This window comes from Trematomus bernacchii, unplaced genomic scaffold (assembly GCF_902827165.1).
Source record: "Trematomus bernacchii unplaced genomic scaffold, fTreBer1.1, whole genome shotgun sequence".
Taxonomy (NCBI): Eukaryota; Metazoa; Chordata; class Actinopteri; order Perciformes; family Nototheniidae; genus Trematomus; species Trematomus bernacchii.
The window spans coordinates 11,000-155,178 of NW_022987754.1; the positions used below are offsets into that span (position 1 = coordinate 11,000).

The 144,179-nt window shown below is 39.9% G+C and overlaps 7 protein-coding genes and 1 long non-coding RNA gene across 8 annotated transcripts; 4 read left to right on the forward strand and 4 right to left on the reverse strand.

Moving 5' to 3' along the window:
- The first annotated feature begins 44,096 nt into the window (after positions 1 to 44,096).
- Positions 44,097 to 55,179, forward strand: LOC117496565. Its single transcript, XM_034148267.1, has 6 exons — positions 44,097 to 44,171; positions 44,377 to 44,412; positions 44,706 to 44,960; positions 52,973 to 53,273; positions 54,203 to 54,402; positions 55,157 to 55,179. The coding sequence occupies exons 1-6, from the start codon at positions 44,147 to 44,149 to the stop codon at positions 55,177 to 55,179; spliced, it is 840 nt and encodes a 279-aa protein (XP_034004158.1). The 5' UTR covers positions 44,097 to 44,146.
- LOC117496564 (transmembrane protein 14A-like) lies at positions 55,134 to 56,386 on the forward strand. Its single transcript, XM_034148266.1, has 4 exons — positions 55,134 to 55,295; positions 55,394 to 55,495; positions 55,580 to 55,667; positions 55,863 to 56,386. Exons 1-4 carry the CDS (start codon positions 55,220 to 55,222, stop codon positions 55,903 to 55,905), a joined length of 309 nt encoding a protein of 102 aa, XP_034004157.1. The 5' UTR covers positions 55,134 to 55,219; the 3' UTR covers positions 55,906 to 56,386.
- Positions 56,387 to 56,547: 161 nt separating this feature from the next.
- On the reverse strand, positions 56,548 to 58,542 carry LOC117496570 (glutathione S-transferase 3-like). Its single transcript, XM_034148270.1, has 7 exons — positions 58,479 to 58,542; positions 58,238 to 58,358; positions 58,093 to 58,144; positions 57,703 to 57,835; positions 57,480 to 57,615; positions 57,220 to 57,345; positions 56,548 to 56,773 (listed from the first exon to the last, which is right to left on the reverse strand). The coding sequence occupies exons 2-7, from the start codon at positions 58,322 to 58,324 to the stop codon at positions 56,636 to 56,638; spliced, it is 672 nt and encodes a 223-aa protein (XP_034004161.1). The 5' UTR covers positions 58,325 to 58,358; positions 58,479 to 58,542; the 3' UTR covers positions 56,548 to 56,635.
- A 1,714-nt stretch (positions 58,543 to 60,256) lies between these two features.
- LOC117496568 (serine/threonine-protein kinase ICK-like) lies at positions 60,257 to 87,680 on the reverse strand. Its single transcript, XM_034148268.1, has 5 exons — positions 87,643 to 87,680; positions 62,351 to 62,493; positions 61,853 to 61,969; positions 61,646 to 61,753; positions 60,257 to 61,042 (listed from the first exon to the last, which is right to left on the reverse strand). The coding sequence occupies exons 1-5, from the start codon at positions 87,678 to 87,680 to the stop codon at positions 60,891 to 60,893; spliced, it is 558 nt and encodes a 185-aa protein (XP_034004159.1). The 3' UTR covers positions 60,257 to 60,890.
- Positions 87,681 to 94,049: 6,369 nt separating this feature from the next.
- LOC117496571 lies at positions 94,050 to 95,504 on the forward strand. The gene is made up of 2 exons (XR_004557300.1): positions 94,050 to 94,115; positions 94,719 to 95,504. It is a non-coding gene; the product is annotated as an uncharacterized LOC117496571 (long non-coding RNA).
- Positions 95,505 to 97,218: 1,714 nt separating this feature from the next.
- LOC117496572 (glutathione S-transferase 3-like) lies at positions 97,219 to 99,212 on the forward strand. The gene is made up of 7 exons (XM_034148272.1): positions 97,219 to 97,282; positions 97,403 to 97,523; positions 97,617 to 97,668; positions 97,926 to 98,058; positions 98,146 to 98,281; positions 98,416 to 98,541; positions 98,987 to 99,212. Exons 2-7 carry the CDS (start codon positions 97,437 to 97,439, stop codon positions 99,122 to 99,124), a joined length of 672 nt encoding a protein of 223 aa, XP_034004163.1. The 5' UTR covers positions 97,219 to 97,282; positions 97,403 to 97,436; the 3' UTR covers positions 99,125 to 99,212.
- Positions 99,213 to 99,373: 161 nt separating this feature from the next.
- On the reverse strand, positions 99,374 to 100,621 carry LOC117496573 (transmembrane protein 14A-like). The gene is made up of 4 exons (XM_034148273.1): positions 100,465 to 100,621; positions 100,265 to 100,366; positions 100,093 to 100,180; positions 99,374 to 99,897 (listed from the first exon to the last, which is right to left on the reverse strand). Exons 1-4 carry the CDS (start codon positions 100,538 to 100,540, stop codon positions 99,855 to 99,857), a joined length of 309 nt encoding a protein of 102 aa, XP_034004164.1. The 5' UTR covers positions 100,541 to 100,621; the 3' UTR covers positions 99,374 to 99,854.
- Positions 100,581 to 110,826, reverse strand: LOC117496569. Its single transcript, XM_034148269.1, has 6 exons — positions 110,752 to 110,826; positions 110,512 to 110,547; positions 109,964 to 110,218; positions 102,487 to 102,787; positions 101,358 to 101,557; positions 100,581 to 100,603 (listed from the first exon to the last, which is right to left on the reverse strand). Exons 1-6 carry the CDS (start codon positions 110,774 to 110,776, stop codon positions 100,581 to 100,583), a joined length of 840 nt encoding a protein of 279 aa, XP_034004160.1. The 5' UTR covers positions 110,777 to 110,826.
- Positions 110,827 to 144,179: the final 33,353 nt, after the last annotated feature.

A 144,179-nucleotide genomic window follows, 5' to 3' on the forward strand; every position in this document is an offset into this window, starting at 1 on the left:
AAAATTGAGATACATTTGGTGGCTGGCAGTCAGGTATCGATACCCAATGGATATCATGATGAAAGTAGCTTCCACCTGTGAATGTCTAACATTGAGAGATCAGACAAGGGTCATAGGATATATGGTGGCAAACAGTTGAACTCAGATAAGAAGTGTTTGGAAAGCAGGAAGTGTTTAATGTAGGTATGTGTGAGTGGTTACGGTCCACCACAGATGCCAATGGAATGAGGCTGCGATGGACCTTAAGCATGACCAGGATATGGCTGGTGTTATTTTATGTTATTCTTATCATCAACAAAACCAGTGAAAAGACCAAAACCAACAAGGCGTTAGTCATTCTCTTGAATCCTAAGAATAAGGGCCAAAATAAATAGATTTGGCTTCACAAAAAGAGTCAGGGATTTCCTAAAAACACTGGACATTGTATTTCTTCGCAAAGTACAGAAGTAAACAGTACATATATTTTCAGATTATTATATTATTATATTTTTCTGCATTTGACGTCAACACCCAAATTCGGGATTACACGTTTGGAAAGCTCTGATTTATTTGGTAGTAGAAAACGTAGAAAAAGAGACTTAAACCCAATTAAAAGAAACTTAAAGTCAATAAGAGAGATTTAGCCCCAGTTAAAAGAGACTTAAACCCAATTAAAAGAGACTTAAAGTCAATAAGAGAGATTTAGCCCCAGTTAAAAGAGACTTAAACCCAATTAAAAGAGACTTAAACCCAATTAAAAGAGACTTAAACCCAATTAAAAGAGACTTAGCCCCAGTTAAAAGAGACTTAAACCCAGTGAAACCCACAGTTGAATGGGATGTCATCAATGCCATATGGTCGATTAACAGTCCTTTTTAACCCTTTCAACAAACCGTCTTGAGGCGGCCAACGCTCTCAAGTCTCATAAAGGAAAATGAAACCTTGTTTCCTCTCCTCTGTGATCAAACTGTCTCCTTCCTCCTCCTCCTCCTCCTCTTCCTCCTCCTAGCTAACGTAGCCAAACAGAGAAGATTCAGACCTCACGATGACCAGAAACTGAACCAGGAAGTTAACCTCGAACTGAACCAGGAAGTGATCCAGGACTGTTATTAAGGACTTCCCCTCAGTAGAACTACAACAATAGGACTACAACTGTAGGACTACAACTATAGGACTACAACTGTAGGACTACAACAATAGGACTACAACTGTAGGACTACAACTGTAGGACTACAACTACCACATCACTGTTATTGTCTCTCTGTCTACCTCCTCCTCCTGAAGGCACCTTGATTCTGATTTCCACCGCTCTGTTTTTCCCTGATTCTCAACTCTCTCTCTCTCTCCGCGGTCCAGAGTCTCCTCACGTCTTTTGATTTCCTCACTCAGATTTTAACGGACAGTTCTCAGGGCGCAGTCGCACTTCACGGTTTTATACGAGCCGAAGAGGACTGGATGAACTCCTTGTTGTATTTTTGTATTATGGCGTTGGGAAGTTTGTGGTTTCTGTCGTTATAAAAGTCTTGTACACTTTGTCTCAGCAGGACCTCAAAGAGAGTTCAGAACCAGTTCCTCTGTGTTATTAACTCGTGCTGTTCCAACAGGAAACAGGAAACAGTATTCCTGTAGTTTACACATTTCCAACACGTCTGCGGCTCTAAATCTGGGACCAAAATCACTCCAGAGAAATGATCACGCGATTGAATTTTCTGTGCTTCTTTACCTTTCTCCTATCTCTCTTGTTGCCTTATTTAGTTTGATCTACTTTCTACTCATTTTTTAAGCCATAACCTACGCCTCAAATTCAAAAACCATATAGTTCGCAATAGATGTACTGGTTTCTAATAAAACAAAGAATTCTGATCAATTAGAAAATATGCAGCAACATCTCAGATTGATGCAGATTTTCCCAACGACTGAATCCTGATGTAAAAACAATGAATACAAATGAAGTAAAATTGTATTTATTTAAAAAATATGTTTTTCCATGTATTTACACAAAACCAGAAATCTATGAAATTATCAACAGATTAAAAAATAAAACAAAATGTCAGTCGCAGCTCGACCCCTCCCCCCCTCGGTGCCGTCACAGACGTGTTGGAAATATTCATTTTTATTTATTTATTTATTTGATTTCCGACATGATGAGGAAACGTTCCCTCTGCGGGAGAAACAGAAACAAGCGCCCCCTCCCCCGGGTGGGGTTACAGGGGTGGTTGGGGGGCGTTTGATGTGTGTGTGTGAGAGTGTGTGTGTGAGAGAGTGTGTGTCCTCCTCCTGTATTCTGTCTGTCACCTCCTCCTGTGCAGAATTATAATAAAGCGTTTCAAAGAGCAGTGTGTGTGAGCGTGATACACACACACACACACACACACACACTCTGTGGGAATGTGTCAGGGAATTGCATCGTGTGTGTGTGTGTGTGTGTGTGTGTGACGGAGAGAGCAGGCATGAAAATGAACAATATGTGTGTGTGTGTTGTGCCTCTGCCACAAGATGAAAGGTGTGTGTGTGTTTCTCTGTGTGTTTGTGTGTGTGTTATCAGAGATAGAGAGAAAGGCTGGTTGTCCCTGACGACGGTGATCTGCGTGTTGCCTGGCAACAGCTAACAATGGCCCACCACCAGTGTTCTAGAATGTGGGCGTGGCCTAATGAAGGGGGGGGGGGCTCCCTGCTGCGGCTGCTGTTCGTCTGCAGGTAAACACCTGAGAGGAGATGTATTACTATTCATTTAAACTAAATATAAGAAAGGTGATGAAGGCGGTGTTAGATATGACCATCAAACCTCTGAAGTGTTTTATTAACTCTGAGAAACTTTATATTTTCACTCGTTGTGAAGTTAAATGTCAGTTGGAACACTTTAGAATGTAGCCGTCGCTCGATCATGTGATGATGAAGGACTCGTGTGATTGGACGACAAAGGTTCCAGTTTCTTGTCGGTGACTCTTAGCTCAGTGTTGAGTCTCAATGTTTATTTAAAGTGGACCTATCATGCTATATTTGAACAATATATTGTAGGGCCATACCTATATAAAGTATATAAATATAGATTTTTTTTCAAAATACCAAACAGATCCTGCATTTTAGCCATGCCTCATTTCGCTCCATTTGCACTTTCTAGCACTGTTTTTGCAGGGGGCTGATTCTGTGAGCTGCAGCTGACCACGCCCCCCTGCAGGAGAGGGGAGACGTGCTCTGATCAGCTGCTGGGCTGTCAGAAGAGGGGGAGAAAAAGAGATCTCCGTCCTCCATGTTTTATTATATAGAGTCGTTATTCATTTGTTTTAAAGCTCAATAAATAACAAAGAAGACCTTTGACCGGCACTTTTCTAACTTTGTCCGGAAGATTTAAACTTTAACGGACATCTTGACCGGCGAAAGAAACTGAAACTGAAACTCTGCCGCACGGTCCCCTCGTTCCTTGGAACAGCGTCTCCAGCGCTTTCGAGCGGCAATGGCCGGCCGTGGCCCAACCCCACATTCCCCTGATAGGTGGAGAGTTGGCCCAATAGCCGTAGCGCCACCGTCCTGACGTCAGGACAGTGTTCAAATCTGGATCAGTTTTTATCAGATCCGTTGCAGCCCCTTTTTTAGAGATTTGGGTATGGAGGAAAATAGAGAGGGTTGTGTTTTCTGACACTTGGTGAGTTCCCTGGAACACCGGGGACACATATTCATGTAGAAAAGACGTACAAAAGTGCATTTTGCATGATAGGTCCCCTTTAAGTTATAAAGAAAAGGGGAATATTTTGATGAAAAAGGCGTATTATTTTTTCAGGGAAAACTCGAACAAACTTGATAATAAAAATAAAAATAAATCATATTTTTTTTAAATGTGTTCGAGAAAATTGTCAGTTTAAGTTATAAATGTCTGAGAAAAGAAAAAGTGTAATAATTACAGAAAATAAGTTCAAATATTTCACAGAAAATATAAAAAAAATTATCTCGAGTTCAGAAAAAAACCCTTGATTTAAGTTGAATACTTTATAGAAAAAGGCTGTAATATTTTGAATAATAAGACATAACATTTGAATATTTTAGAGAAAACTATGTTAATATTAGTGGTGAGATATGTAATTTTTTTGCCATTACACAAATTCATAGAAAAATAAGGAGAAATACACAATATAATAAAGTGTGTCTGGATGTGTGCGTGCGTGGCCATTTAATGGACCGCTGATAGTCTTAATTAGTGTGAGAGTGTGTGTGTGTTTGTGTGTGTCTCCCTGGAGGCTCGTTATCCTCTCAGTCTCCTGAGGAGAACGTGAAGGACACGAGGAGGAAGAGGATAAGAAGAAGAGGGCTCCCTCTGCTGGTGAGAAACACGAACTGCACCTCAGGAGTTTTGTTAAAAATATTGGGAGGAAAAAGTCCAAATATTGTTTTAGAAATCGTCAAATTAAGTGTAACATTTCTGATATTAAGAGGAAAAAAAGGTTGGAAATTGGAACAAATATCTCAAAATATACTGTTCTAAATATACTGTTATATTCTGATAAAAGTAATACAAGTAACACAAATGGTTTAATATTTGAGATAAGTAAAAAAAAAATTGAATGAAAAATAAGTTTTAATATCTCAGAGATAAGTAAAGTTTAATATTCAGATTTTAAAAAATGCAGTAAAATGTGTTGAAATATTTACATAAAAAATATGGCAAGTCTTAAATCAAGAAAACAGTAAATTAAAGTTGAATATTTATAAGAGAAAAGTAAACCCGTCAGAAATGTCATATTTTTTTTAAATCGTCAAGAAAAGTGGAATATTTGAGAGAAAAATAAGTCGTTTCTGATATCTGAGAAAAATATTGAAAAGTGCCTCAATAGAAGTTTATATTTATTAGGAATCACTTTCTGAACAAACCTTTATTGAACACATTCATACACTTTACACAACAGGAAATTAAAACTTTATAAAAAACTTGTTTTAACTTTTACTCAACCCTTGATTTATTTTCAACACTTGTGGTGACCGAGTCAAACCAACCAATGAAAGAAATTCAGTGTTTATTTATTTTAAACCTCCATATACATTTCCACCCTTGATAATCTATGGAGAAGGATTTGGGGCCAAAAAATAAAAAAAATTGGGATGAAACCAAAAGTAAAAATGTCAACTTCTGTCATTTTGCTCAGAGTTCTGAAAAAAAAATCTAGTTTTTAGGTCTTTGAAAAATCTTAGAATTTCTTAAAAATGTCGACTTTTCTAAAATCTTTTTTTTTTAATTATTACTTTTGGTCACATCCACAAACATGTGGCCCTGAAGACAGATTGTTCAATAACAAAATTACACTTGATTTATTTCGGGAACCTATTGTGGTGGTTTTGAGGCTTTGAGTGGGAGTCAATGGTAGCCTCGGACTGAGAACTGCACTTTTGACGTGATGTCTGGAAGGTAGCGGCGGTTAAGGCTGTGTGGTTAAAGTGTGAGCTTGAAGGATGTGTGTTAATGGGGGAAAAGGGACTCGTATGATGCAAGTCAACGGGTGTCAGGCGCCCATGAGGCAATGCATCCCCATGATTGACTAACAACGATGCTTTGTTGTTCGTCAGTCCTTTAGAAGTTGTGCTGAAAGAGTGGAAGTCACCGGTAGATTCTGGACTTTTAGGATGCAAGTCAATGGGTGACCACCTGCCACTTGTAGCCGGTGTTAACACTGATCTTGAAAGCCTTTCTGACAATTTATCTCTCTTACTGGAAGAGTGGAAGTCAGCGGTATATTTGGGAATTTTAAGATGCCTGTCAATGGGTGATAACCTGGGAGCTGTGGTTGGCATTGAGCTATCTCTAGAAGTTGAAAGACTTACTGGAAAGTTATCTTTCTTACTGGATGTTTGTAGGTCAACGGTAGATTTGGGACTTATAGGATGCAAGTCAATGGGTGAATAGCTTCTTCTGGGAGCCGTTTTTACCTCCGAGCTAGCTCTAGAGGTTGAAAGACTTTCCAAAAAGTTATCTCTCCAACTTAAAGAGTGGAGGTCAGCGGTATGTTTCGGACTTATAGGATGCAAGTCAATGGGCGAATAGCTGCTTCTGGGAGCCGTTTTTACCTCCGAGCTAGCCCTAGAGGTTGAAAGACTTTCCAAAAAGTTATCTCTCCTACTTAAAGAGTGGAGGTCAGGGGTATGTTTTGGACTTTTAGGATGCAAGTCAATGGGTGAATAGCTGCTTCTGGGAGCCGTTTTTACCTCCGAGCTAGCCCTAGAGGTTGAAAGACTTTCTAAAAAGTGATATCTCTTACTTGAAGAGTGGAGGTCAACGGTATGTTTTGGACTGTTAGGATGCATGTCAATGGGTGACAACCTGTTGCTTGGAGCTGTTGATGGCGCATATCTACCTCTAAAGTTATCTCTCTTACTGGAAGAGTGGGAGTCAATTGGTGGGAATGCAGCGATGGATGAAACAAACACAGGCGGTGATTTGTCGTTACAGAAAACTCCTGAGAAATCTTCTCCACCCCAGCTGGAAGGATGGAGGTCAATGGGTGAAACATGACAGTAATCTGGTCTCAGAGTCTTATTCCTAGAGTCGGCGTTAGCTAGCTTCTCATTGGACCATCCAGTCTTGGCCGTGTGGCATTCAAAGGGAGATGAAGAATTCACAGGATGTAAGTCAACGGTTGAAGATGAGGTTTCCTTTGCGGGCGGGATCAAGTTGAAATCCAGATGTGATAAGCAAGCAGCACTTGTGGAGCCAGTTTCAGAAGAAGAAGAAGAATGGGAATCAATGGGAGGTTTTTGACTCGTGGAATGGACGCTGACTTTAGAAGAATGGGAGTCAATGGCTGAACTAGTGGAGGCCAGCTCTCCTCTCAGAGCCAGAGCACTCGTGAAATGTTTTTTCAGCGTTGAGATGGGCGGGATGGCGCGATTACCTTGAGACATGTCAATGGTGGGATTTGAATGGAGGTCAATGGGAGAAATCGGCGACAGGTGTGGACTCCCGGCGTCTTTGTGTTTTAACGGCGGCGGCGTGTTTCTGTTGTACGTCCGAACGGGACTCGCCTGTTTTAAGAGAGGCGGGACTTCCTTTTCTTTTAACCGCTCAAAATAAGTCAACGGGTGGGTGGCGTTACGATACGTCGGCGGGTCGAAGTCCCGATGATCGATATCGTCGTCCCTTAAAAAGCGATTTCTTCTGGAATCACGTGGCTCAAAGTTCAACGGATTCAATTTAGCGGTATTGATTCCCTGCAGGTCGTTGAGGATCCTCGCTAACAAACGGCTGTCAGAAATCGACTTTCTTGTGTGATGAATTTGTGACCTCCGCGTCATCGGATAAATCGGACGTTCTGATTGGCTCCTCGTCCAATGAGGACCCGCCCACTTCAAAGTTTTCCACATCGATGTCACTGTTGATGGCGATTGGATCCAGGATGTCGACGGGAAGATCGCCGATTTCACCGCTCAAAGCCCCGCCCACTCCGGAGGAATGGACCAATGGGAGGGGAGGAAGGTCTGAGAAGTCAACGGTCTGCTGGCTGCTGCTGCAGCTGCTGTTGTTGTTAGCCTCGTGGCTGCTGTCGCTATCCAGCGTGATGATGACTGGAGAACTAAAGAAACAAAAATAGTTTATAGCATTTTTACAGATTATGACAACTCGTTTTACAACAGCAGTCAAACCGGGCTTTCCACTGTGCACTAACCCGACCTCTGCACTCATGGGCGTCATTTCCACTGGGGACATTCTAATGGCTTTTTGATGATTGAAATATATACAGTTCTGTTTCATATGAGTGTTGAGAGCTGTATCCATAGATCTCAAAGTGCACCAGATTGATGCATTCAACTTCAATTTAAAGAAATAATCTTCCCGGGGTGCATGCCCTCAGACCCCCCTAGAGGAGGTGAGGTCCCCCCCCCGGACCCCCCCTAGAGGATGTGAGGTCATCACAAATAAAACAGGTTCACATGGAGAGGATACTAGATAAGTGTGCGCTCATTATATACACTACACATTTTTCTTGGCCTTGTTAACACTATAGTCCCTAATATATTTGTAGAAAGGCAGGAAATGGAATTAAATTGAGAAAATGTTTCATTGCGGAGGACCCCCTGTTTTGTGTCCCCCCACTTCTCAAACCAAAGTTGCACCCTTGTCTGCACGACACAACTGATGCTCTCAAACACATTGAGAAGGCAAGTAACTCCACACATTGACTCAAGGCACACGTGTTAATAGAAAACCATTCCAGGTGACGCCCTCATGAAGCTGACTGAGAGAAGCCCCGAGAGAGCAGAGCTGTCATCGAGGCAAACGGGGCTACTCTGAAGAATCTATAATACAAATCATATTCTGGGTTTTTTAACACTTTTTTGTTCACTAGATAATTCCATATGTGTTCTTTCATAGATTTGATGTCTTCAGTATTAATCTATAAAGTACAACAAAATAAAATAAATTTCGAATGAGAAGGTGTGTCCAAACTTTTGACTGGTACTGTACATTATATATTTAGTTATATCTTAATGAATCAGTTTAGTACCTGCTGTGCTGGGTCTTGCGTTGGCGTTTCCTAGCGGGGGGGTGTGCTGCGTTGGGGGGGATGGTTCCCTCGTAGATGATCTCAACGCTGGGACTGCGATCCTCTCGTCTCCTGCTGGAGGACGACAAATATATTTTTCAAAATAAAAAAACAGATTTTTCAAAATAAAAAAGATATTTTTCAAAAATAAAAAAATATATTTTTCAAAATAAAACAACTATCTTTCAAAATAAAACACATTTTTCACATAAAAAATATATTTTTCTAAATTAAAAAAATCTTGTTCTAACAAACAATTATTCCACGTCACAAAACAAAACAATATTTTTTCGAAATAAAACAATTATTTTCTAAATCACTGTATTGTATTTTGAAAATCCAGTAAATTATTTATTTTCTTTTTCTAATCCCCGCCCCCTCACCTCTCCTTCCTCTCCTCGTCCTCCCGGCTCCTCCTCCGGCGCTCCTTGTCCTCCCGCGGCCGCCATGTGGGGTCCTTCTCATCGTGGTCCAGGTGGCAGCTTTTATATTTCCTCTTCCCTCCCGGTTTCTCCCCGTGGTTTTCCATGGTGGAGAAAGAGGAAGAGGAGGATGATGAAGATGACGAAGAGCCGTCCCAGTTAGAATCCGGCGGGCTGGACTCGGCGCTGGAGGAGCGGCGGCGCATCATGGCGAGAATAGAGTTGATGTACCACTCCCAAACCCCTCCTCTTCCTCCTCTTCCTCCCCTCTCTCTATCCCTCCTCCTCCTCCTCCTCCTCCTCCTCACTGCCTCCTCTTCCTCTCTCCTCTGCCTCCTCAACATCAGCCTCTTCATGGCGGCCACCATGGCGACGGCCCGAAGACGAACGCGCAGCTTCATCCTGGTGGGCGCCATCTGCTGGAGACACACGGGGATTAAGATTACACTTTATAGATATGGCACAGAAGAGTGGGTGTGAAAAGAATATCTCCTGGAGACACACAGGTATTAAGATGAGATGAGATCAGATGGAACTTTATTATGGTTAGATAGATGCCGTACAAACTGACAGTTCAAAGAAACTGATATAAAACAGACCATAGATCAGATATAACTTTACCTTATGAATGTGGTATGAAAATGGTATTCAGTGACGTGTATATAGCACCATCTGCTGGACACACACGGGTATTTATGATTACACTTTATAGTTATAGTTAGCTCTCACTATGGATGCGCCGGGGGCGGCGGTCTATAACCGAATCACAACCCCTCCTTCACTCGTGTCACATTGACATTGTGTCAGGTGAGCTGAAGGGACGGTGCCGGTAGCAGCCGAACGCCCAGCGGGGCGGAAAGAAAGAAGAAGAAAGGAAAGGAAGAGAGAGTAGCGGCTGCATTAAAACATTTCCCAACAATAAATAACTTTTTCAAAAAAGCTAAGTGAAGATTTTGGAACAGCAGCCGCAAGGACGGTCACGGAGGGTGTTGTTGAGCTAGCGTGCAATGTTAGGATTTTGATGAACTCATCACAGACTTTGCAAAGAAAAGGGTTAGGAACACTTCTAAAAGGTCACACACACACACACACACACACACACACACACACACACACACACACACACACACCTCGTGTCCAGGCCAGTCATATTGGCATTTGAAGTGGGGTGCTGCTCTGAGCTTTTGAGTGATATCACCTAGGTCTTCTTGAGCCATACACTGTCTTGAGATCTTATCCATTGTATCTTTGTCTTGTGATGTTTGACTGAGAGGGCAAAAGGCTAGACCTACTTTGGTTGAACTATGTGGCTGCGTCCCTGCTTTTGACAAATAGGTGTGAGATTGACATGCCAGACTGAATGAAAATGTAAAATAGTGGTCATGTTGGGTAGGCGTGTTGGAACGTGGGTTGAGGGACCCTGAGCTCTCAGTGCCCAGGGGCCCCTGAGCTCTCTGTGCCAAGGGGCCCCTGAGCTCTCAGTGCCCAGGGGCCCCTGAGCTCTCAGTGCCCAGGGGCCCCTGAGCTCTCAGTGCCCAGGGGCCCCTGAGCTCTCAGTGCCCAGGGGCCCCTGAGCTCTCAGTGCCAAGGGGCCCCTGGAGGCACTAATCCGGCCTTGACAGTGTGGGCATGAAACTGATATCTCCTGGAAACAGACCTGAGATCAGATCAAACTTTATCTCGAGTGCACGAGGTAAACAAAGGAATACACAGGGTTATGAAAATGATATACAGAGAAGTATATAGTGCTTTATTACACAGGTTAGTAGAATACTGGTTTCTGATTGGTCCATCTGGACATTTCAAAGGTTATTAATACCCAATAGCACACCGCTGCTGAGCTTAATGACTGTTACTAAAGGGAGAGAAGGAAGTAAACACTCACTAAACTTTATTCAAATGTATCTCAGACGGTCTAAAGCTTTTTAAATATATAAATACTGGAGGGTCTTTGATTTATTCCGTAGTAAAATGACTTTATTACAGATTTAAAGCTTAATATCAGATCATTTGACAGCAGGGAAGGTCCATGATCACACCCTCTCTCTGGCATTGGGTTATTCATCCAGTATTTAAATCACACCTCAATGTGAGTGCTGCTGTGGGACTAATGGAGGATTTCTGATTTCTACTTTCAGTTTGGGAACATAGTACTGACCCAGTGAAAGCTTTGTGTTGAGTGTGAGTGTTACCTGCAGCAGGTGAACAACACAGTGACTGAGGTGTAAACTGAGATGTAAACAAACACAGATGTAAACAAACAGATGTAAACAGATGTAAACAGAGGATCTGACCGCATGTCCTTCTCTCTCTGCACCAGAACAAGCTAGCAGAAGGCTAAGCTAGCAGTTAGCATGTTTTTATTTCCTGTTCTCACTTCATAATTTCTGGGTTTAGCTTCTGTGTGTTTCACAGACCGAGGAGGGGGAGGAGCTTCAGGAAGTATAATGTGGATATTGTGAAGTGATGAGAACACTCAACTCACATCAGAACCTAGTATATTTTTAACTATTTAGCATTCAAATATAACACTTTCTTTTATAATCTTTATATTTGTGACCTTCTCTTACAACCTGTGTCCTCATCTCTGCAGCAGGAGACCCACAGGAGACTCTTTGTGTTAAAAACTGGATAAAAACTCGGTTCTGATTCTGACATTAGAGACAAATACTGGCTGTTAGCCGGTTAGCTCCTGTTAGCTCAGTGTTAGCATGTTAGCTTCTCTGTACCTGATTAGCACCGCTTCTCCGCCCGGTTCTCTCTCCCTTTTCTCCCGGATCTTCCTCCCTCTCCCCCGGGTCTCTCTCCTCCTCCTCACCGTCACAGGCTCCGGTTCTCCGGTCCTTTTCAAGCAAATTCTCCCGGTAGAAACGGAGACATTTCACAAACACAGCTGGATCTATAGAGCTGTCACGGTGGCTGATGGGAAAATGAATTTTTTTATGTTGTTGGGTCAGAGATCGTGTGTTTGGAGAGATGACGCACTCTCCTTAGTATAATAATCACGTTATTACCATATATTATTATGTTATAAGAACATATTTGAATCTCATAACGATATATGTTCATGTTATAACAACATCCTTCAACGTTATAACGTGATATCTTAGTGTTATAACGAGATATTGTCACAATATAAAAATATATGACTTTATACCATATTTTCATCTTAGAACAAGATATTTTAGTGTTATAACGAGAAATCTTTGTTTTAACGTGATCATTTATATATATATATATATATTAGGGCTGTCAGTCGATTAAAATATTTAATCGCGATTAATCGCATGATTGTCTATAGTTAATCGCGATTAATCGCAAATTAATCGCACATTTTTTATCTGTTCTAAATGTACCTAGAGGGATATTTTTCAAGTTTTTAATACTCTTATCAACATATGAGTGGACAAATGTGCTTTATATGTTTGTTTATTATCATTTGAACAATGACAAATATTCTCATGAATATTAAACACAACAACCTGAACATTACAAATATTCGCCTCAATTCAACCTGGAACCTCTCTCATACAATAAGTGTGTGTGTGTGTGTGTGTGTGTGTGTGTGTGTGTGTGTGTGTGTGTGTGTGTGTGTGTGTGTGTGTGTGTGTGTGTGTGTGTGTGTGTGTGTGTGTGTGTGTGTGTGTGTGTGTGTGTGTGTGTGTGTGTGTGTGTGTGTGTGTGTGTGTGTGTGTTGTGTGTGTGTGTGTGTGTGTGTGTGTGTGTGTGTGTGTGTGTGTGTGTGTGGAGACACTGTGATGGATCGTTGGAGCTATGTGCCGCTCAAGGCATATATGCTCGAACGTGTGCTGCCTGGACGCTGCAATCATGTAGCGCGTACTATCCGTGCTGAGTGTGCTGACTTTACGTACAATGTCCCACTGTCTGGCTACCTGCATAAAGTCAAGTGCTCGGCGCAGTTGTCGGCGAAATGTCATTGAAACAGCTCCTTATATCCGTTAGCGCAGCTAGCTAGCACCAGATGCTAACAACACGTAAGGTGTGCCTCGCTCGCGCGAGTCGCGCCACACATACACACTCCCTCCCGGTCCTCCCGATGGCCAGTCCGGGCCTGCCGGTGAGCGTGGAAGTGTGGTCTGCCACAAGCGGGCGGCAGGAGCGGGGCTGTCAGCATCAGCTTGTAGATGGTATTTTACACTCGATGCGCTCTGAAACTACGGGGCGGCCGAGGACAAAAAATACACATGCGTTAATCGCGTTAAAATAATTAGTGGCGTTAATTTTTTTTTGCGTTAACGCGTTATTAACGCGTTAACTTGACAGCCCTAATATATATGTATATATATATTTTTTTACTAATTGTAAATTAGCGCGCCGCATTTTCGGCTCAGTTGAGGCACCCTCCGCAAGGGGGGGGGGAGGAGGAGGTGAACTGGGACCTCTCAAAGTAGCAGTCCACACTCCATACTCCATATTAAGGTCTGTTCAGGGACTTGAACCGGCGACCCTACGGCTCCCAGTCCCTACTGACTGAGCCCCTGCCGGGCGGCTGCACGTCGGTGTTACAGCAGAGGATCAGAGCTCTGCTGGAGGAGGGCTCTATTTAGAAATGAGAAAGACTCTTGGCCTCCATTGGCTGGAGCGAGCAGGGAGTCAGTTTGTATTTGTTCAGTTTCAGCCAATCACAACTCTCCGTCTCAAATGACATCAGCAGTGTTTTGGAGGGGCGCAGTTTCCTCTCGCAGAAAATAAAAGATAACATCTAATCTCCAGGTTCTCGGGTTTCAACAAAACGAACAACTCTTTACAAAAACTCATCGGTTTGAACAATAAATAATATAGATCATAAAGTTTAAGGAACAATAAAACAGAAAGTGGTTATGAAACAATTCCAGCTGCAAAGAGTCTGCTTTTGTTCAGGCGGAGGGATCTTGCTTCCACCAAGAAAAATAGTGCGTAACGAAACTCTGTTTTCTGTTTAAGATATTAGTTCATATCATAAATACTGTGACTAACTCGTACACATAATTACAATGCAAGAATATAAAAATGTACATTTGAATAAGCTCTAAAATGAAATACTTGTTGTTATATATAGACCCAACAGTATACAAACCAGTAGTAGTAATATATTAGTACAACCATTTTGATAACAAATATGTATTTACCTCTGGACATGACATAACATTCAATGCACAGAGGTGTAAAGTAACTAAGTACATTTACTCAAGTACTGTACTTAAGTACAATTTAGAGGTACTTGTACTTTACATGAGTATTTCCATGTTATGCTACTTTGTACTTCTACTCCACTACAGTTCAGAGGTACATGGTGTACTTTTCCTCCACTACATGTATTTAATACCTTTAGTTACTTCACAGATGTGGATGAATGATGTGAAATATAATCAAGTGTTAAATCAGACTTTAGTTCCACCTGGAGTAAATCCACAAGCTACCCTGCAGTATACAAAGTCATTATAATATATTATATTACTCAAGTACAAGATCTGAGTAAATGACACACACACACACACACACACACACACACAGTCCTGTATGACCGGGGAAGTGAGGACCGGGAAAATTCACATTGGGAGTGAGGACCACCCTTTCTGCTATACTTAGAGAGAAATTAATTCTGCATTTCAACACTAGGTGGCCCCCTGATTCCAGTTTCCACCTCAGCTTATTTTTAAAAACAAAGGAAAAAATATATAAAAATATAACTTTTCAAGCCAGTTTAGCATCGAAGTGAGGACCTGGTTTTGTTGACGTTGTTGAGTTTTGATTCATAAGAGAGTAGTTTAGCCTAAAGCTTACAGTTATTCTTACATTTGTAAGTAAAGACCAATTTGAAAAGGTTTAGACAGCTTGAGATTCATAGATAAACAGAATGCCTACAATTAATATTCAGACCATTGATTAGACTGCTGTGCAGAAATACATTATTATTATTACATGTTACTTGTTAGACGCTTTTATCCAAAGCGACTTACATACTCCCCACAGGAGCAATTTGGTGTGAAGTGTCTTGACCAACGCCACTGCGCCACAGCCACAGATACCATTTTATGCTATACTTGTTAATATAACAAAATGAAATCATCTAAAGAATATCAGTATGATTCAACTTCCAACACAACTGCAATGAATGCCCTTTCTGGTAGCAGTATTATATTTATTTATAGTAGTGACTACTTTTGACTTTCCAACACATGCACAAACACCTGTAGAAACAATAGAGGGAACCCCTCAACAAGAAGAAAACGGAACATTAAAACGCCCCGCAGACCTTTAAACATATTTGTACAAATCATGGCGTGAGTTGCTATAGAGACTGTTTCTTTTTTCATTTCTCTGTTTCTTTTTTTTCTACCGATTCGTGTTTTATCAAGTTTGCCTGGGGAGACAGAGAGAATGAAAGACGGACAGACAGAGAGAGTCAATTATGTGTAGGGGGAATGATCAAAAACGGGCCATTTAAACATCCAATTTGCCACAGGTGCAAGATGAGAGATGAGTGAAGGACATTCAATGTGCTGTGGATCTCTGTGGGCATATTGACCAACATACCGCTTTTTTCTTTCTAAGAGAAGCCAAAATCGTACTATTCATTACTATTTGATTACATTAGATTCTAGTTATTTTGCAGATAAAGTAGTAATACGACATATCAATGTAATAAAGTATTATGTATTATTATGGATTATGCTATAAAGTAAGAACAAAAGAACAAAAACTGAAAATGACTTCAGAAATGAAGTATCTTTGAAGCCGATCGGCGATTAAGTGTCACGATTTGGTTGTGGACATAGTTTTTCACGTCCTTCCAGGACCTTTGGTTCAAAGCGCTCTCTTTCTCCAGGCATTGAACGCAGTCGTCCTTTCCAGGAACCCGCCGTTCATCGAAGAATTGTTGGAGATGTTTTTTGATGGCAGTCCTTTCGCCCTCAGTCCAGGGCCGCTTGTTTTGAACTCTGGGTGCTACTATATAGACAAAAATTAAAAACTGTAATTCAATTAAACATGGGAAACAATGGAATATGCTTACATATGGCACAAATCTTTGACTCAATGGTGAATTAGTTAGATTTTGAAGATCAATGTGTGACCTTAAGTCTTACGTATTTTTGTGATATTTTGGGAATGCCTTAAGTGACTCTGTGTAATTTTGCATTACTTTTTTTAACTTGGACTCAGCAATTTACTGATTAGATTTTGGAGATCAAAGGCTAAGGTCACTGTGATTAAACAAAACACACTTTTTTCTGTAACTTAACAATATTTATGCTAATTATGACAATTTCACAAACATTTCTTTGAGGATTGAATCATAAAGTGATGTTTATTATATTAGAATATAACAAATAATGTAAAATATATTTTAATTACCACTGTCACTGTTTTTCTCTCCCTCCTTATTTCTTCCTCTTGCCTGCTTCTTCTTTTGGAGAGATCTAGCCTGGCCTTTTCCTGGGCTCTGATCTATAACAGCAAAAGACAAACATTAGTTAATTTTGGTCAAAGAGACCTCAGGTACTATAAGGTTTATGTGTGTTCAACTGCTGACATTCAAATCCAACCACCAGGAGCTAACAGCTAATTGCTAATACAGAGGTCAAAATTGTGAGTAACAAAACTAGTAAATATGAGAGGGAATTATTGTAGTAACCTAACAACCCTGCTGTGCAAAACGTGCTGTTGAAATATGTTAAATGTTTGCTGATTGTATTTATAGAGCAATACAATAATTCAGGAGCACATATTAATATTGTTTTGTGTCTGTGTAATTATACAGCTGACTGGAAGTAAGTGGTCTTTTTACATTAAAATAACTGTGGAGGTGATAAGACAAGGTTAATCTTCGTCAGACAGAAAAATAAACTTTAACCTGTTAAGCCCGAGAGACCCCGGTACCGGGGCACTGCCGCAACATCTTGCAGGAAACAGTGTCTGAGGGCATGTTCATTTAATAAAACTATGAATGTTTTATATCCATGTAACGGGAAGAAACTCATCTAACTGATCATTTTCATTTTTATTTTCAAAAGAAAACCCACAATGCAGGACTTTTACTGAAACAGAGTATTCATACACTCTGGTACTTCTACTTTTACTCAAGTACACGATCTGAGTATTTCTACTTTTACTCAAGTACAAGATCTCAGTACTTCTACTTTTACTCAAGTACAAGACCTGAGTACTTCTACTTTTACTCAAGAACAAGATCTGAGTATTTCTACTTTTACTCAAGTACATGACCTTTTCAGTAAAAGTCCTGCAATCAAAATGTTCCTCAAGTGAAAGTAGAAAAGTATTCTCATCAAAATATAGTGAAAGTAGCAGTAAAAGTAGTCATTGTGCAGATTGGTCCATTTCAGAATAATATATATGATATGTTTTATAATGATTGATCATGAAAGTGTTCTCAAAGCTGGTAAAGGTGCAGCTAGTTTGAATGACTTTGTATACTGCAGGGTAGCTTGTGAATTTACTCCAGGTGGAACTAAAGTCTGATTTAACACTTGATTAGATTTCACATCATTCATCCAGATCTGTAAAGTAACTAAAGGTATTAAATACACGTAGAAGAGTAAAAGTACACCATTTACCTCTGAACTGTAGTGGAGTAGAAGTACACAGTAGCATACAATGGAAATACTCAAATAAAGTACACGTACCTCTAAATTAAACTTAAGTAAAGGGGTAGTGGTAGTGGTGGTCTAATGGATAGTGAGGTGGGCTGAAGATCGGAAGGTTGTGGGTTCCCGCCAGGAACACCACCACTAAGTTTAGCTCTTAGTTACTCCAGGGAGAATGTCCCTGTAATAGGTAATTTTAAGTCACTTTGGATAAAAGCGTCAGCTAAATGAAATGTAAAGTACAACAATAATATAATAATACATATTTGATTTATTTCACATTTAAATAAAGCAATGTTAATTCTATTTACAATTCTTTAAATTCTTCCCTTTAAAAAGTTTACAAAAAGTACTGATAAGACTACCGTTAAAGTACCGTAACGATAAGAGTACTTATTAAAGTACCGTTAAAACCTTAACAAAATCAATTTAACTGCAAATGATGCATTTTAGTGACTTATCTTAGGTGGAAGTAAGCTAATCTCTAAAAATGTGTTGCTGTCTTAAAACTGACGACATTTAGTTCACATTTGAAGCTTTTGTTCCAGTTATCTATACCAAGTGAAAAGTCACTAAAAAAAAAAAAAAATAGCATGATATACAAGACACCAGCGGATACCACACAAAGCACTACATCAAATAGAGAACCACAGGCACTCAGATTATGATCACAAAATAGAAGACATTTCACATTATTGTGTTTAAAAATGCTTAGAACATTTAATTACTAAAATGTAGGCACTTGCTATTTGTTCAGAGAGGATGAGGGCTGGTCACAAAGGCCCTTTGACACTAAATGCTATCTATCACTAGGTGCAAGTTTACTTGTTTGTAAAAAAAACCTCTAAAACGACTATTTCACAATTACCTAAAAATGTTACTTAAAAATTAAATTAGACAATTTATTTATGCAATAAATGTTTTTAATTCTTCATGTTAAAAAATGATATTGCACGTTTAGCATTAATTAGGGCATGTAGAAGCAACAATCACAAATAAATTATCTTAAAATCTTACCTGCACTGAAACTGTAGGAGAAAGCCGCCTTTCACATTTTTTGTTGGGAATTTTAAGTCGTTCTGGTCTTCTCTTAAGTCGCTCCATGCTCCTGCCGCGCTCAGCCATGTTGGAGGTTAGCTGCAGACCTTCCGGAAATGACCTTCGGTGGTCATGACAAATGTGTTTGATGGGGCAGGGCAGTTAGCTCTGCTGTAGCAGCCATTCAGCAGCATGCACTTTGCAAGTGAGCCCCTCCCCTAAGCGGGAAAATCACCAACAGACACCACAATATTCTGCTGCTCAAAAACTCTGATATTCAGCCCTGATTTACAGAATAAATCAAATTGATCAGCACCAGAGTGCCCAAATAAATCACTCATAATGCAGGCCACACATGTAGTTAGTGTGAGCTGGGCCAGCAAACAGTTAGGAGGCAACTGAAGTGAATTAACACAGAGTAATCTGTGTACACAAGTAAGTATACACGATTTAAGAGTTCTGATGTCCAATTCAACTCCTAATGTTAACTCTTCAAGTAGACATTTAATTTGAAATTATCATTTTTTGGCTTCATTTAATTTTTCCTTTGGAGACAATGAGGTGAACTACAACAGAGCACAGCACAAAGAAGATAATTCTGGGTTGAATCATTATCATTATCAAATATTATACTACATTATATCAGGGTTGCCAACTTTGGGTACCTGGCTGGAGTGAGATTGTGATATCATGGGTTTAATTCGGTTTAATTACACATATGCGCACGACATGACTGCTATCGTGTCAGCAGCGGGACCTTAGCATATATATAGGATATATATATACAATATATACAAATACACAATAATGGACACAGACTATAAAGGGCACACAGTTTCATTCACTAATGAAAGTCAAACATGTTTGTTTCCACTGTTGTATTGTGTGCCTGTCGCGATAAGCAATTAATTGACTTATCAGTTTGAAAGGATGTACTTGAATTATTATTATATATTATCATTATGTCAGTGGTCTAAAATGGTCATACAACGGTGCCGACAATATTATCGTTTATCGCAATAATTTCCGGGAAAATGTATGCAACAAAATGAATTATCGTGAGAGGCCTATACATGAAACACACACACACACAAACAAATCTACAGACTTACTCCAAACTGCCAAATATATTAATTAACACACTCTCACTCTCATATACTGTACTCTTTGACTCTATGTTGGCCTAGTAGAACAATAAGCAGCAGACTTTTACTTTTTTATCATTTCTACTGGATCTTAGATCTGCGCATGCGCTCCAGAGTATTTTTGTTGGGTAATCTATGGTAGGGCTAACCCATACAGTGGTGGGGCTTAAATCAGTATTTGCAATGTAATTACATACACGCTCCCCCCGACAGTGAAACGCCACGCGTGAGGTTTAGATTATTTCCCTGTCTCAATCCAAATTGAACTGTATGAAATAAAAAGGCACATTTGTCTTGTAGTAAATAAAAAGGGCGACCTGGAGCCAATCCTGCAACAGGTGAAAGAGTTGACATGCTGAAAACCCAACCCCTGCAGGGGGGTCTGGGGGGATTCTCCCCCAGGAGATTTTTTAAAATCCTAACATAAAATAAACATTCTGGTACTCTCTTGAGAAGAAAAATAAATAAATCTATTACTACACATTTAAAAAAATGAATGCCATATTATTTTTTTGTTACTTTGTTCTGAAAGCTGAACCTGCTGCTCCTCACAGAGAGAAGAGGGAAGAGGCTGTGTGAATTACTTTACATTGTGGATATGGGTGGATAGCCCCCATTGTTCTGTGTGTCAAAATGAAAGACAGCCCACACACCTATCAATCATCAAACCGTGGGGTCTTATTTCATTACGTGTTGATTTCTATCAACACGTAATGTTGTATCGATGTATAGAGATGTACTACCACAAAAGTATTCTCCGTCGGGACTTCCTGCAACAACACCACGCCGTTATCGTGATTCTGATTGGCCAGAAGACATTATCAAAGATGTTCTATTGAGAAGACGATCACTACGTGACAAAAGTTTTCAAAACCGTTTCTAGTCTTCGTATTCTTGTTTTTGGCGTGAGAATAGTTTGGGCAGCGTGAGAGCGTGAGATTGAGAGTGAAAGCGTGTGTCACACGCCAGATGCGTGAGAGTTGGCAACCCTGCATTATATACTTGTAAATCAATGTATTATCATTTAAAAAGTTAACTGCTGTAGCAGCCAGACAGCAGCATGCACTTTGCAGGTGCAGAGGGGGGAGCAGCCCCTCCCCTCGATGGGCCATTAACTCAGCCCGGGAAAGTGACCAACAGACACCACAATATTCTGCTGCTCAAAAACTGATATTCAGCCCTGATTTACAGAATAAATCACATTGATCAGTGAGATTAATACTATAATTAAAGTAAAAGCATTACAAATAGTTAAGTTATAAAGTAAACAATTAAAGTTTAAAAAGAAATATAAGTTTAAAGTATATAAAAATGGGAGGCAACTGGAAAGATTACAAAAAACACACATTCAGTGTGTAGGAAAATACAGAAATATGCACACATGTTCTCTAATGTCAAAATACAGATGATATTTTATATTAATTTCTCATATTTGTGTCACTGAAAAATGACCATGCAGTGTCCTGATGATTGCAAGCAATTTCTCTACAGTCCTTTCCTCTCAAGAAATGAAGTGTGCAATGTACAGTGCATTTTACACAACTGTATACTAAGCTTTAACTTAGGTAGAGTTTAGAAATCAATATTTGGTGGAATAACCTTGATTTCATGCTAACACATGAACAACAGTGTTCATGTGTTAGCATCTTCTCCCCCAGTCTGTCACATTGCTGTTGGGTGATTTTCTGCCAATCCTGGAGCAAACATTTAAGCAGCTCTGTTTTGTTTGATGGTGTGTGTGCACACTCATTATTATCTTATTAATTCCTGATGTTTTCTATGAGATATGGGTGTGGGCTTGCCATAACAGGGTTGAGCTGGTGGTCTTCCATCAACACCTTGATTGCCTTGGCTCTCTGGCACGGAGCATAGAGTGTTGCAGGAACGAGTCTTAAAGCTCCCATGTCATGCTTTTCCGGTTATTACCCGTCCCCTTGTGTGTTATGAAGGTTTTTATGCATGTAAACGGTGTGCAGAGTCAAAACCCTCAAAGTACACCCTGTAGCGAGTAAAACTCTAACACAGAAAATACCTCCCCAAAACGCCTCGTTGGAGATACGTCACTGCCCATTTGAGTCTTCCATTTAGTTCCGGGTACCGCCTGATGTCATGCGGTACCCGGAACGAAATGGACCAATCCCGAAGAGCTATGGCCACACCAGCAGCGGCGTGTTCCTCCTCCAGAGGTTCGAAGAACCGGCATTTCACAGACGAAAGCTTCCAAAACATTGCCCAGTTTGAGGCCGGATATGCACAGCTTGTTTGGACCGTTTGGAGCAGGGGAAGATCTGGGTATACAACCTGTAAGTTTGCATTGTTATTTGTGTATTTATCAAACAAGACTGTTTAAATGTGTAAACTGTGTTGGACTGCTAAGCCATTGACACAGTGCTAACTAAGTTGCTAGAGTTTCCATATATCAACTCTAATATCAGCAGATGGCCTTGCATACATGTATCTCATAGCAGGAGAATGTCTGCATTCACACACAAAATACCTATTGACAGTATACTGCGGGTGATTTGCCGGTCAGTCGCGAAACGTAATTACATTATAGCTGGCGTAGCGATCTAACACACGGAGCTTGAGCTAGTTTTGGTCAGAAAAACATTTTTGTGATGCTACGTTGCTAGCGTTTAAATATATCAACTACAATGTCAGCAGATGGCCTTACATGTTTGTCATGGCAGGAGAATGTCTGCAGTCACACACACGGAATACTCATACAGTATACTCCGGTTTACCGTACATTGTGACCGTACATATACTGCATGTAGCTAACGAGGCTAGCTGTATGCTAGCGCAAAACAATGTATTCATGCAAGTTACATTGTATGGTAGCAGAATACCCGTATACGATTGCAATTATAAACACGTTATTGCTAGCCTAATATGAACCACTAGCTTTTGTTCATAGTAGTTTTATTACACTGCATTATAGTTGCCTTTCCTCCAAGCTAACGTTCATATCGTGTTAGCTACCAAGGTAAACAAAGCTAGGTTAGCATATTAGCAGGCAAGCTGTTCATTACACAACTACTACTAACGAATCTAAAACAACTAAGTTTCTCTAATATTTTGTGATTTGCATTTGATTTCGTCCAGCCAGATCCTGGCGGACAATCCATGACGGGGAAGGGATTCTACTGAGGCGTCGTGCTAAAAGGCACCGCACCGCACCGGCTGTGCGCAGGCAAGAGGAGGAGGAATGGATGATATACCGTGTGTATATATGTATATTTATGTTCATTTTGTACATTTCTAAAAATAAAGTTTAATGGAAATACTTAGTAGGCCTATCCTTTCTTCCCTGAATTCATATATAGCAAACCATGATTTGATTTCTCATCAAACAGTAGTAGTTTATAACGGGTAAAAATAACTTACTCTTTGTTATGAGCGGCTCGTAGGCCACAACGGAAAGACAAGGAGACATACACGAGTTTACAAAACCACGGCACATTTATTGTGATAAATGCAGAGATAGGTGGTTGAGAGGATCGCAGAGTTAGTCTTCCTGCAGCCGCTTTGGAGAGAGACTGGGGCCGTAGTGTCCGGAGGTGTCCGTGATCGTGCTGATTAGCCTCTTCAGCTCCACCCCATCGTAAGACAAAGGCCCTGGGGCCGTCACACTCTTCTATAACAACAGTTAAAAATATATATGTATATAAAATATACCGCTGTACCGACGCCATGATAAGACTGATGTTACGCTGAGAGCAGCCGGGAAAAGCACTGACATGGGCGCAGCCTCTCTGGTGGTTGACTAATCAGAACGAGTGGCCGAGCTGACCAATCGGAGCACACTAGGCTCACAGGGAGGGGGGGGCAAGAGCTCCAACGAGTCGTTTAGTGGAGAAAGTGAATACTGCTGAATACACATGCTTGACAGAGATGCTGTATGCGAAACCAATGTGAGTTTGGAAAATTGCACAGTATAAATCTATTTTAGTATACCTCAACAATGTAATTATGATCAGTGGAAATGGCCATGACATGGGCCCTTTAAAACCCGGAGGTGAGTCAGCATTTCACCACTTCCGGTTCCCTCGTCTCAGAGTCAATGGGATTTCTCCAGAGGATTTTGGAAAATAGCTCGAAATAAGGTCTGTGGTTGACACAAATTTAAGAGTTCACGTTTTGTTCTACGACATTAAATACATCCGCAGTGACCCCACTGGTGATTTTGCGAGGGGGGGGGGGGGGGGGGGGTTGTCTCATTATTTGACCTTAAGGGCTATACTGTATATGAGGCCCTAAAGTATCGGACACAATCAAAATAGAAAGTACTACAAATAAATTAATTTACATCTTAAATTATTAATATATACACAACATATCTTTTACATATATCCAACCTTCAAATTTATATTTTAAATCAACATTGCTCTGCACACTTGGTAAAGAACATTTGTGTGGTAATCTCAGTTCATTTGTAGGGCTGTGCGAGTATGGCCAAAAGTATGTGAGTAAATCTCACTGTAAACTATTTAATTATGACCGATCATAACTCAGCTTTATGCACACGCATACATTTAGCATGGTTTAGGAAACGGGCTCCGTGTTACAGGACTGGTCGGGTCTTTCTGCAGAGTCTCTGCACGGAGGAGCCCGGGCGGTGCTGCAGCTCCTGATCGGAGCAGAGACACACGTTCACTAACCCGAAAAAAACCATATCCGGTCACAGAGATCTGCTATTTTAAAGTAAAGTCAACACATATCGACCCTAAATATAGTCTATATTAAGAACGAGAAACGTTTTAACATATGTATCATTTTTTGTAAACATATGACAAATGTGCGAGGGTGATAATGTCAAAGCATCATCCTATGTCAAACCAAGGCAGCAGCATGCTGGGGCTTAGCCCCGGCCCAATTTAACCCCTGGTTGTTAACAAGTGGCTGAATAGGACTACAGAAGTTGTCGAGGACGTTGTACGTCATTACGCCGAATGTGTAACACTCACGCTAAGTTTGTCAAACGATATCAGAGTGGTAATTCAAACAGCCATGACTTCTAGTTAAATTCAGTGTGGCTAAAAGGAAAAGCTTTGTTAAAATATGCAAGTGCGCGAAAGTCAGTTGAAACGATCTTAAGTTGGCGTGACGTTGAAGACGTGCGACCCAGCTGTAGCCTACTCGTCTGTTGTTCCTTTATAGCATAACGTTAGCATTTTGCTTCTGGCGATTAGATTTATGATTCGAAATTATAAAAGTAGGGTAGACATGTGGAGATTATCCGGCTGAACAAAACCTGCATTTATCAAACCTGTTCATTTTCCACAGATCTTATTTTTTACAATATTCCAAAAATCCTATGGAGAAATCGCATTGCTTTTTTGTCGAGGGAACCAGCAGCTTATTTCAGGGCATTATTTATTGTCTAAGATTAAAAAAGTAAAGATAAAGCCTCAATATAAACTTAAAGTGCCCAAATAAATCACTCATAATGCAGGCCACACATGTAGTTAGTGTGAGCTGGGCCAGCAAACAGTTAGGAGGCAACTGAAGTGAATTAACACAGAGTAATCTGTGTACACAAGTAAGTATACACGATTTAAGAGTTCTGATACTTAAAAATGTCCAATTCAACTCCTAATGTTAACTCTTCAAGTAGACATTTAATTTGAAATGATCATTTTTTGGCTTCATTTAATTTTTCCTTTGGAGACAATGAGGTGAACTACAACAGAGCACAGCACAAAGAAGATAATTCTGGGTTGAATCATTATCATTATCAAATATTATACTACATTATATACTTGTAAATCAATGTATTATCATTTAAAAAGTTAACTGCTGTAGCAGCCAGACGGCAGCATGCACTTTGCAGGTGCAGAGGGGGGAGCAGCCCCTCCCCTTGATGGGCCATTAACTCAGCCCGGGAAAGTGACCAACAGACACCACAATATTCTGCTGCTCAAAAACTGATATTCAGCCCTGATTTACAGAATAAATCACATTGATCAGTGAGATTAATACTATAATTAAAGTAAAAGCATTACAAATATTTAAATTATAAAGTAAACAATTACAATTTTAAAAGAAATATAAGTTTAAAGTATATAAAAATGGGATGCAACTGGAATGATTACAAAAAACACACATTCAGTGTGTAGGAAAATACAGAATTATGCACACATGTTCTCTATTGTCAAAATACAGATGATATTTTATATTAATTTCTCATATTTGTGTCCAGGGGCCTCATTTATAAAGCTTTGCGTAGGATGCACGTGGGAAGGTGGCTTACGTAGGACAAAGCAAATAAATACACACAAAAATATTCTGATTTATAAAACACTGCGCATGCACGTCCTACGCCGGTTTCCCTTTATAAATTACAATCAACTCGAAATGTGGCGCAGCGTCTGCGGGCTTCACGTAACGCCCATATTTGCCTATAAATAGTCAAAGAAACACCCCGTATTAATATTCATTCAGACTGACTGCATGAAGAAGATCGCAAGAAATGACGACAGAACAGCTAAAAAAGACATCTCACACCGTGTCAGATTTGGGTTATTTTGGGGAGGTCGAGATAAATCATATTGTTTGGTGGATGCAGTTTGAACCAGAGTAGCAGCATGGAGGTCGGATCGTCACCAACATAAATAAATAAGTGGCATAGGAAGGCTATGTGTATTTTTGTCATTAACTTTTCACCACTCAGGCAGTGTATCAGTGTGTTTGTGCCGGGGAGAGGAGACACCCCCTTGATGAGAAACTTTAAGAAATGATCGGGGAATCCCTCCGGAGTGGAGTCATGACGACTGGATCTGAATTTTTTATTTGGTGGTTTGTGTTCCAGCTGTCAATCAGCTGTGCACAGCGTCTCCACTGCAGCCTGTGCGTCTATTTATCCAAGTTATGTGTTTGTGTGCACTGAGGAGTCTCAAACAGGCGTTTGTTTAATAATTTTAAGATTGGCTTTAATCAATTTGTGAACATTAATTCTTCATATTTGATAAATGAGAGGTGACATTTTAGTTATGGTATTATTTCCACATATTTTTCTCCCTTCTTCCTTCTGCCAACGGTGTCACAGTTTCTCGTCTCTCCCGTTTTTGTGCGTACCGCGTACGGATGGGTCAGAGTGTGCGTGGAGGACTGCACATTTTCCCGTTAAGTTTGTTTTTCATAAATCGCAAAAATTGCTTTGAAACTGGCGTACGCCATCTTTTGAGCGTACGCACCGTTTATAAATGAGGCCCCTGATGATTGCAAGCTATTTCTCTACAGTCCTTTCCTCTCAAAAAATTACGAGATCACTGCAAAATGTACAGTGCATTTTACACCACTGAATACTAAGCTTTAACTTAGGTAGAGTTTAGAAATCAATATTTGGTGGAATAACCTTGATTTCATGACACATGAACAACAGCGTTCATGTGTTAGCATCCTCTCCCCCAGTCTGTCATATTGCGGTTGGGTGATTTTCTGCCAATCCTGGAGCAAACATTTAAGCAGCTGTTTTGTTTGATGGTGTGTGTGCACACTCATTATTAAAGGAAATATTTTGTGTACAAATAATCAAACCTATTGGTGAGTAAAGGCTATAATGACTTATTTACATGTTTTGATATTTTTATATAAATGTTATATTAATTGATCATAGTTTTGTCACTGAAAGAAATGAATAGATCACTGCAAAATGTACGGTGTATATGGTCTGACCATTTATAGGTATATATTTGAGTAAAATTAAATGTTTTGGATTATTCTGTAAACTACTGAAAAAAAGTATTTAAAATTAAAATATTGTATATAATTAGAAGCACTTTCTGATAATGACAACTGGTCAAACCAGCTACAAATATGCAATACTTTTGGACCTCAAATGATGTAAAGAAAACAAGTTACTATTAATTTTAAATAAAAAAAAGAATATTTATATTTATATTCTGAAACTTTGCTTTTGAAGTGTTAGCATTATGTGCGCTATTAGAGCATGCAAGACCCATGTTAATTATGTTGGAGAGCTTGTGTTCTGCTCAGTTAGTCCTAGCAGACATTAGCTTTGCATGTCTACAATTTAACTAACAATCTAATTTAATATGACCCAGTTCAACCACCCAATTATACTGTATGAGTATGAATTTGCATATCATTTTAATAACTGGACTGATATTTAAATATGTATGAACACACAGTCCTCCTAATAAGATACACCAGGATCTTAAACAACAATAATTGATAATATATATATATATTTGGAATATAAAAATGAAGCAGTTTATATTTAATAAATGTAGTACAGAAATACAGATTTTAATATAATGTATTGTAAATGAAAATAATACATTCCTGTGCTTGTCTTTCTGTAATTGAAGTTGTTCTAGTGAAATAAATTGACAATGTCACAAGGGGGCGATAGAGAGTAAAATGTGTATGAATTTTTTCTGGAGAAGAAGTTGCTCTGCTGGAATAAATCAGCAAAGCCACTAGGGGGAGATGGAGAGCAAGAGTGTGTGTATTCAGATGAAAAAAAAAAGAGTAATTACACACACATAAACTCAGTTTAACATTTTTCTGAGGACCAGTCTGAAACTTTGAGAGAAGCTTTTAAACAACCTCTGGAGGCCATTGCAGTCAAAACAAAGTGAGGACCGGCCTAAATGTCCTCACTCTGCAAAATGGTCCTCACTCCAAGGGTTGATAACCCGTGTGTGTCCTCACAAAGATGGCAGTACACACACACACACACACACACACACACACACACACACACACACACACACACACACACACACACACACACACACACACACACACACACACACACACACACACACACACACACACACACACACACACACACACACACACACACACACACACACACACACACACACACACACACACACACACACACACACACACACACACACACACACACACACCACCTCCTGCAGCCACAGAGCCAATAATCCACAGGAACATGAAGACATGTTGGGCAGATGTTAGAGTCGCCATGGCGGAGCGAGTGAGTCTGAACACGTCTCCTTGGGTCCTTCTCAGGTCGACTATTTTCATTTCCTCGGTCCTCGGTCTCACCGGAAGTTGATTTGTCTGCGCCATCTTGAGTAGCGTCCCATGGCTCTTATTTCTGCCGGAGGATCGAGGAGCGAGGAGCGATAATGGAGGAGCGATAACCGAGGAACCACCAGAACATCCTCCGGTGAAATCCTCAGATACTCTCCCCGCCCCCTTACTGTGTATCGCTCACTGATTGGACGATGCAGCGCATGCACTGATCTGATGCTTCTTGACATGAGAGCAGTTTCCCAGCGGAGTGAAGAAAACACATGAAACTCACGGGGCTCACTCCTCAGTTTATACTGTGTTTTGTTTCAATGAATGCATCATTCAGTTACAAATATGTGATATATCTGAACAACAAAGTGGTCAAAAATTATTTTATTCATTTATTGGAAACATTTTCATGATCGCTTTTTCGTTTTACATTTTCATTTATTGTCATTTCCATTCAGTCAGTCATTAAGTGCTATTTAACATGTTAATTTGCTACATATCCACACAAACAGACACAGTGTGCAATCCAATGAATGTTAATCTAACTGGGTTTTGATAGATAACATATCTCTCTTTCTTCTCTCAATTATTTTATTTCTATTGTGCACTCTAATCAATATTAATCCAACTATTGTTCGTTTATACATTTTAAGAATGGCGTTTATCTTTTTTGAGAATGAGTTCTTATTTTATTTAATGTATTTAGGTCTACAACAGATGATACAAATGTTTGTGTCAGTAAATGTGTACTAACAGAGGCGGGGGTGTTTGTGAAAATAACGGGGACAGAGCTGCTGTCAGAAGAACAGCTGTGCGGCGTCATCACAAACGGACGTCGCTTCACGTGACGCTCCAGAGGAAAGGACGTCCCATTGCTCTTAAAACTAATTTCCCTGCTTCTCGTGGTTTCCTTGCGTCTCTCCATGCTTCCCTGGTGGGAGGGACTAAACGCAGGGAAACGACGCAAGTGAGGGACGCAAGGATTCCATTTAATCGACCTGAGAAGGACCCCTTGTTAACGGCAGCTAGAGGGAGGACGAGCAGGGCGGGAGAGAAGGGAAGAAGAGAACTATCAGCCGCAGCTAGTACACGACACGCCCACCTGGCACGACACTACGGTGGCTGAGAGACATTGATACCGTACATGGCAGATTAAAAACGAATTGCAAATGTTATTGTAGCATTTTAAGCAACTATTAGGCAAATAAATTAATAACCTAGTCTATCCGTTTGAGACACAACAGCATATGACTTTAAGCACAAATCATTTTGTCTAATTAATAAATTAAAACAAAAAGGGAGCTTAGTAAACTTTATTTTTATTTTTTAGTACATATAAAATAGGTATTAATGAGATCATCTATTAATTATGTTTGTCTAACTGCTACACATGTATTTATACATAAATGTAGATATTTATGAACATTTAAATATAGTTGTTAAAGGTTTTAAGATATAAATAATCACATCATGGGGTCATTAAGGTTTCAAACAGGTTCATGTAAGGTAGGCCTACTATAACCTGATAACATGAGCCTGTAGTTTGGTCTGTTATTGATATGGGCTGGACACCCCTTCACAATGATCATCATTGACTTTCTTTAGACCAAATTAGGAGAGCCAGTCAGGCCACTAATGAGCTCAATCATTCACATTTATTATTATTACTTTATAAATTAAGAGTACTAGGGGTCCATTTCAAAACCTTTGAAGGAATCGTCATGCATTCTGAATGTTTCTGTACTTTAAAAACATCATGGCTCAAGATCCTGTTCTTGTTTAAGATTATTCAGACTCATTTGTGAATTTAACATCCATATTCACTCAAAACTGAAACAACAACATTTTTTTATATAAAGGTTCACACTGAAACGAGTTCTTCATTCAAAATGTTGCGGGCAATTACATAAAAGCATATAAGAAGAAGGAGAAGAAGAAGTAAAATAAGTAGTAGAAGAAGAATGAAGCTGGTGTGTTTCGCGCAGCGAGACACTACAATACTAATTGTGGGCTTATCATGTTGATTCGACCACAACAGAAAAAAAACTAAAAACCTCTCGCTCTTTCCAGAGGGGCAGGTCAGCCAAAAAGGGAACAATAGGCAACAATAGCCCGTACCTGTGCACGTCCCTGCATTGCACGCTGTAGCCTACTCTTTAGTCAACTGGACATCACTATCAATGCGCAGATCACTGCACTGGTACAAACTCATCTATACCCAAGCGGCAAACTCTGGGGAAGAGCCGGGACGCCAATACGGAAGTGCCACAAACTGTAGTTCATATATTGGCCGATAGGCGATGACTGCAGAAAGGAGCAATTTCCATAGACCCCCATGTTAAAATGCTCAATTTCACAGCAGAAAAAAACATGTTTCTACCCATGGATCCAATAAATATTATTATAGATATAGTTAGATTCCATCTTCATGATTATGAATCTGTGAGTGAATTGTTTTCTAACGCGACCCTTTTATTTATATTAGGTCTTAACGTTTTTGCTTAAATTAGGGCGTGGTCACTTTGATGGACAGGTACGTGCCTCACTGTCAGCTAACAGCAACTTGTCCACTCTGCTACACTACAACGTTAGTTAGTTGTAGTTACTGGACTTGACCCTTTAGCCGTGTTCATGGTGATTGTGCCTTTTAGGGAATATTGTAACAAATACCAGACAATTAAAATGTCGTGCTGTGCGCTTGAATGTAGTAACAGAACTTCCAAGAAGTCTAAAATGATAATATTATACATGTTAACCCCGTTAGCAGGTGTTTGTGTGCTTGTTAGCTTAGCTTGTTATGTAGCTTATTAGCCAGCTAAGGACGTAACCCTTTATACATGTATATATTAGGGCTGTCAGTCGATTAAAATAGTTAATCGCGATTAATCGCAAATTAATCGCACCATTTTTATCTGTTCTAAATGTACCTTAGAGGGATATCTTTCAAGTTTTTAATACTCTTATCAACATATGAGTGGACAAATATGCTTTATATGTTTGTTTATTATCATTTGAACAATGACAAATATTCTCATGAATATTAAACACAACAACCTGAACATTACAAATATTCGCCTCAATTCAACCTGGAACCTCTCTCATACAATAATACAATACTGTGTGTGTGTGTGTGTGTGTGTGTGTGTGTGTGTGTGTGTGTGTGTGTGTGTGTGTGTGTGTGTGTGTTAAAGTAAACAGATATGGTTCTAAACTGTATTGAAGTAAACATGTATTGTTTGAACTGTTTTAAGTAATCCTCACTTACACGCACTGACCCAGATATCTTGCTACACACACATACACCTCCTCCCACCAGCACACACACATATTCTTTTCAAGGTCCTTTCTGGGCATCAATATATCTGTGTACAATGTTTGGTTGTCTGGGAAAGAATAGTTTGTGTGAAATATTCCTTGGGAAAGTAAAGGAGTGAATACAGGTGCAGAGATAAAGATTGACTCTGTCCTTGTGTACTTCCGAATCTCAGAAGAAAACATACTTTTTTCCCAGAAATCTGATTCGCTGTATTGAACCCGACCAGAAGTGAATCCAACCAGTAAAAACACCTGGGGGAGTGAGCAGCTCACACAGCTCCTCCCCACAGACTCTCTGATTCGCTTCGGAGTAAAATGGGACGGAAGAGTCAACACATCTCCGCCCCAAAATATGGATATGAATACTGTTGTTTATTCATGTAAAATGCTTCCTGTCTCTGACTGGCTGGTCCCGATACCTGTATCGCACGGCAGTAGAGCTGGAAGTCCAGAGTACTCTGTAAACTTGTATAAGTGTTTTTTACCAGTAAAATCAGATTATTCTTATAACCTTTATTCCGGTGTTTTGAATTCCTTCTTTTATTAAATCTAACCAGGCTCATCTAACGAACGGCGCGTAGCAGAGGTGGGCTTTAAGCCACCACCACGGTGTTTGCTACGTGTGTGTGTGTGTGTGTGTGTGTGTGTGTGTGTGCGTGCGTGCGTGCGTGCGTGCGTGCGTGCGTGCGGAGACACTGTGATGGATCGTTGAGCTATGTGCAGCTCAAGGCATATATGCTCGAACGGGAGCTGCCTGGACGCTGCAATCATGTTGCGCGCACTGAGTGTGCTGACTTTTCGTACAATGTCCCACTGTCTGGCTACCTGCATAAAGTCAAGTGCTCGGCGAAATGTCGCTTCTCTGTTTTCATTGAAACAGCTCCTTATATCCGTTAGCGCAGCTAGCTAGCACCAGATGCTAACAACAGCAACAACACGTAAGGTGTGCTTCGCTCGCGCCACACATACAAACTCCCTCCCGGTCCTCCTGATGGCCAGTCCGGGCCTGCCGGTGAGCGTGGAAGTGTGGTCTGCCACAAGCGGGCAGCAGGAGCGGGGCTGTCAGCATCAGCTTGTAGATGGTATTTTAAACTCCATGCGCTCTGAAACTACGGGGCAGCCGAGAACAAAAAATACACATGCGTTAATCGCGTTATTAACGCGTTAACTTGACAGCCCTAGTATATATATATATATATATACAGTTTAGTTTATGATTCAGCCTTGGGTAAGACTTTTATAGTATATGGCTATGACGCCCATAATGCTAAACGGGAGCAAATGTTAAAAGGAGACCCAATTATCCCAGTGGTGGCCGCCGGAGCTAACGGAGCCGCAGGGGGCTAGCTCCAGCCGGCCTCCCGGAGCCCCCTGCGGCTCCGTTAGCTCCGGGCGGTGGAGTCCAGCGTTATAACTGGAGATCAAGGAATTCGAGATGGCAAATCCAGATCCTTTTACGGACTCAGGGTCTTCTGAGTCAGTCATTGAAGAGATCCGGATCATACCCTACCCTTACGGATCAGCCCTGCGTAAGGCGCCGTGCTGGTGGCTGCCTGTTGCATGCAGCTCCCGGTGTTTTATTGTTCTTTGTCTTTTTGTTTACTTTTATTCTCTTAGTTGTACTTTTTTCTTTGGATATTTATTTTGTTTTGCAGCGAACTATGGCCACGTTTTACTTCGAACGTTTTCTGGTCATTCTTCTGCTACTTTTTTCACTTTTTGTGTCGGAGAGCCATGCTCAGAGGAGTGATGGCATTGTTTACACGCGTGAGCAGCTGATTGCGCTGTGCCGACCCGTGCTGCTGCCCGGAGCCAGGCATGACATCCCGGAGGAGCTTCGGAGGCTCAAGCGGGGCTGCAGAGCTGGGGCCAAGCTGAGGATGAAGAAGAAGATGAGGTACAAACCCTGTGTACCGGCCATCATAATGGGGAACGTGAGGTCTTTGGGGAATAAGATGGACGAGCTCCGCGTGCTGACGAAGACGCAGTGGGAATACCGTGAGTGTAGCATCATGTGTTTTACCGAGACTTGGTTGCACTCGCTCATCCCGGATAATAACACGGCTCTCCCCGGCTTCACGAGTGTTCGGGCGGACAGGGACGTTATTCTGAGCGGTAAAAAGAAAGGAGGAGGGATTGCACTGTATGTGAACGAACGATGGTGTAATCCTGGACATGTTACTGTGAAGGAGCGTTTCTGTAGCCCGGACATTGAACTGCTAGCTGTGGGATTACGTCCATTTTATCTACCTAGAGAACTTTATTCTGTCATCGTAGTTGCTGTCTATATTCCACCGAACGCGGACGCGGAGGTGGCTGGTGACGTCATTCACTCCTCTGTGGCCAAACTCCAAACTCTTCACCCAAATGCATTCATAACAATAACTGGGGATTTTAACCGTGCAAAACTGGACAAATCTCTGCCTACATTCACTCAGTATGTGAAATGCCCCACCAGGGGAAATAATACTCTGGATCTTCTATATGCTAATACCAAGAATGCATATTGTGCCACTGCCCTCCCCCCCCTGGGCAGATCTGACCACAACCTCGTCTTTTTGGCTCCTAAATATGTCCCACTGGTGCAGAGGCAGCCTGTATCCACCAGGACTGTGAGGAAATGGACTCCAGGGGCTAATGAGGCTCTACAGGACTGCTTCGAGACCACTGACTGGGACGTGCTTTGTGTGCCACATGGAGAGGACATCAATAATATGACTGACTGCATCACAGAATACATCAACTTCTGTGAACAAACAATATTACCGGCTAAAACTGTCAACTGTTTCCCCAATAATAAACCCTGGATTACTAGTGACCTGAAAACTCTTTTAAATAAGAAAAAGGAAGCTTATAAGTCTGGGGACAAATCAATGCTGAAGAGTATCCAGCATCTACTGAGAGACAATTTGAGGAGGGGCAGAGATTCGTACAGGAAGAAGCTGGAGACTAAGCTCCAGCAGAACAATAGCAGGGATGTCTGGGCTGGGATGAAGGCTATCACTGGCTTCAAAGGGAGAGACAGACTGACTGTGGGCACCCTGGAGAGGGCCAACGAGCTGAACACCTTCTTCAATAGGTTTAGCTCTCCGCCCGCTGCTGTCTCCTCCACTTCCTCTTCTCACCTCACCTCCTCCTCTCTGCCTGGCGTCAACATCCCCCCTCTGCTCACCACCTACACTTCACACCTCTCCTCCACCACCCAGCCTGGCTTCTGCACCCCCCCCTCTGCTCACATTGCCGCTGACCCCCCCCCCCCCCCTCTGCTCATCTTGCCTCAGACCCCCCCCCCCTCTACCCCCCCTGCCATCAAGCCCCCCCCCCCGCTTCACTGTGAGCACAGGACAGGTCCAGAGTCAGATGGAAAAACTCCACCAAGGCAAGGCTGCTGGCCCTGATGGTATCAGCCCCAGGGTCCTGAGGACCTGTGCACGCCAGCTGGCTCCTGTTCTCCAGTATATATTCAACCTGAGCCTGCACTTGGAGACCATCCCGGTGCTGTGGAAGACATCATGCGTTGTTCCGGTCCCTAAAAAGACAACTCCTTCTGGGCTCAATGACTATCGCCCTGTAGCACTCACATCTCATGTGATGAAGGTGCTTGAGAGACTGGTCTTGGCCCATCTCAGACCGCAGGTGAGATCATTCCTTGACCCTCTGCAATTTGCCTACCAGCCTCACCTGGGGGTGGACGATGCCATTATTTACCTGCTGCAGCGTGCTCACTCATACCTGAATGGATCGGGTTGCACTGTGAGAATCACCTTTTTTGATTTCTCCAGTGCATTCAACACGATCCAGCCTCGGCTACTGAGTGACAAGCTGCAGGCTATGAGGGTAAACTCGTCCACCATCTCCTGGATTACCAACTACCTCACGGACAGACCACAGTACGTCCGGCTGGGCAGTGTGCTGTCTGATGTGGTGGTTGGTAGTATTGGAGCCCCACAGGGGACTGTGCTGTCTCCTTTCCTGTTCACCTTATACACCTCTGACTTTCTATACAACTCAGAGTCATGCCACCTGCAGAAGTTTTCGGATGACTCTGCAGTGGTAGGGTGTATAAGGGATGGACGGGAGGAGGAGTACAGAGCGCTGGTGGGTGATTTTGTTGAGTGGACTGGAAGAAATCATCTGCTTTTGAATGTGGCCAAGACCAGAGAGATGGTCATTGATTTCAGGAGGAAGAGGACATCTCCTCCTCTGCCCCTGTGCATTCTGGGAGAGGATGTGGCAGTTGTGGAGGTCTACAAGTACCTGGGAGTGCACTTAGACAATGGGCTGAACTGGAGGATCAACACTGACGCTGTGTACAAGAAGGGGATGAGCAGACTCTATTTTCTGAGGAAGCTGAGATCCTTCAACGTATGCAGTAAGATGCTGGAGATCTTCTATCAGTCTGTTGTGGCTAGTGCACTCTTCTTTGCTGCGGTCTGCTGGGGGGGCAGCATCAGAGCCGGTGACACCAGCAGGATCAATAAACTGATCAGGAAAGCTGGGTCAGTCATCGGCATCAAGCTGGAACCCTTTGAAGCTGTGGTGGAGAGGAGGACACTGAACAGGCTGTTGTCCATCATGGATAACCCCACCCATCCTCTCCACCTGCAGCTGGACAGTCAACGGAGCTCCTTCTCCAACAGACTGCTGCAGCTCCCCTGTCACAAGGACAGATACTGGAAAACATTCCTGCCCACTGCAATAACACTGTACAACAAATCACCTCTGGCTGGAAGAGAACTCTCTGCTCCATAGTTTCTCTAGAAATAAAACCACCTTGTACATTTTACTCACACATAATCTGTTTCATATTTAATACTCCATAATTCCATATATTTTGAATATATATATATTTGTATATATATATATATATATATATATATATAATATCTGTATGTATATTTTCTATTTTGTATTTTGACATGTATATTTTATATTTTATTTTATATTTTATTTTATTTTATTTCTATTCTTGTATATTTTGTTTTATTGTAAAATGCCTTTTATGCTGCTGTAACAAAAACAATTTCCCAATTTGGGATCAATAAAGTACGATCTATCTATCTATCTATCTACGAGTCATTTGAGTCATATGAGTCAGCATCACCAAGACCGTAGAAATCCTATCGGTGAAACCGAAAAGTTGTTACATTTCACAAGCATATTAAACTGACGTTATATTAACCTCCGCTACACAGTGTATTTTGCTTTAATAAAAAATGTTGATCACAAAAAAAAGGGTTATTTTGCGATTTGGCAAATCTGAGTCTGCTGTTGACTCGTGCATGAGGACGAGTCTGCTGGATCTCTGGATCTGCTGCTATACAGCTACGGCTCTGAGTCCGCACGAGTCTGCTGTGTTTTGCACAGTGAGTCAGGATTTGCGAATCTGAGTCTGTGAAGTTCCGCTAACTCGTAGGCTACTGGTCTCTCTCGATCATTGACCTGGATTCACGGATCCCGCGATTTTGATTAAGTCCATTATGTTTCCGGCTCTAAATGAAGTTTCAGTGTAGACTTCTAACAAAATGGTCATGTTGTGCAACAGTCTCCTGCGTCTAATAGCTGCATTTCCAATAAGGATCTTACTTGGCAAAACGTTTATTTTGAACATAGCACACAAAAAGAAACAAACAATGGCAAATGATAGAAAATTGCAAAACAGTTAGAATATATAAAATGTCTTAATTATACAATTATTATTATTAAACATATAATTATATCTAATCATATGCCCCCCATATTTTCTCATGGACTGCGTAATCATTGCAATACTGGTGTGTGTATGTGTTAAATGTGTATAAAGTGGTGTCTTTTGCTTTAATAAAACATATTGATCACAAAAAAAAGGTCATTTTGCGATTTAGCGAATCTGAGTCTGCTGTTGAATCGTGCATGATGACGAGTCTGCTGGATCTCTGGATCTGCTGCTATATGGTTACAGCTCTGAGTCCGCACGAGTCTGCTCTGTTTTGCACAGCGAGTCAGGATTTGCGAATCTGCGAATCTGCGAATCTGCGAGTCTGCTGTTGACTCGTGCATAATCTAGCGCGGGAGCCGGGTGCTGGAGGAGGGGCTATGCTCGTGCACATGACGAGTATGGATCTCTGGATCTGCTATGCTATTACGGTTAGGAGATGTCGGCTCCTCTGAGTCCCCACGAGTCTGCAGGAAGTTTCACTGATCCACGTCCACTCCCCTGAGCCAAACGATCACTTCTGGCAGCTATCCTACTTGCTAAAGGGTAGGTAGATGGACTGGGGTACGTTGTAATGTGATTTTACATGTTATAAAGAGAGTAGCGAGTGACGCAATTTATAGTTTTAATTTGTACGTCACACCAAGTGTGGGACTCAAAGGACTCGGGTTAATGGAGAGGGGAGACTCGTCACGACCAGCTCATTTCTAGGATCCGGGTTAATGATCCGGATGAATCAGGACTCGCCCATCTCTACAAGGAATGCAGCGAAACGCGGACTTGGTTCGCCTGCAGCCCGCTGTAGTATTAGCTAAATAAATTATGTTGAACAAAGCTTATTAAGCTGAACATCGCCACAATTGTTCTGCTATGTATCGGTACTTTTATTTTATTAACGTGATGACAAGCATTAAGAATAACAAAAAATAGCTAATTCTCTTGCAGATTGTCTCGTTTGATTATGAATGTAACGTTTATATAGGGGAACACTGTTTTATCAAAACCAAAGTGCCACGCAGTAACTTGGTATGCATGTATTTCATGTTAGCTTCTTAGCCTGAGCTAGCTCTGTTTACTTCCAGTTCGGAGGCAGCAGATCCCGCCTCGGCTCCGCCTCTTTGCCCTTATTTGGAGCAGGCGGGAGTTAGACTCTGACGTCACTGTCGAGCCGTTAGTGGCCGACTCCGCCTACTAAGGGCTTCTCGGCAAGTCTGCAGAATCCTATGGGTGACGTCACGGACCCTACGTCCATTTATATATACAGTCTATGTCTATACCTCTATGCTTGGACTGCTGCCCCTCTACATATCCACTTACATATCACACAAACAGTACAGCTATAGACTACGATCTCAAAATGACATCACTCTGTCCGTCGATCCCCTCAGTTCGCACGGTGTTTGGGAAAAAAGCCATATCGTACTCTGCCCCCTCGACCTGGAACACACTTCAGCAGGAACTTAAGCTGACCAGTTTGATACCCATCACGGATTTTAAACTAATTTTAAAAAAGCTGGAGAAATCATCTGTGGGTGTTTGCACCTGCTATATCTGACTACTGTATATGGATTTCAATGACTACTTTTTACGATGTTGTATTGTATTGTTGCCTCTGTGTTTAGTGTCCTGTCTGTCTGTAACTTTGTGTGGTAGTGTTACCACTGACAGGTCTCTCTTGAAAATGAGACCTTGTGTCTCAATGAGATTTTACACCTGTATAAATAAAGGCTAAATAAAAGAATTTAAAAAATAAATCTACTCTAAGGCGCCCCCTGCTGGTGGGAGCTCTGCAGCACACTCACTAACAGCAGTACTGCATAAAGTACATCATAACACTACAGCAGCACACATAGGCGTTCCTCAAGGATCAGTACTTGGCCCCCTCCTCTTCATCATTTACATCCTCCCCCTCGGTCAGATACTCCGCAAATTCAACCTGGACTTCCACTGCTATGCTGATGACACTCAGATCTACCTCAGCACCAAATCCCTCCATAACCCCCCCCTTACCCACATCGATTCCTGTATGACAGCTATAAAAACTTGGATGCAACATAACCTCCTCAAACTGAACAGCAACAAAACAGAACTCCTAATCGGCTCCAAATACACCCTCAGCAAGGTCACTTAACATAACACTCACCATCGATGGCACCCCTATTTCCCCTCAAATCAGGCACGCAACCTTGGTGTAATCTTTGACCCCACCCTCTCCCTCCAACCTCACATCCACCAAACAGTCAAAACCTCATTTTTCCACCTTCGCAATATTGCAAAAATCCGACCCTCTCTCACCCGCCCCGCAGCCGAACGACTAATCCACGCCTTCATTTCCTCCCGCCTCGACTACTGCAACTTACTTCTCTACGGCATCAGCACTACATCCCTCAACAGACTCCAACGGGTTCAAAATGCAGCTGCACGTCTCCTCACGCAAACCAAACCATGGCATCACCCCAGTCCTCAAAGACCTCCACTGGCTTCCTGTCTTCCACCGCATCAACTACAACATTCTGGTCCTCACCTACAAAGCACTCCACCATTTGGCCCCCCCTTATCTCACAAACCTTCTCACTCCTTATCAACCCCCACGGTCCCTCAGACCCACCGCAGCCTGACTCCTATCCACCCCCACATCCACACTCTGCAGCTTTGGGGACAGAGCCTTCTCAGTGGCAGCTCCTAGGCTCTGGAATTCCCTCCCCCAAGATCTTCGTGACTCCGAGTCCCTCACAGTCTTTCAGTCCCGCCTCAAAACCCATCTCTTCAACTCTCATAAGCCCCCTTCCCCTCTCAATCGAGAAGCCCCTCAATGCAGTGCGCAATGCCTCAATGAGCTCAATGTGGGCGGGAGCTCAACATGGGCAGAGCTTCACAGATGACGCGTTGCATCCTGTTTCCCGGTAGCAGTTCTCTTCCCTCCCTTCAATCTAACCCTTCCCTTCCCCCCATCCTAACCCTAACCACTCCCTACCTTTTTACCTAATCCTAATCTTCCTTCCTCCATCCCAAACCTAAACCCCAAAACCTCTCCTACTGTAAGAAATTAAAATCAATGTTGATATGACGTAATTTAAATTAAATACAGGGTTTTAATTTAAAGCAGTTTTATTCTGAAAAAAACGGAAGTTCACACTAACTATTAACTTAACACTTTTATTCTGAAAGGTCTTCATTTCGGGTTAGCCCTGGGATTAACACTCATTTATTGACGCTGAAATAACGTTTATCAGGGAATGTTTAAATAACCACAGACATCAGAATTATATATATATATTAATAATATAAGATATAATATGTTACTTTTGTGACTGGGTAAATACACAACACGGGAGTCGGGACGTCACGTGACTCAAAGGTTGAGAAAGCTTGAGCTCCGCCCACGTTCAAATCAAATCAAATCAGGTTTTATTTATAAAGCACATTTAAAAGCGATTTTGGTCGAGCCAAAGTGCTGTACATGTAATAAAAACACATTACTACAAAACACAATAAACGACAATAAATTACACCAGATATAACTTAAAAAACAAAATAAGAATAAAACACACACGGAAAAGTCAGGAGTCATGCTCCGCTCTAGCTAGAATGCCAGAGAGAAGAAGTGTGTTTTTAGTTTTGATTTAAAAACCCCTAGGGTCTGGGCCGACCTTACATGGAGGGGCAGAGTGTTCCAGAGCCTAGGGCCAGCTGCTGCGAAGGCTCGGTGCCCTCGGGTTTTTTTTTGAGACGTTGAGACGTTGAGGCATAGAGAGGCGAAGTCCCTCCCCTTCCGGTGGACCTCCATGGGACCTTATTTCGGAAAAGTTATGCATTGAAGTCAATGGAGAGAGAAAGATTATCTTTCGATCCCGTTTGAATTGAGCCACGAATTACACATTACACGATATTTGTCAATTTAAAAGATAATTTACAAGTCAAAAAAATAAAAATGTGTCGTAAAACTGTGAAGTAACACTTTTTTGTGTGTGAAACCGCTCAATGAACTACATCTCCCTTCTCGCACCACACACCAAGACGGCCGTCACGTTGGCACATTTCACTTCTTTCTTTCAGAATGAGGCGGAAAGTATTAAAAGAGGTGAAAATCACTACAAGTCTGGGCATGTTGAGAGCTGTACATACACACAAGGGGAGTTAGTCGGTTCTGTAAGAGCCAGCATGCGGGACCGGGATTCTGGGATTTGTAGTCTTTCTAGTTGCCTATTTTTCATAGTCTTATATTGCAGTTTTACGACAAACTGTGACTTTTTTTACTTGGAAATTATTATTTAAGATTGACAAACATCATATGTGTAATTCGTGGCACAATTCAAACGGGATCGAAAGATAATCTTTCTCTCTCCATTGACTTCAATACAAACTTTTTCCGAAATAAGGTCCCATGAGTCCCACCGGAAGGGGAGGGACTTCGCCTCTCTATTGCGCACTGCATTGAGGGGTACTACTCTCAATCAACTTCCTCTTGACTGCCTTTTCTGTTTACTTTATTTGATTTCTTTATTTTTGCCTGCCATTGTTTGTCTACCCTCCCTCATACTGTAAAGCGTCTTTGAGTTGTAGAAAAGCGCTATATAAATATAATGTATTATTATTATTACTCTGACTTCAGTAAGATCTTGAATGCAGGACTTTTATTTGTACTGAAGTATTTTTGACAATAATGTATTGGTACTTTTACTCAACTCAAGCATCTGAATACTTCCAAAATATAAACACTGCCTACCAGTGACGTGCGGTGAGGTTCATGGCTGGTGAGGCACTGACTCACTGAGTCAGATTTACAAATATTATATTTTGACCTTAATCGAAATATTCGGTTATTTTCAAAAGCTTTTTTAGTCTGATGCTTCGATTCATTTTAAACAGACCGTTCAACAAAAGGATACCCAAAATCTAAATATTGGATTGTTCTTTCTTAGTAAGATCCCATTTTCATTACAAATGTGGTCTTACCTTGACTTGAAGATGAAGTCCATGCTATCCTTCTGGACAACAATCTCTATTACTTTATTGTTAAAGTCCTCCTTATCTTCCTGTAGTTTCAAAAGTCTAGTTTGTTGTTTGCGGTAGAATAACAGTAGCAACAAGAACCTGTGGGCTCACGTGCGCCCCCTTCAGTGCGGCAGAGGTTATGGCTGCCTCTCCTGGTGCTTTTTTCATTGCCGTTGTATGATGAGACCAGCGAGCCTAAATATCATATATACGTGAAATAAGTTATTTAGAGACTATGGATGGCGAGGATAAATGTAATAAAGGGATCTACAAACATTACATTGGTGACCTACAGTGAGATGGGAACAGGTATGCGCTTAGGGCCCGCTTTCCAGCCAGTTTCTGTGGGGTGACGCATTCTGAGGTGAGGCAGATCTCATCTGTGCCTCACCTTACCCCACAGTAACTGGCTTGAGCACGCTCACAAAATAAGTGCCCGCGCTACATTAGTGCCCGCGCTCCAGCAAGTTACTGTGGGCTTACGAGAGGCAGAGCACGTCCCTGCCTCACTTCTCATCGCTCCCGTAACGGAGCTCGGCCAATTTGCTGATTTTGACTATAAAAAGCGATTGGAATCATACATAAATACACACTTACAACACAGATCAGTGGAGACATTTTATTATTATTACTATTTAGTTTTTCTTTAGTTGTTTCTCCGTTACATTGGAGTAAGACAGGTGAGGCCCTGTCTCCCCTGACTGCACATTGCTGCTGCCTACATATTAATAAAAAAGCTGAATTCAATTGAAAAATACCACAAAATAAGGGGTCTCTTATAAATACATGAAATATTTAACAATAATCTATGAATAAAAAGGTAGTTGGCATCATCACTGTTTCTCGATACTGTCGCATACGTGTATGCTAAGCTAACATGTAGCTGCTCCAGCACACTCACAATGATGTCAAACAGACAGTCTGTGGTTAGTACAAACACACACTTTCTCTCAAGTACAGAAGTATGTCAGTACATGAAGTTAGTTACTGTCTGTTCTTGATCGAGCAAAACAAAAAGAAGGAAAGAATGCTTTCTTAGCCTCGGACAGAGTTAGTGACACGTGGGTAATCGATTCACCTCTCAAGAAGTTTGTTCTGAAATTCTCTTTTCCAAAATTGTGTCCAATGACAGTTCCCTGAAGGCAGCATCTCTCTGGACCAATGGGATTCCTCCATGTGATTTTGGATTATAGCAGAAAATAATCTCTGTGTCAAACAAACGTTTAGTTCATCAGGATGATCTCACATATTAACACTTTATGATTTTTGAATTAAAGCTAACATTAGGCTATCTCTTCAGAGCAGGAACAGGAAGTGGTTTTACGGCTCGGACAGAAGAAGAAGAAGAAGAGGAAGAAGAAGAGTTGATCTCATTGCACCAAGAAGCAGAATGAAGGACACTTCTCTCCTGCTCCGTGAGTAACCCTGAACACATTTAATACTTCCAGATATGAAAGAGGGATAAAGGGTCATGTTTAATAGATGAGAACAAATGGGGTTTAAATGTTATAGAAACAGTGAAAAAGTGATCAACAATATCTCTCTCCTGAATGCAGGACTCGTGTTTCTGTTTTGAATGTAATCACTTCAAACTAATAAAGTGTTGTGTTTGATCTCCAGTGCTGAGCTCCCTGTTCTGCTGCTCAACAAACGCAGGTCAGTAACCTTTAGATTCTCAGGAGGAAACACTTTGCTGCTGGTTCTCTTTCTCAAAGACACAGAGACATTCTCTTTTTCAAAGAATGCTTTAAAGGCTACATTTATTTCTGCTCACTAAACTATATTGAGTTGAATATTTGATCCTGTTTGAGTGTTTGTTAACGTGATGAAACCACTGTCTCTGAACACTCTGACGCCTGAACGCCTGCAGTCACTAAACCAGTCCGTACCAGATTCTGGGACGAGTTTTATTTTTTAAGTTTGACTCAGAATCCAATAACTCCCTGCAGCTCGTCTGACGGTGACTCCCAGCAGCTCTCAGGTATTTGAAAACGAACGTATGTCTCTGAGATGTGAGGACAACTCTGATGGATGGACTGTGAGGAGAAACACGAGCATTGATAACAGAGCTGAGTGTAAAGACTGGGGAAGACCTGCTGGTTCCTCCTGTAACATCAGCTTCCCTGACCCTTTGGACAGTGGAGAGTACTGGTGTGAGTCCACTGAGGGATCCACCAGTAACACCATCACCATCACCGTCTCTGGTAAGATCAGCCTCTCTGTTTCCTCATCAATACTACGAACCCGCCTACTTCCTCTCCTCCTCCATCCACCATGGACCCGACCACACCCCAACCTCATTCCCGCTTCCTCCATATTGTGTTCAGGGTGATCTGCCACCTGGTGGTTTTCTGCCCGTACTGCATCTCCACTTTCCTCATGGTGTCTATATATCGGGAGAGGGCCAGAGGTAACTTCTCTCAGTTTCTACATCTAAATAAGGGGTGTCCAAACTACGGCCCAGGGGCCAAATGCTGCCCGCGGACCATTTTGAATCGGCCCTCGGCAAATTCATAATGTATAATGGAATATGGCACAAATTAAACTTGTGCTTGTCTTATATTGTACTTCTTAAATATAAATGTAAACATATGTTACACAGAAGTATTCATGTGTTAATGAGACCACTTTTCAAATACATTCAGTCAATTAAAGTTGGAAACATTTTCTAACAAATCTTAGTTGATAAGAAAAAAGCCCAATGACTTATTTCCACAACAAGCTTGAAATAAACCTTCATATTTCCTCTTATTATAATCAATCTGAGGATCTGCTTTAAGGGATGAGCTAAACACTCACAAGCATCATGTACCTACATTTGATTGATTTTACTAACTGAACTTACGAGGTAATAAACCTCCAGTGAGCGGCCCAGCCCTTCGTCTATTTTTCAGTATGCGGCCCTCGTGAAAACAGTTTGGACCCCCCTGATCTAAAGGGATTTAACATCCACCAAAACTCTTAATACGTTTTCTACATTTTCTTTCTGACAACAGGAAGCGACCACGCTGAGCAGGGATTGGACGATGACTACGATGATGTCATGTCTGCTGTCACCACGGAGCATCAGTTCTGAAACAGTGGAGGACCCAGAACGCTTCCCTGAGGAACGCCATGTTTTGAACTCAGTGTAATTACATTCAATCATGTATTGACTGATATCGTGCACATGCAATATTATTCCCTTTATTTCTGAAGCAGTGGTCTATTAGCATTAGCAGCTAATGCTCAGTACAAAGAAGATATGCAGATACAAAGAAAACATATACTGAAGTTAAACAATTAGAAAGTTGTAATTTTGGCCATTTTCTTTCACATTTCAGGAAAATCTACTAAACTTTTAAAATCATTGAATTCATTCAGGATTTATCCCAAAAATCTCCTAAAGCTTTTCACAAACATTACAACAGTGATGTATGTATTAAATGTACATCACCATATGTAGAAGTTGGAACATTGTTTATTTTGATAGAATTCTTGTAGAAAATCAGCTCCAGGATCTTTATTGACTTATTGACGAGTGGAAGGTGAGTCTAGTTTACAGTTACATTAAATAACTCTGCGTATAAACTCTTATTCATTATCTGTTCACCAGACTCCGTTAGAAACCCTGTTTTTTAAAGCTTACATCCTCAAAATTATTTGCAGGTCTTCTGGGACGGGTCTGCTTTCTGTTCCAGAACTAAACCTGGAGAAGTTCAGTTATTCATCTCCAAATATCTGGATCAAACCCCCAGAAACCTGCAGGTCCTTTTAAATCCAGACTGAAGACTTCCCTGTTTGCTTTGAACTGAACTATTCTTAACTCACGATGCACAGTAACTGTTATTCATGTGTTGTATACCTGAGTTATTCTATATCAGCTAGTTTCATGTTTATTTTAGTCCCTCTGCTTTTGAATGATCTGCTGCATTATTTCTTAATGTCTTTCAGTTGTGTAACGCACTTTGAATCGCCTTGTGTTGAAGAAGCTTTAAATAAACCTGCCTTACAGGAACACTTGTATTTCATCATTAGGGTTTGTTGTGTTGGGTTTCCTTTCCCTCTCAGAGCAATTATATTAAATACTCCTTCCAAAAAAATAAAGTTTAGCTTATTATTTATTCTACATTAGTATATTTCCCTTTAGTTATAATAGTGTTTTTTGGAAAAGGTATGTATTATATATCCAGTCATGAAAAACCTGAGCACATTAATCTGAGAGAGATGAGTTATTGTTTTCACAACGTAACTCCTGATTATTTGAGAATCCTTTGAGTGGGTTAAGATCATTCTTAGATTAAGTGAGAAATGGATTTAACTTCTGAATGTCTGCATCAATGGCATTAATAATTAATATCTCATTCTTAACTGTGAATGGTTTTCATTTATTTAACATTAGAAATGTTTTAGTCTGGACAAACTCTCTCTGTTGAGATTCCTGGAAAAGGGAAATGACAAAAGATTTTTCATAAAAAAAGTTGATTCAAAAACAAAACTCTGTTATTAGATCTTTACGGACGTCAGATGTCCTGTTGGGTATTCAGCCCTCCAGCGCCAGGGGGCAGTGTTGCCAACTTGGCGACTTTCTCGTTAAATTCGGCGGCTTTCCAAACCCTCCGGCTACTTATTTTTGTCAAAAGCGACTAACGACTAATTTAACGACTTGTAATGGTGTTATTAGGGACTTTTCTGGTGTTTGGAGACTCAAATATTGTTCAGCAGTTAACGAGCCGCGGGTGCTGCCGTGAGCCCCTCTGCCCTCCCATAGTACTCACAGGCGCTCAGACTCACAGTTGCCTCCCGCAGCAGCTCAGCTGCAGTCAGAGCAGAGAGGAGACAGCCACACTCTCCCGCGTCGAGACGGCAAATGAATTGCGCATGAGCGGGATTTAAATGTAAAATGTAAATGTTTCTTCACTGTCACTGTCACACATAAATAACTGCCTTTCCTTTGCTTTGACTCACACAGCCTCAGTCACTTAATCACCTCGTCCACTGTGTGTGTGCCTCTGTGACAAGCTAAACATCCACGTAGGTCATCATGTCACAGTCTAAACTGTAGCCTATTCACAAAAGTACAGAAAGGAGTGGGAATCAAACCCTGATTTTAAAGGATGGTTGAAGCCATTTATTGGAGATGACACACGGGCATACTATACTGCCTTTATTGTAAGGGAGATTTCTACTAAAAACTACTAAAACAATTTCTACTTTCTACTTTTTCTAATAGAGACATTTTTGATCTACTGTCGTCTGGATTTACTCTGGTGGTTTCAAGTTTTGATCCTTGAAGGGGGTGGAACGTTTTTTTACCGCCATTACATGATATGCAAATTAGGCGATGACGTCATTTAGGGACTTTTGGCGACTTTTCGGACTGCCAATAGCCGCGTTCACACCAAGTACTTTCCTGTACTTAGTTCCGGCACTAAGAGCCCTGGCGCTTTTAACCCCAGGGTACTTAGTACAGATCGCGTTCACACCGGAGTACTTTTCCCTGAGGGAAGATTACAAGTACAGTAGGTGGCGGTAAGCACCTTAAAGTTGTTTGCAACCCGCTACAAAACAAGAGAAGAAGAAAAACTGATACAGGATCTGTTTAATCGCCATGTCGGTTTTCTTTATTGCACTCTCAAGACATAACATTAAATAGAAATATTTTAAATGTAACTAAAGTGTCAGTTGTACATGTCAGTAAACATTGTCAATATAAAATAAAGTGTCAGTTGTACTATATAATAACAGTAATAACAATATAAAATAAACTCCCAGGTGTAGGGAGTCTCAGCAGCAAACCCACCTTTATTATATATCTTCCTGAGACCCACTGCATCCGTCTGCCATAAACACTATGCAAACATACATGTTAGTTTTGGCCCATAGTGGACTCCATGTTGTGTTGTGTGAAATGGGGGGGAATTAAAAGTTTAGGTCAAATAATATTTAAAATTATATAAATTGTCATATTTGTGTATGTGCCCCTGCCATTCCCCCACAAGGTTGCAACATTGATGATAAATAAATGACAAATAAAGCTTTGCCAGTTTATAACCGATGAAACATGATGGTATCAGAATAATCACTTACATGTGATGTATAGGATGCTACACAGGTCACAAAAGATAAAGTGTCAGGAGAAATAAGCTTAACCGCCATGTCGGTTTTCTTTATTGCACTCTCAAGACATAACATTAAATAGAACAATTTTAAATGTAAATAAAGTGTCAGTTGTACATGTCAGTAAACATTATATATAAAATAAAGTCATAACAGTAATAACAATATAAAATAAACTGTCCCAGGTGTAGGGATAGTCTCAGCAGCATGCACACCTTAGTGCAACGTTGTGTGTCGTGTGTCAGTATTTACAAAAACTATACCAAATAAACTGTTATTAAATGCAGTTTGTCGCTCATCCTGCCGCTGCGCCGACGCTTCCTCATGGCGCAGCGCCCACACTTCATCCTGGTGCTGCTGGCGCTCCATCTGCTGCTTGAACACTTCTGCCTGGCGCTCCATCGAGGTGAGCATCTTGTCCTCCGTTTCCTGGGCCTTGGTGAACAGCACCATCTGATCTCCACGCAGCGACTCATTCACCACGGCACGCCGGTCCTCCAACGCCTGGGCGGTGTCAAAGAAATTCGCATCCCGTGTCCGCTTTCCTAAGAGGGGAAAATAAGCAATATACAATATACAAGTTTAGTCGCCATGTAGTTTTACAACATACTAGGAATGTGTTTTTTGTATTTTCACAAATAGAATTAAGGTTTCACAAATCTGAAACTGTGTTATAAAGAATGTTTAGACCCTCTGGGATAATCCAGTCCAAATAAATCGGCTATGCAGCGATTTAAGAGGTTCAAACACGGAGGATTGTTCCTTTTTGAAGAGTGCTTCATGTATGCTTGAACTTTGTTTAATGTTGTTGAGGCAAGTTAAACATAAAATATGATGAATATTATGAAATAAACATGATTGTGAACATCAGTTCGATGCGCAACGTTCTTTCAAGACAAAGTTACAGTGTGTGTGTACTGTGTGCTCGGGGCCGGTGTTAGCCTATTATGGCTAGCATGGCTAGCTTGATCTACTGAGCAAATAAAAGTACATCTGAGACCATTATTGTGCAGATTAAAACCCCAGTGCATGTAGTTGATTTTACCTTCGTCGTGGTCGTCATCGTTGGCCACTGAATCCGCCGTTTGTAGTCCTGCCCGAGTTTCTTTATTTTTAGCCGGTGTGCCGTGGGGCTGTGCACATTCCCAGGTCGAGTGAAAGCTACTGAACTGGCTTCAGTGCATTCCCTGGGTCGCGTCCTCTGCGTAGATCTCCAGAAGCGCCGACACCTCCTCATCATTTCTTGATGCTTGCCATAACTGCTTTCAAAAACAAACACAACGCACGGAGCGTTGTGTTTTTGTAGCGAGGAAAAACAATGGCGGCTCTACACAACATTTTCAGAGTTGTACGGGCGTGGTTTGCAATTCGCCCAGCCAATCAGCACTGGGGCACTTTTGGAGAACTTTTCACCCACAGAAAAGTACGCTCTCTGAGTTGGCTCTAAAAATGGGGGTAAAAGTACCCGAGATTAAGTACGATTTTTGGTGTGAACGCGACTCACGGAACTAAAACGCGAAAAGTACGGTGAAAGTACTCCGGTGTGAACGCGGCTAATGGAAAAGGTTCCAAACTGCACCAGACTTCAGATGACAGTTAATGGTCCGGCCCTCAACAGCTCGAGACACCTACACACACACCTCGACGTGCGGACAACAGCCTGCGGAGCGTCGAAGACCCGCTCAACGCTGCTTGCAGCTTTAATTTAGTATTAAAGTTAATTACAGTGCTGGTGGAATCAACAGAACGTCATTTACTCATTAAAACTGGGTGTGAAGACAACTAGGATTTTAGAAATGATGTGTAAATAATATGAATTAGTGCAGGGACTGTATTGTTTTCTATTTCCTTCATAAAGTTACAAGTTGCATTTCACACCAGATTTCAAAATCATACATCATCGGCTAATCTGCGTTTATCTCCCGATGTTGCAGCCATTGACGCACAGGCGTCGTTTCATTATTCCTCTAACATTGTGTTTGACCCCTCAGTAATTAATCACACAGAAAACATTACCTATTAACAGCAGCGTCTTCCTGTAAACAACATGACTTTTGATTATTTTGTGTTCCCTGTTGTTAGAGGAGATCTGTTTGAATGTCTAAAAAAAAAACATCCCGTTTCAGGCAGGAATAAACATCGACGATGTGTTTCTAACAAACAAGAGAGAGAAAGAAAAGCATTCTTCTCATCATCACGCACTTCCTGGTCTCATGTGGTGGCGAAGGTGATTTTAGTGATTTCACAAGGAAGTGGAAGTGACTCGAGGCCGCGTTCACACCGCAGCTACATGAGTCCAACATCTGAGTTTCACATCCGACAAACCATTCTCTTCGTTATGATCAGGTTTAACCATTTCAACTTATGTGCCGGTACAGTGTATAGTACTTTAAGAAAATCAAGACATTGTCATATCTGATAATTGGAAGTGTTAAAAATGTACAATCGGTTAATTATTTTGAAAAAGGGGCACAGTAAATGCTACGTTATCGTAATATAGCATTTTTAACCCTACTGATATGACCAGTAGCAGATTGGTGTTTGAACAAAGTAAACAATTATAATTATTTAAACTATTGTAACAAATGAATCCCTTTTCTCTAAGTTAAATAATAAATTATATTCTGAACAACCATAAAACCACGGTACATTTTTGGGAAAGTTCAAACATTATATTTATATTTCTGTGGCCGATGGAGGTTATAAAATCATAGATTGGCTCTTTGTCATTTTTTTTCAACCCACTTCAAATGAAACTGTATCGTCCTTGGTCCGCATTACAACGTTAAAGCAAATGAAAGTCTTTCTGACGGACCAACTAAAAGATAGAATGAGCTCCCTGCATGACTTTAGTAGCAGTTTGTTCTCCTCGTTGTCTTCAGACGACTGAAAATATGAAAGATGTTGATGAGTTTTCAGCTTGACTAGAGTTTATTAAGAAAGGTTTGGGTCAGGAGCCAGTGTTTGCGGCTACAGAGCAACATGTTGATTTCCTTTCTTTATTCCAGGCGGTTGTTTTTAAAGTGTTTTGGAACATTGTTTTGCAGTCGAGACGCTGAGTGTAGTATTTTCTTTTTAAGAGTGATCCTGCAAAATAAATCCTGTTTTTGTGTGTCTCTGCTCCTGATCCTCCGTGCACACACACTCCGTCTCGCGCAGTGTTTATTAAAGTGGCCCATATTGCCTCTGAAGGTCGATGGAAATCTGTTCACAGCTGATTGAGGCGCTCTCTCCGCCGCTGAAGCAATCTCTCGCTGCTGACTTCGATCAAGTTTCCTCTTTTGGCCGCAGTGCCAGGCTTCCTGATAATATTGCATGTTGTGGAAACAGGAACTCTGAGGTCTCGGGGGATTCACGTGTAGCCTTGAGCGTTCACTCTTGGCTACATTTTTATATCTGACCTCGGACACTTTTCTTTCTCTGCTCAGGGCTCTGACACTTTGAATAAAATCTCCACTTGACACTCAATATACAATACATATTTATTTTAGGAACTTTTATAATAATAATAAAGCTTTATTTAGATAGCACTTTTCATACAACACATGTAAGTGCTTTACAAAATTACACATCACAAGTAAAAAATAAACAAGAAATTCCCCTCAGATTATTTGTAGGTACATGCAGCAAAATATAACATTTTAACAGGTTAATAGACACAAGGAGGTAAAAGGAATGATAATACAAATAAAAATAAATAATGATTTCTCTCCCACAGATAAGACACAAGACAACTGAATCGATGCAACAATATAAAACCCCATAAGTGAACATATAGGTACAACAGAAAGAAAAAGATAAGATAATAGTCATAAAAAGACCATAATTCTAATAAAGGTTCAACCATTAAAATATTTTAAAAAACAACGTAAAAATAAATATTGCTATTGAAACATATTAGATTAATAAAATAAGATAAAATCCTTTAAGACCTATACAATCATTTATCAGGTGATGCTGAAACTGAATTACTTTTATCTCATGCAAATAATCACTTATACGTTTATTTGATATTTGATTGACTTTTCTACCTTTCCTCTGATGTTATATTAGATATGAGATACGTATTGGGCTATGAATCACTTATGAAACTGTGGTTCACCGGAGTGACCAACAGGCAGTGGTTCGTGCCCGGCCTTTATTCTCTGGAATCGAAGTGCCTTGGCATCACATCCAGCAGCTCCACTCCATCACTGTCACCTCGTGTTGATTTTAAGTGCTTACTCTACGTGCCGTTTTGCTGAAAGGCTTTTCCTGTTTTTGTTTAGTCTCTTTATTTTTCTGTGTTTGACAGAATTCCTGTGCAAAGAATGTCCCCGAGTCCACATATACTTTGACCGCGTGGACATAAAGGAAATTCCTTCAGAGCCACTGTTTTTCCGCAGGTGGCTGCATGAGCGGTTTGAAATCAAGGACCGGTAAGTGTGTATGTGTGTATGTGTGTGTGTGGGTGGAACAATTAATCATCTTGAAATTGCATGTTATTCAATCAATAAGTGAACTGCAGTTATGTTTTTACATGTTTTGCTTCCGCACACCACCAGTGTTATGCACAGATGTGTAGCTCGGCTTCAAAAACATATCCTAAAAATAATACCGTCTTCTAACTCATTCTTTAAATCTGTGTATATGCAGTTCCCTTTTTGTATAGACCTGTGATTCTGGGGCCAGTAACATTGGTATAAACAAAGGACGTGTTTTAAATATTATATTCAAATATAAGTTGGCTTGCCAAAAATAGTTAATGGCAGATAGAATTGCAGCTTAAGTGGTTGCTGGATGAATCTGAAGCTAATAAATAAATCTATTTATAGTTTAAGTCATTTAGTTAATGGAATAAATACTTAATCTTATTCTTGTTGCAGCCAACATGAATATGTTCTGCCTTTCTAATTCTTCTAAGCCTTTTGACTCTAGACTGTTCAGACAAAACAACACATTAGAATTCATTAACCTGGTATATAAAATGGCATTTATCACACAAAATGTTGAGCAATCAAAATAATAATCCTCTGATTTATCTGAGGATAAAAATAATAATGAATTGCGACCCTAAGATTGTTTTACTCAAGGGGCTTGACATAAAAAGTCCAGAAATCATTGATATGGACCGTAAAGAACAGAAGTGGAATGAAATAAAAGTTGTTGTCGTTCATATATTCAGTGTGCTAAGTTTGATCCCAACACCAATCAATCCACAAAAATCACTCAGGGGTCTGGGTGCAGTTTTTGTGCTGTAACTGCTGTAGAAATCCTAACCCGGACACATTTCTGCAACCTCCTCTTTAACCCTTGTGCTTTTCTGAGACGTGCTGAATTCCTAAGAGAGTTATCTGTCTTTTCAAAGGCTGCTGACGGACTTCTACGAGTCGGAGGATGCAGACAAAATACGCACGTTCCCGGGGGAAGGCAAACATTCTCCTCTGAGCCTTTCTAAAACCCTCCCGTCCATGGTGATCTTGGGGGGGCTGACACTGCCGCTGCTGCTGACGGAGAGCGGCAGGAAGGTGTACGTGGGGACCTGGCTGTACGGGACTCTGCTGGGCTGCTGGACTCTGCCCATAGAACAGCTGTACAAGAGAGCTATCAAGGTGTTTGACAGAAAGCCAAATTCATACCACCACTGTACCATCCTTGAAAAACACAATTTCTTGAGTTTTGACCATTTTAAGTCTTTTAAAAGTATGTGTTTTTTTTATAAATGTTTACATGGACTGGCCCCCCCTCCCTTAGGGGAATTCATCCACAAAAAACACACTGGACGCTGCACTAGGTCAGAAACCAGAGGAGACTGTGAAGTCCACCGTACGGACCACTTTTGGACAAAATGTCCTTTCCATTAAAGGCAGCTCTTTCTGGAATAGCCTCCCAACTGAGATACGGGATTGTCCCACTCTTAATAGCTTCAAAGGTCAACTCAGAGAATGGTTGAGAAACAAACAGACGTGCAATCACCGCTAAATGCACTTTAACACAGGGGTATCTCCTCTTGCACTTTATGTAGCTCTTGTATCTTCTCTTGAACTTTATATGTCGTAGCTGCTATATTGTATTGCCATGTGGTAAATACTTGTGTATGCTGCTCTTGCTCTCTTGCACTTTTTGCATATCATGTATTTTGTTTTTGCGATGTTTGTAAAATGTAATTTTCTTAAATGTTTTATGTGAGGGACTGCGGATGGAAATTAGCTCAAAGTTAAATCTGGCACTGTTACGCTTGATACATTTTAATGTTTTAAGTGTTCATTACTGTGCATTGTCCCTGCCAAATAAACGATTAAATAAAATAAAATAAATAAAGTCTTAATTCAACATTATTACTAATCGTACCTCACCCTGTACTGCACTTGTTCCTAGTTTTGAGATGGCCGTGGACTGGATTGGATTTGGCTATGCTCTCGCCATCGCCTATGGAGGATATATGGGTTACTCGAGAAAAGGTTAAACCCTTTTCATTTTGGCAGAAATCTTTACGAAAAATATGTGTCAGGTAAAAAATGAGCCCTGATAATCATTGTGTGTCTCCGTGTGATTGTAGGCAGCGTGATGTCCCTGATGGCCGGTTTAGTTTTTGGTGGGTTTTCTGCTTATGGTGCATTCAACATCTCTTATGACCCAAAGGACATCAAGGTCTCTTTGCGTGAGTACAGCTGAGCATGTCCCAAATAAATACAAATATAAATCAGAGTATTGAATTTAGTTCATGGTGTTTTCTTACTTTCAGTAACTGCTGGAGCCCTTTCGGTCCTGATGGGAATGAGATACAAGAAATCTGGGAAACTATTGCCTGCTGGCATCATGTCAGGGCTAAGGTGTGATTCAAACTTGATAAACATGACAACAAGTTAATTAATGAATGTAAATGTATATAACCAGGACTAGGTATTGCACAATTTATATATATATATTCTTTCTATTTATATAATATTACTATTATATTGTAAAAACATTATAAAAATATCAGACAATGATGTATTACTTTTTGATTTGCTGTCTCTTTCTTACAGTTTGTTGATGGTGTTTCGGCTGTTACTATCCCTCATGATGTGACAGGAGGAATAACTGGACTGACTCTCTCTCTATCAATGGACCAGCCTTGTTTGAATGAACAGCATTCCCAGCATACTAAAACAAGCCTTTTGTTTGGTATCATTACTTAACTAACATGTGACCAGAAAAAAGTCACCAGATTTAAGATTAACAACATACTGTATATTAGTGCAGTAAGTCTGCTTTGGTGATCTTATATAAATAACTGCTTTTTCTTGTGTTATATGTGCATGAATGTAAATGTCATGCTCTAAGATTAGCAGATGTACATGAGCTTATGTTGGCAGGGGGCTAACTATTCACTACAACTTCGGTGTTGCTGGCTGCTAATACTATCATGGTTTTAAATTACAGAAAAAGGGACGCCAAAATATGTATTCTTGAAGACATGCTATGTCTTTAACTTCAAATGATATTTACTGTCAATAAGTTAGTGATTTTTGTATTCATGGAAAAACAAAATAAACAAATCCTAAAATAATGACGTTTTTTTATGTAAACTGTGGATATTATACAAATCCTGTCATTGAATGAACACGGAACAAAGAAACACAGCAGCCATTAAATGTTTGTCAAATATTTATTCAGTGCAAACTACATAGATTCCAGTCAAGCTAATGCTAACGTTCGTGATGGTTAGTGAAGTATTGAAATATAGTCGATCCTCGTGGACAAAATGCTGTCCTTGCATTATCAATCATTCACCCTGCCTGTGAGAGGAGGACAGAGTTCACAGAAACGGGGATTTGATGTCGAAAACCTCCATGATGGTTTTCACGTATACATCGTCTGGCTGCGGCTTCCTCTTGCTGCCGGACTGCAGGAACCTGCTGACGGCGGGAATTCTGGTCATCCTGCCCTGGAAAGACTGGAGGAATCAAAGAAAAAGCAATCAGTGCATTGTTGTTATAATAATGATCAACTTACTGGGATTTCTTAGTTAAGATTTGTTGTTGTTTCTCTACTTAAATTCAGTCTTCAGAATCAGAATACCTATATTCGTCCCACAGAGGAGGAAATGTACATTGTTACAGTAAGTAAAGATAGCTTAATATAATTAGGAAGCATGCATACAAATATTTAAAATAAAAGTAGAAATTACACAATTTACAAAATACACATCCAGTACCAGTATAGTTTTGAGATAGCAGCCAGGTGGAAGTATATATTGCACGGTTATTTATGGTATATTAATTGCACATAAGTCGTTTTGCACAAAATGGGGTGTTATAGTCTTTGTTGTGTGTTAGACCTGACCGCTGCAGGAAGGAAGGACCTGCAGTATTATAAAGTGTGTTTCTTTTTCAAATTTACCTTGAGGTTGGGGAATTCTGCAAGGATGCCAGCAAATTTCTCCTCCAACATCAGGGTGCATTCGAGCAGCTGCACATCTGCACAGCTCAGTCTACCTCCAACCAGGTATATGGGCCCACTCAAAGCCTGAGATGTACACAACGCATACTTTAGTTTTCATATATTATACAAATTAACAGATACATTTTCCAATTTTAAATGTTTTAACCAAGCTTGAACTGTTATTTGATCACACTTATTTAAAGTAAGCATGGTGGTACCTTTTCAAACACAGGAAGGTAGCGGTCTTTTGCTTTATTTTGAATGTTGTCCAGTTTTGTTTTGACATCTGCGGCGAAGGGCAAAGTCATGATCATTTCCATGAGATCCATCAATCCCTCTGAGTGGGTGTTGACCCTGAGGGAAAGCATTGACACCTTCATCAACTAAAATCACATGTAAAAGAAGACTCTTGTAATGACTCTTCTAAAGAATGGACCCTACATGAGTTTGTCTTTGAGATCTTTTCCATGAAGGTTGTGCTTCTCTGCAATGTAGTTTAAGATTGCCTTTGTCTGAACAAGCTTCATGCCATCCATTTCCACAAATGGAACCTGTTGAAACATGAGGTCTCCATCTGCAAAAGAAACACAGCAGCGGCACACCCGTGTGGTAAAACATCAATCTATATTGTAGATAATAGCTTTGTCAACAGGTCATAAAACATTCGAATCATTCACCTTAACAAAGATAAGCTCACCCCAGGTTACATCACAAGTGGGTCAAAGTCACATGATAAACTCATTGTAAATTCAAATGTGTGACTTGGAAATTGGCCAGAGAGAATCGGGAGGTTTATTTGAACTTTGAACAACATTTTGGAAACACACTTACCACTCAGGAGTTTAAGATACTGCTCCCGAGTTGTCAAAAACACCTCATCAAACTGTAAACAGAGATCACATGACATATTTAGGTTTGAAGTTCCTTAAAATCAATAATATTCTCATGTTAATATCACCACACACCCTTTACTTACTTCCACTTCTGCAACAGTCAAGAGCCAGCGGATTGACTCCATTTTTCCTCTCCCATTGAAATAGTGAAGTACAACTTTCCCAGCCATGGCGATAGTATTTCGGAAGTGGATCGATTAATCTCTAAACCACACAATTAGTATCACACATTAATAATACAAAATACAAATACGCCCGGAAAATGATACCCAAAATTCGTTTTAATGTCTTGAACATAGACTGTATATAGGTCTTGAATCATACCTGTGCACCCTCAGCCCTGTCGTGGAGAAATGTGAGCAACACAAGTTAAGATCGGTCGTTGTATAATGAAGTAGCTGAATCAAAAAAAGATTAAGGTGGGAACGAAATTTGAAGACGTTTCATTGGTTGATTCGAGCCAATGAAAACGCGGGCCATTTACATGTTGGCGCTAGACATCATGGGAAAAATATGAACTGCTCGTCTTTTACTGACTATTTTCGTCAACTTTGAAGTATTTGTACATTTTAAGTTAATAAACATGAATGGGGAGATAAGGCGAACTATTATACCAACTATAAACACTTTTGTCGATATTCCACACCGTGACAGTAATCGGTTGTGTTTTACTCCCTTATATATACACCACGCCCCCCATTTCCTATATAGATGTGAGGGCGATCTGGCTGCGACATCTGTCACCCCATTGATCGCTAGGGTTTATTCGGCTGATCTGGCTGGCTAGGCGGGTGTCCCCTTCTCCTCCCTCATCGCTCCATGTGTGTCCCTCCCGAAGCCCCGCGCTCGGTGGAAGAGGACGGTTCCCCCGGCGGATGATGACCATCCTTCGGTGTACCAGTAGCTGCGCTCCCCTGCTAGAACCTCCAAACAAGCTCAAGGCCCATTTGTAGGAGAAACGTAGGGAAGTTAAGCTCCAAGCGTCAGACACATCCAAATGAGGCGGTGCACGTGGCAGTCTGCCTTACTTTTTCAATTTTTTTAAATTTGCAATTTATTCTTCTGTTCAGTTAATACAAACATAATGTACTTTTATAGATTCAAATGTATGACACGACATTTTGTTTTGATATTATGCTACATTTTAAATGACTTTATTATGACAATTGTTGGGACATATTCTACTATGACTTTTAATTACATTTGAGTGGATAGTAACAAAGTACGGTAGTTAAGTACAAGTTTGAGGTGCTTGTACTTTACTGAGTATTCTCCGTTTATGCTTTATATTTATACCCCACTACATTTATTTGACAGCTTTTAGTTAATAGTTACTTTTGAGATTTAGATTATTTTATATATATATACAGTTTTAACATTTAGCTCTACATCTACCAGCTGTGATAAAAACACATTCATATTCATAACAGTAACCCAGTTACTCAATATGATTCTGAAATGGGCTATTACGGATAAGGAGTACTTCTACTTTTGGTTCTTTAAGTATATTTTGATGCCGATACTTTTGTACTTTTACTCAAGTAAGATTTTGAATTGAGGCTTTTATTTGTAACAAAGTACTGATACAAATGTGTATTGCTACTTTTAGTTAAGTAAAAAATCTGAGTACCATCTCAGCATTTGACCTCATGTCCCACACCTCTTCCATCTCCAGCACCGTTTATTTGACACCATATTATTGGGTTATGTACTTATACCAGCATCATCTTCAGGACAAATGCAGCGAGGTTATCCATAAAGGGCCTCATGCATTGCTAGTTGATTCAATTGCAACATCCTTCTTTCAATCACACTATGTACCAAAGTATGGATAGATACAATTCATTACATGATGTGCCCACGATAGAAGACCAGAAGCAATGCATTCATGCAAGTATAGCATTAACAGTAAACTACTTCTGAGGGGTTAATCTCCATCAGATTAATACAGCGGGCCAGAATATACCCGGGCTGGAATGCTCAGCAGCTGGACATGGAAAATGGCCAGATATGTCATCTAGTACAACATATTAATTAATTAAATAAAAACATTCACTTTCATGGTACCGTGAAAAAATGCACAAGTTGGACATATGGGTTCCCAGTCAACAGTTTAATTATATTCAATAACAGGCAATTCAATAATCACACTCACTTTGGCCAAGGGGGTATAACGTGTTGTCTTGGATCATTTTAATTCAGAAATAAAACTGAATTGTACATTGTGGCAACCATTTGCATTGTTTAATTGAAAATAGAGCAAGGCATTACATTTTATTAAAAACATATAATGCACAAATAATAGTAACCTGATTGACAAGGCTACCGTCATAAAAAAACAGCAGGGAAAAAGGAAAACACACCAAACTGTACAAAGGCAAAGTAATTAGTTGCAGCCAAATACAGGTCACAGTGAAGTTTCCATACAATTATAATATGCATATTATGTATACAGGTTGGTGAACATTCAATGATACATCTGATACACAACTGAAGTTGTGACCTCTGTAGCTTTAATACAGAAATACAAAATGAAACACTGAGGAGCAAATCTGGGCCCAAACTTTGGCCGCTTGCATTTAAATATACATATAGATATTTTTACATCTCACAACATTCATAGTACACATAATGAAAAACATTAAAAGTTATTGCTGTGTAAGATGTATGTACAGACTTATATTATAAAACAACTAGGCCTACTCTTTGGAGGTGAAAGAGTTTGAAGTGAGGGCACTAGCGGTGTCCATATTTGGCAGACCAATCCGTTCGCCCGTGGATGGTTTGTGTCGGTGGGCGAGGCAGCAGACCGGGGGTGCTCTTGTTGGGTGACGGCACGTTGGTGGAGGTGTTCATCGGACTCCGGCCAGACTGCCATGTTGCATAATCTAAAACGGCATCAAAACAACAGGTTAAATCAAATGTAAAAAAAAGGCAATGTTAGGTGGCAGGGCACTGAAAACGTGACACAAAGAAAGCTGAATGTAAAGGGCTGCAGGGATGATGTTGTGTAGGCCAAACTGGAAGCATCACAAAAAAGCCAAAGGGATTTTTTTTTCCATTTTTGTTTTAAATCAGAAAATATGTCTGGGGCAAGGAAAGGTTACTTACTTACTTTGTTCAACAAGAAGATCATCTTAATGAAAATCTCAAACCTATAAACAAACTACACCCCGATCGCATGACTGCCAACATCACTACTACGCTTCCAACTTCATTGATTTTTAGAGCTCGCCTCTTTTACCAAAGCTTGATCTAGCTTGTGAGTTACAATATTTGAGAGTATACGAATAACCTGGCTGTAAACGCAGGCTAGCGAGAACATGAGTTTCCCAAGTTTGGTGTGATTGCGTTTAATTGTCCCTGAAAATCGATGTAGTCTTATTACGCCACTTGTGAACCTTTGTTAAGACGGGTCTTAGATGGGTTTTAGGACTCATTCCTGCAGCACTCTATAGCAGAAAGCTCTAAGTGATGAAATGTGTCCTCACTTGATGCTGTTGATTCCACTGAAGGACCCTGAGGTCCTCTGTGACCCGCAGATCCCGTGTCTTTTTTGTAAAACGATGGCATGTATCCCCCTGGGATTGTATTGGTACCTGGTATTTACAACAAACAAAAACAGATCATTTCATTAGAACTTAGTGAAGTTGCAATGATTCCCATGCAGTAAAGTGCAGGAGGTCCTGGGACATTACCGTGAGCGCCTCTGCTCGGCAGAGTCCCTCCAAATGGAATACTGCTGTTGCCCCAAAGATGGCTTCCTGCAAAGTCTTTACTGGCATTTATGGCTACGTTCTTTGTTGTGCTAATACCTGAAAAAGACAGTAAGAGATTATCACACACATTTTACAAGAAGAATTATAAATAGAAAGAGACAAACAAATTCCAATCTAGCTTTATGCTTTTTAAGGTTACCAACTCTTTTGTAGTGATATATACTGTGCACATTTGTAAAGACTGCATTTAAGATTGCTTCCTTAACAGATCTCAATCAGAATTGAATTGTAGTTTTTTTTAAATCCTGCAATAATCATATATTTAATGTCACAATATTCTTTGGTCTGCATTACTTTAACAGTACAATGGTACCAAAGCAAAGGAGCTATTTTGAATCTAACTGAAACGAGTTGGGTGTAAAGCACTTGTTGACACAGTTGATGTTTATTTGAGGGAAGTCTTTAAATATATATTACCAGGTAAATATCTTGACTGCCTCAGGTAATGTTGTTTGGCAGAAGCGGTTCTTGAAGGCTCCTGATAGGCTGAACTCTTGTTCAGGTTTAAAGGCGCATCTTCCTTTCCATTGGGTCGACTGTAATCCAAAACGTTTCCATATCTGAAACACAGAAGGCATTAAATGAGAGAAAGGTAGTGTGTTGCCTGCTTGTCGTTTTCAACACAGGAAAACGGAGAACTGGAAGAATGAGTGGAAAAGCGTCACATAAATGTCTAAGTGCTCACAGCTCCGTGGGAATTATTATGTGCAATTCATTTCTTAAGGTTATACTAACAATTTAAGTCATGTTTAATGATCTTGAACGCCACTAAAACATAGCTATTAAGAAAGCTATTTCATAAATGTCTAGATCTTGATAAATACAAATTATTTGTTTTGTTTTGTGTTAAGATATTCAGGAGTTAAATTATTTAAAATGCACAGTCCTGAATGTGGGTTTGTGGTGAATGTGGGGATCTACAGGACACACATGTTCAGAGTAAAGGCTTTCACATTATTATAATTATAATTTTATTGAAATGTACATTTTACACCAAAACGGAACACAAAAGCAGGACCAACCATCATACATTGAATTCCTTGACTAAAAAGAGACAGATTCATCATTTAAATATATATTTAACAATAAATGGGCCGGTTCTAAAGGTTCTAAAGGTTCTAAAGGTTATTCAGTTAAGCCCGATGAGAGGGGATACAGCTGTGCACATGTCATCATTAACAGACGTCGTTTAAGAGTGACGTGTGAGTGAACGAGGACATCCCAATTAATACCTGAGGACTCCTCTGTCCTCGCGTCTCCTCCTCGTGTCTCTCGCTCGCATCTTACGGAGGCGGAGCTAAGACGCAAGGAAGGGACGCGAGTGAGGGAAAGGAGGAGTCGAGGAGGGGTATTGAGACGAGGCTATGGTGTCCCTCCCGTTTCCTCGGCCCTTTTTTGTAAACGTTGCACGTGAGAGGAGTCACTGAGGGAAACTGTTGTAAAACTGATCGTTTTTATCTGTCAGTCATTAAACAGATCGTCTCAACTTTACGCTGGCTCGGGTCTCGTCCATATCAACACAACGCAGAGACCGCTTAACCACACCGGTTACACTTGGTGCCGTTTGACCCGTTGCATCCCCGATCGGCGCTCGTCTGATCTGCCGGGAGAGAGCTGCGGACTCCCGTCTTCTCCCTCCCTCCTCCCCGCTCTGTGGACTCCTTGAACAACGCTCGTGCCCGAGCGCGGGAGGTGTGTCTATTGTGACGAGGGATTAGAGTGTTTTTATTTAATTTTGTTTTCTCTATCCCTCAGTCCATTTTGTTTTCTTATGCTTGCGAGGCTATGGTGTATGGAATGCCATTTAAGCCAAAATTAAATAAATAAATAAATACATAAATAATTAAATAAATACATATATATATAAATATGCCTATGAAATACATTCTGAAATAAATAAATGAGGCAATAAATATGTATACATGTACATTTAAATACACATTTATTTATTTCATGGGACTTTTATTTCATAATGACACATTTATTTATTTCAAGAGACTTTTATTTCATAATGACACATTTATTTATTTCAGGGGACTTGTATTTCATAATGAGACATTTATTTATTTCAGGGGACTTGTATTTCATAATGAGACATTTATTTATTTCAGGGGACTTGTATTTCATAATGACACATTTATTTATTTCAGGGGACTTGTATTTCATAATGAGACATTTATTTATTTCAGGGGACTTGTATTTCATAATGAGACATTTATTTATTTCAGGGGACTTGTATTTCATAATGACACATTTCCATTTCTTATATGCAAATGAACGGGGCACGTCGGAAGGGGGCGAGATTAACCTGAGCCATAATAACAGTGTATGGCGAGTACGGAAAATGAAAGTTGTAACAAGCAGTAGCGCTGAGCAAAGTGACTAGAAGGCAACCACACACTTATAAACAAACACGCTTTATAAAGTCAGGCAACACTAACCAGGCTTCGTGTGATTCTGTTTATTTGTATCTTACTTTGACCATCCGTTCGCTGTCATTGATCATTGTGGAGAGCAGGCAGAAGTTTTGTTTTGTATTATAGCAGCTATCAGATGGAATCATACTTGCCAACCCTCCCGATTTTCGCGGGAGACTCCCGATTTCATTGCCCTCTCCCGGTTTCCTCCCGGGGTCATATTTCTCCCGATTTCTGACAAAATCAGATTTACTCAGGACTGTTTCCAGCTACACCATTGTTTGGTTTCCATGGTAGCGTAGCGCGCGCAACTGAAAGTCTGAGAGGGTGAGGAAGATAGTCACAGCAAACAGAACAAGAATCGACAATTCTACCCTCTGCTCACTCCTTTCCTGGACATACAGGTCCAGCCCACACATATGGTGCTACAGGCCGCAAGGCAGTGCATTTACAACTACAATAAGCATGTTAATGTTAATCCAATACAGCTCCGGCGATCCACTAGCATTAATACATACATTAATTATTGTACTCAGGAGGGGAGTTTGACAAAGGTTTACTCAAGAAGTGCACAGTAAAAATACTTTATTGTACTTGTGGGAGTAGTCCAAGTAGTACTGAGTCCAACAGTCCCAATTGTATTAAGAACTTATGGCAAAATATCATTTTATCTCTCATCAAAGATAGCTAAAAACATGCATGATTGTACTCTGGAAGGGAGTTTGACAGAGTATTACTCAACAAGTACACAATAAAAGTAGGCCACTTCATTGTATTTGTGGTAGTAGTCTAACAAGTACTGAGTCCAACACTGCCAATTTTATTAAGAACTTATGGATACAAATCATTTTATCTCATCAAATATAGCAGAAGTGGCATGAGTTTGTTCTCAGGAGGGGACTTTGAGAGAGTATTACCCAAAAAGTACACAGTAAAAGTAGCCTACTTCATTTTATTGTAGCAGTCAAACTAGGACTGAGTCAAACAGTGTCAGTTTTATTAAGAACTTATGGTACAAATGACTTGTATTGCAAATAAAGCAGAAAAAAACATGCATTATTTTACTCTTGTACAGCGATTACCGTAAAGGCGCTATTAATTGCGCACTCAAAAATGAATAGCTGCTGATTTGACCAAGCGAACGCGAGAGACGGCTGAGTTGACCGCAGTTATGCAACAGCAACCGAAGCTGAACTGATTATCTTGACTACTTGTTGCTATCCTATTGTGGCATAAGCCGTTTTCTACAGGCACATTTTACCTTTTCATTATGATTCTACGTGATAGTCGGACATGACAACCTGTACAGCCCATGTATTGATTCCATCTGATAGCTGCTATAATACAAAACAAAACGTCTGCCTGCTCTCCACAATGATCAATGACAGAGAACGGATGGTCAAAGTAAGGTACAAATAAACAGAATCACATGAAGCCTGGTTAGTGTTGCCTGACTTTATAAAGTGTGTTTGTTTATAAGTGTGTGGTTGCCTTCTAGTCACTTTGCTCAGCGCTACTGCTTGTTACAACTTTCATTTTCCGTACTCGCCATAAACTGTTATTATGGCTCAGGTTAATCTCGCCCCCTTCCGACGTGAGCGTGGTTCTTGGTTCTTGCCGGGCAGCCAAGTGGGGTCAGCTAAGAACCGGTGTTCGGTGTTTAGAGCCGGCTCCGCTGTGGCTGAAACAGGAAGAACCAGAGCTAAATCAGGCTGAGTGTGAAACAAGAGCTATTGAGTCAGTGTTGCGGTGCTGTTGCTTTGGTCTGGATCTGTGAGCTAACCACGCCCCGTTCATTTGCATATAAGAAATGGAAATGTGTCATTATGAAATACAAGTCCCCTGAAATAAATAAATGTGTCATTATGAAATACAAGTCTCTTGAAATAAATGAATGTGTCATTATGAAATAAAAGTCCCATGAAATAAATAAATGTGTCATTATGAAATACAAGTCCCCTGAAATAAATAAATGTGTCATTATGAAATACAAGTCCCCTGAAATAAATAAATGTGTCATTATGAAATACAAGTCCCCTGAAATAAATAAATGTGTCATTATGAAATACAAGTCCCCTGAAATAAATAAATGTGTCATTATGAAATACAAGTCCCCTGAAATAAATAAATGTCTCATTATGAAATACAAGTCCCCTGAAATAAATAAATGTGTCATTATGAAATACAAGTCCCCTGAAATAAATAAATGTGTCATTATGAAATACAAGTCCCCTGAAATAAATAAATGTGTCATTATGAAATACAAGTCCCCTGAAATAAATAAATGTGTCATTATGAAATACAAGTCCCCTGAAATAAATAAATGTGTCATTATGAAATACAAGTCCCCTGAAATAAATAAATGTCTCATTATGAAATACAAGTCCCCTGAAATAAATAAATGTGTCATTATGAAATACAAGTCCCCTGAAATAAATAAATGTGTCATTATGAAATACAAGTCTCTTGAAATAAATGAATGTGTCATTATGAAATAAAAGTCCCATGAAATAAATAAATGTGTATTTAAATGTACATGTATACATATTTATTGCCTCATTTATTTATTTCAGAATTTATTTCATAGGCATATTTATATATATATGTATTTATTTAATTATTTATGTATTTATTTAATTTTGGCTTAAATGGCATTCCATATTACTCTAAGGGGTTAGTCTTATTTGGTAAACTGTCTTGAAACGTAATTTAATTAATTATCTTTGAAACACCTCCCAATGTTCAGATATGAACATAGAGAAGTATCATGAGATCATTTTTTGTTCTTTCTGGCTTGAATCAAATTAAGCAAATTGTCCAAGGATAATAAAAAGGTTTTTCCTTTTCTCATTAAATATGATTCACTTTGCACCCATCTTGGTATTCATAACCTCTCTCCTCAATCTTTTCTGTTCCATCTGTTTACTTTTCTCCTCTCAATACCTCTGCCTTCACCCTACCTCACCTCTGTCTTCTAACTCTATTACTTTCTTCAAATACTGGGGAGAACGAGGAATCTCTACCAATATTTCGACCCTCCTAAATGAAGCCTCGATCCCATCCAGCAAGTTAAATGTATGTTCCACATTTCTCTGATACAATTTAACGACTTTTCATGAAGAAAAATGAATGAAGACCTAACTAGAAATAGCTGTTTGTCATTAAAACAAAAGACACAAAGTAAATTTCACATCAGACTGTGTACTGTACCACCACTTCTAAAGAATGATGAGTTAAGTTGTTAATTCTGAAAACAGATCATAATAACTAAGCCTTCCCTAATGCACCAATACTCCCTTTGCAGCACAGTATGCTTTAACCAATGGAAGAGATGTGAAAGGGGTTGTTTGTTTGGACTAGCAGAATAATGTTTCAAAAGACACTGAAGTTCTCCTTATCAGGTCTACAGATTGTTTTAGCAAAGTTCAACTCATTAATTAGATTTTTGAGTGAACAACTAGTTTCTAGCTGCAGCAATAAGCGTACAAACTTTAATAAACAGGCTGTATGCTACCTGCCCAGGACCAAACAGTAGAAAAACAAAGTTAGAACCTGGTGGTGAACAGGGTGGAGCATTTAGCAATTAAAGAAGCAGCTATTCCCCACAGGATTTTGTGGAGACCAAAACTAGAGCAAAAAAGGACAGATAATATTGAACTACTCCGCAATAAATTCAGAAGACCTGAATCACAGGAAGTGTAGATAAGCAGCCCAACACAACGATATGCTGGTGAGCTTCAACCACAAGAACACAGCCAGCTTCCTCCCCATTCAGCAAACCTGCTTATAACCCTCGGGTATATAAGGGCTTTGCCTCTGGGTAAATGATGATGGATGTTGATAAGCCTGTCAAAAACGTCAAAGTCAGCTGGCAGGCCAGCGAGAGAGTGAGATCAGCATCACTGATTCAGCTAATCTGCAGCCCTGATACAGCACAGGTAAAACAATCCCTGAGGGTATTAATAGCATGAAGGTGAGGATGTCAGTCAGAGGCAAGGCCCGCAGGTGAGAGAAGAGGAAATAACCTGTCCTCTGCCTACAGTCATGTTATTATGGTCTTAATTGTTTGAGAATTTTGAGTGGTTTTAATCCTAAAAAAAGTTATGTTTTGATAACCCAAGACATTTCAATTGATTTGGTTGGCGTTGACAGAGAAACACTTATTATAGGCATCAGGTGCATTTCACAGGAAACAGTCGGGGCTCTAAATCTGGCTCAAGATGTAATAACATCCCTCTATTTTCATGCCACACTTATATGATGTAACAAATCCAATGTTACAAATCCAATGTAACAATGAATTTGTTGTAACAATGGAGTTACAAATCCAATGTAACATGTTCAAGTTGCACCAAAGTGCAATTTGAACATGTTACATTGGTCCAAAATCAGAGCGATACTTTGTGTCTCTTTGTGTGATATTAAACCCACCAGCATGAGGATCATCAAGGATTTACCACTCAGTTCAGTATTGATATTACTCGCTCGGAGCATGTGGTCAGGATGCAATCATCCACATCGGACAGGAAAATAATTATGTATTATTAGGAGCTCCGAGCATGGAGAATCTCATTGAAACGCCTCGTAACGATAGGTCAGCTTCTCCAATTTTCTCTGGCAATTCCCCAGAGTCAGGAAACAGAGTGTGGATGAGGAAGGTATTTCATATCAGCTGATAGACAAACAGGGTTACGGTATTTTTTTTCCCCCCTTCTAAAAAAGGTGATTTAATATCTGAAATGAGGAAAACAATATCGTCGAGAAGGGCAATGATCATTACAACATCTCATGGACTTGTAGTCTTTTTCCTGTTCGCAATATTACTGACAATGCCAAGCTAACAATCATTGCCATCATCTGCTCTACCATCTCTGTAATAACCGCAAAAAAAAACACCACCATTATTATCAATGCTAAAATTAAAGCATTCTTGGGTTCAAGAGAGAAGTGATGGACTACTTTGACCCAGTCGATCCTGCATGTACATAATCAATACAACCACTGACATGCTTACCTTCCCTAGTTAAACTTGTTTTGAAGCCCTTTTGCATAGAGAGTTAATTGTGATGCAACATTTGTTTTGTCTTTTTCCTCCATAAAAGCTACTATGGCAATGTAAAAAGTACAAATGCAGAACAACTAAAATCTTAACTAGTACTTAACTACACTTTTAAGCCAATGTCAAAGGGTTGCTTATGTTAATAAGGTCAGTCTGGGCTGTAATTTGCACATGTTGTTGCTAATTGATATTTAGAGCCTCACATACCCTGAGAACAAACAGCACAAACAACACTATTCATAGCAACTGATGCATGTATGCTCAACATTCAGCAGTCTGATGCTATATGGCTTAAAGGAGCCTGGTGTCGGAGAGAGTGCACATCAAATAAGAGCATTAGCTTCAAATTGTTGATGTGGAGGAATTTACTGACTTAAGGGATTAGTCTGACTTCAACTTCTCTAAGGCCAGAGATATTTGAAGTGACCCTGCAAGGTATCCCACAAGACAGGGAATCATTTGTCCATCATGAGACATTGGGCTAAAACTTTTCTCAGAACCACATCACCCTGCAGGAAAAAAGACACAATGCTTCATACATAAACCGCAATTCTAGGGCAATGCTAAAACAGTGGAAGGAACATTGATTTTTTTCTCCAACATTTACTTATGTACAAAACAAAGCCATTAGACAAAATTATGAAGGCTAAAGATTTAAAAGAGATTTGTGCTCAGATCAGCATACTGTCAGAGAGAACCTTGTGTTATGCGGTTCTCTTCATCACCACTCATGTAATTTACCTTCTTTTATTGTCTGCTATCCATGAATTGATCGCCCCATACTGTATACACCTTTTTTTTTCTTCATATATGGACATCCTCCTTGCTCTTCCTTTAATCTCACAATGTCCTTCTATGTCATGAAACTCTGCTAATGCCTTACTTTTGGAAATAACCTGCTCCTGCATTTAAGCGTATGAGTGATCCCCACTGTCACGCTTAGTGACGCTTGTGGAATAGATATGTAAATGAGAGTAATGGTGACACTATATTGATCCTCTCTACTCTCAGGGGAGGTCAGAGGTCAGAGATCACGGTCGTCTGAATACTGTCACAGGGACTGGCTAGCCATACATGAAAGTATGACTTGAATTATGCAACAAAGAAAATCTATTAAATGCTATCCTTGTACCCGACTTGCAATTGCAACATACAACTTATTAAGAAAATTACAAATCAAAGACGTGATGTTAGCAGCATTATACTCTCTAAACCACGCTACAAGTTACTTCATGTTATGACAGCCTGTTCCTGATGCTGTAGCTTGTGTCAATTGTGATTCCACTCCAAAAATCAAACCCCAGAGTTAACTGCTTGTTATTGCATGTTATATCCAGTAGTGAATAGAAGATCTTACTGTGACCTGCAGTTGGGGATGAGTAACTGTATGACACAACACACATTATCATCAGTAGTATTACATATCCCGCTTCAATCTCATTAGTATGCATAAAAAAGTGACAGGTCACACCTTCTAAGTCCCGCCCCCTAATTATGTTAATGACCCCCCTTTGATATGCTAATGATGTCACGATCTGTCTGTGTTGTGTTTTGTCTTGTCTTTTTCTGGTTTCCTGTTTTGTTTTGAAATGTTTTCCTCCTTGTGTCTTCTCTGTTCCTTCTTCCTGTGTTTGCCTTCCTGTCTTAGTTTCCCTGGTGTGTCTGATTGTTTGATTGTGTTCACCTGTTGCCCTTGTGTTTCTGCCTCCCTTACCCCAGCTGTGTCTCGTCTTGTGATTACCCCTCTCTGTATTTAGTCTTGTCTCTTCCTGTGTTCCCCTGTCGGTTCATTGTTGGTTTTTCCTGTCTTCCTCCATGTCAGTCATGTTTGTTTCTCCTGTCTCCCACCATGTTGGTCACGGTCAGTTTTCTGTAGAACCTATGTGTTTCATGCCATGCTATTGTTAAGCTTTGAGAATAAAGCTTGTTTTTTGTTTCGAGACCGTTTACCTTTTCTGATAGTCTGCATTTGGGTCCTACCCTTCCACGCATTCCTTACAGATGAGCCCTTTGTTCGAGGTGTTATCGCGTACAGGTGTGACATCCTCCCCGGTACCCCCCACCCCCCTCAGCCCACCCCCCTCCCCCTCACATACAGGTGCTACATCCTCTCAGGTAGCCCCCCATCCCCTCCTCAGCCCCCACCCCTCTCAACCCCCTCCTCCTCCTCCCCCCTCCTGTCCGGTCGGCATGTTCGTTACAGTTTAAATCTTCCGTGGCAAAATTAGAAAAGTGCCGGCTAAAGGTCTTCTATGTTATTTAATGAGCTTTGAAACAAACTGATATGATTCGATATTAAACCAACTAGTTATAGTAGATTAATTAACTATTCAAAACGTGTACAGTAATTTACAATAACACGGGAATAATAAACGGACTGCTCTCCCCCCTCCTGACAACACGCCAGTATCATGCAGCTCGCGGGTCCAATAATGAGTGACTCGACAGTAAAACTAAAACAAACTTTAACTAGTTTAGGTAGTTTGAGAGGTAATTAAAATAGCTACGTGTGTTATCTACGAGTGTGTTTTGTTCCGCTCACCGCATGCAGAGATGCATGTCGAATAGTCCGCAGCACCGGGGTCTCCCTCCGTCAGATTAGACGTTACTAGCGTTTATGTCCATGCATAATCAGCCCCTATAGGACATCTTTTGTCTGTCACACACTATTCTTGTATGTCACATAAGTGGTGTAGCTGATGCTGTATTGCGCTAAAGGGGATATCATTCTGAGAGATTTCCATCCATCCACACACACACACACACACACACACACACACACACACACACACACACACACACACACACACACACACACACACACACACACACACACACACACACACACACACACACACACACACACACACACACACACACATACCCGTATTCCCCTCCTACCCCGCCTTTTTTTTTTTTTAAATAAGAGTTGGGTTAATAACTAAGGAGGCTCTCTTGAAGTGTACGGATGATGAACTAATGTTTAATTACTATACTAACTATAAGGGCCTCTCTTTGTTGAAAGGAGGGGTAATCTGGTAATAAATGCAACAAAGTCTCTCTGAAGAGGTTGGCAATAAATTAAAGATCTTAATGACCCCATGGCGTTTGTTTTTTTTCTTTATGTTTAATTACATCAAATCCACTAATAAAATAATCCCTATATGAAGTTATATGTGTCATCTTTCCTGAAACTGAAGTGCTGTCCGTTTTACAAACAAGTTATCTTTCTGCTTCTTCACCCCTGAATTTTCCTCCCCCGTCCCTATTACTTCAGCCATCACATCAAGTCAGATCTGTGAAATTAAACACCTCTTCTCAAAGCGTGACTTCCCTATTGGGGGAGTGGGGCAGTAGGGCCTAACCCGATTTGGCCAAATATACTAACATGCAGAACATATGGTATGTTTTGAAAAAAGACTAACCATCTATCCAGTTCAAGCTGTCTTTAAGATGTGACATTGCGCTCTGACTTTTTCCCGTAAAATCGTGACAAACTATTACTTATTAAATTTGACCTCATACTGCTTGGTTGAAAATGATAGATGAGCATTTTACCAACAGATCAACGCGCAATCAACCCATACAGGACATCTCTTTCTACACATTATGTGTTATCACTATAATATCATGTCATTATTTAATGTTGTTTTGTTTGTGTGTGTGTGTGTGTACAACGAAGTCTCTTTGAGAGGAAAATTATAATTTAAAGATCTTATTACCCCCTTATTGTTTAACTACTTCACACAACTATTAAAGAATCCCTATATGAAGTTACATGAGGCTACATTTACTGGTGTGCTTCCCTAGATGATGTAAATAGTCTAAGTGTCATGTTAGGGGGGCATTACGGACCTCAGGAGTCCGCCCTTGGAGGCTTGGAGAGCGGATAAAGAGAGGTGTAGAACTAACAAAAAATAATTAAGTATTTGCAATGCATAAACATAGAAGTTATCACTGTCATATTATGATCACTTAATGTAAGTAAGTTTAAGTAAAACTAACACAAGTCAATATTATTCACCTAGGCATTAGTGGGCTTGAGGGTCTCAGGGAGCGTGGACAAAGTGACTTGTCTCTGTATTTGAGGATTCTCAGTGCAGGCACTAACAGGAAGCTGCTGTGCATTAGTGGAGAGTCCTCTGAAGGCAGCTGTTATTTCATTCACACACTCATCTGTTACCTGCTGACTCCTCATAGTAAGTCTAGCCAAGTCAGCTGTTAAGTTGTCCATACCATCGCTCGATAACTGGTAACTTTTGATTGACAGTCCAGCCATGGCAGCTGCCAACTCGTCCATATAATTCTTAAGAACGTGGTGACAATACTACAAAAAAGTATATATATTAGGTCAGTTAACCTTGAAGAGCTAAACAGTTCAAGTGGTAAGTAACTAAGTATTTGCAATGAATAAACATAGAAATTGATCACTGTCATATTATATAATCACTTAATATGGAGATAAGTAAAACTGACACAGACAGTTTAAACTGCTTGTTAAAACGCTATTGCTTATTGTGTTTTCTCAGCACACTAACATAAATAAGGATGTATAATATAAAAAACTAGAAAACGATATAGTATTTTCAAGTCTTACTTTAGTATGGTAAAATTAAGAATAAGTCACATTAAAGTGTGTCATGATTTTCCGTAAAAAAGTCAAGTATAGTTTGTCAAAAGAATATGAAAAAATCATTTTGTAGAGTAGTATGTTGAAAATCTCAGTGTTAACTGAACACACCTACATGTGATAACGCCTCGAACAAAGGGGTAATTAGCATACAAAGGGGGGTCACTAGCATCAGTGGGGGAAAGGTGCTACGGGAATGAACTTTGAGGAGGGGGAACTTGTAAGAATTTCCAGCTTTTGAAGATAATTATATGGTACCCGTCCTTACAGCTAAACAAATCCTATGCCAGGTATTCTACAGACCACAAGAAGCACAAGAAGCCCCAGAAAGGATTACATTCAGAGCTAATAATGGTGAAACCGAAGAAGAAGCAAAGCAGATTATAATCGTTGTGGGTGAAAGGATAGAGAATTTGCAAGTGATGTTAATGCACTTATCTGATATAAAAAAAAAAAATGCATTCATTTACTTCCAAGAGACCCCTAAACATCTACTTGGGCAATGTGAATTGAACGATAAACCGATCACTGTAAATGAAACGCGGAGAGAAGCAGCAGTGCAAATCGTTAAGTCTATTACCTTGAATGCACTACGACATTAACTTGGTCAAATGTAATATGTCTTTCTGAAAATGTGGCGAATAGTGTGTTTTTTCAATTAAGCAACCATAACAAATGAAAATGTGTTTTATTTTTGCTTTCATATATAGTAATAGTATTAACTCCTTTGACTAGACTGTACTAAAATAAGACGTTTCACTGTTAAATAAAAAATGGAAGTAGAAAATCGAGATAATGATGAGGTTCGTTATGTATCCAGTAACTATGAACAGCAGTTGAAAATGTTATTTAACCCTCTAACTCTAATAGACAAATCTAAAATAGCCTCTAGCTTATCTATAAGTTTGTGATTTTAACACTTATTCACTGACACAAGGCAGATTTTGGCTTTTTTCTCATGCCAAGATACTTTTAGACACACTTTGAGGTATGCAAAACCTTAAAACTAGAAAATGAAGTACATTGTCTGATTAGATTTTTTCTTAAAGACTGTTTCTCTAAAAGGCAAATTTTGTGATTTTTAACACTTATTTACTTTTTTTTCTCTTTTCTTGTGTTACCAAGATACTTTTAGATACACTTTTGATGTATGCAACACTTAACAAAAGGGTATAATATTACAAGTATACAAGTACTTTGTAAGGAATGGGGGTTTCTTTAATACCCCGTTTTTTATTTTTAAAAACACTTGTACAGTTAAATAATGTAGGTTTTCTCTGATATTTTAGTTATTTTCAGCTACCAAGATACTTTTTTGATACACTTTAATGTAGGAACATTTGGCAACTGGTAGAATGTCAATTATTTTGTAATAAAATGTATTTTCTTAAAGACTGTGACTCTAAAAGGGGAAGTTTTTTTTTTTTTTTTTCTCCCGTTGTCTTTCACTTACTTTTTGGATACAGTTTTATGTATGACAACTTTACAACTGGTAGAAAGTTAAGTACTTTTTCTGAACAGATTTTCTTTAAGACTGTGACTCTTAAAGGTAAGACAATCCAGTTTTATGGAAGTAACTTAAATTATTTTTTTTTTGTTTTTTCTCCTACAAAGATACTTATAGTTACACTTTAATGGATGCAAAACTTTATAACTTGGTAAAATATTCATTATTTTGTAATGAATTGAGTTTTCTTTTTTGTTTTTGTTTTTCAACATACTATTGTACACAATGACTTTTCCATATATATTTTTTTTTTTTTTTTTTTTTTCAGACAAACTATACTTTTGACTTTTTCCGTAAAATCGTGACAAACTATTACTTATTCTTACATTTGACCTCTTGCTGCTTGGTTGGAAATGATAGATGAAAAAGCTTAAAGAACTTTTCTAAAAACTCTCAATTATACAGATGACTCCCCCCACTCAACGCAATAAGTCCACCCCCCACTCAGCAAATCATCTAAAACGAAGGACCCCACTAAGACGCCCGTTGAAAACTAGCCAGGGATCTGAGAAAAACCAAGTCTCCCCCCGCGAGATGCAGCCAGGAACAAACTCCTGGACTACTATCGTCCCCAGCATTGTGGACACCCAAATCTTGCAATACTATAGCTGCTGATGTTACTCCTGGGGCCAAGACGTCTCTGTTTTTGAACATAGTGAAATCGGAGTTGGTTGATATTCTGGAGAGGGTGCTGCATCGGTACAGAGAAGAAATCTGCAATGGATCCCGAGTCAGTCACCCCAGCCAGAGGCAACACGATTGTTTGAATGACATTCCAGAATATTTCTTCAGAAACAATTACAACGCGTTAATGAAAAAGACTTTGGCTCGCCGACTTCATTACTGCGATTGACCAGAGTCTTAATGATATAAACATTTACATAGCTGAATGAAGGATCCAAGGCGCTTCGGAGGCTTTTCTGCACAATCTCAAAACTGCAGACGCCTCAAGGAGAGACTTGAAAAGATCCACGCCGAGCTGAATGGAGAGGAAGAAGACTAATAACCAGCGGTTGATTTGAAGCCGGGGATTTTTTCGATACTTTGACTTTTCTTTAAAGTAAAATAAAAATGGGTAACTACTATGGAAAACAATCTGTATTTATCTATCAGAATGCAGTCAATACCTGTTTAATAAGTGTGTTGTTGATGACGATTGAAAACAGAATGAGTAGTGATCCCCGTGTAAACAGAACGGCTGAAGTTTGTAAACTAGAAGACATTTTGGATATCGTTCATTCTGGCAGTACTATTCCGGGTCATTGGGAAACGATTGTAAACGAAACATTTAAAGTGGTACTGGAATCTTCATTTTCCGAAACATTCTGTAACATTACCGAAGAAATGAAACAAACACCAAAAGTGTATCATGTGCTCGCATTGTATGCTCTGTTTGTAGATGTAATGCATCTTTGTGTCAAAAACAGCATACACATGAATACTTTGGCCGAAGTGCAAAAACTCCATTATAATATTTCCCTTCATCTGGGGGATTCTATGCTGGAGAAGATCCTGGGGATGTTGCAATCAGTATAAATGTATTATTGATTCCTATGGGGTGAAAACAATAAATTGTAAATATGAAATTCTGCAAATAAAAAAAGTGTTTTTTACATTTTAAAAAAAAACTGTTGTCTTCAAATCATAGTATAGTATTTCCTACATATCATTTTAAAAAAGAGTCACAGTGTAGAATGTCCAAACATTTAATTTAAAAGTACTAGTATAGTATGTTAAAAGTATCTTGAAAAAAGTCCAAGTATAGTATGTAGTTAAGAAATATATTATATAGTTTTGTCTGCAATGTCAGTATAGGATCTCTAATAAAAAAATTAAAAAATGAGAAAAAGTCATAGTATAGTTTGACAAAAAGATCCTGAAAAAGTCATGACACTGTGTGTTGAAATGGTTTTGAATAAACACATCAGTATTTTAAAAAGTAAAATTGTATCAAGTGCATCAGACAACTCAAATTACTCCATTTGAACCATATTATAAATAAGTAAAGAATGGTCATAGTATATAGCAGGGGTGTTTAATAGTTTTCTGTGTGTCGGTGTTTCAGTGTTTCAGTGTTTCTGTGTTTTTGTGTGTCAGTATTTCAGTGTTTCAGTGTTTCAGTGTTTTTGTGTGTCAGTGCTTTCAGTGTTTCAGTATTTCAGTATTTCAGTGTTTTGTGTTTCAGTGTTTTGTGTGTCAGTGTTTCAGTGTTTCAGTGTTTTGTGTGTCAGTGTTTCAGTGTTTACAGCCTTTCTTTGCTCTGATCAATCCCCAGGGATCCTCCCCTGGAAGGAATATAGCAGGATGAGAGAAAAACATTTAAAAAACGTATCTTAGAAGTGGCTATAGCATTTGATGCAATTCTAAAAGATAGTCAGATTCCTAAAAAGTTACAAACGGATGCTGGAAAATAATTATTTGTTTCTTCAGCAAGGCTTCAAAAATCTTGTTAAATAATTATTTTCCAGCATCCGTTTGTAACTTTTTAGGAATCTGACTATCTTTTAGAATTGCATCAAATGTTATAGCCACTTCTAAGATACGTTTTTTAAATGTTTTTCTCTCATCCTGCTATATTCCTTCCAGGGGAGGATCCCTGGGGATTGATCAGAGCAAAGAAAGGCTGTAAACACTGAAACACTGACACACAAAACACTGAAACACTGAAACACTGAAACACTGACACACAAAACACTGAAACACAAAACACTGAAATACTGAAATACTGAAACACTGAAAGCACTGACACACAAAAACACTGAAACACTGAAACACAAAAACACAAAACACTGAAACACTGAAACACAGAAACACTGAAACACTGAAACACTGAAACACCGACACACAGAAAACTATTAAACACCCCTGCTATATACTATGACCATTCTTTACTTATTTATAATATGGTTCAAATGGAGTAATTTGAGTTGTCTGATGCACTTGATACAATTTTACTTTTTAAAATACTGATGTGTTTATTCAAAACCATTTCAACACACAGTGTCATGACTTTTTCAGGATCTTTTTGTCAAACTATACTATGACTTTTTCTCATTTTTTAATTTTTTTATTAGAGATCCTATACTGACATTGCAGACAAAACTATATAATATATTTCTTAACTACATACTATACTTGGACTTTTTTCAAGATACTTTTAACATACTATACTAGTACTTTTAAATTAAATGTTTGGACATTCTACACTGTGACTCTTTTTTAAAATGATATGTAGGAAATACTATACTATGATTTGAAGACAACAGTTTTTTTTTTAAAATGTAAAAAACACTTTTTTTATTTGCAGAATTTCATATTTACAATTTATTGTTTTCACCCCATAGGAATCAATAATACATTTATACTGATTGCAACATCCCCAGGATCTTCTCCAGCATAGAATCCCCCAGATGAAGGGAAATATTATAATGGAGTTTTTGCACTTCGGCCAAAGTATTCATGTGTATGCTGTTTTTGACACAAAGATGCATTACATCTACAAACAGAGCATACAATGCGAGCACATGATACACTTTTGGTGTTTGTTTCATTTCTTCGGTAATGTTACAGAATGTTTCGGAAAATGAAGATTCCAGTACCACTTTAAATGTTTCGTTTACAATCGTTTCCCAATGACCCGGAATAGTACTGCCAGAATGAACGATATCCAAAATGTCTTCTAGTTTACAAACTTCAGCCGTTCTGTTTACACGGGGATCACTACTCATTCTGTTTTCAATCGTCATCAACAACACACTTATTAAACAGGTATTGACTGCATTCTGATAGATAAATACAGATTGTTTTCCATAGTAGTTACCCATTTTTATTTTACTTTAAAGAAAAGTCAAAGTATCGAAAAAATCCCCGGCTTCAAATCAACCGCTGGTTATTAGTCTTCTTCCTCTCCATTCAGCTCGGCGTGGATCTTTTCAAGTCTCTCCTTGAGGCGTCTGCAGTTTTGAGATTGTGCAGAAAAGCCTCCGAAGCGCCTTGGATCCTTCATTCAGCTATGTAAATGTTTATATCATTAAGACTCTGGTCAATCGCAGTAATGAAGTCGGCGAGCCAAAGTCTTTTTCATTAACGCGTTGTAATTGTTTCTGAAGAAATATTCTGGAATGTCATTCAAACAATCGTGTTGCCTCTGGCTGGGGTGACTGACTCGGGATCCATTGCAGATTTCTTCTCTGTACCGATGCAGCACCCTCTCCAGAATATCAACCAACTCCGATTTCACTATGTTCAAAAACAGAGACGTCTTGGCCCCAGGAGTAACATCAGCAGCTATAGTATTGCAAGATTTGGGTGTCCACAATGCTGGGGACGATAGTAGTCCAGGAGTTTGTTCCTGGCTGCATCTCGCGGGGGGAGACTTGGTTTTTCTCAGATCCCTGGCTAGTTTTCAACGGGCGTGTTAGTGGGGTCCTTCGTTTTAGATGATTTGCTGAGTGGGGGGTGGACTTATTGCGTTGAGTGGGGGGAGTCATCTGTATAATTGAGAGTTTTTAGAAAAGTTCTTTAAGCTTTTTCATCTATCATTTCCAACCAAGCAGCAAGAGGTCAAATGTAAGAATAAGTAATAGTTTGTCACGATTTTACGGAAAAAGTCAAAAGTATAGTTTGTCTGAAAAAAAAAAAAAAAAAAAAAATATATATGGAAAAGTCATTGTGTACAATAGTATGTTGAAAAACAAAAACAAAAAAGAAAACTCAATTCATTACAAAATAATGAATATTTTACCAAGTTATAAAGTTTTGCATCCATTAAAGTGTAACTATAAGTATCTTTGTAGGAGAAAAAACAAAAAAAAAATAATTTAAGTTACTTCCATAAAACTGGATTGTCTTACCTTTAAGAGTCACAGTCTTAAAGAAAATCTGTTCAGAAAAAGTACTTAACTTTCTACCAGTTGTAAAGTTGTCATACATAAAACTGTATCCAAAAAGTAAGTGAAAGACAACGGGAGAAAAAAAAAAAAAAAAACTTCCCCTTTTAGAGTCACAGTCTTTAAGAAAATACATTTTATTACAAAATAATTGACATTCTACCAGTTGCCAAATGTTCCTACATTAAAGTGTATCAAAAAAGTATCTTGGTAGCTGAAAATAACTAAAATATCAGAGAAAACCTACATTATTTAACTGTACAAGTGTTTTTAAAAATAAAAAACGGGGTATTAAAGAAACCCCCATTCCTTACAAAGTACTTGTATACTTGTAATATTATACCCTTTTGTTAAGTGTTGCATACATCAAAAGTGTATCTAAAAGTATCTTGGTAACACAAGAAAAGAGAAAAAAAGTAAATAAGTGTTAAAAATCACAAAATTTGCCTTTTAGAGAAACAGTCTTTAAGAAAAAATCTAATCAGACAATGTACTTCATTTTCTAGTTTTAAGGTTTTGCATACCTCAAAGTGTGTCTAAAAGTATCTTGGCATGAGAAAAAAGCCAAAATCTGCCTTGTGTCAGTGAATAAGTGTTAAAATCACAAACTTATAGATAAGCTAGAGGCTATTTTAGATTTGTCTATTAGAGTTAGAGGGTTAAATAACATTTTCAACTGCTGTTCATAGTTACTGGATACATAACGAACCTCATCATTATCTCGATTTTCTACTTCCATTTTTTATTTAACAGTGAAACGTCTTATTTTAGTACAGTCTAGTCAAAGGAGTTAATACTATTACTATATATGAAAGCAAAAATAAAACACATTTTCATTTGTTATGGTTGCTTAATTGAAAAAACACACTATTCGCCACATTTTCAGAAAGACATATTACATTTGACCAAGTTAATGTCGTAGTGCATTCAAGGTAATAGACTTAACGATTTGCACTGCTGCTTCTCTCCGCGTTTCATTTACAGTGATCGGTTTATCGTTCAATTCACATTGCCCAAGTAGATGTTTAGGGGTCTCTTGGAAGTAAATGAATGCATTTTTTTTTTTTTATATCAGATAAGTGCATTAACATCACTTGCAAATTCTCTATCCTTTCACCCACAACGATTATAATCTGCTTTGCTTCTTCTTCGGTTTCACCATTATTAGCTCTGAATGTAATCCTTTCTGGGGCTTCTTGTGCTTCTTGTGGTCTGTAGAATACCTGGCATAGGATTTGTTTAGCTGTAAGGACGGGTACCATATAATTATCTTCAAAAGCTGGAAATTCTTACAAGTTCCCCCTCCTCAAAGTTCATTCCCGTAGCACCTTTCCCCCACTGATGCTAGTGACCCCCCTTTGTATGCTAATTACCCCTTTGTTCGAGGCGTTATCACATGTAGGTGTGTTCAGTTAAACACTGAGATTTTCAACATACTACTCTACAAAATGATTTTTTCATATTCTTTTGACAAACTATACTTGACTTTTTTACGGAAAATCATGACACACTTTAATGTGACTTATTCTTAATTTTACCATACTAAAGTAAGACTTGAAAATACTATATCGTTTTCTAGTTTTTTATATTATACATCCTTATTTATGTTAGTGTGCTGAGAAAACACAATAAGCAATAGCGTTTTAACAAGCAGTTTAAACTGTCTGTGTCAGTTTTACTTATCTCCATATTAAGTGATTATATAATATGACAGTGATCAATTTCTATGTTTATTCATTGCAAATACTTAGTTACTTACCACTTGAACTGTTTAGCTCTTCAAGGTTAACTGACCTAATATATATACTTTTTTGTAGTATTGTCACCACGTTCTTAAGAATTATATGGACGAGTTGGCAGCTGCCATGGCTGGACTGTCAATCAAAAGTTACCAGTTATCGAGCGATGGTATGGACAACTTAACAGCTGACTTGGCTAGACTTACTATGAGGAGTCAGCAGGTAACAGATGAGTGTGTGAATGAAATAACAGCTGCCTTCAGAGGACTCTCCACTAATGCACAGCAGCTTCCTGTTAGTGCCTGCACTGAGAATCCTCAAATACAGAGACAAGTCACTTTGTCCACGCTCCCTGAGACCCTCAAGCCCACTAATGCCTAGGTGAATAATATTGACTTGTGTTAGTTTTACTTAAACTTACTTACATTAAGTGATCATAATATGACAGTGATAACTTCTATGTTTATGCATTGCAAATACTTAATTATTTTTTGTTAGTTCTACACCTCTCTTTATCCGCTCTCCAAGCCTCCAAGGGCGGACTCCTGAGGTCCGTAATGCCCCCCTAACATGACACTTAGACTATTTACATCATCTAGGGAAGCACACCAGTAAATGTAGCCTCATGTAACTTCATATAGGGATTCTTTAATAGTTGTGTGAAGTAGTTAAACAATAAGGGGGTAATAAGATCTTTAAATTATAATTTTCCTCTCAAAGAGACTTCGTTGTACACACACACACACACAAACAAAACAACATTAAATAATGACATGATATTATAGTGATAACACATAATGTGTAGAAAGAGATGTCCTGTATGGGTTGATTGCGCGTTGATCTGTTGGTAAAATGCTCATCTATCATTTTCAACCAAGCAGTATGAGGTCAAATTTAATAAGTAATAGTTTGTCACGATTTTACGGGAAAAAGTCAGAGCGCAATGTCACATCTTAAAGACAGCTTGAACTGGATAGATGGTTAGTCTTTTTTCAAAACATACCATATGTTCTGCATGTTAGTATATTTGGCCAAATCGGGTTAGGCCCTACTGCCCCACTCCCCCAATAGGGAAGTCACGCTTTGAGAAGAGGTGTTTAATTTCACAGATCTGACTTGATGTGATGGCTGAAGTAATAGGGACGGGGGAGGAAAATTCAGGGGTGAAGAAGCAGAAAGATAACTTGTTTGTAAAACGGACAGCACTTCAGTTTCAGGAAAGATGACACATATAACTTCATATAGGGATTATTTTATTAGTGGATTTGATGTAATTAAACATAAAGAAAAAAAACAAACGCCATGGGGTCATTAAGATCTTTAATTTATTGCCAACCTCTTCAGAGAGACTTTGTTGCATTTATTACCAGATTACCCCTCCTTTCAACAAAGAGAGGCCCTTATAGTTAGTATAGTAATTAAACATTAGTTCATCATCCGTACACTTCAAGAGAGCCTCCTTAGTTATTAACCCAACTCTTATTTAAAAAAAAAAAAAGGCGGGGTAGGAGGGGAATACGGGTATGTGTGTGTGTGTGTGTGTGTGTGTGTGTGTGTGTGTGTGTGTGTGTGTGTGTGTGTGTGTGTGTGTGTGTGTGTGTGTGTGTGTGTGTGTGTGTGTGTGTGTGTGTGTGTGTGTGTGTGTGTGTGTGTGTGTGTGTGTGGATGGATGGAAATCTCTCAGAATGATATCCCCTTTAGCGCAATACAGCATCAGCTACACCACTTATGTGACATACAAGAATAGTGTGTGACAGACAAAAGATGTCCTATAGGGGCTGATTATGCATGGACATAAACGCTAGTAACGTCTAATCTGACGGAGGGAGACCCCGGTGCTGCGGACTATTCGACATGCATCTCTGCATGCGGTGAGCGGAACAAAACACACTCGTAGATAACACACGTAGCTATTTTAATTACCTCTCAAACTACCTAAACTAGTTAAAGTTTGTTTTAGTTTTACTGTCGAGTCACTCATTATTGGACCCGCGAGCTGCATGATACTGGCGTGTTGTCAGGAGGGGGGAGAGCAGTCCGTTTATTATTCCCGTGTTATTGTAAATTACTGTACACGTTTTGAATAGTTAATTAATCTACTATAACTAGTTGGTTTAATATCGAATCATATCAGTTTGTTTCAAAGCTCATTAAATAACATAGAAGACCTTTAGCCGGCACTTTTCTAATTTTGCCACGGAAGATTTAAACTGTAACGAACATGCCGACCGGACAGGAGGGGGGAGGAGGAGGAGGGGGTTGAGGGGGGGTGGGGGCTGAGGAGGGGATGGGGGGCTACCTGAGAGGATGTAGCACCTGTATGTGAGGGGGAGGGGGGTGGGCTGAGGGGGGTGGGGGGGTACCGGGGAGGATGTCACACCTGTACGCGATAACACCTCGAACAAAGGGCTCATCTGTAAGGAATGCGTGGAAGGGTAGGACCCAAATGCAGACTATCAGAAAAGGTAAACGGTCTCGAAACAAAAAACAAGCTTTATTCTCAAAGCTTAACAATAGCATGGCATGAAACACATAGGTTCTACAGAAAACTGACCGTGACCAACATGGTGGGAGACAGGAGAAACAAACATGACTGACATGGAGGAAGACAGGAAAAACCAACAATGAACCGACAGGGGAACACAGGAAGAGACAAGACTAAATACAGAGAGGGGTAATCACAAGACGAGACACAGCTGGGGTAAGGGAGGCAGAAACACAAGGGCAACAGGTGAACACAATCAAACAATCAGACACACCAGGGAAACTAAGACAGGAAGGCAAACACAGGAAGAAGGAACAGAGAAGACACAAGGAGGAAAACATTTCAAAACAAAACAGGAAACCAGAAAAAGACAAGACAAAACACAACACAGACAGATCGTGACATCATTAGCATATCAAAGGGGGGTCATTAACATAATTAGGGGGCGGGACTTAGAAGGTGTGACCTGTCACTTTTTTATGCATACTAATGAGATTGAAGCGGGATATGTAATACTACTGATGATAATGTGTGTTGTGTCATACAGTTACTCATCCCCAACTGCAGGTCACAGTAAGATCTTCTATTCACTACTGGATATAACATGCAATAACAAGCAGTTAACTCTGGGGTTTGATTTTTGGAGTGGAATCACAATTGACACAAGCTACAGCATCAGGAACAGGCTGTCATAACATGAAGTAACTTGTAGCGTGGTTTAGAGAGTATAATGCTGCTAACATCACGTCTTTGATTTGTAATTTTCTTAATAAGTTGTATGTTGCAATTGCAAGTCGGGTACAAGGATAGCATTTAATAGATTTTCTTTGTTGCATAATTCAAGTCATACTTTCATGTATGGCTAGCCAGTCCCTGTGACAGTATTCAGACGACCGTGATCTCTGACCTCTGACCTCCCCTGAGAGTAGAGAGGATCAATATAGTGTCACCATTACTCTCATTTACATATCTATTCCACAAGCGTCACTAAGCGTGACAGTGGGGATCACTCATACGCTTAAATGCAGGAGCAGGTTATTTCCAAAAGTAAGGCATTAGCAGAGTTTCATGACATAGAAGGACATTGTGAGATTAAAGGAAGAGCAAGGAGGATGTCCATATATGAAGAAAAAAAAAGGTGTATACAGTATGGGGCGATCAATTCATGGATAGCAGACAATAAAAGAAGGTAAATTACATGAGTGGTGATGAAGAGAACCGCATAACACAAGGTTCTCTCTGACAGTATGCTGATCTGAGCACAAATCTCTTTTAAATCTTTAGCCTTCATAATTTTGTCTAATGGCTTTGTTTTGTACATAAGTAAATGTTGGAGAAAAAAATCAATGTTCCTTCCACTGTTTTAGCATTGCCCTAGAATTGCGGTTTATGTATGAAGCATTGTGTCTTTTTTCCTGCAGGGTGATGTGGTTCTGAGAAAAGTTTTAGCCCAATGTCTCATGATGGACAAATGATTCCCTGTCTTGTGGGATACCTTGCAGGGTCACTTCAAATATCTCTGGCCTTAGAGAAGTTGAAGTCAGACTAATCCCTTAAGTCAGTAAATTCCTCCACATCAACAATTTGAAGCTAATGCTCTTATTTGATGTGCACTCTCTCCGACACCAGGCTCCTTTAAGCCATATAGCATCAGACTGCTGAATGTTGAGCATACATGCATCAGTTGCTATGAATAGTGTTGTTTGTGCTGTTTGTTCTCAGGGTATGTGAGGCTCTAAATATCAATTAGCAACAACATGTGCAAATTACAGCCCAGACTGACCTTATTAACATAAGCAACCCTTTGACATTGGCTTAAAAGTGTAGTTAAGTACTAGTTAAGATTTTAGTTGTTCTGCATTTGTACTTTTTACATTGCCATAGTAGCTTTTATGGAGGAAAAAGACAAAACAAATGTTGCATCACAATTAACTCTCTATGCAAAAGGGCTTCAAAACAAGTTTAACTAGGGAAGGTAAGCATGTCAGTGGTTGTATTGATTATGTACATGCAGGATCGACTGGGTCAAAGTAGTCCATCACTTCTCTCTTGAACCCAAGAATGCTTTAATTTTAGCATTGATAATAATGGTGGTGTTTTTTTTGCGGTTATTACAGAGATGGTAGAGCAGATGATGGCAATGATTGTTAGCTTGGCATTGTCAGTAATATTGCGAACAGGAAAAAGACTACAAGTCCATGAGATGTTGTAATGATCATTGCCCTTCTCGACGATATTGTTTTCCTCATTTCAGATATTAAATCACCTTTTTTAGAAGGGGGGAAAAAAAATACCGTAACCCTGTTTGTCTATCAGCTGATATGAAATACCTTCCTCATCCACACTCTGTTTCCTGACTCTGGGGAATTGCCAGAGAAAATTGGAGAAGCTGACCTATCGTTACGAGGCGTTTCAATGAGATTCTCCATGCTCGGAGCTCCTAATAATACATAATTATTTTCCTGTCCGATGTGGATGATTGCATCCTGACCACATGCTCCGAGCGAGTAATATCAATACTGAACTGAGTGGTAAATCCTTGATGATCCTCATGCTGGTGGGTTTAATATCACACAAAGAGACACAAAGTATCGCTCTGATTTTGGACCAATGTAACATGTTCAAATTGCACTTTGGTGCAACTTGAACATGTTACATTGGATTTGTAACTCCATTGTTACAACAAATTCATTGTTACATTGGATTTGTAACATTGGATTTGTTACATCATATAAGTGTGGCATGAAAATAGAGGGATGTTATTACATCTTGAGCCAGATTTAGAGCCCCGACTGTTTCCTGTGAAATGCACCTGATGCCTATAATAAGTGTTTCTCTGTCAACGCCAACCAAATCAATTGAAATGTCTTGGGTTATCAAAACATAACTTTTTTTAGGATTAAAACCACTCAAAATTCTCAAACAATTAAGACCATAATAACATGACTGTAGGCAGAGGACAGGTTATTTCCTCTTCTCTCACCTGCGGGCCTTGCCTCTGACTGACATCCTCACCTTCATGCTATTAATACCCTCAGGGATTGTTTTACCTGTGCTGTATCAGGGCTGCAGATTAGCTGAATCAGTGATGCTGATCTCACTCTCTCGCTGGCCTGCCAGCTGACTTTGACGTTTTTGACAGGCTTATCAACATCCATCATCATTTACCCAGAGGCAAAGCCCTTATATACCCGAGGGTTATAAGCAGGTTTGCTGAATGGGGAGGAAGCTGGCTGTGTTCTTGTGGTTGAAGCTCACCAGCATATCGTTGTGTTGGGCTGCTTATCTACACTTCCTGTGATTCAGGTCTTCTGAATTTATTGCGGAGTAGTTCAATATTATCTGTCCTTTTTTGCTCTAGTTTTGGTCTCCACAAAATCCTGTGGGGAATAGCTGCTTCTTTAATTGCTAAATGCTCCACCCTGTTCACCACCAGGTTCTAACTTTGTTTTTCTACTGTTTGGTCCTGGGCAGGTAGCATACAGCCTGTTTATTAAAGTTTGTACGCTTATTGCTGCAGCTAGAAACTAGTTGTTCACTCAAAAATCTAATTAATGAGTTGAACTTTGCTAAAACAATCTGTAGACCTGATAAGGAGAACTTCAGTGTCTTTTGAAACATTATTCTGCTAGTCCAAACAAACAACCCCTTTCACATCTCTTCCATTGGTTAAAGCATACTGTGCTGCAAAGGGAGTATTGGTGCATTAGGGAAGGCTTAGTTATTATGATCTGTTTTCAGAATTAACAACTTAACTCATCATTCTTTAGAAGTGGTGGTACAGTACACAGTCTGATGTGAAATTTACTTTGTGTCTTTTGTTTTAATGACAAACAGCTATTTCTAGTTAGGTCTTCATTCATTTTTCTTCATGAAAAGTCGTTAAATTGTATCAGAGAAATGTGGAACATACATTTAACTTGCTGGATGGGATCGAGGCTTCATTTAGGAGGGTCGAAATATTGGTAGAGATTCCTCGTTCTCCCCAGTATTTGAAGAAAGTAATAGAGTTAGAAGACAGAGGTGAGGTAGGGTGAAGGCAGAGGTATTGAGAGGAGAAAAGTAAACAGATGGAACAGAAAAGATTGAGGAGAGAGGTTATGAATACCAAGATGGGTGCAAAGTGAATCATATTTAATGAGAAAAGGAAAAACCTTTTTATTATCCTTGGACAATTTGCTTAATTTGATTCAAGCCAGAAAGAACAAAAAATGATCTCATGATACTTCTCTATGTTCATATCTGAACATTGGGAGGTGTTTCAAAGATAATTAATTAAATTACGTTTCAAGACAGTTTACCAAATAAGACTAACCCCTTAGAGTAATATGGAATGCCATTTAAGCCAAAATTAAATAAATACATAAATAATTAAATAAATACATATATATATAAATATGCCTATGAAATAAATTCTGAAATAAATAAATGAGGCAATAAATATGTATACATGTACATTTAAATACACATTTATTTATTTCATGGGACTTTTATTTCATAATGACACATTCATTTATTTCAAGAGACTTGTATTTCATAATGACACATTTATTTATTTCAGGGGACTTGTATTTCATAATGACACATTTATTTATTTCAGGGGACTTGTATTTCATAATGAGACATTTATTTATTTCAGGGGACTTGTATTTCATAATGACACATTTATTTATTTCAGGGGACTTGTATTTCATAATGACACATTTATTTATTTCAGGGGACTTGTATTTCATAATGACACATTTATTTATTTCAGGGGACTTGTATTTCATAATGACACATTTATTTATTTCAGGGGACTTGTATTTCATAATGACACATTTATTTATTTCATGGGACTTTTATTTCATAATGACACATTCATTTATTTCAAGAGACTTGTATTTCATAATGACACATTTATTTATTTCAGGGGACTTGTATTTCATAATGACACATTTCCATTTCTTATATGCAAATGAACGGGGCGTGGTTAGCTCACAGATCCAGACCAAAGCAACAGCACCGCAACACTGACTCAATAGCTCTTGTTTCACACTCAGCCTGATTTAGCTCTGGTTCTTCCTGTTTCAGCCACAGCGGAGCCGGCTCTAAACACCGAACACCGGTTCTTAGCTGACCCCACTTGGCTGCCCGGCAAGAACCAAGAACCACGCTCACGTCGGAAGGGGGCGAGATTAACCTGAGCCATAATAACAGTTTATGGCGAGTACGGAAAATGAAAGTTGTAACAAGCAGTAGCGCTGAGCAAAGTGACTAGAAGGCAACCACACACTTATAAACAAACACACTTTATAAAGTCAGGCAACACTAACCAGGCTTCATGTGATTCTGTTTATTTGTACCTTACTTTGACCATCCGTTCTCTGTCATTGATCATTGTGGAGAGCAGGCAGACGTTTTGTTTTGTATTATAGCAGCTATCAGATGGAATCAATACATGGGCTGTACAGGTTGTCATGTCCGACTATCACGTAGAATCATAATGAAAAGGTAAAATGTGCCTGTAGAAAACGGCTTATGCCACAATAGGATAGCAACAAGTAGTCAAGATAATCAGTTCAGCTTCGGTTGCTGTTGCATAACTGCGGTCAACTCAGCCGTCTCTCGCGTTCGCTTGGTCAAATCAGCAGCTATTCATTTTTGAGTGCGCAATTAATAGCGCCTTTACGGTAATTGCTGTACAAGAGTAAAATAATGCATGTTTTTTTCTGCTTTATTTGCAATACAAGTCATTTGTACCATAAGTTCTTAATAAAACTGACACTGTTTGACTCAGTCCTAGTTTGACTGCTACAATAAAATGAAGTAGGCTACTTTTACTGTGTACTTTTTGGGTGATACTCTCTCAAAGTCCCCTCCTGAGAACAAACTCATGCCACTTCTGCTATATTTGATGAGATAAAATGATTTGTATCCATAAGTTCTTAATAAAATTGGCAGTGTTGGACTCAGTACTTGTTAGACTACTACCACAAATACAATGAAGTGGCCTACTTTTATTGTGTACTTGTTGAGTAATACTCTGTCAAACTCCCTTCCAGAGTACAATCATGCATGTTTTTAGCTATCTTTGATGAGAGATAAAATGATATTTTGCCATAAGTTCTTAATACAATTGGGACTGTTGGACTCAGTACTACTTGGACTACTCCCACAAGTACAATAAAGTATTTTTACTGTGCACTTCTTGAGTAAACCTTTGTCAAACTCCCCTCCTGAGTACAATAATTAATGTATGTATTAATGCTAGTGGATCGCCGGAGCTGTATTGGATTAACATTAACATGCTTATTGTAGTTGTAAATGCACTGCCTTGCGGCCTGTAGCACCATATGTGTGGGCTGGACCTGTATGTCCAGGAAAGGAGTGAGCAGAGGGTAGAATTGTCGATTCTTGTTCTGTTTGCTGTGACTATCTTCCTCACCCTCTCAGACTTTCAGTTGCGCGCGCTACGCTACCATGGAAACCAAACAATGGTGTAGCTGGAAACAGTCCTGAGTAAATCTGATTTTGTCAGAAATCGGGAGAAATATGACCCCGGGAGGAAACCGGGAGAGGGCAATGAAATCGGGAGTCTCCCGCGAAAATCGGGAGGGTTGGCAAGTATGATTCCATCTGATAGCTGCTATAATACAAAACAAAACTTCTGCCTGCTCTCCACAATGATCAATGACAGCGAACGGATGGTCAAAGTAAGATACAAATAAACAGAATCACACGAAGCCTGGTTAGTGTTGCCTGACTTTATAAGCGTGTTTGTTTATAAGTGTGTGGTTGCCTTCTAGTCACTTTGCTCAGCGCTACTGCTTGTTACAACTTTCATTTTCCGTACTCGCCATACACTGTTATTATGGCTCAGGTTAATCTCGCCCCCTTCCGACGTGCCCCGTTCATTTGCATATAAGAAATGGAAATGTGTCATTATGAAATACAAGTCCCCTGAAATAAATAAATGTCTCATTATGAAATACAAGTCCCCTGAAATAAATAAATGTCTCATTATGAAATACAAGTCCCCTGAAATAAATAAATGTGTCATTATGAAATACAAGTCCCCTGAAATAAATAAATGTCTCATTATGAAATACAAGTCCCCTGAAATAAATAAATGTCTCATTATGAAATACAAGTCCCCTGAAATAAATAAATGTGTCATTATGAAATAAAAGTCTCTTGAAATAAATAAATGTGTCATTATGAAATAAAAGTCCCATGAAATAAATAAATGTGTATTTAAATGTACATGTATACATATTTATTGCCTCATTTATTTATTTCAGAATGTATTTCATAGGCATATTTATATATATATGTATTTATTTAATTATTTATGTATTTATTTATTTATTTAATTTTGGCTTAAATGGCATTCCATACACCATAGCCTCGCAAGCATAAGAAAACAAAATGGACTGAGGGATAGAGAAAACAAAATTAAATAAAAACACTCTAATCCCTCGTCACAATAGACACACCTCCCGCGCTCGGGCACGAGCGTTGTTCAAGGAGTCCACAGAGCGGGGAGGAGGGAGGGAGAAGACGGGAGTCCGCAGCTCTCTCCCGGCAGATCAGACGAGCGCCGATCGGGGATGCAACGGGTCAAACGGCACCAAGTGTAACCGGTGTGGTTAAGCGGTCTCTGCGTTGTGTTGATATGGACGAGACCCGAGCCAGCGTAAAGTTGAGACGATCTGTTTAATGACTGACAGATAAAAACGATCAGTTTTACAACAGTTTCCCTCAGTGACTCCTCTCACGTGCAACGTTTACAAAAAAGGGCCGAGGAAACGGGAGGGACACCATAGCCTCGTCTCAATACCCCTCCTCGACTCCTCCTTTCCCTCACTCGCGTCCCTTCCTTGCGTCTTAGCTCCGCCTCCGTAAGATGCGAGCGAGAGACACGAGGAGGAGACGCGAGGACAGAGGAGTCCTCAGGTATTAATTGGGATGTCCTCGTTCACTCACACGTCACTCTTAAACGACGTCTGTTAATGATGACATGTGCACAGCTGTATCCCCTCTCATCGGGCTTAACTGAATAACCTTTAGAACCTTTAGAACCTTTAGAACCGGCCCATTTATTGTTAAATATATATTTAAATGATGAATCTGTCTCTTTTTAGTCAAGGAATTCAATGTATGATGGTTGGTCCTGCTTTTGTGTTCCGTTTTGGTGTAAAATGTACATTTCAATAAATTATAATTATAATAATGTGAAAGCCTTTACTCTGAACATGTGTGTCCTGTAGATCCCCACATTCACCACAAACCCACATTCAGGACTGTGCATTTTAAATAATTTAACTCCTGAATATCTTAACACAAAACAAAACAAATAATTTGTATTTATCAAGATCTAGACATTTATGAAATAGCTTTCTTAATAGCTATGTTTTAGTGGCGTTCAAGATCATTAAACATGACTTAAATTGTTAGTATAACCTTAAGAAATGAATTGCACATAATAATTCCCACGGAGCTGTGAGCACTTAGACATTTATGTGACGCTTTTCCACTCATTCTTCCAGTTCTCCGTTTTCCTGTGTTGAAAACGACAAGCAGGCAACACACTACCTTTCTCTCATTTAATGCCTTCTGTGTTTCAGATATGGAAACGTTTTGGATTACAGTCGACCCAATGGAAAGGAAGATGCGCCTTTAAACCTGAACAAGAGTTCAGCCTATCAGGAGCCTTCAAGAACCGCTTCTGCCAAACAACATTACCTGAGGCAGTCAAGATATTTACCTGGTAATATATATTTAAAGACTTCCCTCAAATAAACATCAACTGTGTCAACAAGTGCTTTACACCCAACTCGTTTCAGTTAGATTCAAAATAGCTCCTTTGCTTTGGTACCATTGTACTGTTAAAGTAATGCAGACCAAAGAATATTGTGACATTAAATATATGATTATTGCAGGATTTAAAAAAAACTACAATTCAATTCTGATTGAGATCTGTTAAGGAAGCAATCTTAAATGCAGTCTTTACAAATGTGCACAGTATATATCACTACAAAAGAGTTGGTAACCTTAAAAAGCATAAAGCTAGATTGGAATTTGTTTGTCTCTTTCTATTTATAATTCTTCTTGTAAAATGTGTGTGATAATCTCTTACTGTCTTTTTCAGGTATTAGCACAACAAAGAACGTAGCCATAAATGCCAGTAAAGACTTTGCAGGAAGCCATCTTTGGGGCAACAGCAGTATTCCATTTGGAGGGACTCTGCCGAGCAGAGGCGCTCACGGTAATGTCCCAGGACCTCCTGCACTTTACTGCATGGGAATCATTGCAACTTCACTAAGTTCTAATGAAATGATCTGTTTTTGTTTGTTGTAAATACCAGGTACCAATACAATCCCAGGGGGATACATGCCATCGTTTTACAAAAAGACACGGGATCTGCGGGTCACAGAGGACCTCAGGGTCCTTCAGTGGAATCAACAGCATCAAGTGAGGACACATTTCATCACTTAGAGCTTTCTGCTATAGAGTGCTGCAGGAATGAGTCCTAAAACCCATCTAAGACCCGTCTTAACAAAGGTTCACAAGTGGCGTAATAAGACTACATCGATTTTCAGGGACAATTAAACGCAATCACACCAAACTTGGGAAACTCATGTTCTCGCTAGCCTGCGTTTACAGCCAGGTTATTCGTATACTCTCAAATATTGTAACTCACAAGCTAGATCAAGCTTTGGTAAAAGAGGCGAGCTCTAAAAATCAATGAAGTTGGAAGCGTAGTAGTGATGTTGGCAGTCATGCGATCGGGGTGTAGTTTGTTTATAGGTTTGAGATTTTCATTAAGATGATCTTCTTGTTGAACAAAGTAAGTAAGTAACCTTTCCTTGCCCCAGACATATTTTCTGATTTAAAACAAAAATGGAAAAAAAAATCCCTTTGGCTTTTTTGTGATGCTTCCAGTTTGGCCTACACAACATCATCCCTGCAGCCCTTTACATTCAGCTTTCTTTGTGTCACGTTTTCAGTGCCCTGCCACCTAACATTGCCTTTTTTTTACATTTGATTTAACCTGTTGTTTTGATGCCGTTTTAGATTATGCAACATGGCAGTCTGGCCGGAGTCCGATGAACACCTCCACCAACGTGCCGTCACCCAACAAGAGCACCCCCGGTCTGCTGCCTCGCCCACCGACACAAACCATCCACGGGCGAACGGATTGGTCTGCCAAATATGGACACCGCTAGTGCCCTCACTTCAAACTCTTTCACCTCCAAAGAGTAGGCCTAGTTGTTTTATAATATAAGTCTGTACATACATCTTACACAGCAATAACTTTTAATGTTTTTCATTATGTGTACTATGAATGTTGTGAGATGTAAAAATATCTATATGTATATTTAAATGCAAGCGGCCAAAGTTTGGGCCCAGATTTGCTCCTCAGTGTTTCATTTTGTATTTCTGTATTAAAGCTACAGAGGTCACAACTTCAGTTGTGTATCAGATGTATCATTGAATGTTCACCAACCTGTATACATAATATGCATATTATAATTGTATGGAAACTTCACTGTGACCTGTATTTGGCTGCAACTAATTACTTTGCCTTTGTACAGTTTGGTGTGTTTTCCTTTTTCCCTGCTGTTTTTTTATGACGGTAGCCTTGTCAATCAGGTTACTATTATTTGTGCATTATATGTTTTTAATAAAATGTAATGCCTTGCTCTATTTTCAATTAAACAATGCAAATGGTTGCCACAATGTACAATTCAGTTTTATTTCTGAATTAAAATGATCCAAGACAACACGTTATACCCCCTTGGCCAAAGTGAGTGTGATTATTGAATTGCCTGTTATTGAATATAATTAAACTGTTGACTGGGAACCCATATGTCCAACTTGTGCATTTTTTCACGGTACCATGAAAGTGAATGTTTTTATTTAATTAATTAATATGTTGTACTAGATGACATATCTGGCCATTTTCCATGTCCAGCTGCTGAGCATTCCAGCCCGGGTATATTCTGGCCCGCTGTATTAATCTGATGGAGATTAACCCCTCAGAAGTAGTTTACTGTTAATGCTATACTTGCATGAATGCATTGCTTCTGGTCTTCTATCGTGGGCACATCATGTAATGAATTGTATCTATCCATACTTTGGTACATAGTGTGATTGAAAGAAGGATGTTGCAATTGAATCAACTAGCAATGCATGAGGCCCTTTATGGATAACCTCGCTGCATTTGTCCTGAAGATGATGCTGGTATAAGTACATAACCCAATAATATGGTGTCAAATAAACGGTGCTGGAGATGGAAGAGGTGTGGGACATGAGGTCAAATGCTGAGATGGTACTCAGATTTTTTACTTAACTAAAAGTAGCAATACACATTTGTATCAGTACTTTGTTACAAATAAAAGCCTCAATTCAAAATCTTACTTGAGTAAAAGTACAAAAGTATCGGCATCAAAATATACTTAAAGAACCAAAAGTAGAAGTACTCCTTATCCGTAATAGCCCATTTCAGAATCATATTGAGTAACTGGGTTACTGTTATGAATATGAATGTGTTTTTATCACAGCTGGTAGATGTAGAGCTAAATGTTAAAACTGTATATATATATAAAATAATCTAAATCTCAAAAGTAACTATTAACTAAAAGCTGTCAAATAAATGTAGTGGGGTATAAATATAAAGCATAAACGGAGAATACTCAGTAAAGTACAAGCACCTCAAACTTGTACTTAACTACCGTACTTTGTTACTATCCACTCAAATGTAATTAAAAGTCATAGTAGAATATGTCCCAACAATTGTCATAATAAAGTCATTTAAAATGTAGCATAATATCAAAACAAAATGTCGTGTCATACATTTGAATCTATAAAAGTACATTATGTTTGTATTAACTGAACAGAAGAATAAATTGCAAATTTAAAAAAATTGAAAAAGTAAGGCAGACTGCCACGTGCACCGCCTCATTTGGATGTGTCTGACGCTTGGAGCTTAACTTCCCTACGTTTCTCCTACAAATGGGCCTTGAGCTTGTTTGGAGGTTCTAGCAGGGGAGCGCAGCTACTGGTACACCGAAGGATGGTCATCATCCGCCGGGGGAACCGTCCTCTTCCACCGAGCGCGGGGCTTCGGGAGGGACACACATGGAGCGATGAGGGAGGAGAAGGGGACACCCGCCTAGCCAGCCAGATCAGCCGAATAAACCCTAGCGATCAATGGGGTGACAGATGTCGCAGCCAGATCGCCCTCACATCCATATAGGAAATGGGGGGCGTGGTGTATATATAAGGGAGTAAAACACAACCGATTACTGTCACGGTGTGGAATATCGACAAAAGTGTTTATAGTTGGTATAATAGTTCGCCTTATCTCCCCATTCATGTTTATTAACTTAAAATGTACAAATACTTCAAAGTTGACGAAAATAGTCAGTAAAAGACGAGCAGTTCATATTTTTCCCATGATGTCTAGCGCCAACATGTAAATGGCCCGCGTTTTCATTGGCTCGAATCAACCAATGAAACGTCTTCAAATTTCGTTCCCACCTTAATCTTTTTTTGATTCAGCTACTTCATTATACAACGACCGATCTTAACTTGTGTTGCTCACATTTCTCCACGACAGGGCTGAGGGTGCACAGGTATGATTCAAGACCTATATACAGTCTATGTTCAAGACATTAAAACGAATTTTGGGTATCATTTTCCGGGCGTATTTGTATTTTGTATTATTAATGTGTGATACTAATTGTGTGGTTTAGAGATTAATCGATCCACTTCCGAAATACTATCGCCATGGCTGGGAAAGTTGTACTTCACTATTTCAATGGGAGAGGAAAAATGGAGTCAATCCGCTGGCTCTTGACTGTTGCAGAAGTGGAAGTAAGTAAAGGGTGTGTGGTGATATTAACATGAGAATATTATTGATTTTAAGGAACTTCAAACCTAAATATGTCATGTGATCTCTGTTTACAGTTTGATGAGGTGTTTTTGACAACTCGGGAGCAGTATCTTAAACTCCTGAGTGGTAAGTGTGTTTCCAAAATGTTGTTCAAAGTTCAAATAAACCTCCCGATTCTCTCTGGCCAATTTCCAAGTCACACATTTGAATTTACAATGAGTTTATCATGTGACTTTGACCCACTTGTGATGTAACCTGGGGTGAGCTTATCTTTGTTAAGGTGAATGATTCGAATGTTTTATGACCTGTTGACAAAGCTATTATCTACAATATAGATTGATGTTTTACCACACGGGTGTGCCGCTGCTGTGTTTCTTTTGCAGATGGAGACCTCATGTTTCAACAGGTTCCATTTGTGGAAATGGATGGCATGAAGCTTGTTCAGACAAAGGCAATCTTAAACTACATTGCAGAGAAGCACAACCTTCATGGAAAAGATCTCAAAGACAAACTCATGTAGGGTCCATTCTTTAGAAGAGTCATTACAAGAGTCTTCTTTTACATGTGATTTTAGTTGATGAAGGTGTCAATGCTTTCCCTCAGGGTCAACACCCACTCAGAGGGATTGATGGATCTCATGGAAATGATCATGACTTTGCCCTTCGCCGCAGATGTCAAAACAAAACTGGACAACATTCAAAATAAAGCAAAAGACCGCTACCTTCCTGTGTTTGAAAAGGTACCACCATGCTTACTTTAAATAAGTGTGATCAAATAACAGTTCAAGCTTGGTTAAAACATTTAAAATTGGAAAATGTATCTGTTAATTTGTATAATATATGAAAACTAAAGTATGCGTTGTGTACATCTCAGGCTTTGAGTGGGCCCATATACCTGGTTGGAGGTAGACTGAGCTGTGCAGATGTGCAGCTGCTCGAATGCACCCTGATGTTGGAGGAGAAATTTGCTGGCATCCTTGCAGAATTCCCCAACCTCAAGGTAAATTTGAAAAAGAAACACACTTTATAATACTGCAGGTCCTTCCTTCCTGCAGCGGTCAGGTCTAACACACAACAAAGACTATAACACCCCATTTGTGCAAAACGACTTATGTGCAATTAATATACCATAAATAACCGTGCAATATATACTTCCACCTGGCTGCTATCTCAAAACTATACTGGTACTGGATGTGTATTTTGTAAATTGTGTAATTTCTACTTTTATTTTAAATATTTGTATGCATGCTTCCTAATTATATTAAGCTATCTTTACTTACTGTAACAATGTACATTTCCTCCTCTGTGGGACGAATATAGGTATTCTGATTCTGAAGACTGAATTTAAGTAGAGAAACAACAACAAATCTTAACTAAGAAATCCCAGTAAGTTGATCATTATTATAACAACAATGCACTGATTGCTTTTTCTTTGATTCCTCCAGTCTTTCCGGGGCAGGATGACCAGAATTCCCGCCGTCAGCAGGTTCCTGCAGTCCGGCAGCAAGAGGAAGCCGCAGCCAGACGATGTATACGTGAAAACCATCATGGAGGTTTTCGACATCAAATCCCCGTTTCTGTGAACTCTGTCCTCCTCTCACAGGCAGGGTGAATGATTGATAATGCAAGGACAGCATTTTGTCCACGAGGATCGACTATATTTCAATACTTCACTAACCATCACGAACGTTAGCATTAGCTTGACTGGAATCTATGTAGTTTGCACTGAATAAATATTTGACAAACATTTAATGGCTGCTGTGTTTCTTTGTTCCGTGTTCATTCAATGACAGGATTTGTATAATATCCACAGTTTACATAAAAAAACGTCATTATTTTAGGATTTGTTTATTTTGTTTTTCCATGAATACAAAAATCACTAACTTATTGACAGTAAATATCATTTGAAGTTAAAGACATAGCATGTCTTCAAGAATACATATTTTGGCGTCCCTTTTTCTGTAATTTAAAACCATGATAGTATTAGCAGCCAGCAACACCGAAGTTGTAGTGAATAGTTAGCCCCCTGCCAACATAAGCTCATGTACATCTGCTAATCTTAGAGCATGACATTTACATTCATGCACATATAACACAAGAAAAAGCAGTTATTTATATAAGATCACCAAAGCAGACTTACTGCACTAATATACAGTATGTTGTTAATCTTAAATCTGGTGACTTTTTTCTGGTCACATGTTAGTTAAGTAATGATACCAAACAAAAGGCTTGTTTTAGTATGCTGGGAATGCTGTTCATTCAAACAAGGCTGGTCCATTGATAGAGAGAGAGTCAGTCCAGTTATTCCTCCTGTCACATCATGAGGGATAGTAACAGCCGAAACACCATCAACAAACTGTAAGAAAGAGACAGCAAATCAAAAAGTAATACATCATTGTCTGATATTTTTATAATGTTTTTACAATATAATAGTAATATTATATAAATAGAAAGAATATATATATATAAATTGTGCAATACCTAGTCCTGGTTATATACATTTACATTCATTAATTAACTTGTTGTCATGTTTATCAAGTTTGAATCACACCTTAGCCCTGACATGATGCCAGCAGGCAATAGTTTCCCAGATTTCTTGTATCTCATTCCCATCAGGACCGAAAGGGCTCCAGCAGTTACTGAAAGTAAGAAAACACCATGAACTAAATTCAATACTCTGATTTATATTTGTATTTATTTGGGACATGCTCAGCTGTACTCACGCAAAGAGACCTTGATGTCCTTTGGGTCATAAGAGATGTTGAATGCACCATAAGCAGAAAACCCACCAAAAACTAAACCGGCCATCAGGGACATCACGCTGCCTACAATCACACGGAGACACACAATGATTATCAGGGCTCATTTTTTACCTGACACATATTTTTCGTAAAGATTTCTGCCAAAATGAAAAGGGTTTAACCTTTTCTCGAGTAACCCATATATCCTCCATAGGCGATGGCGAGAGCATAGCCAAATCCAATCCAGTCCACGGCCATCTCAAAACTAGGAACAAGTGCAGTACAGGGTGAGGTACGATTAGTAATAATGTTGAATTAAGACTTTATTTATTTTATTTTATTTAATCGTTTATTTGGCAGGGACAATGCACAGTAATGAACACTTAAAACATTAAAATGTATCAAGCGTAACAGTGCCAGATTTAACTTTGAGCTAATTTCCATCCGCAGTCCCTCACATAAAACATTTAAGAAAATTACATTTTACAAACATCGCAAAAACAAAATACATGATATGCAAAAAGTGCAAGAGAGCAAGAGCAGCATACACAAGTATTTACCACATGGCAATACAATATAGCAGCTACGACATATAAAGTTCAAGAGAAGATACAAGAGCTACATAAAGTGCAAGAGGAGATACCCCTGTGTTAAAGTGCATTTAGCGGTGATTGCACGTCTGTTTGTTTCTCAACCATTCTCTGAGTTGACCTTTGAAGCTATTAAGAGTGGGACAATCCCGTATCTCAGTTGGGAGGCTATTCCAGAAAGAGCTGCCTTTAATGGAAAGGACATTTTGTCCAAAAGTGGTCCGTACGGTGGACTTCACAGTCTCCTCTGGTTTCTGACCTAGTGCAGCGTCCAGTGTGTTTTTTGTGGATGAATTCCCCTAAGGGAGGGGGGGCCAGTCCATGTAAACATTTATAAAAAAAACACATACTTTTAAAAGACTTAAAATGGTCAAAACTCAAGAAATTGTGTTTTTCAAGGATGGTACAGTGGTGGTATGAATTTGGCTTTCTGTCAAACACCTTGATAGCTCTCTTGTACAGCTGTTCTATGGGCAGAGTCCAGCAGCCCAGCAGAGTCCCGTACAGCCAGGTCCCCACGTACACCTTCCTGCCGCTCTCCGTCAGCAGCAGCGGCAGTGTCAGCCCCCCCAAGATCACCATGGACGGGAGGGTTTTAGAAAGGCTCAGAGGAGAATGTTTGCCTTCCCCCGGGAACGTGCGTATTTTGTCTGCATCCTCCGACTCGTAGAAGTCCGTCAGCAGCCTTTGAAAAGACAGATAACTCTCTTAGGAATTCAGCACGTCTCAGAAAAGCACAAGGGTTAAAGAGGAGGTTGCAGAAATGTGTCCGGGTTAGGATTTCTACAGCAGTTACAGCACAAAAACTGCACCCAGACCCCTGAGTGATTTTTGTGGATTGATTGGTGTTGGGATCAAACTTAGCACACTGAATATATGAACGACAACAACTTTTATTTCATTCCACTTCTGTTCTTTACGGTCCATATCAATGATTTCTGGACTTTTTATGTCAAGCCCCTTGAGTAAAACAATCTTAGGGTCGCAATTCATTATTATTTTTATCCTCAGATAAATCAGAGGATTATTATTTTGATTGCTCAACATTTTGTGTGATAAATGCCATTTTATATACCAGGTTAATGAATTCTAATGTGTTGTTTTGTCTGAACAGTCTAGAGTCAAAAGGCTTAGAAGAATTAGAAAGGCAGAACATATTCATGTTGGCTGCAACAAGAATAAGATTAAGTATTTATTCCATTAACTAAATGACTTAAACTATAAATAGATTTATTTATTAGCTTCAGATTCATCCAGCAACCACTTAAGCTGCAATTCTATCTGCCATTAACTATTTTTGGCAAGCCAACTTATATTTGAATATAATATTTAAAACACGTCCTTTGTTTATACCAATGTTACTGGCCCCAGAATCACAGGTCTATACAAAAAGGGAACTGCATATACACAGATTTAAAGAATGAGTTAGAAGACGGTATTATTTTTAGGATATGTTTTTGAAGCCGAGCTACACATCTGTGCATAACACTGGTGGTGTGCGGAAGCAAAACATGTAAAAACATAACTGCAGTTCACTTATTGATTGAATAACATGCAATTTCAAGATGATTAATTGTTCCACCCACACACACACATACACACATACACACTTACCGGTCCTTGATTTCAAACCGCTCATGCAGCCACCTGCGGAAAAACAGTGGCTCTGAAGGAATTTCCTTTATGTCCACGCGGTCAAAGTATATGTGGACTCGGGGACATTCTTTGCACAGGAATTCTGTCAAACACAGAAAAATAAAGAGACTAAACAAAAACAGGAAAAGCCTTTCAGCAAAACGGCACGTAGAGTAAGCACTTAAAATCAACACGAGGTGACAGTGATGGAGTGGAGCTGCTGGATGTGATGCCAAGGCACTTCGATTCCAGAGAATAAAGGCCGGGCACGAACCACTGCCTGTTGGTCACTCCGGTGAACCACAGTTTCATAAGTGATTCATAGCCCAATACGTATCTCATATCTAATATAACATCAGAGGAAAGGTAGAAAAGTCAATCAAATATCAAATAAACGTATAAGTGATTATTTGCATGAGATAAAAGTAATTCAGTTTCAGCATCACCTGATAAATGATTGTATAGGTCTTAAAGGATTTTATCTTATTTTATTAATCTAATATGTTTCAATAGCAATATTATTTTTACGTTGTTTTTTAAAATATTTTAATGGTTGAACCTTTATTAGAATTATGGTCTTTTTATGACTATTATCTTATCTTTTTCTTTCTGTTGTACCTATATGTTCACTTATGGGGTTTTATATTGTTGCATCGATTCAGTTGTCTTGTGTCTTATCTGTGGGAGAGAAATCATTATTTATTTTTATTTGTATTATCATTCCTTTTACCTCCTTGTGTCTATTAACCTGTTAAAATGTTATATTTTGCTGCATGTACCTACAAATAATCTGAGGGGAATTTCTTGTTTATTTTTTACTTGTGATGTGTAATTTTGTAAAGCACTTACATGTGTTGTATGAAAAGTGCTATCTAAATAAAGCTTTATTATTATTATAAAAGTTCCTAAAATAAATATGTATTGTATATTGAGTGTCAAGTGGAGATTTTATTCAAAGTGTCAGAGCCCTGAGCAGAGAAAGAAAAGTGTCCGAGGTCAGATATAAAAATGTAGCCAAGAGTGAACGCTCAAGGCTACACGTGAATCCCCCCGAGACCTCAGAGTTCCTGTTTCCACAACATGCAATATTATCAGGAAGCCTGGCACTGCGGCCAAAAGAGGAAACTTGATCGAAGTCAGCAGCGAGAGATTGCTTCAGCGGCGGAGAGAGCGCCTCAATCAGCTGTGAACAGATTTCCATCGACCTTCAGAGGCAATATGGGCCACTTTAATAAACACTGCGCGAGACGGAGTGTGTGTGCACGGAGGATCAGGAGCAGAGACACACAAAAACAGGATTTATTTTGCAGGATCACTCTTAAAAAGAAAATACTACACTCAGCGTCTCGACTGCAAAACAATGTTCCAAAACACTTTAAAAAACAACCGCCTGGAATAAAGAAAGGAAATCAACATGTTGCTCTGTAGCCGCAAACACTGGCTCCTGACCCAAACCTTTCTTAATAAACTCTAGTCAAGCTGAAAACTCATCAACATCTTTCATATTTTCAGTCGTCTGAAGACAACGAGGAGAACAAACTGCTACTAAAGTCATGCAGGGAGCTCATTCTATCTTTTAGTTGGTCCGTCAGAAAGACTTTCATTTGCTTTAAACGTTGTATGCGGACCAAGGACGATACAGTTTCATTTGAAGTGGGTTGAAAAAAAAATGACAAAGAGCCAATCTATGATTTTATAACCTCCATCGGCCACAGAAATATAAATATAATGTTTGAACTTTCCCAAAAATGTACCGTGGTTTTATGGTTGTTCAGAATATAATTTATTATTTAACTTAGAGAAAAGGGATTCATTTGTTACAATAGTTTAAATAATTATAATTGTTTACTTTGTTCAAACACCAATCTGCTACTGGTCATATCAGTAGGGTTAAAAATGCTATATTACGATAACGTAGCATTTACTGTGCCCCTTTTTCAAAATAATTAACCGATTGTACATTTTTAACACTTCCAATTATCAGATATGACAATGTCTTGATTTTCTTAAAGTACTATACACTGTACCGGCACATAAGTTGAAATGGTTAAACCTGATCATAACGAAGAGAATGGTTTGTCGGATGTGAAACTCAGATGTTGGACTCATGTAGCTGCGGTGTGAACGCGGCCTCGAGTCACTTCCACTTCCTTGTGAAATCACTAAAATGACCTTCGCCACCACATGAGACCAGGAAGTGCGTGATGATGAGAAGAATGCTTTTCTTTCTCTCTCTTGTTTGTTAGAAACACATCGTCGATGTTTATTCCTGCCTGAAACGGGATGTTTTTTTTTAGACATTCAAACAGATCTCCTCTAACAACAGGGAACACAAAATAATCAAAAGTCATGTTGTTTACAGGAAGACGCTGCTGTTAATAGGTAATGTTTTCTGTGTGATTAATTACTGAGGGGTCAAACACAATGTTAGAGGAATAATGAAACGACGCCTGTGCGTCAATGGCTGCAACATCGGGAGATAAACGCAGATTAGCCGATGATGTATGATTTTGAAATCTGGTGTGAAATGCAACTTGTAACTTTATGAAGGAAATAGAAAACAATACAGTCCCTGCACTAATTCATATTATTTACACATCATTTCTAAAATCCTAGTTGTCTTCACACCCAGTTTTAATGAGTAAATGACGTTCTGTTGATTCCACCAGCACTGTAATTAACTTTAATACTAAATTAAAGCTGCAAGCAGCGTTGAGCGGGTCTTCGACGCTCCGCAGGCTGTTGTCCGCACGTCGAGGTGTGTGTGTAGGTGTCTCGAGCTGTTGAGGGCCGGACCATTAACTGTCATCTGAAGTCTGGTGCAGTTTGGAACCTTTTCCATTAGCCGCGTTCACACCGGAGTACTTTCACCGTACTTTTCGCGTTTTAGTTCCGTGAGTCGCGTTCACACCAAAAATCGTACTTAATCTCGGGTACTTTTACCCCCATTTTTAGAGCCAACTCAGAGAGCGTACTTTTCTGTGGGTGAAAAGTTCTCCAAAAGTGCCCCAGTGCTGATTGGCTGGGCGAATTGCAAACCACGCCCGTAAAACTCTGAAAATGTTTGTGTAGAGCCGCCATTGTTTTTCCTCGCTACAAAAACACAACGCTCCGTGCGTTGTGTTTGTTTTTGAAAGCAGTTATGGGCAAGCATCAAGAAATGATGAGGAGGTGTCGGCGCTTCTGGAGATCTACGCAGAGGGACGCGACCCAGGGAATGCACTGAAGCCAGTTCAGTAGCTTTCACTCGACCTGGGAATGTGCACAGCCCCACGGCACACCGGCTAAAAATAAAGAAACTCGGGCAGGACTACAAACGGCGGATTCAGTGGCCAACGATGACGACCACGACGAAGGTAAAATCAACTACATGCACTGGGGTTTTAATCTGCACAATAATGGTCTCAGATGTACTTTTATTTGCTCAGTAGATCAAGCTAGCCATGCTAGCCATAATAGGCTAACACCGGCCCCGAGCACACAGTACACACACACTGTAACTTTGTCTTGAAAGAACGTTGCGCATCGAACTGATGTTCACAATCATGTTTATTTCATAATATTCATCATATTTTATGTTTAACTTGCCTCAACAACATTAAACAAAGTTCAAGCATACATGAAGCACTCTTCAAAAAGGAACAATCCTCCGTGTTTGAACCTCTTAAATCGCTGCATAGCCGATTTATTTGGACTGGATTATCCCAGAGGGTCTAAACATTCTTTATAACACAGTTTCAGATTTGTGAAACCTTAATTCTATTTGTGAAAATACAAAAAACACATTCCTAGTATGTTGTAAAACTACATGGCGACTAAACTTGTATATTGTATATTGCTTATTTTCCCCTCTTAGGAAAGCGGACACGGGATGCGAATTTCTTTGACACCGCCCAGGCGTTGGAGGACCGGCGTGCCGTGGTGAATGAGTCGCTGCGTGGAGATCAGATGGTGCTGTTCACCAAGGCCCAGGAAACGGAGGACAAGATGCTCACCTCGATGGAGCGCCAGGCAGAAGTGTTCAAGCAGCAGATGGAGCGCCAGCAGCACCAGGATGAAGTGTGGGCGCTGCGCCATGAGGAAGCGTCGGCGCAGCGGCAGGATGAGCGACAAACTGCATTTAATAACAGTTTATTTGGTATAGTTTTTGTAAATACTGACACACGACACACAACGTTGCACTAAGGTGTGTATGCTGCTGAGACTATCCCTACACCTGGGACAGTTTATTTTATATTGTTATTACTGTTATGACTTTATTTTATATATAATGTTTACTGACATGTACAACTGACACTTTATTTACATTTAAAATTGTTCTATTTAATGTTATGTCTTGAGAGTGCAATAAAGAAAACCGACATGGCGGTTAAGCTTATTTCTCCTGACACTTTATCTTTTGTGACCTGTGTAGCATCCTATACATCACATGTAAGTGATTATTCTGATACCATCATGTTTCATCGGTTATAAACTGGCAAAGCTTTATTTGTCATTTATTTATCATCAATGTTGCAACCTTGTGGGGGAATGGCAGGGGCACATACACAAATATGACAATTTATATAATTTTAAATATTATTTGACCTAAACTTTTAATTCCCCCCCATTTCACACAACACAACATGGAGTCCACTATGGGCCAAAACTAACATGTATGTTTGTATAGTGTTTATGGCAGACGGATGCAGTGGGTCTCAGGAAGATATATAATAAAGGTGGGTTTGCTGCTGAGACTCCCTACACCTGGGAGTTTATTTTATATTGTTATTACTGTTATTATATAGTACAACTGACACTTTATTTTATATTGACAATGTTTACTGACATGTACAACTGACACTTTAGTTACATTTAAAATATTTCTATTTAATGTTATGTCTTGAGAGTGCAATAAAGAAAACCGACATGGCGATTAAACAGATCCTGTATCAGTTTTTCTTCTTCTCTTGTTTTGTAGCGGGTTGCAAACAACTTTAAGGTGCTTACCGCCACCTACTGTACTTGTAATCTTCCCTCAGGGAAAAGTACTCCGGTGTGAACGCGATCTGTACTAAGTACCCTGGGGTTAAAAGCGCCAGGGCTCTTAGTGCCGGAACTAAGTACAGGAAAGTACTTGGTGTGAACGCGGCTATTGGCAGTCCGAAAAGTCGCCAAAAGTCCCTAAATGACGTCATCGCCTAATTTGCATATCATGTAATGGCGGTAAAAAAACGTTCCACCCCCTTCAAGGATCAAAACTTGAAACCACCAGAGTAAATCCAGACGACAGTAGATCAGAAATGTCTCTATTAGAAAAAGTAGAAAGTAGAAATTGTTTTAGTAGTTTTTAGTAGAAATCTCCCTTACAATAAAGGCAGTATAGTATGCCCGTGTGTCATCTCCAATAAATGGCTTCAACCATCCTTTAAAATCAGGGTTTGATTCCCACTCCTTTCTGTACTTTTGTGAATAGGCTACAGTTTAGACTGTGACATGATGACCTACGTGGATGTTTAGCTTGTCACAGAGGCACACACACAGTGGACGAGGTGATTAAGTGACTGAGGCTGTGTGAGTCAAAGCAAAGGAAAGGCAGTTATTTATGTGTGACAGTGACAGTGAAGAAACATTTACATTTTACATTTAAATCCCGCTCATGCGCAATTCATTTGCCGTCTCGACGCGGGAGAGTGTGGCTGTCTCCTCTCTGCTCTGACTGCAGCTGAGCTGCTGCGGGAGGCAACTGTGAGTCTGAGCGCCTGTGAGTACTATGGGAGGGCAGAGGGGGCTCACGGCAGCACCCGCGGCTCGTTAACTGCTGAACAATATTTGAGTCTCCAAACACCAGAAAAGTCCCTAATAACACCATTACAAGTCGTTAAATTAGTCGTTAGTCGCTTTTGACAAAAATAAGTAGCCGGAGGGTTTGGAAAGCCGCCGAATTTAACGAGAAAGTCGCCAAGTTGGCAACACTGCCCCCTGGCGCTGGAGGGCTGAATACCCAACAGGACATCTGACGTCCGTAAAGATCTAATAACAGAGTTTTGTTTTTGAATCAACTTTTTTTATGAAAAATCTTTTGTCATTTCCCTTTTCCAGGAATCTCAACAGAGAGAGTTTGTCCAGACTAAAACATTTCTAATGTTAAATAAATGAAAACCATTCACAGTTAAGAATGAGATATTAATTATTAATGCCATTGATGCAGACATTCAGAAGTTAAATCCATTTCTCACTTAATCTAAGAATGATCTTAACCCACTCAAAGGATTCTCAAATAATCAGGAGTTACGTTGTGAAAACAATAACTCATCTCTCTCAGATTAATGTGCTCAGGTTTTTCATGACTGGATATATAATACATACCTTTTCCAAAAAACACTATTATAACTAAAGGGAAATATACTAATGTAGAATAAATAATAAGCTAAACTTTATTTTTTTGGAAGGAGTATTTAATATAATTGCTAATAGACCACTGCTTCAGAAATAAAGGGAATAATATTGCATGTGCACGATATCAGTCAATACATGATTGAATGTAATTACACTGAGTTCAAAACATGGCGTTCCTCAGGGAAGCGTTCTGGGTCCTCCACTGTTTCAGAACTGATGCTCCGTGGTGACAGCAGACATGACATCATCGTAGTCATCGTCCAATCCCTGCTCAGCGTGGTCGCTTCCTGTTGTCAGAAAGAAAATGTAGAAAACGTATTAAGAGTTTTGGTGGATGTTAAATCCCTTTAGATCAGGGGGGTCCAAACTGTTTTCACGAGGGCCGCATACTGAAAAATAGACGAAGGGCTGGGCCGCTCACTGGAGGTTTATTACCTCGTAAGTTCAGTTAGTAAAATCAATCAAATGTAGGTACATGATGCTTGTGAGTGTTTAGCTCATCCCTTAAAGCAGATCCTCAGATTGATTATAATAAGAGGAAATATGAAGGTTTATTTCAAGCTTGTTGTGGAAATAAGTCATTGGGCTTTTTCTTATCAACTAAGATTTGTTAGAAAATGTTTCCAACTTTAATTGACTGAATGTATTTGAAAAGTGGTCTCATTAACACATGAATACTTCTGTGTAACATATGTTTACATTTATATTTAAGAAGTACAATATAAGACAAGCACAAGTTTAATTTGTGCCATATTCCATTATACATTATGAATTTGCTGAGGGCCGATTCAAAATGGTCCGCGGGCAGCATTTGGCCCCTGGGCCGTAGTTTGGACACCCCTTATTTAGATGTAGAAACTGAGAGAAGTTACCTCTGGCCCTCTCCCGATATATAGACACCATGAGGAAAGTGGAGATGCAGTACGGGCAGAAAACCACCAGGTGGCAGATCACCCTGAACACAATATGGAGGAAGCGGGAATGAGGTTGGGGTGTGGTCGGGTCCATGGTGGATGGAGGAGGAGAGGAAGTAGGCGGGTTCGTAGTATTGATGAGGAAACAGAGAGGCTGATCTTACCAGAGACGGTGATGGTGATGGTGTTACTGGTGGATCCCTCAGTGGACTCACACCAGTACTCTCCACTGTCCAAAGGGTCAGGGAAGCTGATGTTACAGGAGGAACCAGCAGGTCTTCCCCAGTCTTTACACTCAGCTCTGTTATCAATGCTCGTGTTTCTCCTCACAGTCCATCCATCAGAGTTGTCCTCACATCTCAGAGACATACGTTCGTTTTCAAATACCTGAGAGCTGCTGGGAGTCACCGTCAGACGAGCTGCAGGGAGTTATTGGATTCTGAGTCAAACTTAAAAAATAAAACTCGTCCCAGAATCTGGTACGGACTGGTTTAGTGACTGCAGGCGTTCAGGCGTCAGAGTGTTCAGAGACAGTGGTTTCATCACGTTAACAAACACTCAAACAGGATCAAATATTCAACTCAATATAGTTTAGTGAGCAGAAATAAATGTAGCCTTTAAAGCATTCTTTGAAAAAGAGAATGTCTCTGTGTCTTTGAGAAAGAGAACCAGCAGCAAAGTGTTTCCTCCTGAGAATCTAAAGGTTACTGACCTGCGTTTGTTGAGCAGCAGAACAGGGAGCTCAGCACTGGAGATCAACACAACACTTTATTAGTTTGAAGTGATTACATTCAAAACAGAAACACGAGTCCTGCATTCAGGAGAGAGACATTGTTGATCACTTTTTCACTGTTTCTATAACATTTAAACCCCATTTGTTCTCATCTATTAAACATGACCCTTTATCCCTCTTTCATATCTGGAAGTATTAAATGTGTTCAGGGTTACTCACGGAGCAGGAGAGAAGTGTCCTTCATTCTGCTTCTTGGTGCAATGAGATCAACTCTTCTTCTTCCTCTTCTTCTTCTTCTTCTGTCCGAGCCGTAAAACCACTTCCTGTTCCTGCTCTGAAGAGATAGCCTAATGTTAGCTTTAATTCAAAAATCATAAAGTGTTAATATGTGAGATCATCCTGATGAACTAAACGTTTGTTTGACACAGAGATTATTTTCTGCTATAATCCAAAATCACATGGAGGAATCCCATTGGTCCAGAGAGATGCTGCCTTCAGGGAACTGTCATTGGACACAATTTTGGAAAAGAGAATTTCAGAACAAACTTCTTGAGAGGTGAATCGATTACCCACGTGTCACTAACTCTGTCCGAGGCTAAGAAAGCATTCTTTCCTTCTTTTTGTTTTGCTCGATCAAGAACAGACAGTAACTAACTTCATGTACTGACATACTTCTGTACTTGAGAGAAAGTGTGTGTTTGTACTAACCACAGACTGTCTGTTTGACATCATTGTGAGTGTGCTGGAGCAGCTACATGTTAGCTTAGCATACACGTATGCGACAGTATCGAGAAACAGTGATGATGCCAACTACCTTTTTATTCATAGATTATTGTTAAATATTTCATGTATTTATAAGAGACCCCTTATTTTGTGGTATTTTTCAATTGAATTCAGCTTTTTTATTAATATGTAGGCAGCAGCAATGTGCAGTCAGGGGAGACAGGGCCTCACCTGTCTTACTCCAATGTAACGGAGAAACAACTAAAGAAAAACTAAATAGTAATAATAATAAAATGTCTCCACTGATCTGTGTTGTAAGTGTGTATTTATGTATGATTCCAATCGCTTTTTATAGTCAAAATCAGCAAATTGGCCGAGCTCCGTTACGGGAGCGATGAGAAGTGAGGCAGGGACGTGCTCTGCCTCTCGTAAGCCCACAGTAACTTGCTGGAGCGCGGGCACTAAAGTAGCACGGGCACTTATTATGTGAGCGTGCCTAAGCCAGTTACTGTGGGGTAAGGTGAGGCACAGATGAGCTCTGCCTCACCTCAGAATGCGTCACCCCACAGAAACTGGCTGGAAAGCGGGCCCTAAGCGCATGCCTGTTCCCATCTCACTGTAGGTCACCAATGTAATGTTTGTAGATCCCTTTATTACATTTATCCTCGCCATCCATAGTCTCTAAATAACTTATTTCACGTATATATGATATTTAGGCTCGCTGGTCTCATCATACAACGGCAATGAAAAAAGCACCAGGAGAGGCAGCCATAACCTCTGCCGCACTGAAGGGGGCGCACGTGAGCCCACAGGTTCTTGTTGCTACTGTTATTCTACCGCAAACAACAAACTAGACTTTTGAAACTACAGGAAGATAAGGAGGACTTTAACAATAAAGTAATAGAGATTGTTGTCCAGAAGGATAGCATGGACTTCATCTTCAAGTCAAGGTAAGACCACATTTGTAATGAAAATGGGATCTTACTAAGAAAGAACAATCCAATATTTAGATTTTGGGTATCCTTTTGTTGAACGGTCTGTTTAAAATGAATCGAAGCATCAGACTAAAAAAGCTTTTGAAAATAACCGAATATTTCGATTAAGGTCAAAATATAATATTTGTAAATCTGACTCAGTGAGTCAGTGCCTCACCAGCCATGAACCTCACCGCACGTCACTGGTAGGCAGTGTTTATATTTTGGAAGTATTCAGATGCTTGAGTTGAGTAAAAGTACCAATACATTATTGTCAAAAATACTTCAGTACAAATAAAAGTCCTGCATTCAAGATCTTACTGAAGTCAGAGTAATAATAATAATACATTATATTTATATAGCGCTTTTCTACAACTCAAAGACGCTTTACAGTATGAGGGAGGGTAGACAAACAATGGCAGGCAAAAATAAAGAAATCAAATAAAGTAAACAGAAAAGGCAGTCAAGAGGAAGTTGATTGAGAGTAGTACCCCTCAATGCAGTGCGCAATAGAGAGGCGAAGTCCCTCCCCTTCCGGTGGGACTCATGGGACCTTATTTCGGAAAAAGTTTGTATTGAAGTCAATGGAGAGAGAAAGATTATCTTTCGATCCCGTTTGAATTGTGCCACGAATTACACATATGATGTTTGTCAATCTTAAATAATAATTTCCAAGTAAAAAAAGTCACAGTTTGTCGTAAAACTGCAATATAAGACTATGAAAAATAGGCAACTAGAAAGACTACAAATCCCAGAATCCCGGTCCCGCATGCTGGCTCTTACAGAACCGACTAACTCCCCTTGTGTGTATGTACAGCTCTCAACATGCCCAGACTTGTAGTGATTTTCACCTCTTTTAATACTTTCCGCCTCATTCTGAAAGAAAGAAGTGAAATGTGCCAACGTGACGGCCGTCTTGGTGTGTGGTGCGAGAAGGGAGATGTAGTTCATTGAGCGGTTTCACACACAAAAAAGTGTTACTTCACAGTTTTACGACACATTTTTATTTTTTTGACTTGTAAATTATCTTTTAAATTGACAAATATCGTGTAATGTGTAATTCGTGGCTCAATTCAAACGGGATCGAAAGATAATCTTTCTCTCTCCATTGACTTCAATGCATAACTTTTCCGAAATAAGGTCCCATGGAGGTCCACCGGAAGGGGAGGGACTTCGCCTCTCTATGCCTCAACGTCTCAACGTCTCAAAAAAAAACCCGAGGGCACCGAGCCTTCGCAGCAGCTGGCCCTAGGCTCTGGAACACTCTGCCCCTCCATGTAAGGTCGGCCCAGACCCTAGGGGTTTTTAAATCAAAACTAAAAACACACTTCTTCTCTCTGGCATTCTAGCTAGAGCGGAGCATGACTCCTGACTTTTCCGTGTGTGTTTATTCTTATTTTGTTTTTTAAGTTATATCTGGTGTAATTTATTGTCGTTTATTGTGTTTTGTAGTAATGTGTTTTTATTACATGTACAGCACTTTGGCTCGACCAAAATCGCTTTTAAATGTGCTTTATAAATAAAACCTGATTTGATTTGATTTGAACGTGGGCGGAGCTCAAGCTTTCTCAACCTTTGAGTCACGTGACGTCCCGACTCCCGTGTTGTGTATTTACCCAGTCACAAAAGTAACATATTATATCTTATATTATTAATATATATATATAATTCTGATGTCTGTGGTTATTTAAACATTCCCTGATAAACGTTATTTCAGCGTCAATAAATGAGTGTTAATCCCAGGGCTAACCCGAAATGAAGACCTTTCAGAATAAAAGTGTTAAGTTAATAGTTAGTGTGAACTTCCGTTTTTTTCAGAATAAAACTGCTTTAAATTAAAACCCTGTATTTAATTTAAATTACGTCATATCAACATTGATTTTAATTTCTTACAGTAGGAGAGGTTTTGGGGTTTAGGTTTGGGATGGAGGAAGGAAGATTAGGATTAGGTAAAAAGGTAGGGAGTGGTTAGGGTTAGGATGGGGGGAAGGGAAGGGTTAGATTGAAGGGAGGGAAGAGAACTGCTACCGGGAAACAGGATGCAACGCGTCATCTGTGAAGCTCTGCCCATGTTGAGCTCCCGCCCACATTGAGCTCATTGAGGCATTGCGCACTGCATTGAGGGGCTTCTCGATTGAGAGGGGAAGGGGGCTTATGAGAGTTGAAGAGATGGGTTTTGAGGCGGGACTGAAAGACTGTGAGGGACTCGGAGTCACGAAGATCTTGGGGGAGGGAATTCCAGAGCCTAGGAGCTGCCACTGAGAAGGCTCTGTCCCCAAAGCTGCAGAGTGTGGATGTGGGGGTGGATAGGAGTCAGGCTGCGGTGGGTCTGAGGGACCGTGGGGGTTGATAAGGAGTGAGAAGGTTTGTGAGATAAGGGGGGGCCAAATGGTGGAGTGCTTTGTAGGTGAGGACCAGAATGTTGTAGTTGATGCGGTGGAAGACAGGAAGCCAGTGGAGGTCTTTGAGGACTGGGGTGATGCCATGGTTTGGTTTGCGTGAGGAGACGTGCAGCTGCATTTTGAACCCGTTGGAGTCTGTTGAGGGATGTAGTGCTGATGCCGTAGAGAAGTAAGTTGCAGTAGTCGAGGCGGGAGGAAATGAAGGCGTGGATTAGTCGTTCGGCTGCGGGGCGGGTGAGAGAGGGTCGGATTTTTGCAATATTGCGAAGGTGGAAAAATGAGGTTTTGACTGTTTGGTGGATGTGAGGTTGGAGGGAGAGGGTGGGGTCAAAGATTACACCAAGGTTGCGTGCCTGATTTGAGGGGAAATAGGGGTGCCATCGATGGTGAGTGTTATGTTAAGTGACCTTGCTGAGGGTGTATTTGGAGCCGATTAGGAGTTCTGTTTTGTTGCTGTTCAGTTTGAGGAGGTTATGTTGCATCCAAGTTTTTATAGCTGTCATACAGGAATCGATGTGGGTAAGGGGGGGGTTATGGAGGGATTTGGTGCTGAGGTAGATCTGAGTGTCATCAGCATAGCAGTGGAAGTCCAGGTTGAATTTGCGGAGTATCTGACCGAGGGGGAGGATGTAAATGATGAAGAGGAGGGGGCCAAGTACTGATCCTTGAGGAACGCCTATGTGTGCTGCTGTAGTGTTATGATGTACTTTATGCAGTACTGCTGTTAGTGAGTGTGCTGCAGAGCTCCCACCAGCAGGGGGCGCCTTAGAGTAGATTTATTTTTTTAATTCTTTTATTTAGCCTTTATTTATACAGGTGTAAAATCTCATTGAGACACAAGGTCTCATTTTCAAGAGAGACCTGTCAGTGGTAACACTACCACACAAAGTTACAGACAGACAGGACACTAAACACAGAGGCAACAATACAATACAACATCGTAAAAAGTAGTCATTGAAATCCATAGACAGTAGTCAGATATAGCAGGTGCAAACACCCACAGATGATTTCTCCAGCTTTTTTAAAATTAGTTTAAAATCCGTGATGGGTATCAAACTGGTCAGCTTAAGTTCCTGCTGAAGTGTGTTCCAGGTCGAGGGGGCAGAGTACGATATGGCTTTTTTCCCAAACACCGTGCGAACTGAGGGGATCGACGGACAGAGTGATGTCATTTTGAGATCGTAGTCTATAGCTGTACTGTTTGTGTGATATGTAAGTGGATATGTAGAGGGGCAGCAGTCCAAGCATAGAGGTATAGACATAGACTGTATATATAAATGGACGTAGGGTCCGTGACGTCACCCATAGGATTCTGCAGACTTGCCGAGAAGCCCTTAGTAGGCGGAGTCGGCCACTAACGGCTCGACAGTGACGTCAGAGTCTAACTCCCGCCTGCTCCAGCCTGCTCCAAATAAGGGCAAAGAGGCGGAGCCGAGGCGGGATCTGCTGCCTCCGAACTGGAAGTAAACAGAGCTAGCTCAGGCTAAGAAGCTAAGCTAACATGAAATACATGCATACCAAGTTACTGCGTGGCACTTTGGTTTTGATAAAACAGTGTTCCCCTATATAAACGTTACATTCATAATCAAACGAGACAATCTGCAAGAGAATTAGCTATTTTTTGTTATTCTTAATGCTTGTCATCACGTTAATAAAATAAAAGTACTGATACATAGCAGAACAATTGTGGCGATGTTCAGCTTAATAAGCCTTGTTCAACATAATTTATTTAGCTAATACTACAGCGGGCTGCAGGCGAACCAAGTCCGCGTTTCGCTGCATTCCTTGTAGAGATGGGCGAGTCCTGATTCATCCGGATCATTAACCCGGATCCTAGAAATGAGCTGGTCGTGACGAGTCTCCCCTCTCCATTAACCCGAGTCCTTTGAGTCCCACACTTGGTGTGACGTACAAATTAAAACTATAAATTGCGTCACTCGCTACTCTCTTTATAACATGTAAAATCACATTACAACGTACCCCAGTCCATCTACCTACCCTTTAGCAAGTAGGATAGCTGCCAGAAGTGATCGTTTGGCTCAGGGGAGTGGACGTGGATCAGTGAAACTTCCTGCAGACTCGTGGGGACTCAGAGGAGCCGACATCTCCTAACCGTAATAGCATAGCAGATCCAGAGATCCATACTCGTCATGTGCACGAGCATAGCCCCTCCTCCAGCACCCGGCTCCCGCGCTAGATTATGCACGAGTCAACAGCAGACTCGCAGATTCGCAGATTCGCAAATCCTGACTCGCTGTGCAAAACAGAGCAGACTCGTGCGGACTCAGAGCTGTAACCATATAGCAGCAGATCCAGAGATCCAGCAGACTCGTCATCATGCACGATTCAACAGCAGACTCAGATTCGCTAAATCGCAAAATGACCTTTTTTTGTGATCAATATGTTTTATTAAAGCAAAAGACACCACTTTATACACATTTAACACATACACACACCAGTATTGCAATGATTACGCAGTCCATGAGAAAATATGGGGGGCATATGATTAGATATAATTATATGTTTAATAATAATAATTGTATAATTAAGACATTTTATATATTCTAACTGTTTTGCAATTTTCTATCATTTGCCATTGTTTGTTTCTTTTTGTGTGCTATGTTCAAAATAAACGTTTTGCCAAGTAAGATCCTTATTGGAAATGCAGCTATTAGACGCAGGAGACTGTTGCACAACATGACCATTTTGTTAGAAGTCTACACTGAAACTTCATTTAGAGCCGGAAACATAATGGACTTAATCAAAATCGCGGGATCCGTGAATCCAGGTCAATGATCGAGAGAGACCAGTAGCCTACGAGTTAGCGGAACTTCACAGACTCAGATTCGCAAATCCTGACTCACTGTGCAAAACACAGCAGACTCGTGCGGACTCAGAGCCGTAGCTGTATAGCAGCAGATCCAGAGATCCAGCAGACTCGTCCTCATGCACGAGTCAACAGCAGACTCAGATTTGCCAAATCGCAAAATAACCCTTTTTTTTGTGATCAACATTTTTTATTAAAGCAAAATACACTGTGTAGCGGAGGTTAATATAACGTCAGTTTAATATGCTTGTGAAATGTAACAACTTTTCGGTTTCACCGATAGGATTTCTACGGTCTTGGTGATGCTGACTCATATGACTCAAATGACTCGTATGATCCGGATCTCTTCAATGACTGACTCAGAAGACCCTGAGTCCGTAAAAGGATCTGGATTTGCCATCTCGAATTCCTTGATCTCCAGTTATAACGCTGGACTCCACCGCCCGGAGCTAACGGAGCCGCAGGGGGCTCCGGGAGGCCGGCTGGAGCTAGCCCCCTGCGGCTCCGTTAGCTCCGGCGGCCACCACTGGGATAATTGGGTCTCCTTTTAACATTTGCTCCCGTTTAGCATTATGGGCGTCATAGCCATATACTATAAAAGTCTTACCCAAGGCTGAATCATAAACTAAACTGTATATATATATATATATATATATACTAGGGCTGTCAAGTTAACGCGTTAATAACGCGATTAACGCATGTGTATTTTTTGTTCTCGGCTGCCCCGTAGTTTCAGAGCGCATGGAGTTTAAAATACCATCTACAAGCTGATGCTGACAGCCCCGCTCCTGCTGCCCGCTTGTGGCAGACCACACTTCCACGCTCACCGGCAGGCCCGGACTGGCCATCAGGAGGACTGGGAGGGTGTTTGTATGTGTGGCGCGAGCGAAGCACACCTTACGTGTTGTTGCTGTTGTTAGCATCTGGTGCTAGCTAGCTGCGCTAACGGATATAAGGAGCTGTTTCAATGAAAACAGAGAAGCGACATTTCGCCGAGCACTTGACTTTATGCAGGTAGCCAGACAGTGGGACATTGTACGAAAAGTCAGCACACTCAGCACGGATAGTGCGCGCAACATGATTGCAGCGTCCAGGCAGCTCCCGTTCGAGCATATATGCCTTGAGCTGCACATAGCTCAACGATCCATCACAGTGTCCACGCACGCACGCACGCACGCACGCACGCACGCACGCACGCACGCACGCACGCACGCACGCACGCACGCACGCACGCACGCACGCACGCACGCACGCACGCACGCACGCACGCACGCACACACACACACACACAGTTGTAGCAAACACCGTGGTGGTGGCTTAAAGCCCACCTCTGCTACGCGCCGTTCGTTAGATGAGCCTGGTTAGATTTAATAAAAGAAGGAATTCAAAACACCGGAATAAAGGTTATAAGAATAATCTGATTTTACTGGTAAAAAACACTTATACAAGTTTACAGAGTACTCTGGACTTCCAGCTCTACTGCCGTGCGATACAGGTATCGGGACCAGCCAGTCAGAGACAGGAAGCATTTTACATGAATAAACAACAGTATTCATATCCATATTTTGGGGCGGAGATGTGTTGACTCTTCCGTCCCATTTTACTCCGAAGCGAATCAGAGAGTCTGTGGGGAGGAGCTGTGTGAGCTGCTCACTCCCCCAGGTGTTTTTACTGGTTGGATTCACTTCTGGTCGGGTTCAATACAGCGAATCAGATTTCTGGGAAAAAAGTATGTTTTCTTCTGAGATTCGGAAGTACACAAGGACAGAGTCAATCTTTATCTCTGCACCTGTATTCACTCCTTTACTTTCCCAAGGAATATTTCACACAAACTATTCTTTCCCAGACAACCAAACATTGTACACAGATATATTGATGCCCAGAAAGGACCTTGAAAAGAATATGTGTGTGTGCTGGTGGGAGGAGGTGTATGTGTGTGTAGCAAGATATCTGGGTCAGTGCGTGTAAGTGAGGATTACTTAAAACAGTTCAAACAATACATGTTCACTAAAATACAGTTCAAAATAATACATGTTTACTTCAATACAGTTTAGAACCATATCTGTTTACTTTAACACACACACACACACACACACACACACACACACACACACACACACACACACACACACACACACACACACACACACACACACACACACACACACACACACACACACACACACACACACACACACACACACACACACACACACACACACACACACACACACACACACACACACACACACACACACACACACACACACACACACACACACACACACACACACACACACACACACACACACACACACACACACACAGTATTGTATTATTGTATGAGAGAGGTTCCAGGTTGAATTGAGGCGAATATTTGTAATGTTCAGGTTGTTGTGTTTAATATTCATGAGAATATTTGTCATTGTTCAAATGATAATAAACAAACATATAAAGCATATTTGTCCACTCATATGTTGATAAGAGTATTAAAAACTTGAAAGATATCCCTCTAAGGTACATTTAGAACAGATAAAAATGGTGCGATTAATTTGCGATTAATCGCGATTAACTATTTTAATCGACTGACAGCCCTAATATATACATGTATAAAGGGTTACGTCCTTAGCTGGCTAATAAGCTACATAACAAGCTAAGCTAACAAGCACACAAACACCTGCTAACGGGGTTAACATGTATAATATTATCATTTTAGACTTCTTGGAAGTTCTGTTACTACATTCAAGCGCACAGCACGACATTTTAATTGTCTGGTATTTGTTACAATATTCCCTAAAAGGCACAATCACCATGAACACGGCTAAAGGGTCAAGTCCAGTAACTACAACTAACTAACGTTGTAGTGTAGCAGAGTGGACAAATTGCTGTTAGCTGACAGTGAGGCACGTACCTGTCCATCAAAGTGACCACGCCCTAATTTAAGCAAAAACGTTAAGACCTAATATAAATAAAAGGGTCGCGTTAGAAAACAATTCACTCACAGATTCATAATCATGAAGATGGAATCTAACTATATCTATAATAATATTTATTGGATCCATGGGTAGAAACATGTTTTTTTCTGCTGTGAAATTGGGCATTTTAACATGGGGGTCTATGGAAATTGCTCCTTTCTGCAGTCATCGCCTATCGGCCAATATATGAACTACAGTTTGTGGCACTTCCGTATTGGCGTCCCGGCTCTTCCCCAGAGTTTGCCGCTTGGGTATAGATGAGTTTGTACCAGTGCAGTGATCTGCGCATTGATAGTGATGTCCAGTTGACTAAAGAGTAGGCTACAGCGTGCAATGCAGGGACGTGCACAGGTACGGGCTATTGTTGCCTATTGTTCCCTTTTTGGCTGACCTGCCCCTCTGGAAAGAGCGAGAGGTTTTTAGTTTTTTTTCTGTTGTGGTCGAATCAACATGATAAGCCCACAATTAGTATTGTAGTGTCTCGCTGCGCGAAACACACCAGCTTCATTCTTCTTCTACTACTTATTTTACTTCTTCTTCTCCTTCTTCTTATATGCTTTTATGTAATTGCCCGCAACATTTTGAATGAAGAACTCGTTTCAGTGTGAACCTTTATATAAAAAAATGTTGTTGTTTCAGTTTTGAGTGAATATGGATGTTAAATTCACAAATGAGTCTGAATAATCTTAAACAAGAACAGGATCTTGAGCCATGATGTTTTTAAAGTACAGAAACATTCAGAATGCATGACGATTCCTTCAAAGGTTTTGAAATGGACTCCTAGTACTCTTAATTTATAAAGTAATAATAATAAATGTGAATGATTGAGCTCATTAGTGGCCTGACTGGCTCTCCTAATTTGGTCTAAAGAAAGTCAATGATGATCATTGTGAAGGGGTGTCCAGCCCATATCAATAACAGACCAAACTACAGGCTCATGTTATCAGGTTATAGTAGGCCTACCTTACATGAACCTGTTTGAAACCTTAATGACCCCATGATGTGATTATTTATATCTTAAAACCTTTAACAACTATATTTAAATGTTCATAAATATCTACATTTATGTATAAATACATGTGTAGCAGTTAGACAAACATAATTAATAGATGATCTCATTAATACCTATTTTATATGTACTAAAAAATAAAAATAAAGTTTACTAAGCTCCCTTTTTGTTTTAATTTATTAATTAGACAAAATGATTTGTGCTTAAAGTCATATGCTGTTGTGTCTCAAACGGATAGACTAGGTTATTAATTTATTTGCCTAATAGTTGCTTAAAATGCTACAATAACATTTGCAATTCGTTTTTAATCTGCCATGTACGGTATCAATGTCTCTCAGCCACCGTAGTGTCGTGCCAGGTGGGCGTGTCGTGTACTAGCTGCGGATGATAGTTCTCTTCTTCCCTTCTCTCCCGCCCTGCTCGTCCTCCCTCTAGCTGCCGTTAACAAGGGGTCCTTCTCAGGTCGATTAAATGGAATCCTTGCGTCCCTCACTTGCGTCGTTTCCCTGCGTTTAGTCCCTCCCACCAGGGAAGCATGGAGAGACGCAAGGAAACCACGAGAAGCAGGGAAATTAGTTTTAAGAGCAATGGGACGTCCTTTCCTCTGGAGCGTCACGTGAAGCGACGTCCGTTTGTGATGACGCCGCACAGCTGTTCTTCTGACAGCAGCTCTGTCCCCGTTATTTTCACAAACACCCCCGCCTCTGTTAGTACACATTTACTGACACAAACATTTGTATCATCTGTTGTAGACCTAAATACATTAAATAAAATAAGAACTCATTCTCAAAAAAGATAAACGCCATTCTTAAAATGTATAAACGAACAATAGTTGGATTAATATTGATTAGAGTGCACAATAGAAATAAAATAATTGAGAGAAGAAAGAGAGATATGTTATCTATCAAAACCCAGTTAGATTAACATTCATTGGATTGCACACTTTGTCTGTTTGTGTGGATATGTAGCAAATTAACATGTTAAATAGCACTTAATGACTGACTGAATGGAAATGACAATAAATGAAAATGTAAAACGAAAAAGCGATCATGAAAATGTTTCCAATAAATGAATAAAATAATTTTTGACCACTTTGTTGTTCAGATATATCACATATTTGTAACTGAATGATGCATTCATTGAAACAAAACACAGTATAAACTGAGGAGTGAGTCCCGTGAGTTTCATGTGTTTTCTTCACTCCGCTGGGAAACTGCTCTCATGTCAAGAAGCATCAGATCAGTGCATGCGCTGCATCGTCCAATCAGTGAGCGATACACAGTAAGGGGGCGGGGAGAGTATCTGAGGATTTCACCGGAGGATGTTCTGGTGGTTCCTCGGTTATCGCTCCTCCATTATCGCTCCTCGCTCCTCGATCCTCGGTCCTCCGGCAGAAATAAGAGCCATGGGACGCTACTCAAGATGGCGCAGACAAATCAACTTCCGGTGAGACCGAGGACCGAGGAAATGAAAATAGTCGACCTGAGAAGGACCCAAGGAGACGTGTTCAGACTCACTCGCTCCGCCATGGCGACTCTAACATCTGCCCAACATGTCTTCATGTTCCTGTGGATTATTGGCTCTGTGGCTGCAGGAGGTGGTGTGTGTGTGTGTGTGTGTGTGTGTGTGTGTGTGTGTGTGTGTGTGTGTGTGTGTGTGTGTGTGTGTGTGTGTGTGTGTGTGTGTGTGTGTGTGTGTGTGTGTGTGTGTGTGTGTGTGTGTGTGTGTGTGTGTGTGTGTGTGTGTGTGTGTGTGTGTGTGTGTGTGTGTGTGTGTGTGTGTGTGTGTGTGTGTTTGTACTGCCATCTTTGTGAGGACACACACGGGTTATCAACCAACCCTTGGAGTGAGGACCATTTTGCAGAGTGAGGACATTTAGGCCGGTCCTCACTTTGTTTTGACTGCAATGGCCTCCAGAGGTTGTTTAAAAGCTTCTCTCAAAGTTTCAGACTGGTCCTCAGAAAAATGTTAAACTGAGTTTATGTGTGTGTAATTACTCTTTTTTTTTTCATCTGAATACACACACTCTTGCTCTCCATCTCCCCCTAGTGGCTTTGCTGATTTATTCCAGCAGAGCAACTTCTTCTCCAGAAAAAATTCATACACATTTTACTCTCTATCGCCCCCCTTGTGACATTGTCAATTTATTTCACTAGAACAACTTCAATTACAGAAAGACAAGCACAGGAATGTATTATTTTCATTTAGAATACATTATATTAAAATCTGTATTTCTGTACTACATTTATTAAATATAAACTGCTTCATTTTTATATTCCAAATATATATATATATTATCAATTATTGTTGTTTAAGATCCTGGTGTATCTTATTAGGAGGACTGTGTGTTCATACATATTTAAATATCAGTCCAGTTATTAAAATGATATGCAAATTCATACTCATACAGTATAATTGGGTGGTTGAACTGGGTCATATTAAATTAGATTGTTAGTTAAATTGTAGACATGCAAAGCTAATGTCTGCTAGGACTAACTGAGCAGAACACAAGCTCTCCAACATAATTAACATGGGTCTTGCATGCTCTAATAGCGCACATAATGCTAACACTTCAAAAGCAAAGTTTCAGAATATAAATATAAATATTCTTTTTTTTATTTAAAATTAATAGTAACTTGTTTTCTTTACATCATTTGAGGTCCAAAAGTATTGCATATTTGTAGCTGGTTTGACCAGTTGTCATTATCAGAAAGTGCTTCTAATTATATACAATATTTTAATTTTAAATACTTTTTTTCAGTAGTTTACAGAATAATCCAAAACATTTAATTTTACTCAAATATATACCTATAAATGGTCAGACCATATACACCGTACATTTTGCAGTGATCTATTCATTTCTTTCAGTGACAAAACTATGATCAATTAATATAACATTTATATAAAAATATCAAAACATGTAAATAAGTCATAGCCTTTACTCACCAATAGGTTTGATTATTTGTACACAAAATATTTCCTTTAATAATGAGTGTGCACACACACCATCAAACAAAACAGCTGCTTAAATGTTTGCTCCAGGATTGGCAGAAAATCACCCAACCGCAATATGACAGACTGGGGGAGAGGATGCTAACACATGAACGCTGTTGTTCATGTGTCATGAAATCAAGGTTATTCCACCAAATATTGATTTCTAAACTCTACCTAAGTTAAAGCTTAGTATTCAGTGGTGTAAAATGCACTGTACATTTTGCAGTGATCTCGTAATTTTTTGAGAGGAAAGGACTGTAGAGAAATAGCTTGCAATCATCAGGGGCCTCATTTATAAACGGTGCGTACGCTCAAAAGATGGCGTACGCCAGTTTCAAAGCAATTTTTGCGATTTATGAAAAACAAACTTAACGGGAAAATGTGCAGTCCTCCACGCACACTCTGACCCATCCGTACGCGGTACGCACAAAAACGGGAGAGACGAGAAACTGTGACACCGTTGGCAGAAGGAAGAAGGGAGAAAAATATGTGGAAATAATACCATAACTAAAATGTCACCTCTCATTTATCAAATATGAAGAATTAATGTTCACAAATTGATTAAAGCCAATCTTAAAATTATTAAACAAACGCCTGTTTGAGACTCCTCAGTGCACACAAACACATAACTTGGATAAATAGACGCACAGGCTGCAGTGGAGACGCTGTGCACAGCTGATTGACAGCTGGAACACAAACCACCAAATAAAAAATTCAGATCCAGTCGTCATGACTCCACTCCGGAGGGATTCCCCGATCATTTCTTAAAGTTTCTCATCAAGGGGGTGTCTCCTCTCCCCGGCACAAACACACTGATACACTGCCTGAGTGGTGAAAAGTTAATGACAAAAATACACATAGCCTTCCTATGCCACTTATTTATTTATGTTGGTGACGATCCGACCTCCATGCTGCTACTCTGGTTCAAACTGCATCCACCAAACAATATGATTTATCTCGACCTCCCCAAAATAACCCAAATCTGACACGGTGTGAGATGTCTTTTTTAGCTGTTCTGTCGTCATTTCTTGCGATCTTCTTCATGCAGTCAGTCTGAATGAATATTAATACGGGGTGTTTCTTTGACTATTTATAGGCAAATATGGGCGTTACGTGAAGCCCGCAGACGCTGCGCCACATTTCGAGTTGATTGTAATTTATAAAGGGAAACCGGCGTAGGACGTGCATGCGCAGTGTTTTATAAATCAGAATATTTTTGTGTGTATTTATTTGCTTTGTCCTACGTAAGCCACCTTCCCACGTGCATCCTACGCAAAGCTTTATAAATGAGGCCCCTGGACACAAATATGAGAAATTAATATAAAATATCATCTGTATTTTGACAATAGAGAACATGTGTGCATAATTCTGTATTTTCCTACACACTGAATGTGTGTTTTTTGTAATCATTCCAGTTGCATCCCATTTTTATATACTTTAAACTTATATTTCTTTTAAAATTGTAATTGTTTACTTTATAACTTAAATATTTGTAATGCTTTTACTTTAATTATAGTATTAATCTCACTGATCAATGTGATTTATTCTGTAAATCAGGGCTGAATATCAGTTTTTGAGCAGCAGAATATTGTGGTGTCTGTTGGTCACTTTCCCGGGCTGAGTTAATGGCCCATCAAGGGGAGGGGCTGCTCCCCCCTCTGCACCTGCAAAGTGCATGCTGCCGTCTGGCTGCTACAGCAGTTAACTTTTTAAATGATAATACATTGATTTACAAGTATATAATGTAGTATAATATTTGATAATGATAATGATTCAACCCAGAATTATCTTCTTTGTGCTGTGCTCTGTTGTAGTTCACCTCATTGTCTCCAAAGGAAAAATTAAATGAAGCCAAAAAATGATCATTTCAAATTAAATGTCTACTTGAAGAGTTAACATTAGGAGTTGAATTGGACATTTTTAAGTATCAGAACTCTTAAATCGTGTATACTTACTTGTGTACACAGATTACTCTGTGTTAATTCACTTCAGTTGCCTCCTAACTGTTTGCTGGCCCAGCTCACACTAACTACATGTGTGGCCTGCATTATGAGTGATTTATTTGGGCACTTTAAGTTTATATTGAGGCTTTATCTTTACTTTTTTAATCTTAGACAATAAATAATGCCCTGAAATAAGCTGCTGGTTCCCTCGACAAAAAAGCAATGCGATTTCTCCATAGGATTTTTGGAATATTGTAAAAAATAAGATCTGTGGAAAATGAACAGGTTTGATAAATGCAGGTTTTGTTCAGCCGGATAATCTCCACATGTCTACCCTACTTTTATAATTTCGAATCATAAATCTAATCGCCAGAAGCAAAATGCTAACGTTATGCTATAAAGGAACAACAGACGAGTAGGCTACAGCTGGGTCGCACGTCTTCAACGTCACGCCAACTTAAGATCGTTTCAACTGACTTTCGCGCACTTGCATATTTTAACAAAGCTTTTCCTTTTAGCCACACTGAATTTAACTAGAAGTCATGGCTGTTTGAATTACCACTCTGATATCGTTTGACAAACTTAGCGTGAGTGTTACACATTCGGCGTAATGACGTACAACGTCCTCGACAACTTCTGTAGTCCTATTCAGCCACTTGTTAACAACCAGGGGTTAAATTGGGCCGGGGCTAAGCCCCAGCATGCTGCTGCCTTGGTTTGACATAGGATGATGCTTTGACATTATCACCCTCGCACATTTGTCATATGTTTACAAAAAATGATACATATGTTAAAACGTTTCTCGTTCTTAATATAGACTATATTTAGGGTCGATATGTGTTGACTTTACTTTAAAATAGCAGATCTCTGTGACCGGATATGGTTTTTTCGGGTTAGTGAACGTGTGTCTCTGCTCCGATCAGGAGCTGCAGCACCGCCCGGGCTCCTCCGTGCAGAGACTCTGCAGAAAGACCCGACCAGTCCTGTAACACGGAGCCCGTTTCCTAAACCATGCTAAATGTATGCGTGTGCATAAAGCTGAGTTATGATCGGTCATAATTAAATAGTTTACAGTGAGATTTACTCACATACTTTTGGCCATACTCGCACAGCCCTACAAATGAACTGAGATTACCACACAAATGTTCTTTACCAAGTGTGCAGAGCAATGTTGATTTAAAATATAAATTTGAAGGTTGGATATATGTAAAAGATATGTTGTGTATATATTAATAATTTAAGATGTAAATTAATTTATTTGTAGTACTTTCTATTTTGATTGTGTCCGATACTTTAGGGCCTCATATACAGTATAGCCCTTAAGGTCAAATAATGAGACAACCCCCCCCCCCCCCCCTCGCAAAATCACCAGTGGGGTCACTGCGGATGTATTTAATGTCGTAGAACAAAACGTGAACTCTTAAATTTGTGTCAACCACAGACCTTATTTCGAGCTATTTTCCAAAATCCTCTGGAGAAATCCCATTGACTCTGAGACGAGGGAACCGGAAGTGGTGAAATGCTGACTCACCTCCGGGTTTTAAGACTCGTTCCTGCAACACTCTATGCTCCGTGCCAGAGAGCCAAGGCAATCAAGGTGTTGATGGAAGACCACCAGCTCAACCCTGTTATGGCAAGCCCACACCCATATCTCATAGAAAACATCAGGAATTAATAAGATAATAATGAGTGTGCACACACACCATCAAACAAAACAGAGCTGCTTAAATGTTTGCTCCAGGATTGGCAGAAAATCACCCAACAGCAATGTGACAGACTGGGGGAGAAGATGCTAACACATGAACACTGTTGTTCATGTGTTAGCATGAAATCAAGGTTATTCCACCAAATATTGATTTCTAAACTCTACCTAAGTTAAAGCTTAGTATACAGTTGTGTAAAATGCACTGTACATTGCACACTTCATTTCTTGAGAGGAAAGGACTGTAGAGAAATTGCTTGCAATCATCAGGACACTGCATGGTCATTTTTCAGTGACACAAATATGAGAAATTAATATAAAATATCATCTGTATTTTGACATTAGAGAACATGTGTGCATATTTCTGTATTTTCCTACACACTGAATGTGTGTTTTTTGTAATCTTTCCAGTTGCCTCCCATTTTTATATACTTTAAACTTATATTTCTTTTTAAACTTTAATTGTTTACTTTATAACTTAACTATTTGTAATGCTTTTACTTTAATTATAGTATTAATCTCACTGATCAATGTGATTTATTCTGTAAATCAGGGCTGAATATCAGTTTTTGAGCAGCAGAATATTGTGGTGTCTGTTGGTGACTTTCCCGGGCTGAGTTAATGGCCCATCGAGGGGAGGGGCTGCTCCCCCCTCTGCACCTGCAAAGTGCATGCTGCTGTCTGGCTGCTACAGCAGTTAACTTTTTAAATGATAATACATTGATTTACAAGTATATAATGCAGGGTTGCCAACTCTCACGCATCTGGCGTGTGACACACGCTTTCACTCTCAATCTCACGCTCTCACGCTGCCCAAACTATTCTCACGCCAAAAACAAGAATACGAAGACTAGAAACGGTTTTGAAAACTTTTGTCACGTAGTGATCGTCTTCTCAATAGAACATCTTTGATAATGTCTTCTGGCCAATCAGAATCACGATAACGGCGTGGTGTTGTTGCAGGAAGTCCCGACGGAGAATACTTTTGTGGTAGTACATCTCTATACATCGATACAACATTACGTGTTGATAGAAATCAACACGTAATGAAATAAGACCCCACGGTTTGATGATGGATAGGTGTGTGGGCTGTCTTTCATTTTGACACACAGAACAATGGGGGCTATCCACCCATATCCACAATGTAAAGTAATTCACACAGCCTCTTCCCTCTTCTCTCTGTGAGGAGCAGCAGGTTCAGCTTTCAGAACAAAGTCACAGAAAACTCAAATGGCATTCATTTTTTTAAATGTGTAGTAATAGATTTATTTATTTTTCTTCTCAAGAGAGTACCAGAATGTTTATTTTATGTTAGTATTTTAAAAAATCTCCTGGGGGAGAATCCCCCCAGACCCCCCTGCAGGGGTTGGGTTTTCAGCATGTCAACTCTTTCACCTGTGGGGAAATTGCAGGATTGGCTCCAGGTCGCCCTTTTTATTTACTACAAGACAAATGTGCCTTTTTATTTCATACAGTTCAATTTGGATTGAGACAGGGAAATAATCTAAACCTCACGCATGGCGTTTCACTGTCGGGGGGAGCGTGTATGTAATTACATTGCAAATACTGATTTAAGCCCCACCACTGTATGGGTTAGCCCTACCATAGATTACCCAACAAAAATACTCTGGAGCGCATGCGCAGATCTAAGATCCAGTAGAAATGATAAAAAAGTAAAAGTCTGCTGCTTATTGTTCTACTAGGCCAACATAGAGTCAAAGAGTACAGTATATGAGAGTGAGAGTGTGTTAATTAATATATTTGGCAGTTTGGAGTAAGTCTGTAGATTTGTTTGTGTGTGTGTTTCATGTATAGGCCTCTCACGATAATTCATTTTGTTGGATACATTTTCCCGGAAATTATTGCGATAAACGATAATATTGTCGGCACCGTTGTATGACCATTTTAGACCACTGACATAATGATAATATATAATAATAATTCAAGTACATCCTTTCAAACTGATAAGTCAATTAATTGCTTATCGCGACAGGCACACAATACAACAGTGGAAACAAACATGTTTGACTTTCATTAGTGAATGAAACTGTGTGCCCTTTATAGTCTGTGTCCATTATTGTGTATTTGTATATATTGTATATATATCCTATATATATGCTAAGGTCCCGCTGCTGACACGATAGCAGTCATGTCGTGCGCATATGTGTAATTAAACCGAATTAAACCCATGATATCACAATCTCACTCCAGCCAGGTACCCAAAGTTGGCAACCCTGATATAATGTAGTATAATATTTGATAATGATAATGATTCAACCCAGAATTATCTTCTTTGTGCTGTGCTCTGTTGTAGTTCACCTCATTGTCTCCAAAGGAAAAATGAAATGAAGCCAAAAAATGATAATTTCAAATTAAATGTCTACTTGAAGAGTTAACATTAGGAGTTGAATTGGACATCAGAACTCTTAAATCGTGTATACTTACTTGTGTACACAGATTACTCTGTGTTAATTCACTTCAGTTGCCTCCTAACTGTTTGCTGGCCCAGCTCACACTAACTACATGTGTGGCCTGCATTATGAGTGATTTATTTGGGCACTCTGGTGCTGATCAATTTGATTTATTCTGTAAATCAGGGCTGAATATCAGAGTTTTTGAGCAGCAGAATATTGTGGTGTCTGTTGGTGATTTTCCCGCTTAGGGGAGGGGCTCACTTGCAAAGTGCATGCTGCTGAATGGCTGCTACAGCAGAGCTAACTGCCCTGCCCCATCAAACACATTTGTCATGACCACCGAAGGTCATTTCCGGAAGGTCTGCAGCTAACCTCCAACATGGCTGAGCGCGGCAGGAGCATGGAGCGACTTAAGAGAAGACCAGAACGACTTAAAATTCCCAACAAAAAATGTGAAAGGCGGCTTTCTCCTACAGTTTCAGTGCAGGTAAGATTTTAAGATAATTTATTTGTGATTGTTGCTTCTACATGCCCTAATTAATGCTAAACGTGCAATATCATTTTTTAACATGAAGAATTAAAAACATTTATTGCATAAATAAATTGTCTAATTTAATTTTTAAGTAACATTTTTAGGTAATTGTGAAATAGTCGTTTTAGAGTTTTTTTTTACAAACAAGTAAACTTGCACCTAGTGATAGATAGCATTTAGTGTCAAAGGGCCTTTGTGACCAGCCCTCATCCTCTCTGAACAAATAGCAAGTGCCTACATTTTAGTAATTAAATGTTCTAAGCATTTTTAAACACAATAATGTGAAATGTCTTCTATTTTGTGATCATAATCTGAGTGCCTGTGGTTCTCTATTTGATGTAGTGCTTTGTGTGGTATCCGCTGGTGTCTTGTATATCATGCTATTTTTTATTTTTTTTAGTGACTTTTCACTTGGTATAGATAACTGGAACAAAAGCTTCAAATGTGAACTAAATGTCGTCAGTTTTAAGACAGCAACACATTTTTAGAGATTAGCTTACTTCCACCTAAGATAAGTCACTAAAATGCATCATTTGCAGTTAAATTGATTTTGTTAAGGTTTTAACGGTACTTTAATAAGTACTCTTATCGTTACGGTACTTTAACGGTAGTCTTATCAGTACTTTTTGTAAACTTTTTAAAGGGAAGAATTTAAAGAATTGTAAATAGAATTAACATTGCTTTATTTAAATGTGAAATAAATCAAATATGTATTATTATATTATTGTTGTACTTTACATTTCATTTAGCTGACGCTTTTATCCAAAGTGACTTAAAATTACCTATTACAGGGACATTCTCCCTGGAGTAACTAAGAGCTAAACTTAGTGGTGGTGTTCCTGGCGGGAACCCACAACCTTCCGATCTTCAGCCCACCTCACTATCCATTAGACCACCACTACCACTACCCCTTTACTTAAGTTTAATTTAGAGGTACGTGTACTTTATTTGAGTATTTCCATTGTATGCTACTGTGTACTTCTACTCCACTACAGTTCAGAGGTAAATGGTGTACTTTTACTCTTTTACGTGTATTTAATACCTTTAGTTACTTTACAGATCTGGATGAATGATGTGAAATCTAATCAAGTGTTAAATCAGACTTTAGTTCCACCTGGAGTAAATTCACAAGCTACCCTGCAGTATACAAAGTCATTCAAACTAGCTGCACCTTTACCAGCTTTGAGAACACTTTCATGATCAATCATTATAAAACATATCATATATATTATTCTGAAATGGACCAATCTGCACAATGACTACTTTTACTGCTACTTTCACTATATTTTGATGAGAATACTTTTCTACTTTCACTTGAGGAACATTTTGATTGCAGGACTTTTACTGAAAAGGTCATGTACTAGAGTAAAAGTAGAAATACTCAGATCTTGTTCTTGAGTAAAAGTAGAAGTACTCAGGTCTTGTACTTGAGTAAAAGTAGAAGTACTGAGATCTTGTACTTGAGTAAAAGTAGAAATACTCAGATCGTGTACTTGAGTAAAAGTAGAAATACTCAGATCGTGTACTTGAGTAAAAGTAGAAGTACCAGAGTGTATGAATACTCTGTTTCAGTAAAAGTCCTGCATTGTGGGTTTTCTTTTGAAAATAAAAATAAAAATGATCAGTTTGATGAGTTTCTTCCCGTTACATGGATATAAAACATTCATAGTTTTATTAAATGAACATGCCCTCAGACACTGTTTCCTGCAAGATGTTGCGGCAGTGCCCCGGTACCGGGGTCTCTCGGGCTTAACAGGTTAAAGTTTATTTTTCTGTCTGACGAAGATTAACCTTGTCTTATCACCTCCACAGTTATTTTAATGTAAAAAGACCACTTACTTCCAGTCAGCTGTATAATTACACAGACACAAAACAATATTAATATGTGCTCCTGAATTATTGTATTGCTCTATAAATACAATCAGCAAACATTTAACATATTTCAACAGCACGTTTTGCACAGCAGGGTTGTTAGGTTACTACAATAATTCCCTCTCATATTTACTAGTTTTGTTACTCACAATTTTGACCTCTGTATTAGCAATTAGCTGTTAGCTCCTGGTGGTTGGATTTGAATGTCAGCAGTTGAACACACATAAACCTTATAGTACCTGAGGTCTCTTTGACCAAAATTAACTAATGTTTGTCTTTTGCTGTTATAGATCAGAGCCCAGGAAAAGGCCAGGCTAGATCTCTCCAAAAGAAGAAGCAGGCAAGAGGAAGAAATAAGGAGGGAGAGAAAAACAGTGACAGTGGTAATTAAAATATATTTTACATTATTTGTTATATTCTAATATAATAAACATCACTTTATGATTCAATCCTCAAAGAAATGTTTGTGAAATTGTCATAATTAGCATAAATATTGTTAAGTTACAGAAAAAAGTGTGTTTTGTTTAATCACAGTGACCTTAGCCTTTGATCTCCAAAATCTAATCAGTAAATTGCTGAGTCCAAGTTAAAAAAAGTAATGCAAAATTACACAGAGTCACTTAAGGCATTCCCAAAATATCACAAAAATACGTAAGACTTAAGGTCACACATTGATCTTCAAAATCTAACTAATTCACCATTGAGTCAAAGATTTGTGCCATATGTAAGCATATTCCATTGTTTCCCATGTTTAATTGAATTACAGTTTTTAATTTTTGTCTATATAGTAGCACCCAGAGTTCAAAACAAGCGGCCCTGGACTGAGGGCGAAAGGACTGCCATCAAAAAACATCTCCAACAATTCTTCGATGAACGGCGGGTTCCTGGAAAGGACGACTGCGTTCAATGCCTGGAGAAAGAGAGCGCTTTGAACCAAAGGTCCTGGAAGGACGTGAAAAACTATGTCCACAACCAAATCGTGACACTTAATCGCCGATCGGCTTCAAAGATACTTCATTTCTGAAGTCATTTTCAGTTTTTGTTCTTTTGTTCTTACTTTATAGCATAATCCATAATAATACATAATACTTTATTACATTGATATGTCGTATTACTACTTTATCTGCAAAATAACTAGAATCTAATGTAATCAAATAGTAATGAATAGTACGATTTTGGCTTCTCTTAGAAAGAAAAAAGCGGTATGTTGGTCAATATGCCCACAGAGATCCACAGCACATTGAATGTCCTTCACTCATCTCTCATCTTGCACCTGTGGCAAATTGGATGTTTAAATGGCCCGTTTTTGATCATTCCCCCTACACATAATTGACTCTCTCTGTCTGTCCGTCTTTCATTCTCTCTGTCTCCCCAGGCAAACTTGATAAAACACGAATCGGTAGAAAAAAAAGAAACAGAGAAATGAAAAAAGAAACAGTCTCTATAGCAACTCACGCCATGATTTGTACAAATATGTTTAAAGGTCTGCGGGGCGTTTTAATGTTCCGTTTTCTTCTTGTTGAGGGGTTCCCTCTATTGTTTCTACAGGTGTTTGTGCATGTGTTGGAAAGTCAAAAGTAGTCACTACTATAAATAAATATAATACTGCTACCAGAAAGGGCATTCATTGCAGTTGTGTTGGAAGTTGAATCATACTGATATTCTTTAGATGATTTCATTTTGTTATATTAACAAGTATAGCATAAAATGGTATCTGTGGCTGTGGCGCAGTGGCGTTGGTCAAGACACTTCACACCAAATTGCTCCTGTGGGGAGTATGTAAGTCGCTTTGGATAAAAGCGTCTAACAAGTAACATGTAATAATAATAATGTATTTCTGCACAGCAGTCTAATCAATGGTCTGAATATTAATTGTAGGCATTCTGTTTATCTATGAATCTCAAGCTGTCTAAACCTTTTCAAATTGGTCTTTACTTACAAATGTAAGAATAACTGTAAGCTTTAGGCTAAACTACTCTCTTATGAATCAAAACTCAACAACGTCAACAAAACCAGGTCCTCACTTCGATGCTAAACTGGCTTGAAAAGTTATATTTTTATATATTTTTTCCTTTGTTTTTAAAAATAAGCTGAGGTGGAAACTGGAATCAGGGGGCCACCTAGTGTTGAAATGCAGAATTAATTTCTCTCTAAGTATAGCAGAAAGGGTGGTCCTCACTCCCAATGTGAATTTTCCCGGTCCTCACTTCCCCGGTCATACAGGACTGTGTGTGTGTGTGTGTGTGTGTGTGTGTGTGTGTGTGTGTCATTTACTCAGATCTTGTACTTGAGTAATATAATATATTATAATGACTTTGTATACTGCAGGGTAGCTTGTGGATTTACTCCAGGTGGAACTAAAGTCTGATTTAACACTTGATTATATTTCACATCATTCATCCACATCTGTGAAGTAACTAAAGGTATTAAATACATGTAGTGGAGGAAAAGTACACCATGTACCTCTGAACTGTAGTGGAGTAGAAGTACAAAGTAGCATAACATGGAAATACTCATGTAAAGTACAAGTACCTCTAAATTGTACTTAAGTACAGTACTTGAGTAAATGTACTTAGTTACTTTACACCTCTGTGCATTGAATGTTATGTCATGTCCAGAGGTAAATACATATTTGTTATCAAAATGGTTGTACTAATATATTACTACTACTGGTTTGTATACTGTTGGGTCTATATATAATAACAAGTATTTCATTTTAGAGCTTATTCAAATGTACATTTTTATATTCTTGCATTGTAATTATGTGTACGAGTTAGTCACAGTATTTATGATATGAACTAATATCTTAAACAGAAAACAGAGTTTCGTTACGCACTATTTTTCTTGGTGGAAGCAAGATCCCTCCGCCTGAACAAAAGCAGACTCTTTGCAGCTGGAATTGTTTCATAACCACTTTCTGTTTTATTGTTCCTTAAACTTTATGATCTATATTATTTATTGTTCAAACCGATGAGTTTTTGTAAAGAGTTGTTCGTTTTGTTGAAACCCGAGAACCTGGAGATTAGATGTTATCTTTTATTTTCTGCGAGAGGAAACTGCGCCCCTCCAAAACACTGCTGATGTCATTTGAGACGGAGAGTTGTGATTGGCTGAAACTGAACAAATACAAACTGACTCCCTGCTCGCTCCAGCCAATGGAGGCCAAGAGTCTTTCTCTGTCTTTCTCATTTCTAAATAGAGCCCTCCTCCAGCAGAGCTCTGATCCTCTGCTGTAACATCGACGTGCAGCCGCCCGGCAGGGGCTCAGTCAGTAGGGACTGGGAGCCGTAGGGTCGCCGGTTCAAGTCCCTGAACAGACCTTAATATGGAGTATGGAGTGTGGACTGCTACTTTGAGAGGTCCCAGTTCACCTCCTCCTCCCCCCCCCCTTGCGGAGGGTGCCTCAACTGAGCCGAAAATGCGGCGCGCTAATTTACAATTAGTAAAAAAAAATATATATACATATATATTAGGGCTGTCAAGTTAACGCGTTAATAACGCGTTAACGCAAAAAAAAATTAACGCCACTAATTATTTTAACGCGATTAACGCATGTGTATTTTTTGTCCTCGGCCGCCCCGTAGTTTCAGAGCGCATCGAGTGTAAAATACCATCTACAAGCTGATGCTGACAGCCCCGCTCCTGCCGCCCGCTTGTGGCAGACCACACTTCCACGCTCACCGGCAGGCCCGGACTGGCCATCGGGAGGACCGGGAGTGTGTATGTGTGGCGCGACTCGCGCGAGCGAGGCACACCTTACGTGTTGTTGTTGTTAGCATCTGGTGCTAGCTAGCTGCGCTAACGGATATAAGGAGCTGTTTCAATGACATTTCGCCGACAACTGCGCCGAGCACTTGACTTTATGCAGGTAGCCAGACAGTGGGACATTGTACGTAAAGTCAGCACACTCAGCACGGATAGTACGCGCTACATGATTGCAGCGTCCAGGCAGCACACGTTCGAGCATATATGCCTTGAGCGGCACATAGCTCCAACGATCCATCACAGTGTCTCCACATTCTCACACACACACACACACACACACACACACACACACACACACACACACACACACACACACACACACACACACACACACACACACACACACTTATTGTATGAGAGAGGTTCCAGGTTGAATTGAGGCGAATATTTGTAATGTTCAGGTTGTTGTGTTTAATATTCATGAGAATATTTGTCATTGTTCAAATGATAATAAACAAACATATAAAGCACATTTGTCCACTCATATGTTGATAAGAGTATTAAAAACTTGAAAAATATCCCTCTAAGGTACATTTAGAACAGATAAAAAATGTGCGATTAATTTGCGATTAATCGCGATTAACTATAGACAATCATGCGATTAATCGCGATTAAATATTTTAATCGACTGACAGCCCTAATATATATATATATATATATATATATATATATATAAATGATCACGTTAAAACAAAGATTTCTCGTTATAACACTAAAATATCTTGTTCTAAGATGAAAATATGGTATAAAGTCATATATTTTTATATTGTGACAATATCTCGTTATAACACTAAGATATCACGTTATAACGTTGAAGGATGTTGTTATAACATGAACATATATCGTTATGAGATTCAAATATGTTCTTATAACATAATAATATATGGTAATAACGTGATTATTATACTAAGGAGAGTGCGTCATCTCTCCAAACACACGATCTCTGACCCAACAACATAAAAAAATTCATTTTCCCATCAGCCACCGTGACAGCTCTATAGATCCAGCTGTGTTTGTGAAATGTCTCCGTTTCTACCGGGAGAATTTGCTTGAAAAGGACCGGAGAACCGGAGCCTGTGACGGTGAGGAGGAGGAGAGAGACCCGGGGGAGAGGGAGGAAGATCCGGGAGAAAAGGGAGAGAGAACCGGGCGGAGAAGCGGTGCTAATCAGGTACAGAGAAGCTAACATGCTAACACTGAGCTAACAGGAGCTAACCGGCTAACAGCCAGTATTTGTCTAATGTCAGAATCAGAACCGAGTTTTTATCCAGTTTTTAACACAAAGAGTCTCCTGTGGGTCTCCTGCTGCAGAGATGAGGACACAGGTTGTAAGAGAAGGTCACAAATATAAAGATTATAAAAGAAAGTGTTATATTTGAATGCTAAATAGTTAAAAATATACTAGGTTCTGATGTGAGTTGAGTGTTCTCATCACTTCACAATATCCACATTATACTTCCTGAAGCTCCTCCCCCTCCTCGGTCTGTGAAACACACAGAAGCTAAACCCAGAAATTATGAAGTGAGAACAGGAAATAAAAACATGCTAACTGCTAGCTTAGCCTTCTGCTAGCTTGTTCTGGTGCAGAGAGAGAAGGACATGCGGTCAGATCCTCTGTTTACATCTGTTTACATCTGTTTGTTTACATCTGTGTTTGTTTACATCTCAGTTTACACCTCAGTCACTGTGTTGTTCACCTGCTGCAGGTAACACTCACACTCAACACAAAGCTTTCACTGGGTCAGTACTATGTTCCCAAACTGAAAGTAGAAATCAGAAATCCTCCATTAGTCCCACAGCAGCACTCACATTGAGGTGTGATTTAAACTGGATGAATAACCCAATGCCAGAGAGAGGGTGTGATCATGGACCTTCCCTGCTGTCAAATGATCTGATATTAAGCTTTAAATCTGTAATAAAGTCATTTTACTACGGAATAAATCAAAGACCCTCCAGTATTTATATATTTAAAAAGCTTTAGACCGTCTGAGATACATTTGAATAAAGTTTAGTGAGTGTTTACTTCCTTCTCTCCCTTTAGTAACAGTCATTAAGCTCAGCAGCGGTGTGCTATTGGGTATTAATAACCTTTGAAATGTCCAGATGGACCAATCAGAAACCAGTATTCTACTAACCTGTGTAATAAAGCACTATATACTTCTCTGTATATCATTTTCATAACCCTGTGTATTCCTTTGTTTACCTCGTGCACTCTAGATAAAGTTTGATCTGATCTCAGGTCTGTTTCCAGGAGATATCAGTTTCATGCCCACACTGTCAAGGCCGGATTAGTGCCTCCAGGGGCCCCTTGGCACTGAGAGCTCAGGGGCCCCTGGGCACTGAGAGCTCAGGGGCCCCTGGGCACTGAGAGCTCAGGGGCCCCTGGGCACTGAGAGCTCAGGGGCCCCTGGGCACTGAGAGCTCAGGGTCCCTCAACCCACGTTCCAACACGCCTACCCAACATGACCACTATTTTACATTTTCATTCAGTCTGGCATGTCAATCTCACACCTATTTGTCAAAAGCAGGGACGCAGCCACATAGTTCAACCAAAGTAGGTCTAGCCTTTTGCCCTCTCAGTCAAACATCACAAGACAAAGATACAATGGATAAGATCTCAAGACAGTGTATGGCTCAAGAAGACCTAGGTGATATCACTCAAAAGCTCAGAGCAGCACCCCACTTCAAATGCCAATATGACTGGCCTGGACACGAGGTGTGTGTGTGTGTGTGTGTGTGTGTGTGTGTGTGTGTGTGTGTGTGTGTGTGTGTGTGTGTGTGACCTTTTAGAAGTGTTCCTAACCCTTTTCTTTGCAAAGTCTGTGATGAGTTCATCAAAATCCTAACATTGCACGCTAGCTCAACAACACCCTCCGTGACCGTCCTTGCGGCTGCTGTTCCAAAATCTTCACTTTTAGCTTTTTTGAAAAAGTTATTTATTGTTGGGAAATGTTTTAATGCAGCCGCTACTCTCTCTTCCTTTCCTTTCTTCTTCTTTCTTTCCGCCCCGCTGGGCGTTCGGCTGCTACCGGCACCGTCCCTTCAGCTCACCTGACACAATGTCAATGTGACACGAGTGAAGGTGGGGTTGTGATTCGGTTATAGACCGCCGCCCCCGGCGCATCCATAGTGAGAGCTACAGCACAGAGACGGTTTAGAAAATATATAAATTTGACCCTATACAAAAGCTGAGTTATTTATTGCGGCGGAGAGTGAGTTTCATATAAAACAATGTGATGAGGGAGGTTGTTCTCTTGCTCTATTGGCACTGAGGGCCCTCTCCCTGGGCACGTGCCCAGTGTGCCCTGTGGTTAATCCGGCCTTGCACTCTGTGCCATAACGATGAAGTTTAATCTAACGTAAATATAGTAACCAGGACGGTTCAAACATAAAACCTGCTCTGTTTTTAAAAGACTCTAACCTGCATAGATTACACTTTTCTGCAGCTTTGCATTTACCCTTTAACTGTCGCTTTGATCGGCATCTATCAAACCCTAATAAAGTTCATCTTATCTTAAACCTCCTGCTGGGAGACTGCTGGTATTATAGGAACATGTTCAAGGGTTTCCTGTAAGCTATGAACGCCTGAATCTCCCCAAGGGGATAAATACAGTTCATCTTATCTGAATACCTGTGTGTGTCCAGCAGATGCATCTCCTTCTCACACCCACACTCTGTGCCATAACTATAAAGTGTAATCATAAATACCCGTGTGTGTCCAGCAGATGGTGCTATATACACGTCACTGAATACCATTTTCATACCACATTCATAAGGTAAAGTTATATCTGATCTATGGTCTGTTTTATATCAGTTTCTTTGAACTGTCAGTTTGTACGGCATCTATCTAACCATAATAAAGTTCCATCTGATCTCATCTCATCTTAATACCTGTGTGTCTCCAGGAGATATTCTTTTCACACCCACTCTTCTGTGCCATATCTATAAAGTGTAATCTTAATCCCCGTGTGTCTCCAGCAGATGGCGCCCACCAGGATGAAGCTGCGCGTTCGTCTTCGGGCCGTCGCCATGGTGGCCGCCATGAAGAGGCTGATGTTGAGGAGGCAGAGGAGAGAGGAAGAGGAGGCAGTGAGGAGGAGGAGGAGGAGGAGGAGGAGGGATAGAGAGAGGGGAGGAAGAGGAGGAAGAGGAGGGGTTTGGGAGTGGTACATCAACTCTATTCTCGCCATGATGCGCCGCCGCTCCTCCAGCGCCGAGTCCAGCCCGCCGGATTCTAACTGGGACGGCTCTTCGTCATCTTCATCATCCTCCTCTTCCTCTTTCTCCACCATGGAAAACCACGGGGAGAAACCGGGAGGGAAGAGGAAATATAAAAGCTGCCACCTGGACCACGATGAGAAGGACCCCACATGGCGGCCGCGGGAGGACAAGGAGCGCCGGAGGAGGAGCCGGGAGGACGAGGAGAGGAAGGAGAGGTGAGGGGGCGGGGATTAGAAAAAGAAAATAAATAATTTACTGGATTTTCAAAATACAATACAGTGATTTAGAAAATAATTGTTTTATTTCGAAAAAATATTGTTTTGTTTTGTGACGTGGAATAATTGTTTGTTAGAACAAGATTTTTTTAATTTAGAAAAATATATTTTTTATGTGAAAAATGTGTTTTATTTTGAAAGATAGTTGTTTTATTTTGAAAAATATATTTTTTTATTTTTGAAAAATATATTTTTTATTTTGAAAAATCTGTTTTTTTATTTTGAAAAATATATTTGTCGTCCTCCAGCAGGAGACGAGAGGATCGCAGTCCCAGCGTTGAGATCATCTACGAGGGAACCATCCCCCCCAACGCAGCACACCCCCCCGCTAGGAAACGCCAACGCAAGACCCAGCACAGCAGGTACTAAACTGATTCATTAAGATATAACTAAATATATAATGTACAGTACCAGTCAAAAGTTTGGACACACCTTCTCATTCGAAATTTATTTTATTTTGTTGTACTTTATAGATTAATACTGAAGACATCAAATCTATGAAAGAACACATATGGAATTATCTAGTGAACAAAAAAGTGTTAAAAAACCCAGAATATGATTTGTATTATAGATTCTTCAGAGTAGCCCCGTTTGCCTCGATGACAGCTCTGCTCTCTCGGGGCTTCTCTCAGTCAGCTTCATGAGGGCGTCACCTGGAATGGTTTTCTATTAACACGTGTGCCTTGAGTCAATGTGTGGAGTTACTTGCCTTCTCAATGTGTTTGAGAGCATCAGTTGTGTCGTGCAGACAAGGGTGCAACTTTGGTTTGAGAAGTGGGGGGACACAAAACAGGGGGTCCTCCGCAATGAAACATTTTCTCAATTTAATTCCATTTCCTGCCTTTCTACAAATATATTAGGGACTATAGTGTTAACAAGGCCAAGAAAAATGTGTAGTGTATATAATGAGCGCACACTTATCTAGTATCCTCTCCATGTGAACCTGTTTTATTTGTGATGACCTCACATCCTCTAGGGGGGTCCGGGGGGGGGGACCTCACCTCCTCTAGGGGGGTCTGAGGGCATGCACCCCGGGAAGATTATTTCTTTAAATTGAAGTTGAATGCATCAATCTGGTGCACTTTGAGATCTATGGATACAGCTCTCAACACTCATATGAAACAGAACTGTATATATTTCAATCATCAAAAAGCCATTAGAATGTCCCCAGTGGAAATGACGCCCATGAGTGCAGAGGTCAGGTTAGTGCTCAGTGGAAATGACGCCCATGAGTGCAGAGGTCGGGTTAGTGCACAGTGGAAATGACGCCCATGAGTGCAGAGGTCGGGTTAGTGCACAGTGGAAAGCCCGGTTTGACTGCTGTTGTAAAACGAGTTGTCATAATCTGTAAAAATGCTATAAACTATTTTTGTTTCTTTAGTTCTCCAGTCATCATCACGCTGGATAGCGACAGCAGCCACGAGGCTAACAACAACAACAACAGCAGCTGCAGCAGCAGCCAGCAGACCGTTGACTTCTCAGACCTTCCTCCCCTCCCATTGGTCCATTCCTCCGGAGTGGGCGGGGCTTTGAGCGGTGAAATCGGCGATCTTCCCGTCGACATCCTGGATCCAATCGCCATCAACAGTGACATCGATGTGGAAAACTTTGAAGTGGGCGGGTCCTCATTGGACGAGGAGCCAATCAGAACGTCCGATTTATCCGATGACGCGGAGGTCACAAATTCATCACACAAGAAAGTCGATTTCTGACAGCCGTTTGTTAGCGAGGATCCTCAACGACCTGCAGGGAATCAATACCGCTAAATTGAATCCGTTGAACTTTGAGCCACGTGATTCCAGAAGAAATCGCTTTTTAAGGGACGACGATATCGATCATCGGGACTTCGACTCGCCGACGTATCGTAACGCCACCCACCCGTTGACTTATTTTGAGCGGTTAAAAGAAAAGGAAGTCCCGCCTCTCTTAAAACAGGCGAGTCCCGTTCGGACGTACAACAGAAACACGCCGCCGCCGTTAAAACACAAAGACGCCGGGAGTCCACACCTGTCGCCGATTTCTCCCATTGACCTCCATTCAAATCCCACCATTGACATGTCTCAAGGTAATCGCGCCATCCCGCCCATCTCAACGCTGAAAAAACATTTCACGAGTGCTCTGGCTCTGAGAGGAGAGCTGGCCTCCACTAGTTCAGCCATTGACTCCCATTCTTCTAAAGTCAGCGTCCATTCCACGAGTCAAAAACCTCCCATTGATTCCCATTCTTCTTCTTCTGAAACTGGCTCCACAAGTGCTGCTTGCTTATCACATCTGGATTTCAACTTGATCCCGCCCGCAAAGGAAACCTCATCTTCAACCGTTGACTTACATCCTGTGAATTCTTCATCTCCCTTTGAATGCCACACGGCCAAGACTGGATGGTCCAATGAGAAGCTAGCTAACGCCGACTCTAGGAATAAGACTCTGAGACCAGATTACTGTCATGTTTCACCCATTGACCTCCATCCTTCCAGCCGGGGTGGAGAAGATTTCTCAGGAGTTTTCTGTAACGACAAATCACCGCCTGTGTTTGTTTCATCCATCGCTGCATTCCCACCAATTGACTCCCACTCTTCCAGTAAGAGAGATAACTTTAGAGGTAGATATGCGCCATCAACAGCTCCAAGCAACAGGTTGTCACCCATTGACATGCATCCTAACAGTCCAAAACATACCGTTGACCTCCACTCTTCAAGTAAGAGATATCACTTTTTAGAAAGTCTTTCAACCTCTAGGGCTAGCTCGGAGGTAAAAACAGCTCCCAGAAGCAGCTATTCGCCCATTGACTTGCATCCTATAAGTCCCAAATCTACCGTTGACCTACAAACATCCAGTAAGAAAGATAACTTTCCAGTAAGTCTTTCAACTTCTAGAGATAGCTCAATGCCAACCACAGCTCCCAGGTTATCACCCATTGACGGGCATCTTAAAATTCCCAAATATACCGCTGACTTCCACTCTTCCAGTAAGAGAGATAAATTGTCAGAAAGGCTTTCAAGATCAGTGTTAACACCGGCTA

Bases quoted from the DNA above. Each gene is read 5' to 3' on its own strand.
- LOC117496565 (XM_034148267.1), top strand. From the start codon at position 44,147: ATGAAGGACACTTCTCTCCTGCTCC. The intron at 44,172-44,376 runs GTGAGTAACCCT...TTTGATCTCCAG, and splicing joins GGACACTTCTCTCCTGCTCC to TGCTGAGCTCCCTGTTCTGC. The intron at 44,413-44,705 runs GTCAGTAACCTT...AACTCCCTGCAG, and splicing joins CTGCTGCTCAACAAACGCAG to CTCGTCTGACGGTGACTCCC.
- LOC117496564 (XM_034148266.1), top strand. From the start codon at position 55,220: ATGGCCGTGGACTGGATTGGATTTGGCTATGCTCTCGCCATCGCCTAT. The intron at 55,296-55,393 runs GTTAAACCCTTT...GTGTGATTGTAG, and splicing joins TATGGGTTACTCGAGAAAAG to GCAGCGTGATGTCCCTGATG. The intron at 55,496-55,579 runs GTGAGTACAGCT...TCTTACTTTCAG, and splicing joins GGACATCAAGGTCTCTTTGC to TAACTGCTGGAGCCCTTTCG.
- LOC117496570 (XM_034148270.1), bottom strand. From the start codon at position 58,324: ATGGCTGGGAAAGTTGTACTTCACTATTTCAATGGGAGAGGAAAAATG. The intron at 58,145-58,237 runs GTAAGTAAAGGG...CTCTGTTTACAG, and splicing joins TGACTGTTGCAGAAGTGGAA to TTTGATGAGGTGTTTTTGAC. The intron at 57,836-58,092 runs GTAAGTGTGTTT...TTTCTTTTGCAG, and splicing joins GTATCTTAAACTCCTGAGTG to ATGGAGACCTCATGTTTCAA.
- LOC117496568 (XM_034148268.1), bottom strand. From the start codon at position 87,680: ATGAAGGTGAGGATGTCAGTCAGAGGCAAGGCCCGCAG. The intron at 61,970-62,350 runs GTAATATATATT...TGTCTTTTTCAG, and splicing joins GCAGTCAAGATATTTACCTG to GTATTAGCACAACAAAGAAC. The intron at 61,754-61,852 runs GTAATGTCCCAG...TGTAAATACCAG, and splicing joins GCCGAGCAGAGGCGCTCACG to GTACCAATACAATCCCAGGG.
- LOC117496572 (XM_034148272.1), top strand. From the start codon at position 97,437: ATGGCTGGGAAAGTTGTACTTCACTATTTCAATGGGAGAGGAAAAATG. The intron at 97,669-97,925 runs GTAAGTGTGTTT...TTTCTTTTGCAG, and splicing joins GTATCTTAAACTCCTGAGTG to ATGGAGACCTCATGTTTCAA. The intron at 98,542-98,986 runs GTAAATTTGAAA...TGATTCCTCCAG, and splicing joins CAGAATTCCCCAACCTCAAG to TCTTTCCGGGGCAGGATGAC.
- LOC117496573 (XM_034148273.1), bottom strand. From the start codon at position 100,540: ATGGCCGTGGACTGGATTGGATTTGGCTATGCTCTCGCCATCGCCTAT. The intron at 100,367-100,464 runs GTTAAACCCTTT...GTGTGATTGTAG, and splicing joins TATGGGTTACTCGAGAAAAG to GCAGCGTGATGTCCCTGATG. The intron at 100,181-100,264 runs GTGAGTACAGCT...TCTTACTTTCAG, and splicing joins GGACATCAAGGTCTCTTTGC to TAACTGCTGGAGCCCTTTCG.
- LOC117496569 (XM_034148269.1), bottom strand. From the start codon at position 110,776: ATGAAGGACACTTCTCTCCTGCTCC. The intron at 102,788-109,963 runs GTAAGATCAGCC...AGTGACCAACAG, and splicing joins CATCACCATCACCGTCTCTG to GCAGTGGTTCGTGCCCGGCC. The intron at 101,558-102,486 runs GTAAGTGTGTAT...GTCTTTTCAAAG, and splicing joins CGGTTTGAAATCAAGGACCG to GCTGCTGACGGACTTCTACG.